This window comes from Xyrauchen texanus, chromosome 12 (genome assembly GCF_025860055.1).
Source record: "Xyrauchen texanus isolate HMW12.3.18 chromosome 12, RBS_HiC_50CHRs, whole genome shotgun sequence".
Lineage (NCBI taxonomy): Eukaryota > Metazoa > Chordata > Actinopteri > Cypriniformes > Catostomidae > Xyrauchen > Xyrauchen texanus.
This window is the reverse complement of record NC_068287.1, coordinates 23,766,901-23,902,469: the sequence shown is the minus strand read 5'-3', so window position 1 is coordinate 23,902,469 and position 135,569 is coordinate 23,766,901. Positions and strand designations below refer to the sequence as shown.

General features: G+C 41.2%; 1 protein-coding gene across 2 annotated transcripts; it reads left to right on the top strand.

Annotated features, from left to right (window-relative positions):
- The first annotated feature begins 33,253 nt into the window (after positions 1-33,253).
- LOC127653175 (voltage-dependent calcium channel gamma-3 subunit-like) lies at positions 33,254-94,813 on the top strand. 2 transcript variants are annotated; one of them, XM_052139751.1, is made up of 5 exons: positions 33,254-33,570; positions 33,648-33,841; positions 69,406-69,489; positions 92,948-93,088; positions 94,320-94,813. In XM_052139751.1, the coding sequence occupies exons 2-5, from the start codon at positions 33,658-33,660 to the stop codon at positions 94,811-94,813; spliced, it is 903 nt and encodes a 300-aa protein (XP_051995711.1). In that variant the 5' UTR covers positions 33,254-33,570; positions 33,648-33,657. The 2 variants fall into 2 exon arrangements, with proteins under 2 accessions (XP_051995711.1, XP_051995710.1); XM_052139750.1 differs by having other exon boundaries at positions 33,254-33,841.
- Positions 94,814-135,569: the final 40,756 nt, after the last annotated feature.

The window sequence follows — 135,569 nt, the reverse complement described above, 5'->3', positions numbered from 1 at the left end:
ATATGTTTGGCCATAATGACAATTGTTATGTTTGGAGGAAAAAGGCTTGCAAGCAGAAGAATACCCAACCGTGTAGCATGAGGGTGGCAGCATCATGTTGTGGGGATACTTTGCTGCTGGGGGTGCTGGTGCACTTCACAAAATAGATGGAATTATGAGGAAGGAAATTTATGTGGATCTATTGAATCAACATCTCAAGACATCAGCCAGGAAGTTAAAGCTTGGTCGCAAATGACTCTTCCAAAATACAATGACCCCATGCATACCTCTAAAGATGTGGAAAAATGGCATAAGGACAACAAAGTCAAGGTATTGGAGTGACCATCACAAAGCCCTGAACTCAATCTGATAGAAAATTTGTGGGCAGAACTGAAAAAGCATGCGAGTAAGGAGACCTAAAACCTGACATGGTTACACCAGTTCTGTCTGGAGGAATGGGTCAAAATTCCAGCAACTTATTGTGAGCAGCTTGTGGAAGGCTACCCAAAAAGGTTGACCCAAGTTAAACAATTTAAAGGCAATGCTAACAAATACTAACAATGTGTTTGTAAACTTCTGACCCACTGGGAATGTGATGAAAGAAATAAAAGCTGAAAATAATAATTCTCTCTACTATTATTCTAACATTTCACATTCTTAAAATAAAGTAGTGATCCTAACTGACCTAAAACAGGGAATATTTTGTACGAGTAAATGTTTTAAAAGTTTACATATTGTGACAGGGCAGAGGGCGTGGCCGGTCGTGATTTTACACACCCGGTCCCTTATCGGGCCAATCAAACCTCCGAGAGGGATAAAGGCCGACTGCGGATGGTTGTGCGACAGAGAGAGAGAGAATGTTTATTGGCAGCTGTTCATCCCATGTGTGTGTTTGTGTCTTTTGGGTTTATTTCTTCATTAAACTATTATTTATATTGTCAAGCCAGTCCTTGCCTCCTCCTTTCCCTTAATCCCTTTATACTGGTACTGAAGACCCGGGAAGGAGGAGGGATACGCTGCAGTGGAGTTCTCGCTGCTACCATCCACCCCAACAGAGCAGTCGCGGCCGTCTTCCGGGGGACGGAGGAGACCCCTACCAGCTGCTGAAACGTGGCGGGGTCTGAGACCGCCGACCACGAGTGGGGAGGGGCTCACTGCCGACCGCCTAGAGCAGGAGAACCGCTGCCAGGGGCAAGGGAGACCCCTTCGGTTCCCAGAGAACGATGCGGGGCATTCCGTCCGCCAGGGGCTGGATGACTGCCTCCGATCCGCCTGGGAAGGCATGGCTGTCATCCACTAGAGGGTGGAGGAGTGGCCGAGGACCAAGCTACGGTGTATCGGAGAACTGGCGAGTAAGTGATTTCTCTCTCCCACTGCCGCTCCGTGTTGGCCTTTTCCCTCTCTTTTAAATTTGACAGTGTTTTTTGTTGGGGGTACTGCACTATTACCCCCCTATTTTTCATTATTGTTTGCCTTCCCCTGTCCCTTCTCAGATTTAGGAAGGCGGTGATGACCTGCCGTCAGACAGGGCATAAGGCACGCCCTTCCCCAGAGAAAGAGAAGGGGGTGTACGTCATGCCGGGGGCTCCCCGGCCTGAGAGAACGAGGGAGGAATTTGACAGGGTGGAGTGCGGGGCCAGGTTGTGATTTTACAAATTGTCCCTTATCAGTCTAATCAAGCCTCCGAGAGGGATAAAATAAAGGCTGACTGCGGACGGTGGTGCGACAGAGAGAGAATGTTTACGGGCAGCTGACCATCATCTGTGTGTTTGTGTCTTTTGTTTAAGTTTTTCCATTTAATTATTATTTATATTGTCAAGCTGGTTCTCACCTCCTCCTTTCCCTTATATCACTTTACACATGAATTTGGCTAAGGTGTATGTAAATTTCTGACTTCAACTATAGATAGATAGATAGAGAAGCAGTGGCAAATACATTTATTTAGATAATATATATATTTAAATATAAATATCTAAAAATCCCTTATATTCCCTTTACATTTACTTTAGGAGCTATACTGCATAAGATATTACAATTTGTTCTCAGAGAATGTTGAATATATTTATGAATATTGTATTTTGTCTTGCTGCACTGGCAGAAGTAGAAACAAATGAAATGCAAGAAATCAGATAATAACGCGTTAAAAAAATGAACGGCATTAATCGCAATGCCCCCGGACCGTAATATGGAAGATTTCTGAGAAATGCAAGCTTGTAGTACCACCTGTTTACTCCAGAGGGCAGTAAGTGAAATTTCAGCTGTATGGGCAATGCACAGTTTATATAGTGAAGAAAAATACCCTTTAGCGGCAGAACAACACAAACATGCGTTACCTTCTTGCCATCAAAACACTTGGAGCGCAAATCCGAACTAAGGGATCTCAATATGTGTTCTAAGTATTAAACTATATTTAACTTGACACAGTGACTTAAAAATATTATGTTTATGATGCGACTCATTCAAGACGCTACACAAGCATGTCTGACTGAGATGTAAATTGACGGGTCCTTAAACAAGTCCTCATAATAAATCTCAAACTGATTGACAAATTCCCTTGTGAAATGTATTGCTGTAAAATGTATTGCTATGTTCAATAATATGGTAGTAAACAATACATTGTATTCTAAAACTGCTTTTTGTATTGTCTCATCAATGATGACCTCTTCTGCCACAAGAATGTAATGAATTTTAATTATCTGAATAGTTTTTTATTTTATATAATATATATATATATATATAAATAATTTTAAATATTTAAAGATAACTATGTATCATTATTTCATCATTATATATTGAATTATTGTTATATGAGGGGCTTTCTCAGCAAATATTTGTATATGCAATTAATTGGGACAACGTGTAATTAATTTGATTAAAATGTTTAATCGATTGACAGCCCTAATTATATTGTATGTTGCTTCTCAGGTAAATGGATCTTGTTTTAAGGATTTTTTTTTTTTGTTAAACTTAATAAAAATCCTCAAGTATTTTTTCCTGTAATTTAGTGAGGTCATTCAGAGGTATTAAAAAAAAAAAAACATTTTATTCTTAATAAGCACATGTATGTTTAATACAACCTCTTAACTCGTGGCACAAGCTGAATTGTCGGTTAAGAGCTGATGATTAATCATTGCATTGATCGCCAGATAAGTTGTTTATCAAAATAAGTTAGATGCAGTCCTAATTAACATGCATATTATTTACATCTTGGAGCTATACTATTGTAACAGTAAGTATTTTAAAGGAGGCCTATTATGCCCCTTTTTACAAGATGTAATATAAGCCGCAAGAGTCCCCAGAGTGTGTCTGTGAAGTTTCAGCACAAAATACCCCATGGATCATTTATTATACCATGTAATAAATGCCTCTTTTTGGGTGGAATCAAAAACATGCTGATTTTGTGTGTGTTTCTTTAAATGCAAATGAGCTGCTGCTCCCTGCCCCCTTTCCAGAAGAGGGCTGTGCCTTTACAGCTCATGCTTCGGTTACAGCAACAACCAATCAGAACCTATTGACTGACTGCGTAAATACCGGAGTTCAGGCAGAGCGGGGGTGTTCGATGTCCTTTTCTGCATATCGCGGTGCCGTTTTGTGGTCTGTTCTGCATAAAGCGGCGGCTCATTTTAGCTGATCATAGCCTGTTGAGGTGCACATCACTGGAAACACAACGAAAAGGTCAAAGACATCCATCTTTCATCGTCAAAGACTTCCTATGTTTAAATACACCAACAATTAAAAATTGCGCAGATGGGCGAAAGAACGCATCCATGACAGAGGCAGCAGCTGAATGAATGTAACTTGACACCATGTCTTTTAAAAGCGACGAGATGCATGGCAGCGGTCAAAGAGTCTGTGTAGTTCACGTTTCAGCAGAGAGGCAACTATAAATTCTCTTTTTTTTGTCTGGGGAGAAATTTTTAGTTCTGAAAGGAAAATTAGATTCTCAATTTTTGTTGGAATCAACATTATACCAGCCACAACATATATTAGCTCTTTGCTTGAGCTAAACTTGAGACTGGAATATTCCTTTAATCCTTAAATGCATATCTCGAATCTTTGGTGTCCCTGGACCTCATTCCACCCTCTGTACCTCATTAGCTTTTGGGAGTTTTGCCTACACCTCTTTAGTATTCTACAACCTTTCTTGTATGTATAGTGTACCAAAAAATCAAAACAAAAAATAAATGCCAAAATTGCATAAAAATATATATTTTTTTGTCATAATTGCTTGATTACAAAAAGTGTATAAGGTCATTAGTGAGCCGAGATATGTAGTCTGTCGAATTTTTTATTTTTTTGTGCTTCCATAAATCATATTTGTATTAATATTTCAAATCTAAATAAGTGTACTATCACAGGATATCTGTTTATTTGTTTATTACAAGACAAATGAGAGCTATATATAAATGACTACTATATTTAGCTGATTTTATGCACAGCAATGGTAAGTTATCAGTATCCCATATGCATGTACACATACATATTATACATGCTATTTGTTACTCAAGGTGGTGTTATTGTTTCAGTGATTGACTTTTGACTTTGCTATTTGAGGAAGAAACAAAATAAAAGTAAACTATAGCAAGTGCAACACATGAACAGTATTATATGACTATTGCCATTTGAGTGTACTACTGAAATTCTGGAAGTTGTGCATCTATTTAGACAATACAATCCTGAGAAAATACACATGTGTAGCTACTGTGTATCTTATGTGTTAGTGGACCTTAAAATGTGTTTGACAGACAGTTGCATCTCATGAAATTTCAATGTGCAAGTAATGAATCCTGATCTGTGATTTGTTGCATCAACTCTTTGATATATGAAAAATAAAACATCAAAATATATCAGAATATATTCTATTCTATTATAGTCTAATTGTCTTGAAAATATTTTGAAAATGTTACTCTATCTGTAGATCCATGTGTGATAGACATATGTGCCAGGTCACTAAAGACCTGAGGTATGTAATAATGTTTGGTGAATCACCATGCATTTAAGGGTTAAAACAGTATAGCAGTCAACACACACAATGTGTATTTATCTGTTAACGTCAAGTTTTTATATTTGGATGACTCATATATGCAGAAACATTTATATAGTACATGTGACACACACACCCGCAGTTCCTGTGTGCTAAGCAGGAGTTGCTGTCTGCCATAGAAATGTACCATCTTATCAGATAGAGAAATTCATGTTTGGGAAATGAGATGTTTCGACCGAAGTCACCAGGCAATCTATGGGCGCAAATTATTTCCCTGACCTGCCATCACTCAGGGCTAACTTCCACATGATGTGATCCTTCAAGATCTCCCTCACCTGGGTCCAGCTCTCCAGACCTGGGAGAAAAATTATATGGTAACAAGATTCTCTACAGAGTGGGACCAATGAGAACATGTCCCCATATATTATCCTCTTCCTGTCACTATCATGATGATACTGTATCAGGGTCTGTGACGTCACATCCCTTTTGGTCTCCAGAGAGCGAGATACTACATTTCCAAAGAAGTCAGAGAATGCTGTTTTGGTCTGTACTATTCAAGTCATGAATAGTACAGATGCACTGTGGCTTTTATTTTAGATCCATTCAAAGTATGTGAAAGAACACCGTTTTGGTCTCAGTACTGCTAGGTTCAGGGTTAAGAGTATATTAAGTGATTACTACTCAAAATCTTCAGAAAATTTGACACACTTTGCCTTTCACATCACATCCATTCAAATGTTTTATTCGTATAAACGAGCAGTCACAGTCACACTACACTTCGTACTCTATTCACTTCCTTTTAAACACATCTGAACACAGGAGACCAGAACCAAATGCCCATGTTAAGAAATGTTGCATTCCGCTGCGTACCAGTGTCCAACCTTGTCAAATGCTGTTCTGTGAAATTGGATGACGAGAAGACGTGTTACCAACAGAAGATCAACACTGACCACTCAATACAAAGAATACATTTTTCAAAGACGTTGTAAAGGCATAAATGGAAAGGAGGAAGTGAGAACCGGCTTGAGAATATAAATAATATTTTAATGAAAAACTTATCCAAAAAGACAAACACACAAAGGTGTCGGACAGCTGCCCGTAAATCTCTCTCTCTCTCTTTCTCTCTCTGTCCCACTGCAGTCTCCAGTCGCCTTTATCCCTCTCTGAGGCTTGATTAGCCTGATTAGGGGCCGAGTGTGTAGCATCACGACCTGGCCCCGCCCTCCACCCTGTCACAACAGTATAATAATATTTGTAATATATTATTTGTTGTTTGTAATGCATTATTTATTAAAACTAGTAGCCCTAATGCATAACATCATATCCATCCATTGCGTTGTCTGAAATAATTGTGCATATTCAAAGATGAGTGTGTCCGCACCTTAATGCTTAAGCCCTGGGTATACATTCCGGATAGGACCGCAATGCCTTTTATAGTATACTGTTTTGACCGCAAGCAAATACGAAATGCGTTAGATGCATGACTCTTTTGTGATACTTTTTTAGTACAGGCAATCGCTGGTACATGCGCAGACGATGTGCACAGACGAGGAATGTGTGCATGTTGAAGCTGCACGAGGATTGTTCACGCAGATTGTGCTGATGACGAAATTTGCGTCATGAATAATGTCTGTGGAGCAATCAGCAACACAGACAACCTAAAGGCCCTGATATACTTCCGGAGAAGTTCTTATTCGTTCTTCGTTCAGGGGTAAAAATAAGTTCTAAACAGCCAAACAATGGTATACTGTTTGTGAACATTCAGACACCCGCCACACTGCTGGGGAAGGAATATAGAAGTACATTTAAATATGAGGATGCTCAGTAAAACCTTGACTAATGTGACATTAATATGTGTTCTCAATTTATGCATCATTCTTTGAGTTGAATTCACATGAGCTAAGTAAAAGAAGTTGTTTTAACCACTCAGTGATGATTTATAGCAATATATATGCAGTAGAAAATTCTTAATTTGTCTTGTTTAGATTATGAATTCATAGAGCTATGCGCTAATATGCTAAACACTGCCATAATATGGCGCCGATTACACTGTATTGTAATTTATGATGAAACTGATACTACGGCAAAGATGAGTGTCTAGGGAGTAATAATGGGCAAAATACAGACAAAAAAAAATATGATAACAGGCATATCTTATTTTAGATAGATGTATGAATGAATTGCTTTCACTGTAGATGGCACATGAGTGAATGGGCACTTAAGAGTATTTGAGTAGATTTGATTACTTTTGTAGACTAATTAAACAAAAACAATTGCATGACATGTTCTTGCACGCTGGTATGTTGAATAGTGACAAAAAAATGTAAACAAAGTGGAGCTTTAGGTCACACCTGCTGATGACGTGGACCAATGTTAGCAAAAAGCTGTTTAGCAGCCGGTTAGAAGTTTTGCTAAAAGCTGTTCCGAACCATCGAAACGAATACATTCTTTTTGGTCAGATTTAGTTCTAAATTACATCATTGTTCTTTGATTTTGTATGAAGTATATCTGGGCCTTAAGTATACTTTTCCTTTAGGGCGCTTACACACTAGGGAAAGCTCTGACGAAGCATTTTATGTATGGGACAGCGAATGGACCGCTTGGAAGGCATGTTCCACAGAGGGAAGAGGAGGTCAGGGATAGAGATGGCTATTTAAAATATACCTTTTTGACAATTAGTAAATATTTAAACTTCTTCAAGCTATCTCTCTCTCCACAATTGCTATCTTTTTAGCCTGATAGAGAAAGATGATAGAGGATAGGGAATGAATACACCTCCTGTTTGAGTTTGTCCACCATGTTTTCTTCAATTTCACAGCGTGACAGCGTCCCATCTGTCCAAAATTCCTATTGGTCAATGAATGCCTACACCAGAATGTGTTGCTGCAAAAGTTGAAATGTTCTCAACTTTTGGTCACATGATGTAGCTTCACTATCAGAAACCTTTATGTTTTCCCTATCTGTCCCTCTAACACACCATCCCCTTTGAAATTAATGCATTTGCAGTGTCTCTGACTACAGTAGTGTATGAAGTACCTGAGAGCCACACTTAAGTAAAAGTACAGAATTCTTTCCAGAAAATGACTTTGGTAGAAGTTAAAGTCACCCATTAGAATATTACTTGAATAAATGCCTTAAAGCAGGGGTGACCAACCCTGCTCCTGGAGAGCTACCTTCCTGCAGAATTTAGCTCCAACACACCTGCCTGTCATTTTCAAGTAATCCTAAAGACCTTGATAAGCTGGTTCAGGTGTGTTTGATAAGGGTTGGATCTAAACTCTGCAGGAAGGTAGCTCTCCAGGAGCAGGGTTGGTCACCCCTGCCTTAAAGTATCTGACATTTTTTGTACTTAAGTATCAAAAGTAATTTTCAATTATGAAATTACTTGTAAATGCTGTTAATAAAAAAAGTTTATTATTTTTAAACATGTACACCACCTTAAAAATGGAGCCTACATTACACTTTAATTCCTCTTGAAAAGAACAAAGAGCTCAGTCTCTAGCAGCTTTGTCAGGGTCAACGTGTCATTCATTTTGCCAAATTGCAAAACTTTCAGAGTCACCATATGGCTTCTGCAGTAGGGTCTTCTGCATTATGGCTGAGATTTAATGTTGTACTGTACACAGTTTGAGAAAAATACAGCAACAAGTTTGTGTTCAGTTTTAACTTGTTTTCTTCCATTTCTTTTTTTTTTTTTTTTTTTTGTAAAATGGCAAAATATTTATGGAATGCTTTTTTAAAATGGACTGTTTAATTTGAATTTGGGAAGGCTCCATGCAAAATTGTTCATCTAAAGATTTAGAGTCACACAATGCTGCTAAAACATACTTTAAAGAACTAAACTACAGTCCATTGAGTGCATTGTGTGATAAAAAGCACACAAATGACATGCAAACAGTTATTTGTCTTCCAAAAAGCTTGTATCTCTGCAGAAAGGAGAGGAAATACACTGATGTGAAGCATCTTTGGCTGCTTCTGCACCATGTGCTTGCATAACTACAAGACTGAATGTTTGCTCTAACATGTCAACATGACAAAGCTATGACTGAAATTTACAACAGGAATAAAACAAAAATATTAAATATTGTTTCAGCAAACATGTCTTCACAACTTAAAGAATTTAAAGAACAATATCCAGTTTTTCCTTCCCTCCCATTCCTTCATTCATCTGTCCATCTCTCCTACCCTCCTCCTCACATCCTTCCCTACAGTAACAACCCAATCATTACTTGAAACTGAAATATTTGCTGTTCATCTTTAAAAGAAGTTGGTTTTCAAAATTGCGAGAATTCAGTCTCGCTCTTCTTGGGCTGAAGACAAGGCCTGCAATGCTAAATAGCCTTTCACAGGCCTCTGAGGAAGGTAGAGGTGTGTTCAGCTTCACAGAGAGCTTACACACAGCTGGGAAGGATTTCATCAAGTCCAGGCAGTCTGCTGTACAGGCCAAGTATCCGTCCAGTTGTTTGGAGTGCTCTTGTGCTTGCGACGACTGCAGGGCAGAGAAGATGTCATCTTCATCAGATTAACTAGTGGCATCAACTCACTGCAGGGTGGGTTCTTCCAAGTGCTGCTTGATGTAGTCTATTCCTGAAATATAGTGAGAATGAAAATATTAATTATACGAGTAATACAACTTTCTAACATGTCATGACCTAAACCATTTCAAGGTTTTGTACTAGTTTGCTTTAATTTGAGGTTTAAAAAATTTAGTTGCATGCACTATCCATGCATTTATAATTAATTTGTGAATTTGCTATCATTACAAAGTCTCAAAATGTACACCCAAACACTTATTTTTCACTATCCCCATGGAGTCTAACCAATACTGATTGTGGTATCATCCTTTGTCCAAGTTGTTTGGAATTTTGGAAGAAGAATCGTGGCTGCGATCAACTCAAGGTCTCCTAATATGTGGCCAAAACTATTCTTTATTCCCACCTGTAGAGCATCAACCAGAGGCTTGCAGTACTTCAATGGCAACATGACTCGGTCAAGTTTGATGGTCAGCAGGTTGGAAGTAGCCACCCCATCTGGGCATTTGCATCTGCTTGCATGATGTTGGTTGCCTGGGCGACTGGTCTCATGGCAGCAGCATACTTTGTGAGTAATGCAAGTTCAGCTGGATTAAACCTGTGATGAAAACAAAAACAGCAACAATGTTTTATAACACTATATAACCATTTCATGGGATTCAACAAAGAACTGCTGGATGAGTAATTAACTAAAATGGACCAATGATAAGTGGAAGTTGGGATGCACTGTGAAACAGTTAGTGCCCCAGAAAGGGTGGGGAAATACACTGACAATTCTAAAGACATTCAATACATTATGTTCAATTATGATGTCATAATAAAACATACATAATTCTTACTTACAATGGAACCTTTAAGTCTGTGTAGATGAATCTGATGGCCCCCTCATCCTTGTCTTTGATTATCCTCAGCAGTCTTTCCACTGCCAGGAACAAGGAGTTCCAACTTGTAGCATTTGGGTTCCAAAGTGCATTACACTTGCCAAATGTTGAACGGTACACTTTCTCGTATGCCTCATTGGATGTTGCTTTCATCGCATCAACCATAGCTATTAGGTTGAGTAGGTGAAAAGCACAGTGCTGGTGCTTTGGGAGCTGGAACTCCAAACCATCATCTTCATTCAGAAATGCTGACACATCAACAAACTACACTTCTCTCCCCTTCTTTATCTTCTTCATCCTCTCCTGCTTGAGATGCATTACTATCAGTTTCGACTACATTGTTGTTCTCATCTTCACCAAAAACTTGGAACGCTTTTATGAAGTTAGAGCTGTTATCTGCTGTTGTTCTCAGAATCTTCCCCCGAATTTCAAACTCGGAATGGATGTCATTCAGGGCATTTGCAAACACTTTGAATGTGTGCGAACCTTGAGTTGTCTACAGGCTAGGGCTACTGAGCATCCTTTGAGACTGTCTGGGTTAATCCAGCAGTAACACCAATGAAGCTCCGCCTTCTGACTGACCAGCAGTTGGTGCTGGTGGCGGTGATGTGGTCAACTCCCCACATGGCCTCAGTTCTTAATTCCTTTGGAGGCATCATAAATCATGGAGTACAGGGTCAGCCGTAACATCATTTTTGCAGTATGCTGCAGTTCCTTCACAAAATGTTTTGTTGAACAAAATCATTGTTGAACAAAACATTTTGTGAGGAACTGCAGCCTACTGCAAAAATGCAAATGCAAACAACTGTAGTTCTAGCTTTGGCCACTGGAGGAGAGTTTGGAAATTTGGAACGCATAGACAAATGCTATCAGAAACAATAACGACTTCCTGCCACCTATTTTTCTGTGAGATCAGTCTGTTTGTATTGTGTGCGCATGAGAATATGAGGGGGTTTCATATGAAAACAATAACGCAGCCTTAAAATGCCATCTTTGTGCATTCTCTGAGGTTTGATGCTGAGTGAGCATTTTTAGTGTAGTTGCCATTGTGACAGCTAATGAAATTATTTTCCTTTGACAACAGCTCATTATTTGCCTCAAAGGCATTGTCTGGTACTGCTGTGTTTTGATCTTTTTCATTCTCTTGCCCCCCAAATCCAATTAAAATCACACCCCATGACAAAGAATCTGCCATATGAAAGAGTGAAGTTGGCCTTAAAAATAAAAGAGAACTTCTGGGCAAGGACAGTCAGCAAAGTAAAGCTTGCTATGGAATAATAAGATCATTAATGACTACATCCCAGAAGTAATTTATCAGTACACAATTTGAGAGAGATCCCCGTTCATCCTCCCCACTTACTCATGCAAACAACAGGACATCCAAATCAGATGCCAATACACCCTCCCAATATATCCACTCCAGGTTAGCAACGTTTTAACCTTGCCACATCTATTCCTGTTGCTAATGTAATTACTTCCATAAAGCCCAGCCTATCTTGTTGTAGGCCTACATAACATTGCACAATGCTCCATTGTAGTGTCAGAGACCATAATGTGCATGCTTTCCCATCAAAGGGCTGTGTGAAATGGTCCCCTTTCTATTCTCTAATAGCACCCTAGCAGGCTCCTGCAGTGAGATTTACAGACCAACATCACACCCTTCTTCCTCTTTTTGTATGGGAGGCAATTAAAGCAGTGTCGGGTGCATGGTGTATTTTAGCGTGGATTATATCCCAGTGGTGGCTCCCCTCCCATTTCCCCCACCCTCTAAATGTCCCTCAATTCTCCCACCAACACCCTGCACACCACGCAAATAAACAGAGAAAAGCCGCTATTGATTTGAATTTGTTTTGTTCTTCCTCAATTAGTGTTCTCTCCTTGTGCTGTTTGTACTTGCTTTTAAAGAAGATCCCTAATTAACTGCAAAACAATTTGCTCGCTCACATATGGCAAACACCAAACCGCAGAAAAGAGGTGGAGATATTCTCCTCCACAGAGAACACTCTCATTTTGAAGAAGAGAAAAATATGACAAAAGGCCCAGAGTCTGATATTTATTGCATTCAGTGGATCTTAGAAAACATTTAGGAGAAATGCATGACGGAAGGATTTATTAAACTTGCTACACACACACACACACACATACACACACACACAGGGGAGGAGTTATTTTCTTTAATTGTGATAAGTGGTCTGGCTGTCCAGTCTTATAGAGGTAAAACAATTTAAAAAGCAATCTCCTGTTTTAATGAAAACAAGCATGCAGGCCTGCATGGATCTAATGAAGCCAGGAGAGTTATTACAGTGGCTCCAGGGTTCTTCATGCAGCCTGTGTACAGTCACAGACACATAATGTAGGAGGGGAGGGCAGTGTGATAGTAGGCTACACATTCAGTGGGGAAATAGAGAGAAAAGACTAAACGGGAACACTGTGTCGCAACACATTGGAGATAGAGAAAGTCTGATTTCAACGGCTCTCTGAGCATTAATTTATTAACTTTTCTGCTGTCAAACTGGTCATTCTTGGTTTGCAGTATTTTATTTAGCTCTGTAACTTAATAAATGAATATGCCTGTTTTGTAATTTAAGGAAGTATTTCTATAAAAGTGTAGGTGTAACAGCCTGTGGCTGAATCAAAGCAGTGCTGATTTATAGCCAAATCACATGATTGCGAGTGTGATATTGCTTATATACAACAGTTCAATGAACAAGTAATTTTAAAAAATTAGGAAAAACTGAGTACGCTCATAAAAACACATTTGTGCATGGAACTACTTATGCGACGGATCAGAATCTGCAGTTGCTAGTTCAAAACAAACGATGCGTGAGTGAGAGAGAGACGGAAGGTGTGCAATCACCTGTTGCCACACCCAAGCAGATGTGCTGTCAGCTTTTTGAGGGTCAGCTTTCTCAGTGGAAAAATTCTGTCCTAGCAGGGATATTTCTCCCTATTTCATGGTGGCTGGTGCGCAAGAGTCGATCACTATGAAAACCTAATGTCCTCCGCCATTTTAAACAGCACCCATTGTGTAATTAATCAGTCTGTTGTGTTTCTCAGCTGTGATGAGCTGTAATGCTGAAGTTGTTTGTTTAAGGCAGTTTAAAGCTTTTTCCTAGCTTTAGTAGTTTTCACCTAACTGGCTCATATTACACACAAAAATGATCTTTTGCCACCATCTGCTGGCTAACATATATAATGTCAAAAACAAAAGACAAACAGTAGCTCTTAACAAATCGGAACTAACTGTTGTGTGTGTGTGTGTGTGTGTGTGTGTGTGTATATATATATATATATATATATATATATATATATATATATATATATATATATATATATATATGTGTGTGTGTGTGTATGCCTTGGTCAAACTCAGGAACTTCTCAATTATAACTGATTTACACAATGGCAAGACAGTTAACAGGATGTAAGCTAATCAGACTGACTTCACTGTGAATTTGGCGATAGTAGGTTAAAATTCTTCAGCTGAAATCGGTCAGTGCTTACAGAAATTGGAAACACTGCTCCAGTGGCCAAATCAGGAAATGTTCTTGAATGTATGCGCACATGTGAGCTCTGGTTTCCAGGTGAAATGTCCACAGAGTGGTGCTAAAAGCCAGTTGTAAATCAAGTTGTTTGTAGTTGTAAATAATGTAATACAGTAAAGAGGAATTAATATTTTATCCACTCTACCGCCTACGCAGCAGTGTAAAAATGTCTTAGAGGGAAAATGCTTCCTCTATATCACTCTCCTCATTGATTATGTGAACACGATTACATCCTGGTTTCCACCCAGGACTAGAACCAGTGTCTCTGAGTATGCTGACACAATGCTCTATGAGTCCCCAGAATGGGGTCGATATCAGTGTACTCGAACATTTGTTTGAAACGTGTCAACTTCGCATGTGATTTTGTTGAATTAACAGGATGAAAGCTAAGAGCTACACTGTAAAAACAATTTGCCAGGATTTTTACCAGATTTAACAGTAATTTCTTACAATAAAATACTGTTTTCAAAATGTAATTGTAGAATTAATTCAGGCTAGGTCAGTTTCTATCGCAACACAACAAATTACTGTGAAAAATATGTTTTTGAAGAACTTTCAAAAATTATGTTTTGTTTGACGTCACCATTATGGTTGTCATGTTCACTGTTGTCTTTTGTTTCGTGCTTTTATGTTGAAGCTTAGTTTAGTTCCTGTTTCCTGATTTGGTTTTTGTAGTCCTTTGTAGTTTCTTCTATTACCTTGTCTTGTTTCACTGTTGCCCTTTGTTTGTCATTTTTGTCACTTTTGTAATTCCTTAGTTTTTCACTTTTGTCACCCTTGTACTTCCATAGTTTTCTTGTTAGCGTTCGTGTTCTCCGTTCATTGTTTTCACCTGCCCTCGTTAATTTGCCATTGGTTTCTGTTCATCACCTTGTTACCTTGTTTGAGTTCTGTTTGTTCATTGGCCCCTTTTTCCCTTGTTCATGTATTTAACCCTGTCTGTTTGTTCAGTCTCTGTCGGTCGTTGTTTGTGAGTGGATGTATGGATCATTTCATGTTTGCTGTTCTTGCCCCCCCCGATGTTGATTCGTGCTCGTCCGAGGTTCCCTTTCCCCTTCGTGGGTGTTTGTCAACTTGTGTTCACCCCTGTGTCACTGTGTGTTTGAATGCACTTTTCCCATCGTGGACTTTTGATTTGTTCCAGTGTTTGTGTTCTTTTCATCCGTGTGTTAGTTTGGCTTTGAGTTTATTTTCCCATCGTGGACTTTTGATTTGTTCCCGTGTTTTCTCATCTGTGTAATTCATTAATAAAAAGTCGCGTTTGGATCCCACCTTCTGTCTGCCTTCTCCTGATTCCCCAGATCGTGACAATGGTGTTTAGTGTTCCCTTTGGATGGGACCTTATCTTATTTGTTTCCAATTAAATTTCTTCCAGTTGTATTCAAGAACACAATTTATTGTACTGTGATGTATGGAGAAAATAGTACATTTAGCAGTTGACTTTGTCAGACCATGATGTATAGTCTTCACTTTATGATGCATTTGCACGTAAATAAACAGTATAATTTTAAATGAACAATGAGGAAGGTAAGTTTGCAATCAAGCTAGGCTATAATGTGGTTTTATTGCTCATAAACATTTTATCATGAGTTGTCAATCAGGCATGCAAGATATCAACACTCAGCATACAAAACTCAACAATGGTGACAACTAACAAACACTGTAGATAAAAAAAAAAAAATACAGATTATCATTGTGATTCTATAACACAGCACTGCTACATTACAGTCATATTTTGGTCCTGTTCACTGTGAAGTCAGAATACAGTTGTCTTTACAGTGTCAAGTTAACCATTGTTCACTGAGAGAATGAGAATTAGCTTGCATGAGTCAATTTTATGTCATGACACAAACCAAGTAATACAACAAATTATCAAAGAATTCATAGAATCCATTGCTATTACTTAATGGTGCGTTCTAGACAACTTGGAGTCTGAATTTTTCCACCTCCTACTTTAAAAGAATGACCGGAGCACTGCTCGTAGTCAGACATCAGACTTGTGAAGTCAGGGTAGATTGTTCAACCCAAACCTCAGCAAGAATGGCATCATTTGATGTAATTTCCAAGATGGTGACCAACAAGGTTTTGTGAAATGTAAAAACAAACTTTGAAGTATTTTCACTGCATGCAATAAACAAAAATGCAAGCATATTTTGTTCAGGACTTTAATGTTTTTTCCAAAATTGGCATTAGGACACAAAATGTTCTTGAGTCATGGCACCATCTTGTGATATATATATATATATATATATATATATATATATATATATATATATATATATATATACATATGACCGTGACTTGTGATTGACTGGAATGCATGGAGGTCGAAATATACGAAAATTCTACCCAGTCGGAAGATGATATTATTAAAAAAACGTCTTGGTTACATTTGTAATGATGTAGTGACAATAGGGGTTGCTCTTGGGAGCCCCAGAACACCTCAAATCTTTTAGAAATGTCCAAAGAAAGTTGGCAAGTGGAATTTGCATGCCACTCCCCTGGACATACGGGTATAAAAGGAGAAGGAATGCCTACTCTCATTCAGGTTTTGTGCTGAGAAGCCTAGACAAGTTCCCGGCCATTTCAGCGGCTATTACAGCATTGTGGTGAGAGGGACACAACGTCTCATTCCCTCCATCAGGGAACGGAGGTTACGATAGTAACCGAGACGTTGTGTCGATGTAGTGACATCAGGGGTTCCTATAGAAAAATGCCACAACTGCTGAACCATGTTACATGAACTGCCAATGCAGGTGCAAGCAAGCTGCTGCGTGCTTAATAGCAGGCGCATCAGACTGTACGTAACCTCCCCCAACTCCCCAAAAGATGTCATGTAGTTCCCCACATCCCTGGGGAACCTCTCCATAGAGTATTAGATTCGGCTGGGGCCGTCTAATGCTATTATATGCATTGGGGAAGGTGTTCTTTTCCTTTCTTATTCTTTCAGGGGGAAAAGACCCTGCGGAGACCACATCCTGCCCAAAAGGGAACGTCAACATATGGCAATACGACACATGGGCTCACCAGCCGCACATGGAAGAGGCATGGTGGTAGGTCCTGCCTCGAAGGGGTAGAGCTCTATAAACACAGCAACTGGGGGCAGAGAGAACTCTGCCCAAGAGAGACGTGGGTCTGAAAATACATCTCAGGTGGTTACCGGAGTAATTGGCACCTGTAGAGCACCTATCCCAGTACAGGGCATATTAGTACCCATAGTGGGTCTGGCTTCGAACTCCTCCGCCGGATTCACGAGCCACAGGGCTAGGGGAGAAGGACATCCAGGGTCCACAACTTTGTGTACTCGACTTGGGGTAAAAGTGCACTTTTTTGCCTCAGGGGAGGGGAAATGTGTTATTTACAAGCAATACACCCAGCCAGCTGTTCCTCAAATCCTCAATCATGTTGCCGAATAGGCCAATCTGGGAGATGGGTGCATTGAGAAAGCAATCTTTGTTGGCGTCCCTCATCTCGACCAGATTCAGCCACAGGTCCTGGATCACCAAGATGGACATCAGCTGCCCGAGTGTTCATGCCGTGACTTTCGTCGCCCGAAAGGTGAGGTCGTCACCGAGCACAGCTCCTGCAGCATATCGGGATGAGAACTATCCACGTGCAGTGCCTTGGCCTGGTGTACTTGCAGGAGGGCCATGGTATGCAGGGCAGAGGTGGCCAGTCCAGCAGCACTGTAGGATTTGGTCACCAGAGACGACATAGTCCTACAGGCCCTGGAGGGGGTCCTGGACAGGTGAACTGTGACCACCTTATCCACCTGAGGGACCTCTGTGTACCTGTGTGCTGCCCCGCTGTCGAGGGTAGTGAGAGCGGACGAACCTGGAAGTTGGTTTCGGGCAGGAAAGGTGCCCTCCACGACTTATCAGTTCATTGTGCACTTCCGGAAAGAAAGGGACCGGGGGGGGGGGCGTGGCCGTGAGTGCCGCCCCGGAACCCAGGAACGAATCATTTAGCCGCAAGTGCTCAAAGGAGGATGCAGGGTTCCACTCCAACCCGATACTCGCAGCGGCCCGGGCAAGCATAGTGGTCAGCTCTGTGTCAGCCTCAGACTGGGCAGGCAGACCTGAAGGTGGCAGCCCAGTCAAGGCCTGGGCATCTGACATCCCCAGTGCACTCTGCGATGCAGCGATTGAGAACTCATCCTCCTCGCGAGATCCAAAAGAGACATTAAGCTAGCCAGGAGGCAAGCTGGTCTCATCTTAGACTTCAACTGGGGCAAACAAGCATGCAGGGGGAACGGGAGGTCCAGGGCGATTTACCCGGCGTGACCGCGCTCATTGAACCCCCCAAATCGCCTTCAGCACCACCTGGGCCAGCCTTGTACCCATAGGTAGAAGGCGCAGTGTAGGGGACAGCTGGAGTGGCTTTCCCCTGGAAGAGGGAAAGCCATGACCGCAATGTTGCCATGGTCATATTCTCGCAATATGACCATGGCACGTGAGGCAGTACGACCACGTGAGGCAGCATCGTGGCCGTACGAGGCGGAGAGATGATGACTGCATCCAGGAATCACACAAAGATGGAAAGGCATCTTTATTAAGATGCATCTTTAAAAATACGGTCACATCTTAAAGAGGAAGTATACTCTTTTAGCAGAAATATATACTATTAATAGCGCTGTTGAAGCGCCCAGGGGCGTAATATGCACTAGGTGTGCAGAAGGAGAGAAAGCCGCAGAAATGCACCATATATCCAACAGCATATGCTTCTTCGAGGTAAATGGAACAGCAGTAGTATTCAGCTCGCTGATACACAACCGCTCGTCCAGGGGAGTGACATGCAAATTCTACTTGCCAATTTTCATGGGCCTATTCTCAAAGATCTGAGGTGTTTTGGGGCTCCCAAGAGCGACCCCTAGTGTCACTACATCGACACAAGTGAGTGAGTGAGTGACAGAAGGCAGTTGCTATTAAAAGGGACATTACAGCTTACAGGATGGAATGTAAAATTACGCACACAGTAAAATTCTATAAAATGATTATCAATAAAGCAATATTCCCAAGAAAACACATTTTGTTTTAAATATTGATAAACAAACATAATGACAGTTTTCATGTTAGCATAGTTACATAGTGCAAAGTCATGGCACAAGACAACGGACATGGCAAAAATGACAACATCTTCTCCTTAAAAAGTGTGTATTTAATATTTTATCCAATATATTAAGACATATGATGGAGACAAAAAAATATACTGAATTACCCACACATTCCAGATGAATAAACTGTTGTCCTCTCCTGTCGACATGCTCTTATGTTAGTGATATTTTACAGCAAGACACTGTTCATGGACATTCTTTTCCATTTCACTGGCTTTTGCCCCTCCACTGCCCTCACCTCCAGTAAACGTATTAATATCCCATTATTGTGGATAATCGTGACTGATATCAGCCGGCTGAACAGCACTTTGACAATCTGAATCGAACACTGCTATTTCCTGCCTTTGCTTAAAACTCTAGGGAATTGTGTGTAATAAAGACTGAGAGAAATGATTATTTATGCTATTGTGATCAGTAATAAAACACCTGGGTTGCTAATTACGGGGAGACCTGGAACTTATAATTACTCATGTTTTATAGTGGTCTAGTTCATAACTCCCAAAATGATACTGCATGAGAATAGTAATTACTTGACTTTGTGCACCCATGTTTGTCAATCAATGATAAACTTCAGAGAACATGTTATAGCTCGGAGCTTCTGAATTATAAAAGCACTCGTCAAGCATAGAAAACTGCAGAGGAAACTTTTTTATTCTATTAATATTTCCCAGAGTACAGAATGAATAGATAATTTATTCAGAAGGAATACAGCAGAAGCCCCCTCTCTGAGGAGTCATAAACTTTTCAGCACATTTAATTGGCATTCTTCATGTTTATGTAGTTCTTCCTCCGACAGCAGCTCGTGCTGAGGAGGCAGTGAGGTAGAGCATGCTGCCTGATCAAGATCCTCTGATTATGTAAGTGTCCTTTCATTCCTGTTTGAAATCTCCTCCCTCTGTCTGAGCCTGTCACTCAACATCACCATTCCAGTCTGTGGCCATCTCACTCTAGACTGCCCTTTCCGCCCATGTCCCTTCCCTTTCCCTCCTCTTTTCTCCCCTCCCTTGATTTGCACATCCTTGCTTAACCTCCTTGTTTCTGTGTCTCACTGGTGTGAGGGATTCTCTCTATTCATCCTGATCTGCTGGTATTTAGTGTCTTTTTGTTGTGTTCCCAAGGGACATTTGAAAACCTTTACCTGTGTCCTTTCAGCTCTTGTTCTTTTATCTTTTTGATTCCTTTGATCATAACCCTGCAGAGTGAAAACCACATCATTATCATGATATTGTTAGAACCATTAGTCATTTAAAGGTGGCTGGGTATTCAACAGTAACACTGTAACTGCTCTGTTCGTAATTAAGCATGGTGACAAGTTATAAATGCACAGAAATTCCTTTACCTTGCCGAGTGTTCATAATCTGATAGTTTGGTGCCCTTTAAGAAAATGCATAGTAAGTAACTAACTTTTTCTTAAATTCAGGAGTTTGTTGCAACTGGACACAGATCCTCAGGGGTCTTTCCTCCATCAGTTTTAGAGGCCTTAATCCTCATGGACAGTTGTGTAAAACAATTAAACAGTAATTGTTTTCACTAAATATTGGTTGGAACTATATACAATGGCAGCTCATACTCTGAAATTTAATAACAAAATTTGGGGGAGGAAAATATTTAAAATATAATTTTTCGGACATAATTTAGTACCAAAGAGTATTTCACCTGTAATATTATATCCTCAATTCCCAATGTGTTATTGTAAATGATAGAAAATGGCAACAGTCCAAAAAATAAATAAATAAACTTCCATAAATATGAGTCTTTTCCCCCTGGAATGTTTCAGAAATGCAACAGTAGGCCATAGTGGTCAGCAATTCTTTGTTTTTCACCCTACAGATCCTATTCATTCAATTATAAATATACTATTTTCAATGTAAACTAATGAAACTTTAGAGAGTGTCAGATGAGTGTGCTGAGATACATACTGAAGTTGCAGCCATTTTTAAAAAAAATCTGCATAAACAATATTTGTAAGGAAAATAAATCATCAATATCAATCCTTGGGTCTCTGAAGGTTAAGGAGTGATGTCTGAAGCCCGGTTCAGGGCTGGATATTCTGTTCCCGCACACTTAAAGGAATATTCCGGCCCGGGTTCAGTACAAGTTAAGCTCAATTGATTACCACAAAAAATTATTTTGACTTGTCCCTCCTTTTCTTTAAAAAAAAAAGCAAAAATCTGGTTACAGTGAGACACCTACAATAGAAGTAAATAGGGCCAATATGTAAACAACATGCATGTTAACATTTTAGTGTGATAAAAATCACTCACTAACCTTTTCTGTGTTAAGTTATATCCAATTTTGACACAGTCCATTCAGTTCAGGTTACAGGTTCATCAGTTCATCAGGTTACAGGTTCATTCAGTACAGGTTCATCAGTTTGTTCTGCCAGGATCTAACCAGGATTGATCCAGGGAGGAGTCCAGCCTTCTGTCCGCTCTCGCTCAGCAGGGGGCATTACTGGGACACCAGCAGAACCAGATCACTGCTTCCAACCAGGCCATTGAGATGATGGCGTCGCAGCTCGCTGAGCTCACCTCTGTCACCCAGCAAATCCGTCAGCCTCCCGATGCTGGTCCCACCCTTGGAAGCGTCCACACTGACCCTGGTGGATCCCCACAGTTTTGGACGTTCGGAGCCTGGTCTCAACCCTCCAGCTCCTTTCTCAGGTGAGGTAGGGTCTTGTGTTCCTTTTTTCTAACAGAGTTCCTTCTATTTCTCACTGCAGCCCTCCACTTTTCCATCGGAGATGACAAAGGTGGCCTGCATCATCACACTCCTCACCGGGAGGGCCAGTGAGTGGGGAACTTCCATGTGGGAAAACGGACATCCCTGTTGCGCATCCTTCCAGGCGTTTTCAGTGGAGCTCCGCCGGGTGTTCAACCGCTTGTCTCAGGGTCGTGAGGCAACAAGGGTTTTTTCTGGATTGTCTCGGGGAAACTGGCCGGTTGCGGAATATGCTATCGAATTCCGCAACTTCGCCACATCTTGTGAGTGGAATGATCGCGCACAGTGACTGGTTTCTGCATGGGATGTCCAATAACAACCAGGATGAGATATATGCTACCTGCCTTTTTAACGACCTGGTGGATCTGGCCATTAGAGTGGACCAGAGCCTTGCTCTTCATTGCAGCCATCACCATTTTCCATTTCTCTGCAATGAAGAGCAAGGTACTGGCCCACTCTAATGACCAGATCCACATAGTTGTCAAAGGCAGAACCCATGCAGATTGGAAGCAACGGCTCACCCAAGGACTCTGCCTTTACTGTGCCATCCTGTTCATGTCTCCACCACCTGCCCATTAAAAGCTCCTCCTCATCAGTAGGCAGGGGGTTACTGGCGAGCACAACACCTCTGAGAAAAGCCCCCGGACTGTGGACTCATCTCCCAGTCCGACTGCAGTACGGATCAACCAGTCACGCTGTTTCCGCATTGGTGGACTCTGGAGCCGAAGGGAATTTCCTGCACTTTGACACATCTTCCAAGTGGTAGTTTCCGGTGGTCCAGTTGCATGAGCCCATCACTGCCCATACCATCAGCGGCACGCCCCTGACCATCATCACCCATTCAGCCCATGACCTTTGTCTCCGGCAACCACTCGGAACAGTTGTCCTTCTATCTGGTCCAGTCACCCTCAGCGTCAGTTGTGTTGGGGTATCCTTTGTTGGTAACGCACAATCCACACATAGAATGGTCAACCAATACTGTTCTTGCTTGGAGTCCGTACTGTCTGTCCCAACTCTGCTGTCTCCCATTTTCAGTCTTGTGCTTCATTTCAGGATAAAGCGGTGGATTTATCCAGAGTACCTGTCGCATACCATGACTTGAGGGTGGTGTTCAGCCGGTCCCACGCCGTAACCCTTCCTCCGTATCTCGCATACGATTGCGCTATTGATTTGCTTTCCAGCACCTCTCCCCCATGAGGTCTGCTCCGAAGAGGGAGGCCATGAGCAGGTACATCAATGATTCTCTAGCAGCTGGTCTCATCCTTCCTTCCTCTTCTCTGGCAGGGGTGGGGTTCTTCTTTGTGGAGAAGAATGATAGCTCACTTAGACTCTGCATAGAATATCGGGCTGAATGACATCATGATAAAGGATAAATGGCATTTCCGTTGATATCTTCAGATTTAGAACTCTTGTAGGGAGCGTCCATAAAGTTGGACCTAACGCAATGCTTATCACCTTGTCCGGATCAGGGAGGGGAATATGTGGAAGCCGGCATTTAACGCCCACTGGGGCACTTCAAATATTTGGTTATGCCTTTTGGATTGGTCAGCGCCCCTGCTGTCTTCCAGGGGTTTATTAATGATGTGCTTCGAGACATGGTTGATCGTTTTGTATTTGTTTATTTAGATGATATTCTGATCTTCTCCCAGAATATCCAGGACCATGTTCAGCCTGTCAGGAAGATGCTTCATTGGCTATTCATTAAGGCGGAGAAGTGAGCTTTTCATGAGCAATCGGTTCCATTCCTGTGGTTCATCGTATCATCTGTGGGAGTGCGCATGGACCCTGTCAAAGTCAGAGTCATTGGCCAACCCTTTACTAGGAAACGTTTACTACCGCTCCCATTCTAAAAACTCTCGACCCTTCACGTCATTTCGTCGTGGATCCATCAGAGGATGTGTCCGAGTGGTTATGACACAGTGCGCTTCCTCTTTCAGTCCCTTTGAGATCCTGGTCCCACACAGCCATGGATTTTATTACCGGTCTTCCCCATCCCTTGGCAATACAGTTATGACTGTAGTGGACAGGTTCTCGATGGCGGCTCATTTCATTCCCCTCCCCAAATTACCCACAGCGTGGGAGACGGCAGTGGTATTCATTAACCATACCTTCAACCTCCGGACTAGTGCCCGTATTAAGCCCCCAGCTTACGTGTGTGATCAGAAGGTCTGGTTGTCTTGCATAAACATTCCGCTCTGACTCACCTCACATAAGCTAGGTCCCAAGTGTATTGTGCCTTTTCCCTCGTTAAGGTCATTAGTCCAGTGGCGGTCCATCTCAAGTTGCCTCCCTATCTTAAACGCATCCATCTCATATGCCATGTGTCCAAAAGTGTCACGGTGAGTTTGTTGATTTTTTTTGGTTGTCTCTCCTCACTCGTGTGTCAGGTGCCGCCGGTTTGTGTGATCAGCATTTCCAATGCTAATTGTTTCCATTGGAACGCCGATCATGCCACTATTCAGTATGCTGATGGGACCTGTTTCTCGCTAATTGTCTCGTTATTTAATCATTCTTTGTTTCATGTTCTTTGCTAGATTTTTGTTGTGTGTTCTAGTAACTCACCTAGCTATCTCTGCTTCCAGTCTCATGTTTCTGTGTTGTTGCCAGTCTCTACCTGTGTGTCCAGAATGCGGTTACCATCCAGCCTGCAGATTCGCTTGCTATTTGTCCTCTGACTCTGCACCTGAGGATTCCTCACGGATCTGCTCTTCACACTACCACAATGCACAGATGCCTACGAACACACTCTTTGCCTGAGGATTCCTCACGGATCTGCTCTCCACACTGCCATGATGCACACAAACTTACGAACACATTCATCAGTTTCCTTACTGATTGACAACCCTGCTGAGCTTCTTTGTTTTCATATGAATACATTCGTGAACTGTTCCTCCACGTTTGGATCTCTTGCTATCCTCCTGACACAATTTTACAACTTTGTTACCATAATGTCAACAAACCCTATGTGGCAGGGCGGAGGGCGGGGCCGGGTCATGATCCTACACACACGGTCCCGTATTAGGCTAATCAAGAATCCATGAGGAATAAAGGTCGACTGCAAGAGAGAGAGATAGTTTACAGACATGTCCGTCATGTGTGTGTTTGTCCTTTGTTTCAGTTTATTATTAAACTATTATTTATATTGTCAAGCCGGTTCTCGCCTCCTCCTTTCCAGCGAGTGTAAAAGGATCAATGGAAAACGACGATTTAAAAAAAACTTTACAGCTCAAATAATTAATTAGATTTAACTACATTTAAATAGGTATGTCAATCCACTGTCTTGTCTCTTAAAACAATGTTTTTATAATGTACTCACACTTTTGTACTTGTAATGAACAGTGATGCAATCCTCCTGTGGGTTGGCCTGTGATGCTCCACTACACCAAAGGCTGTGCAGAAACATCATCCATTGCAGTTGACAAGGATGATTTTGAGCAATACTGGAGTATGTGTGTTTAGTCTAAGGGTCAGTGCACTCCACAAATGATGACAGAATCCATGGTTGATATCTATGCAATGGGCTTAGTGCCATGGCCTGGCCCACCCTACTGGGGCTAAAGCGATGCCGTGATGCAGCAAGCTCTCCTAATGCTGCATCTATTTCCCCCAAAGTTGATGGAAAGGCAAACTTGGCTCTCTTTTTGAATGCTTGACCTTAATGAAGGTATATTCTTTCTTAACCAAAGATCTGATCAATGTGTTATGTTGTGTTTACACAGCATTAAGCTGTGCTACGAAATTTGTCCCCAGTCCACATGTTCTTGCAGCTCTACATGTTGGCTTGCAGACTGAAGTGACTCTGAAGGTCTTTGATTTTGTGGGTGAGCAGAGGCTGCATTTCTGAGTGTTCTCTCATCCACAGGGCTTTACCTCACTGCTACATGTGGCTTTATTTATCATGTTCACTCTGCAGTGACTAAAACTACTTTACAAGCCACAGCGTGGAATTAATGAAGAATTCTGACAGAGGCACCTTCCCCCAGGGTTCTAAAATAATTACCAAGATAAATACAAAGCAGTTTTTTGTCTTTAGATATTAATTATCATGTTACAGCAAATATTAAGGCTAACTTTATGTTCATTATGGAGTACATTTTGGAGCTCTAATTGGAATGGGAAGTGCTGTTCTTGGTGGAGATCTTCAAAGTGGCTCTGCAGACTTTGGGCATTAGTTCAAGCTTTGCTCTGCTTTAAACTACACTGTTCTGTAACACTGGCTAAGGATTGGCCTGTCTGGCAGGAGAAAGACTAATGCACTGGATTTCTTTTATAACCAAAATCAGCCTTAGATGCGGATGGAGTTGTATAGTCTTAATGCACCCCTAAAATAAAATAATAAAAAAGCCATCATAGGAAATTCCTGTCCAAATACTCTGATTAGGTATTTTCTGATGCTCTTTCTCTTTCCTCTGTCCTCTCCTCCCTTTTGTTTGCCCTCAACCAGTCTTTATTTTTTTCTTTTTACTCAACTTTTCCATCTCCTTCTTTTTCTTTCCATACTAATGGAAAGAAAGAGTTGAGAGTTACCTGTGCTGGGTCCTGCTTCTTTGCCTCTGCCTGAAGTAATTTCTATGCTAATGAGTCTCTCAATAAGATAAGACAGTCAGCAAGGGCTGCCTCTCCAACACAGACTTTATGATGAGAGGGGCTGCATGCTTTGCCCTCTGTGTCTATCCATTCATGTGGATATTTATCTTTTATTCATTCACTTTCATTCAGATTCTGTCAGCTTAACTGTTTGTAAGGTTTTCTTTTCCTGTCTAATGGCATTAGACACAGTGGAACAATGCCCAAGATCATAGGAAAGGTCTCATAGAGAAGTCATTGTACCCTATCCTGTATGTTTTTGTCTGCAACCACAGCATGGGCTTGGCCCTGGTTCTTTTTTATTTACCCATAATACAACCTGCCTTTGAATACATCAGAAGTTATTTCTATGTGCCCACTAAATGTGACAAATTACTAAAAAGTTTGGAAGCAGGTGTTGTTGCCACCTGTTCTGATAGCATGAAAAATCTTGTTGTCCTTGCCGTCCAGATTGGGGTGTTTTGTCCACTGTGACTGGCTTGCTTTGGGACTCACCGTCGTGTTAGCTGAGTGTGATTACTGTTAGACACAACTTAGTATGCATCCTATAGTCAAACTATTTGACATTCAATAGCATTTGGGTCTGCCATAGCAAATTAAAATGCATTTAGTTTTCAATCTCATAAGAAAGGGTTGAAAGGAGAATTTTAATGAATGGTAATGAGATGCTGATATAATAGGAATGTGACAGATATCTGCAAAGAGAGCAGAATTCCTTCAATAGTGAGCTGCATGTGATTGTAACCTCAAGAACAAGAGAAGAATGCAGAGTGCAAGAATGTCATAACTCCCAATAACCACTTTCACACATGAAACCCATTAAACTGCATTAAAATTGTTGGATTGCCTGTACTCGTAAATGTACCACATCTGCTACTCATACATGCAGGGCCGGCCCAAGCCTTTATGGGGCCCTAAGCAGAATTTGATTTGGGGGCCCCTCGGTGCCGCCAATATGATTGAATATTGTCAATGCTTGATTATTCGCACACTATAAATCTAACACGCCCCTTATCAATTTTAAGTGTTGCTTACAACATACCAGTGTCTGCCTGGCATGATTTTACCCTTCTACGGTTTTAAATGTGACAGTAGCACACCTATATTTACCCAATCTTGCTGTCCATCTGTTACCAATTTTGTGTACTTCCTACAGAACAATTAGCAGCAGAAGCTGTAGACAGTATCATTTCTTTTTGAATAAGTGAGTAGCTCCTCTTACATTATTTCCCCATTAATGAACTTTCTGTAGGTGTAGTGGAAGCTTCGGCCATCAGGTTTTTCAGGGAATGTGAAGTTTTCCTTTATAGGCAGTGACCCTCTGCTTACCAGATCAGTCCTTTCTGAGTCAGACAGGATAGATGACCACATCAGTGGATGTACATGCTGGGAAGTGCTCCTCGCATACAGAGGATGGACCTGATGAAAGATGAAAATAATAATAAAAGCTAGCCATGTTAGATGTAATGCAACTGTCTGTCAAAAACAAAGGCATGGTTTATCCATATAAATATATTGATCTGGGATTGTTGAAAAATCATCATCAGCTGTAGCACTGGCACTTGGGGCAGGTGGCGTTCGTTGTGCCCCACGTCCAAAATATTTCAACAGTGCTCCTAGGGATGTTTCATAAGAGTACATATTTGACAGAATATTTGACAAAATATGTTATTTTCTCAACACAAATTATTATACACAGCAGCAAGCCATCTGTACACCTAAACAACAACCCTTAATCTATAACTAGCTAACTGAGGCATAATGATATTGGAATATAATAGCAAAGACCCCCAAATGGTAGACTAATGTAAATAATGTTAAGTTGTTATCAGTACAAAGTTTATGGAACAGAAGCTTATTTTTATTACAAAAAATGTATACACAGTAAAGTTATTTTTACACAGAAGACAAAAACTTTAATCTAAACTTGCTAAGTAATATGTTGTACTATAATATATTAAGATGTCAAGGCTATTTACTGATGTTTAATCAAACTTTCCTAAAAAAGCAGATATGCTACAAAGGCTATGTTAACTAACTAGCCAGCTAATGTTAGCTCTTAACAGCCTAGCTACTTAACATACCTTTATCATACTGTTTTTTTCTCTTCCTCTGTTTTCTTCTTTTTCCTTTTCTTTGCACCAGAGGATATGTCCTTTTTTGTGATGTTGCTGTTTTGCTGTCTGAATGTGCTTGCATCCTGCAGCCTGTTAACATAATATTGCATTTAATATTACGTTTTGTATAATTACCATTGTCCACTGACAGTATAATCACAAAAAAAAAAAATAAATGTGCTCTTGGGGGCCAATCGCCCATTGTAAGCTCTTGTTTGAAGTGTGAGACTGCTGTATAGCCAATAACAATCGAGTGAGGGCTATGAATGAGCATAATATTTGTTTGACCCACTGAATGAATCTGAAAGAATCATCTCATTCGTGAACAAGTGAGGATCAGGATATGTTCACCGACTGAAGGAGAGGAGGAAGCATATTGTTAGTTTAGTTTAGTAATCTCTGTATAGTTTATCAAGGAGAGAAAGAGGCTTAAGATATTACAATGACATCAGGACGTAATTGAATCACTTCTGATGAACAAATTCTAAAGACTTGAGTTACAAGTTAAAGTGAAACATAATCTGTAGTTAATTCACTCCACTAAATAAATGTGACATTTATTGTAGTTACAGGTTTTTCTTGTGTTGTATATCACTTTCACAAGTTGCGAAAATATTGATTTGTGTGGTTTTTTTTTTCTATAACTGGAGAACAAAAATGTCCTTATTTGACATTTACAATAATGTATGGTTTATCTATATTCTTTAAGTGGTTCAGGTTATTTTTTTAAACTTTATACATATTTATTATAGTAAATTATAATAGTCTGAATGAATATTAGCTGGCTAGCTTGAATTATGTAAACAGTTTAAAAAATAAAACACTATCTGGGAGTGCAATGCATTAAATGCGCACAATTTATAGTGTCATTGGGGGATGAGCCCCTCTGAGATTGAAATCCTAGGAGTCCTCACTGTATGCAAATGGCTGCAGACAAAAAATGGGCAATATATGCCTAGATATGCCTGATTTTATGCATTATACTGCTGCAACAGGACTGGCTGATTAGATAATTTCATGAATAAGGTGTACAAGTGTACCTAATAAAGTAGTCGATGAATGTATGAAAAACATGCACAAATAAGGGAATTCGTCAAATGATAAATTATAATGTTCACCCATATCAGGGTTTTTTTTCCTGTCAGATTTGTTATCTTTAGTGCTGAGGGAACTGAATCTTTGTGATTCTCTGTCATCAATAATCTCTTATAGCTGAGCAAACTTGCTGCTTTCCACCTCCATCAGCAAATGACACAGCTATGTGAACTGAACTTCACGGCACTGGTCCCTCTAACATAAAAACCCACATCCCCATTTAAAGACAATCTGTAGCTCATTCACTGGCATTCATACAGTGCCAGATCAATCAAGCCCAGTGCCTCTGTGGGGAACCACTGTGAATGAGAGGTTAAAGAGGAATGTGAACAGATGAGTTATCGTAATCACTTCACAGGATATGGCACATGGTGAATAAATTGATTCATTTCAAAAACTGGATGTCTTGTTATTGCAATGTTACTCTGGGTTGATGCGTGACAGGGGTGGGTGGAAAACCTCAGAGACTCGGCTGTTTATTGGACTGCTTTAAAAATTATTACCACATTGTAGCTATATATGTATAAGTATATATGTATATATAAGAGTGTGTGTGTGTGTGTGTGTGTGTGTGTGTGTGTGTGTGAGCGTGTATTTATCACTTTGTGGGGACCAAATGTCCCCATAAGGATAGTAAAACCCGAAATTTTTGACCTTGTGGGGACATTTTGTCGGTCCCCATGAGGAAAACAGCTTATAAATCATACTAAATTATGTTTTTAAAATGTAAAATGCAGAAAGTTTTCTGTGAGGGTTAGGTTTAGGGGTAGAGTTAGGTTTAGGGATAGAATATAAAGTTTGTACAGTATAAAACCATTATGTCTATGGAAAGTCCCCATAAAACATGGAAACACAACATGTGTGTGTGTGTGTGTGTGTGCATGTAGCGTGAGTGTGTGAGTGTGTGTGTATATATATATATATATATATATATATATTATAAATATAGTATCTGGACAAACTGACAGCTGAAATGCCAAGGATGTATATATATACACACACACACATATACATATATACTGTATATACACATCCTTGGCATTACTCTGGATGTGTATATACAGTATATATGTATATGTGTGTGTGTGTGTATATATATACATCCTTGGCATTCCAGCTGTCAGTTTGTCCAGATCCTCAGGTGACATTTCACCCCACACTTCCTGTAGCACTTGCTATAGATGTGGCTGTCTTGTTGGGCACTTCTCACACACCTTACAGTCTAGCTGATCCCACAAAAGCTCAATAGCGTTAAGATCCATAACACTGTTTTCCAAATATCTGTTGTCCAATGTCTGTTTCTTTTCTTTTTGTTTTTCTGTTTCTAAAGTGGCTTTTTCATTACAATTCTTCCCATAAGGCCTGCACCCCTGAGTCTTTTCTTTACTGTTGTAAATGTAAATTTCTCATGTTATTATTAAAAAATTTTTTGATTATATTCTCCCCTTTTTCTCCCCCAATTTGGAATGCCCAGTTACCAATGTGTTCTAAGTCCTCATGGTGGTGTAGTGACTCAATCCGGGTGGCAGAGGATGAATCTCAGTTGCCTCTGCGTCTGAGACCATCAACCCAAGCATCTTATCACGTGACCTGTTGAGCGCGTTACCGCGGAGACATAGCGCGTGTGGAGGCTTCACGCAGAACTCACCACGCGCTACGCTGAGAGCGAGAACCACATTATAGCGACCACTAGGAGGTTACCTACCCTCCCTAGCAACTGCGCCAATTTGGTTGCTTAGAAGACCTGGCTGGAGTCACTCAGCACGCCCTGAATTTAAATTCGCGACACCAGGGGTGTTAGTCAGCGTCTTTACCACTAGCCAGACTCCCGATTTGTCATGTTATTAATGTCCTGACTATACATTGTGATCAGTTGAATGCCACTTTGTTGAGTAAAAGTACTTTTTATATATATATATATATATATATATAAAAGAACAAAATCTCTACATCATTCCTGTTATGTAATGTCATTTTATATGGATTTTAGAATTGTATCATTGATTTCATATGATGGGAGCAATTTGTAAGTCTGACAAGACCCAAATCCTGCTTTATGGCAACGATTTATGCGGCACTCCTTCAATTTGTACCGTATCTTATTATCCTTCTAGCTGAGCATTTGAATTATAAAGCAATATTCATAGGATAACTTCATCCTCAAAGCTTACGCCGGGCTCTCTCGGAGGAGAGCAGGAATCGCGCGGTTAAGGGATAAAGGTGCTTCCCGCGCAATGCTCGATCAGAAACAAGTGGGGGGAAAAAAAATACTAGAGTAAAAACAGAAATGTAATTTCCGAGCATGTGTGGGATATGTTTAGGGGCAACGAAGACTGATATGCCACACTAAACGAAGGGAGGTGCTGTGAGAAGGCATTTTCGAGGTACACAGCGGTTATGGTGGAAGGCAGACTTAGATATGATCTTTAAACAGTGCAGGAGGTGGTGTGCCACATTAGGTGTGACACGTGCGTTTTTCATCCGCTCACCCTGCTAAGAAAACAATAGAAACCCTAGTGGTCTAGTGGATACCATTAGAGACCAGTACCAATAATGGAAACCATTAAATCCTAATGGAAAAGGACCCAAAACACGCTAGACTCGTAATGGTATTCGTACTGGAAACCATTAGAATTTCTATAGTAGCAGGGTCATAACTTGGAAATAAGTGCAAAAATATGCTCTGAACAAGCGCACTAAAGCACGACCTCGCTTATTTTTGTCACGTTACTAAAGACTATGTCAAATAGTATTAATAATGGCCAGTTAGATTTGCACGCAATTATCCAAGATAAGCTTGATTGGACGCTTGAGATGCGGAAGAGATTTAGACATTGCAAAGCGTGCAACCTTTTTTGTTGTAATGTCATCTACATATCTCCCGTGGATCTACTGATCTGTCAAACTCCACAGATATGGCTTTATGAGGGTCCCCATGAAAGAAATCATTGAAAATGTCGGTGGCTCTTTAAATACATGCCTGTTCTCCAAGGTCCTATTTTTCATGCATCGCTTGCCCATATCTTTGCATATGAAGGCCTTAAGTAGAACATTGGTTGAGCCAGGGGCGCTGTGCAGCCGGCGCCAGGGAGAAACTCAAGAGATTAGAAGAGAGGCTTCGTCCATTCAGCACCACGGACAGCAGCCAGCGCGCGCCGCTCCCCCTCCGCTCCCTCTGTGGGCGGTGTTTTAAACGAGCGGATTCGGGGAGGAACGTGGGAGCTGTCATTGCTATAAACCACATTTGCGGGGACCAGCATCACCGTTGACAGCAGCGCTGCACGGCAGTTACAAGTGCTGGGATTATGCTAATTTAAATGATCTCTTTTGATAGGTGCCTTTATAAAATTGCTGCTTCCCGTGATCAAATAATAAAAAATAAAAACATATTTTTTTAATTTATTTATTGATGTATCTTTGATTCACCGGGTCACAACGGAAATTTTGGACTGAACAAGCTGATCGTGAATTGGAATATTTACTCCTCTCTCGTGTTTTATAAGATAATACTGGACGCATTCGCAGAGGGAAGGTATTTTCCGATGGATTAACAAAGGACATTATTTTTGATACCTATTCTCCATTTATACATTGTAATTTATTACCTGTTTCTTCAAACAAAAATGTTTTTCTAAAAAAAAAAACGTATTTTTGTGAAGTGGCAGTTCCGTTCTGGTTTTTCAATATCGATATATCGGATTCTGTGTAATCTACCAAGCTAATACCTCAATTGTAAAATGCTGTGATGCTAAAGAGAGACTGTTCTTCGATACCAGTTTTTTTTCCACGACACACAGAATGAGAAACAAATAGCTCTCGTACTCTCTCTTCCGCGGATGCCTGTCTCTCAGCTTTAGCGGTGGAAACATTGTGAGAAGGCTTCAGACTGGAACTGACGGACGCTTTCGAGAACTTGAGAAGCTGCGACCGCAACAGTCTCGAGACTCCATAAACAAACACATAATAATGGCTTTTGAAGTCGATTGGAGCGTGGAGTCCGCACACAAGGCAGGCTAGTAGGTTTTTGAGAGACATTAAGTATCTTGTTTTTACCCCCCATCCTGAAATGAGGCAAAATGTTGATGTGTGACAGAGGAGTCCAGATGCTCATTACGACAGTGGGCGCTTTCGCCGCTTTCAGCCTGATGACTATCGCCGTGGGAACGGACTACTGGCTGTACTCACGAGGAGTGTGCCGGGTCAAAAGTAATAACGAGAACGAGACGAGCAGGAAGAATGAGGAAGTCATGACACATTCAGGGCTGTGGAGAACCTGCTGCCTAGAGGGTAAGAAGAACAACTCGTGTGCATTTAAAAGTGCATGATGGCATGCAGGCTGCAAGTTTAACTTACAGTATGTGATCATGTGGTAAAACAAAACATATATTGACTATATTTTATTTTTGTATGTATTGAATGTGTTCTGTAGCTATTCATTAACTAATAGCTTTGCCCATCTAACTGATGCTTGAACCGTTGAACATTTAATGTGACACAACCTCTACACTGCAATACATAAATCAATCTTAACTGTTTAAATAGTTCATTAAATGTTGACTTGACTGATGAAGCTTTTTGAAGCTCTCCTCCAATCTTTTTAATAAGCAGCAAGATGATTGCAGCTGTCATATAACCAATAGATCAGGGCCAAATTGTCCAATTACTCACTTGTCAAACCAAAATAAACTGGGCAGTCATATTGATAACCTTTTATTACAGTTCAATAAAAAAATAAAAAATAAAAAAAAAGCTTTTCTGCAAAGTATAAATCTGTCAGTATTGCCATTACAGAATGCTTAATTTGACACAATGTGCATCCAGTGCCTGTACCAGAATAATAATTACAAGACGAAAAACAAGAATAAACCTGCCAGATTAATAAAGGACAGAATTAAACTATACATTGAAAAACAAATGTTAAAGGAACATTCCGGGTTCAATACAAGTTAAGCCCAATCGTCAACCTTTGTTGCATAATGTTGATTACCACTCAAAATTAATTTCAGTGCATCCCTCCTTCTCATAAAAAAAATACAAAATAAAACCCTGGGTCATAGTGAGGCACTTACAATGGAAATGAATGGGACCGATCTGTAAACATCAAAATACTCACAGTTTCACAAGAATAGCCACCAGATGTAAACAATATGCATGTTAACATGATTTTAGTGTGATAAAATCACTTAAAAACCTTTTTTGTGTGATGTTATAGCCAATTTTACCACTTTTTTTTAAACCTAAGACTATTTTAGCAACTTTACAGCTCAAACAATGACACAGGTTTTATCTGAAGAATGAATGTAGGTGCTTTTATAAAATTATCAGATTCACATTTCTTCCTTTTAAACCCTCCAAAAATTGGGCCCATTCACATTTATAGTAAGTGCCTAACTGTAATGTAGATTTTTTATTTTTTATAGAAAAGGAGGGATTCAAGAATGAATTTTAGTGGTTATCAACCTAATGCCAGAAATGCTGTCGATTGATCTTAACTTGGATTGAACCCGAAATATTCCTTTAAAATAAAAATGTGGTAGCAGCTAAATTAACTGATTTTGTTCTAGTCAAAAATATTATTTAACATCACTGAATAAACCTGAATACATCAGGTTACACCAAAAAAAAAAAATAATAATTTTAAGGGTTATGTTAGGTAGAATTAGCTTCTTAAGGAAACAATTGCAGATTACCACTTTTTACATTGCCTTCAAATTTAAGAGAACATTGCCTTCAGACAATATTTTCAATCTGTCAGTAAAGGTGCTCAGAACAATTGTCACCTGTCTGTTGTCCAATGGGGTTTTAAAGGAAATACAAGGGAAATCAAAGCCAATTCATAATAGCAGCCTAAAGACTTACATACAGCATACTCTATGTTTTTTTTTTTAGCAAAATACCCTATAGAGTTTGACAGTTGTTACAGAACCATTTGAAACATACACTTGTAATTCAAATGTATAGTACATCCTACTCAAAAACATGATGATGGCTCGTTACTCTTGCTTATCTTCTTCCTCACTTCTCCTCTTTTTTCTTATCTTTTTTACCCTCTTTCCTTGTCTTTGTCCTCTAGACAGTTTCATTCTAATTCCATGCCGTTTAGATTTGGGCAGCTCTGACATCGCTTGACTGGGAGTGGAATAATGTACTTCATAATGTCTTTTCAAACTTTGATTAATCTCCTGCCCCAGGGAACTCAGTGAGGTGACATGACTGCAGTGTGATGGGAAGATCCTCATTTTTAATTGAAAGGGATGGGTGCAATCCAATAGATGTGGCCATGGCAGATTACACAAATCCAGTGATTGACTTTTCAGTATTAATTTAATTGAAGTGTATGTCACTGTCACCCAGTGCAACAGATACCCACAACCACATTTGATCCACTTTAGGTAAAAAAAAAGATTCACATGAATTATTTGCTTTGTATAAATGAGGGATTGATCTATCAACATATGTATAAACCTATCATTCTGAGTTGTGGTCTATGCCTGTCCATACATACATCTTTAAGGAAGGTCATAATTAGGCTTTCTGTTAGACAAGACTCTAGTATGCATGACCAGCCACCCTGAATATAACCTTCAAAAGTGTGCTGTTCTACTGCCACTCATTACCTTCAACATTTTCCCCCATGCATGACAGCTTTGCTTTGCCTCTAAATGTAATTTAATTATTTAGTCTTGATGCATGTTTATGCATATTGTTCTTGAGAGATTTGGTCCCTGTGCATTTTTTTTAAAGACCCCATTATTTTGTTATTTCTTTTTCTGTTTTGTGTCTTATCCTCCATGTTTGTTAGCTTTGAGTTTATTGATATGTTTGTGTCCTCCTAAAAGTGGACAGTTATTTCTTAGCTGTTTTACTCATTTAAAATTGACAGTCTTTCTCATCTGGAAAAACTCATCTGGATGACGCATCTTGCACTTGCAAAATTATTGACCAAAAAACTATTTTTTGTCGTTTTGTACGTATCACAGCAGTTTCATAGGGAAATTAACACTAAAGGCACTACAATAACAATTTTGTTAATTCACTTTCACACAAATTGGTAAAATTGTTTGTCAGTTAATAAAAAATTACTTTTCACAAAATTACTGTTCTTCACACAATAATATCTTATGACTTCTAAACAGTTTACTATAGCACATGACTTGTAAGTTAATACATTTAATTTTATTGTTTGTATTACAAAACCAACTGCATTTACAAGCTTAATCGAGTATATGAGTCTTGAGGAGCATGCAAGATGACATGAGACAAAAAGCACCACAAAATGATGTGGTTGTTTCAGCAAATGCATTTTTTTAAACCACCATCGATTAGGTTGTTGTTTAAGGTTTAGGGTAGAAAGGCAGTTTTATTGTTTACTCTGTTTACACCACTCAACCCTTTTCCACTGAAATTGCGATGGTTCTCGTACCGAGACTGTGCTCAGCTGGCCTGTGGCTGGTACAATCTAGAGCCTATCGCAAACCGGCTGTGCTTTTCCACTGACTTGAATCCCGAACGGTGGCGTTACGGTTACGTGGCTATGTGGTAGATTTACGTGACTATCTCACTTGCCCATAAACAAACATGGTGCATCACAGTATTTGTATACAAATTTATCTTTTGTTTTTGAGGACATATTTAAACACACAGAGAAATTCAATCCAACATTGAACATAACTACTGTTGTTTTTTTGAAAACTTCACCTGGTGACAAAACATTATCCTGCCCACCTGAGATAATCGGTGTGTAGAGACCAGCAAGCTTTTGGGGCTTATTTAAACTATCTTATCTGTGGAGGAAAAGTAAGGAACAGTTAGAGAATTAACACCGGCCCAGGAGCCCACCCCCAAACCATGTTGGTGGAAAATTGCTATCCGAAGACATTTCACTTCGGAAATCAGAAATGTCGCCTCAGTCACATAATATTCATTAGACGAATACTACCTCCTTTCTACTAGCAATAACAAGTAGAAAATCATGGTTAACAGCTGTGACGTAAACGTTATTGGCTATTTAAAAAAAGGGACGAGCCCTTCGATACGTCCCACCCCAACTTTCTGTTTCAAAAGGAAATGCGTCTGTACAGAAAAAAAATGATTCTTTGCTTGTAAACCAATTTCATGGGGACTTTGAGTAGTGTATTAAATGTGCTGTTTGCATCATGTGTCAAAAGGCATTTTGGATGCTAACGGTTTTGACTGTAAAAGACTGTAAAGGTGAGGACTGAAAGTGCATATTGCTGGATATCTATGAGTGAGGCCTTAGTACAAGAAGGGAGTGTGTTTGTGAAAAATTTCAGGTCACAGTACCTTACAAATTCAGCATCCTTTCATGTCCAGCAGTCAGGTCTGTTAAATGCCCAGGGAAAAGTTCAAGTACATCTCTGTGTGCCAATATGTAAATGACTCTGCAGGAGGTCTCAACAGCACTACTGATCGAGACTTCCTGGAAAAGCTGTAAATACTGTAAGTGTGAGTGTAAGTGTGAGTTGGATTTGATGGGCAATAAGATCATGATCCCTGCCATGTAATTGCAATTTAAATGGCAAAGACTGATGGTACCTTCATATGTTTTTAGCAAACATGGTATCGGACCATTATAATTCATTTGAATAACACGATCAGTGTGAGGATGTGATTAATTGCTTTCCGTCCCATTTCAACTCCGACTCACATCTTTTTTTATCACTATTATATTTTATTCAGCTTTTTCCTTGATACGTAGTTGCCAAAAGGCATGACTTTCAGCCAAAAATGAAAATAATATAAATAATGTAAGCACCTTTATGTTTTTCCAAAACAGTGGAACCCAACAAGGAGACATTTGGAAGAATGTTAGTCTCAGTCACCATTCACTTTCACTGTGTCTTTATTTTTATAAATGAAATTGAAAAGCAACTGAGGCTTATATTCTGCCTAACGTCTCCTTTTGTGCTTCACCACAGAGAGAAAGTTAAACAGGTTTAAAACAAGAGGATAAGTAAATGATGGCAGAATTTTCATTTTTAGCTGAACCATCCCTTTAAAGGAATATTCCGGGTTCAATACAAGTTTAGCTCAATCAACAGCATTTGTGGCACAATGTTGATTACCACAAACGTTAATTTCGACTCGTCCCTCGTTTTCTTAAAAAAAAAAAAAAAAAGATATTATCTGGGTCACAGTGAGACACTTACAATATTAGTGAATGGGGCCAATCTGAAAATGTTAAATATAATCACCGTTTAAAAATACTCAATGTGTCAATATTTTCAAAAGTAAACAGTATGCATATTAACAAGTTTTTTGTGTGATAAAATCACTTACTGACATTTGCAGTGTCAAGTTCTGTCCAATTTTACAACTTTGTTGCCATGAAGACGTAACGCTGTAAACACGAAACCCCAACAACTTAATAGCTCAAATAATACATACTTTTAACAGAATAATTAATGTTAGTGCTTTTATAAAATTATAAGCTTCACATTTCTATTTTTAAACTCTCTAAACATTGACTTTATTCACTTCCATTGTAAGTGCCTTAATGTAACCTCGAGTTTTGCTTTTTTGAAAGAAAAGGAGAAACGAGTCATAATAAATTTTTAAGGTAATCAAAATTATGCCATAAATGCTTTTGATTGAGCCTAACTTGTATTGAACACAGATATTCCTTTAAATATATATGGCATGTCATCATAGAGAGATGCATTATTGTTTATGTATGTAATAATAAGGAAGCACTCTGGTGGAATTTAACCCTGGTATGCTGAATGGAGGTATAAGATTAATGCAGTATCGCCCCAAGTGCAGGTGGATCTCAGGGGAACTGTTTGGCCATGCTCAGAATAAATTATGACCTGGGAACTGAGGTGTTGGGGGGAGCAAAGCAGGAGTGATGAAGAGGGACTCTTCCTTCCAAGTGTGCACCCAAGCAAAGCCTGTCTCATACACTCTCATCACGCACACACATCTCCTTGGAAACCAGTCGCTCCCGTCTGTGAGATAGGCCTTCTCCATACCTTCCCCCATCCTCAACTCTGCTTTCCTTCCTCCTCATCCTCCTTTTCATTCCCCAATTCACAAAGGCTTTTGAGAAATACAAATACGAAAAGCATTAGATTCTGCCTGCTCATCATGTGGCATCTCAAACATGTTTCAAACATCCATGCACCAGTGGACACGCAAAGGCTTATACCTGCATAAAGACAATGAGACTGGCTCGTTGAGATATGAACATATGACCTCATAAGCACTCTTATACTGCCACTCGGGCCTAGTCATGAGTTTTTGCCTTTTAAAAGTTGAAAGGGCTGTTAGACATGGAACAAAGGGTTGGGGTAATACACAAGGCGATGGTGGACTTCATTTGTTATGGCAGTGGTAATGGAAGAAACTTGTCAGCACTTTGCAGAACATTGTTGAAAAACATTGTTTTTATCTATACACTAGCAGAATTGCTTTTTTTTTTGTGCAATTTAAATGAACTGAAGAGATTAATAATGAATGTTTATTTGTGTTAAAGCCCATTCAGTATATCAGTCAGATATGCTTTCACCATTTTCATTTATTGCTGCTGACATGAGCTCCTACACATCTTGTGTAAAGACTTATGAGGGGGATGTGACGAAAATTCCATCAAGATGATGTTACATGAATGAAAACGATGACAAGAAAGTAGTGTCTTCTTTCTTGGGAAATATATATGTTTAAATTGTTTTAGCGGGTCTGGATTCTGGGTATAAGTTGGTAGAAGGAAACTCTGGGATCTTGTTATTCCATGTTTCTCACTTTATTTGTATTGTAAGACAGAAGGAGTTGTTGAAAATACAGTATGCCCTCTGTGGACTTTGACTACTGGCACTAAATACAGAAGAAATTAGAAAGTAGTAGTAGAAATTCAAATACTGGCTAATACAATATTAATTCAGTATATTATGTCAAAATTAAGACATTGTTTTATGATTTAAATTCTGTCAAGATACAGTGGAGAAGGTCAATAACTTTGAGGTGGGACAGGCCAAAATCTGTATTTTATGTGGGGATACAGACATATAAGAGTGCTAGCCCTAATCGCACCGCTATGCCATAAGTCAGTGCAAAGTCAATGGGCATGGTCATGAAGTTTTGGTATTTTCGTGCAAGCATGCACTACGTCTAAGCGCAAGTGGGTTTGAAATTGCACGTGCAAAGCGCTAACTGGCTGTGTCATGTGCATATTAAAATTCTTCTCCCGCACCATCTGCATCCTATTATATATTTAATTTCCTGTCACCTATATAAACAAAAAGTCATCACATTCATAAGAAATAGGTTGTGTAAATGGACTATATATAAGTGAATTAGAAAAATAGAATGGACTTACTTTATTTTGTGCATTAACTGTTGAATATCAGGCATATTTCTATGACAGTAACATGCTCCTTTTATAAGCATGGAAAATGTGGTTCTTGTCAGGACCATGGATCACACTCTGTTAAATTATAGAGAATGCAAGTATTATTAATCTTTTTCATCTACTGACACACAAATCATGACTAGAATTAACAGTGATTGTATCAGAATGCACTTCACTTCTGTGGTTCAGTTTTGATTTTGAAAACTTTTATAAATTAAATGAAACACGAAAAAAAGAAACCAAAAATATTTCTAAATTCAAATTACACTTCAAACAAAACAAAAATATAATCAAAATGAAGTTGTCCAAAAAAACCCACACCAATCAAAAAACAATAACAACACCAAATCTCTTTTACTCCAAATTTTTCCACCACCCCTTTTGCAGTGACTTAAAAATCACTCTACGACAACAGGTGGAAAAATAACAATATAAATTAGTCATGAATAAATTTGTATATACATTATAAACATAATAATAATAAATAAATAAAAAACCTTGACCTAAAGATAGTTTAATACAAATATTTGTTACATTTAAACGGCAACAACAGTGATCGTCATGGACATAATTTGATGTTCCACTGTATTTTCAGAGTTTTAATATTAACTTTATTACCACCTGTTACTGGAATCTCTAAACTTGTGCTGAGATACATTAAGATGTGCTTTTGAAACATCTTAGCGCAATTACCTCTTTCTCAAGATAATAGCAATTTAATTTTGCGCCACTTCATTATCATGTAATACACCCACAGTTTGTGCGCATACTCCCTCTGATAGCGCAAACACTCCCACTCGTGCCCAGTTTAGATTTGTGCTGGCACAAAAATTGCACATTGCAATTTATAGAGCCCATGATGTCTTTAAAACCAGGTACTTTTCATTCTAAGTGAATTAAAAAAATGTATGTTAGAGTTTGTCTAAAATATATATTAGTTCTCACCAAAAAAAAAAATATGGGCCTCTAATGCGTTTAAAATAAGTTGTGAAGAACCACTTTCATGAAAAGTGCCCTATGTTTAAGAACATTCTATTTGTTGCTCTTTTAATGTCTAAGCCTGCGAAACCATGCAACATTTAGTAAAGCGAAGTATTAATATCCAGTGTTGTACAAAATCAATCAAATTTTGCTTCTAGTTTATCTCTCTATGGCAGCGTGTTTTTGAGGTGGTGAGTACATGGCGTTCTGTGAAGCCAGCAGGAAAATGTGGACCACAGTGAGTCACTGCTGTTACAGGCTTTTGCCTGTGATGTTGCCTCTGCCCCTGGCTGCGCTAACCTTTGTGAGGCAAATTACTCTTGATAGATCCTCTAACAGCATTGGTTAAGCTTGCAAAAATAGCTTCCTACGACTCCTCCCCATTTCAGTGGCTTAGTGACCAGAGATAACATGGCTGGCCCCCACTCCTGTGGGTCTGAGGTAGTACGGTGAACCCAGCACTCTCATCTGCATTCAAACAGGCCTGCTCTTAATGTACAAGACTGCAGTTTGGGTTATTCAAATGACCCTTTGATTGCTGCCCAGCACAATCAATCAAGATTTACTCTCAAGAGGTAACGCATCAATTATCAAAAATTGGTGACAATAATTGGGTTCAGATCAAGCAGGGGGAAATTTGAAGAGAGGGGCATTGTTTTATCATGCTTTTGAGTATGTGAATATAATGAATACAAGTACTTTACTGCTGTCGTGACAATCAGCGCACATTTTGTTTTCTGCTGGTTGTGCGTGACAGTTATGTAATACATTGTTTTCCTGCAATTGTGATTCCTGTGAAAATACATTTATACCGCCTATGTGCATTTACACATGTAAACATGCACAATTTTGTGATACATAGACTGCTTCTCATTTTACTTTTGGTCCTCCCAATTTTTGCCCCCTGAAGCTCTAAAGTGAAACTTCTCCTATATGTACTGTACTTTTCTGTGAAAGACATCCATCAAGTGGCATATTATAGTTGTATGGATGTTAGCCTTGTCCTCCCCTGACCTTAGTGCAGTGAAGCAATCTATTTTGGATGTTTGCCCACTGTATATGTAAACACACACATATACACACAGACCTGCCAGAGATACTAACTGGCTCACATTAGGCTGAGATAGAAATGCCATGGCTGGGATTAATGACATATTGGTTACTGTAAAAGGGTAGTGCTGAATAAAGTAAGAAACTGTATTATATTGACAAGAAGGACAGAGTGCCAAGAGAAAGCAAGCCTGAAAAATCTGTTTGGGCAAACACTTTTCAATGAGTGTTGATTTAAGTGATAACAGGTCTTCTCAGAACGTGTTGCTGGCAATCCATCTTTGAGTGTGTGTGAGCGTGTATGCGCGGCCCACTTGCTCTGACACTAGTATTGTCACCTTGTTGCCCCTCAGAATGGAGACATTCTGAAAGGCAAGGCATCTATTAGGGGTTGGAATCAGCAGGGATCTTGTGATACAATATAATCAGTTATGTCGCTCCCTGCACGCATACTACGCAGCCTGCGTTGGGCACGAACTCCCTAGGGGGCACCATCTTAACCTAGGGGGTCACCAGAAACTCCACAGGTTGCCCATACTCGCACGTTTTATGCTATTCAAGGACCCGAAAGCAGTTGCGGAACACAGATGATAGCTTCATGCTCGCATCACGACAACCCCCACGCTCGCATCGCTCACCCTCCCCCGCCCCACGATTGCAGAGCAATGCGTAGGGCACTTATTTCTCGACTTAACATGAAACGTAAGTTTCTTGTAGAATTTACAGGCCTACAGTAAAAGAAAACATATTTTCCCAAGTGTTGAATGCCCATTTACAGTCTGAATTGAATGTTGGTGAGATAAAAGACACCATATACCGCAAAATAATGGAAAGGAAACATCTTTCTATTGAGTTTGTCACCGCGTGCGGTACACAACAACAACCAACATGCACAGTGAAGTCCTATTCACAAACACTTGACTCTTATGAACCGATTCCTTTTAGTGAATCAAAACAGCCAGAGAAACCAGAGTATTCCGACAAACAAATTATTCTTATGAACCGGCTCTTTTTAGTGAATCCAGTGTAGTCAAAAATGACTCTTATGAACCAGTTATTTTAATCAATCATTCATAAAGACTCTCGAACTCAAAACTGACTGACTACTTTTCCTTATGCCAAGCTGTAATTAAAGATACTTATACAGCAAGTTGTTTTTTGTTATACATTTTTATTTATACAAATAAAAAAAACATTCAAACTAAATTTTTCAGCAAATTATCAGAGTAATGGCAAGTAGCATGAAAGTGAGATTGAAAAAGTTTGTCCAAATCATGTAAACATCTTAATCTGATTATTCTTTACACTCTGATTATTGTAATAATCTAAGTATTGGTGTACATGTAAACATAGCAACTGATTCGTCTATGATTAAAACACTAATAATGTATCAGTCAAATTCATTTAAAAAGATTGGGCAAAATTTCAGAAGTATGACAAAAAGTAATACAGATTCATGTGTATCTTGCACGTCCAGAGTGTGTTGTATCTTTTGAGGTGCTTGTAAATGACAGTGGTTGCGTTAGGGGAATGGGGGTAATTCTGTTTTGCCACAAATATTAACGTAAAAAATATAACTAAAAATATTGATTCTTGATGTGAAAATATCAATACTGTATTGTGAGATAAAATATCACAATACTCTAAAATATTGATTTACCCCCCACCTTCACCATCTATATTCACACTATATCGCTTGAACAAAATTCAAACAGCTTTGGAAAACACATGCAAACACACAAACATCCATGGCTAGCCTATACACTTAACCACTAATATACAAGCAAGTATGCGTGCTCATACTTTTCTATTGTTATAACTAAACACTGAGTCTTGTCTGCCACTAACAACAATAGGTCCAGCTGTTACTAGGTCCTCTGCAGTGTCAAACACAGACTTTCACACTCGTTTGGCAAACATTGATTGTGTTATTCTCTGGAGCTTTTCTCTTAATGTACTTAGAACTCAATAGTATTGCTATAGCTCTTCAAAGTAGTACTCACACAGGCCTGTCCATGCAAGTCACCACAAGAGTTATTGTGGCTTTGGCAATGAGTAAGTGTCTTCAATATCTGCAGCATGTCCACCTGCGGGGATTCATAAGCTCACTGCTGAACAATAGATATGGCTGTGTCCCTGTTTTTATGAGCTATCTGTCTTGTGTTTCTGTGATCTCCTGGTGTATTGTCATTAGGACGTCTGTTCCTCCATGTGTTATTAAGTGCCACTATCTCTCTTAGGCCCTAGTTGTTTACTCGCTTGCATTCACTCATGTGGAAAAGTCTATAGCATATAGCATATTACACGTAGATATCCAGCTCTATATTCCTGAGCTCTTGTATGTTATATACTTTTTTAAACAAAGTGCACACTGCAAGACTGAAACGTGTTGCCTTTTGAGGTTTTAACCTGTTGATACTCAATTCCCCACATGCGGTGGTGACGTGGTTACATTTAATATATAATTTACAGTCTATAAATGTAATGAATGTTAACAAATTATACATCTCACTCACTTCACTTTATTGTCACACTACCATTTACACAAGTGCAACAGTAGGTGAAAGTCGTGTGTGCAGTTCCGAGCAACATAGCAGTCATGACAGTGACGAGACATATACCAATTACAATAAACAACATATTTACACAACACAATTTACATATCAAATGTACACATTATTACACAACACAATAATAATATACAATGTACACTAAACAACACACACAATATAGAATACACATACAATAAAAATAAAAAATATATATATACAGTAGTTGTATTGTGGAGAATATATTTGACAGTCCAGTGTGAGATATAAGATTAATAAAGTGCAGTGCTGATTATTGATCGTGAGACATCAAGTGTTAAAATGTCTGATTGCTTGGTGGAAGAAGCTGTCATGTAGTCCAATGGTGTGGGTCCTGATGCTGTGATACCGCCTGCCTGATGGTAGCAGTGAGAGCAGCACATGACTAAGGTGGGTGGAGTGTCTGGTGATCCTCCCAGCTTTTTTCACACACCGCCTGTTATATATGTCCTGGAGGGAGGGAAGCTCACCTCCGATGATGTGTCTGGCAGTTCGCCCCACCCTTTGCAGGGCATAGCGGTTGTGGGCGCTGATATTGCGGTACCAGGCGGTGATGCAGCCAGTCAGGATGCTCTCTACAGTACTGGTGTAGAACCGCGTGAGGATTTGGTGGTTCATTCCAAACTTCCTCAGCCATCTCAGGAAGAAGAGGCACTGGTGAGCCTTCTTCACAACGGCCTCAGTGTGGATGGACCATGTGAGTTCCTCAGTAATGTGGACACCGAGGAACTTGAAGCTGCTGACTCTCTCCACCAGTGCTCCTCCATTAATGGTGAAGGGGCTGTGTTCTCTGTCTTTCTTCCTGAAGTCCACTACAAGCTCCTTGGTTTTACTGATGTTGAGGGAGAGGTTGTGCTCCTGATACCAGCGTGTCAGAGTGTGCACCTCCTCTCTGTAGGCTGTTTCATCATTGTCAGTGATCAGACCTACCACAGTCGTATCATCAGAAAACTTAACGATGGCATTGGAGCTATGTGTTGCCACACAATCATGTGTGTACAGGGAATACAGGAGTGGGCTGAGAACACCGCACTGCAAGGCTCCATTGTTGAGGGTCAGTGATGAGATGTTACTGCCCAGTCTAACCACCTGACGTCTTCCAGACAGGAAGTCCAGGATCCAGCTGCACAGTTTGCTGTTTAAGTCCAGAGCCCGGAGTTTCACATCAAGCTTGGAGGGCACTATGGTGTTGAATGCTGAGCTGTATGTGTGCTTTTTTTCCAGGTAGGAGAGAGCAGTGTGTATTGTAGATGCAATGGCATCATCAGTGGAGAGGTTGTTGCGGTAGGCAAACTGCAATGGGTCCAGAGAGGTGGGCAGCACAGAGCAGGTGTGATCACAGATTAGCCTCTCAAAGCATTTGCTGATGATGGGGGTCAGAGCAACAGGACGCCAGTCATTTAAGCAAGTGATTTTTGATTGCTTTTGTACGGGGACAATGGTGGATGTTTTGAAGCATGTGGGGACTGCAGACAAGGAGAGGGACAGGTTGAAAATGTCCGTAAAATCACCAGCCAGTTGGCTCGCGCACGCTCTGATGACGCGGCCCGGAATGCCGTCTGGACCCGTGACTTTGCGGATGTTCACCCGTCGGAAGGATCAGGTTACATCCGCAACAGAGACGGAGAATGAACCATCATCTGTAGCTTCGGCCGCGAGTACTCTCTCAGCGAGGGCGGTGTTATTGTCCTTGAAATGAGCATAAAATGTATTAAGCTCATCCGGGAGAGAGGCAGCGGTGTTCACGGCTGAGTTTTTATTCCCTTTGTAGTCTGTGATGATGTTAATTCCCTGCCACATACTTCTAGAGTCGGTGGTGTTGAACTCTCCTTCAATTTTGTGCCTGTACTGGCGTTTGGCTTCTCTGATGTGTTACGGAGGGCATAACTAGCTTGTTTATGCTCCTCCGCATTCCCAGAATTAAAAGCGGAGGTCCGCTAACATCGCCATTAAACCATGGTTTCTGGTTGGGGTAGATCCGTATTGTTTTGGTTGGAACAACGTCCTCTACGCACTTCCTGATGAAACACATTACGCTATCAGCGTAAAACTCAATGTCGCCATCAGAGGTGGACCGGAACATCTCCCAGTCCGCGTGGTCTTGTAGCATAGAGTCTGATTGGTACGACCAGCACTGGATCGTTCTGAGGGTGGGTGCTTACTGTTTCAGTTTCTGCCTGTAAGCGGGCAGAAGCAGAACAGAAGAGTGGTCTGATTTGCCAAATAGTGGGCGGCGGAGGGATTTGTAGCCATTCCGGAAGGAGAATGGCAATGATCCAAAACCCGGTCCCCTCTTGTGTTGAAGCTGATGTGTTGGTGGTATTTTGGTATTTTATAATTGGCTTTGTTAAAGTCTCCGGTAACAATGAATGTGGCCTCAGGGTGCGTGGTTTCCTGCTCACTTATGCTCCCATACAGTTCCTTGAGTGCCCGGTCTGTGTCGGCTTGTGGGGGGATGTACACAGCTGTGATAATGACCACTGTGTATTCCCTCGGTAGCCAGAATGGTCGACACAGAAGCATGAGATATTCCAGATCAGGAGAGCAGAAAGACTTTCCTCTGATCACACCATGATTTGTTGATCATAAATCATACACCACCACCTCTGCTTTTACCTGAGAGGTCTTTCTGAACTACTGAAACTACTTTCCGCTTGGTGCATGGAGAAACCCGCAGGTTCGATGGCCAAGTCTGGAATCTCTGCAGACATCCAGGTTTCTGTAAGGCAGATAATGCAGCAATCCCTCATCTCTCGTTGGAAAGAGATCTGCGCTCTCAGCTCGCAGAGCTTGTTGTCCAGAGACTAAACATTTGCCAGTAGTATACTGGGTTGCGGCGGTCGATTTGCACGACGTCTTACTCTGATGAGTATGGCGGCTCTTTTTCCCATTTTCCTTCTGCGTTCCTGCGGCCGGGCAGCCCAGACAAAGGGCTCCGCTGGTGCAGGTCGGCAACAGTGGTTCGGCACTGAGGAATTTGAAGTCCAGTTTTCGGTGTGCAATTGCAGAACCTATGTCCAAAATCATTTGTCTGTTGTATACAATAAGGCAGACAACATCCAAGACAAAATAACAAAAAACTGTAAACAAAATAAACAATAAACTGCAGTGTTGTGTCGGAGCTCGCAACACAGTCCCATCTTTTCAAAGGTCTAATGGTTCAACGTTGATATCCGATCTCTGTTTCACGATAGCAATGCTCCAGAAACAGCAATTTAGTTATTTGTGCCAAGAGTACAATGAAAACATGCAATATCAAAACGGGACTTCATACCTTTGTTATGAAAACGCGATCGCCAAATTAATCCAGTTCGCCACACTTGGGTCAATTGTCCATGGCAAACGTTCATTGAAAAACATCCAATAGCACTTTTTGTCCATAAAAGGGATTGTGACAGGGCGGAGGGTGGGGCTGGGTTGTGATTCTAAAGGCCGACTGCGGACGGTGGTGCGAGAGAGAGAGAGAGAGAGAGAGAGAGAGAGAGAGCGTTTACGAGCAGCTGACCATCGTGTGTTTATGTTTGTGTCTTTTTGGTTCAGTTTACAATTAAACTATTATTTATATTGTCAAGCCGGTTCTCACCACCTCCTTTCCATTGAACTGCTTTACACTGGTTCCAAAGACCCGGGAAGGAGGAGGGATACGCCGTAGTGGAGCTCTCGCCGCTACCATCCACCCCAACGGAGCAGCCATGGCTGTCTTCCAGGGGACAGAGGAGCTCGGCCGCCCTGGAAGCGGAGGAATTGGTTGCCGCCTGCGAGGGGAGAAGGGGCTCCTAGCCGACCGCCTGTATTAAATGAATAATAAAGTAAGTAATTTAGGTTTGGAACAACATGAGTGTTAGTAAATGATGTACAAATGATGAAAAAAAATTATGTTGTAGTGAATTACCCATTATGTCTATGACAAAAAAGACCCAGATTGCAGTCTTGTTTAGGATGCTACCACAAATTTCAAACTGGTTTGAAATCTGGTTGATCAGTCATCAGCAACCAGCATCCAATGAAATTGCACAAGAGAGTGGTAAACAAGGTCCAAAAAATATAATCAAACTTCTGCTCACATCACCCTAACCCACCTCTTTTCCAAATCTGTGCATATAATTACTAAAACGACCGCAAGCCCCTCCGCCATGATTTTGTTGACATTTTGTCAAAAATAAAGCTGTGTGAGCATGATTTGCAGGATCGTAGCTACAGTTGGGGAGGAAAAATATTGTATTAGTCTGCACATTGGTGTGTAAAACACGAACCAACAAAACAGAAAACAAGCCTTGAGTCTGATAAATGTGCGCAAAACGGCAAGCTTCAGTCTTGTGGTGTGCACTTGATATTACTGCCCTGGAATGCCACTACACATTTTGTCAAAATTTAGTTATGACCAAAATCGGGTCACTTAGATTATGAACTGTCCTTTGACAGACAGGTTTGGCTCAACTGTGCTCAGATTCAGAGAAAACCGAGTGAGATCATTTTATAAGAGATCATTTTCTCAGTTTCAGAGTTGGTATAGTTACTGTGTTTTGGCTTTGTAGGGCAAATTAATGTTAGTAAGAAAGAAACGGGACAGGAGATGAGAGAGTGATGGAACTGAATATTGATGTATGGAAATGTGTGTGTGTTTGTGCGCACCGTGTCTACTTCATCTCTGCATGAATACGGGCAGCACTGCTAGAGTGCTAATGAGCCAAATAAGTCCATTAAACTCCATGTTGGCCTGCGCCTGAGAAGACCTCTCTGTGGAGAATGGGCTGGCAGAAACCTTTGGCTGGCTTGCACAGGCAGCTTCTTGTACTCCTTTGTTTTTATGGAAAGCTAAATCAAGCATGTTGGCTTTAAAGAACAGTCATGAGATGAAGGCCATTCGATGTATGTGTCAGGAAAAATGCTTTTCAATTATCTTCTTACCAAAGCACATTGTCAGCATTAGCTGCTGTTTGACTCTCACATTTAAACCAGCTGGCTTTGAGTCCCTCCCATACGTACAATAAACGTTGAGCAGAATGCTCGTCATCCCTAGGATCAGGCTCCAATGGTGTCAGGCAAATGTTTGTCAACTGAACATCACTTTCATGGTTTTGCTGTTGAATGTGGTGCAGTAAACACAAATGTTCATGAGCTCAGTCTTTGGCGACCAGAAGACACAAATTTCTTTTTGAATTACGAATAGGGAATGCAGCCCACTTTAAATTACGCTGAATACTATCATTCCTCTGTCAAAGCACTTTAGCCTTGGTTGGGTGAGTTAGAGGTCTGCTGGGGTTCCAGGCCAGGTTTATGTTAGTTTTCATGTATAACTTAGGGTTTGCATCAGCGTTTGCATTTAAATATATTTTAAAATGTTTTACTATATATTGTAAAGCAGTGGTCTTCAACCATTTTCAGGCCAAGGACCCCTTGGTGGGTAGAGAGATGGATCCGGTACCCCGTTACATACTGTATAAAATTGAGTTTTGCATTTTATGCCTATAAAAACATGGATGGTAGGCTCCATATTATTGTATGTATATTTAATGATGTTTGCATTGCATAATAATTAAATGCTGCCCCGCTGAAAAGATAAGCTGATTTTAGCTGGTCGCCCAGCCTTGTCATAGCTGGTCAGGCTATTTTATTATGTTACTAAAATTGAATTTTCATCTCATGTGAGTGATTGATTTTATACATATATTTTTTAATTACTGTTGATTTAATTGAGTAATTTGTAATGAGGAAAACAATGACTGAGTACACCTTTATTTATGTTGATTTAAGAGTCATCGTCTTGTGTGTGTGGAACGTTAAGGACTGTGTATGCCAGCTTGATAATTTCAGCGTTAGCAGTTTATTTACACCAGGCCAGTACGCTAGTTTTCTAAAAGCATGTTGTTCTCTGCTCAACCGCACAGCGTGACCAACACAAAACAGACATGTTTACTCACACGACCCTCCACTGCATCGCTGCTAAACCTGATGTGTGTCGCGCTTGGAACGGCTTGTGATGAGCAGTGGTTGTGTGAAGGGTTTGTCCGGGCTGCATGCTTCTGCTGACTAGCACTGTTTAGTCACACTTTAAATTTGGCATGCCACTGTGAAGGACTTCAACATGTTGATAATTGATACTCCTGTTTCTCGCTGTCGCTCACATGCGAGTGAGTGCCACCAATGGTGGATCAAACAATAATTTTCAGACCCCCTGCGGTACCACCGCAGACCCCCTGGGGGTCACGGTCCCCCTGTTGAAGACCCATGTTGTAAAAGAATAGTTCATCCATGAATGAAAATTCTGTCACGGTTTTCTTACCCTTGTGTCATTTCAAACCCATATGGCTTTCTTTGTTCTGTGGAACACAAAAGAGTTTTGATATTTTGAAGTATGTTCCAGCTGCTCTTTTCCATATGATGTAAACAAACGCTGATCAGCTCCATATGACTCCAAAAAGGGCAGCAAAAATAGAAGTAATCTATATGAAGTAATCTATATGACTTGTGTATATAATTTACTTCTGAATTCAGGTTTGATGTCAATTACACCAAAAGCCATTGGTTCTCAAGTGTCTCCAGTGCTTGAAGTGGGCCAGTATTCACCTGTATGCAAAATTGCAATGAAGGAAAATGACGTCACAGTACCGGCAGCTATTCTTGCATACCGGCAGCTCTTATAATGTGAGATAAGATTAGAGATAAGAGTTTCTTGTTCAGTCTTACAATTTGATAATACCTTTTGGGTCAGGTGATAGTCTAATTTACAGGCCAAGATTGGACTTCAGCTTAATGCTCATGTAGACCTCTAAAATGAGTGTTTTTGGATAGGTTCAGAATAATAATCTACCCAAAAATGAAAAGTTTCTCATAATTTACTCAAACTCGTATGATTTTCTGTTGAACATGAACAAAGTTATTTTGATGGAGATATTATGTGAAGATATCTGTACAATGCAAGTCAATGGGGTCCAGCACTTCCAAGCTCTTAAAAAGGACATGAAGGCTCGGTTCAATCTATGTCTTCTGAGGTGATACGATCAGTTTTAGGTGACAACAGACCAAAATGTAAAGCCTCCTAGATGCAATCACAATCATGATTCACAATCATGTTCCTAGGCTCTACCATCTCTCAGGACTTCAAGTGGGACACACTTATAGGCTCCATTGTGAAGAAGGCTCAGCAGAGGTTGTACTTCCTTCACCAGCTGAGGAAGTTCAACCTGCCACAGGAGCTGCTGACACAGTTCTTCTTGGCTGTCATTGAGTATGTCCTGTGTGCATCTATAACAATCTGATTTGGTTTAGCTACCACTTCAAACTTACTTCTCTGTCTGCTCGTATGAATGTAACACATCATAAGAAAGTGTTTCACCACTGTTCAAATGCACTTTGGATTACATCATTTATATGTATAAATGTTTTCCATCTGAAAGGACTAAATATTAAATTAAACAAATGACAATAAATTGCAAAGTAATCTTTTCAGTAATCAAAAATTTGGTCTACTGTATCCTGTATTCTAATGACCAATTATTTAAATTGTAACTGTAGTGGAATACAGTTACTTGTATTTTAAATACGTAATTCTGATAATTTGCAGGATTTCACTTCCTCGTGCTTGATGCATTTGCATAGGGGGTGTGTAGCGCTCTGCACAAGCATCAAGCGTAAAAGTGTAATAACACATCAAATCATGATCATGCCTAGGAAAATGCAGATGTCAAGATTTATAGTGAAAAAGGAGTTACATTTTGGTCTGTTCTCACCCAAAATCGATCGCATCGCATCACTTCAGAAGACGTATTAAACCACTAGATTTCCTTTATGCTGCCTTTATGTCCTCTTTGGAGCTTGGAAGTGTTGGACGTCATTGACTTACATTGTATAGATATATTCACATCATATCTACATTAAAATATGTTTGTGTTCTACAGAAGAAAGAAAGTTATACCAGTTTGAGATGGTATAATGGAGAGTAAATGATGAGAGAATTATCCTTTTTGGGTGAACTATTCCTTTAACAGTTCAGATGTTAACATGAGCCATATGCAATACATCTTGGCATGAATGGAGGAAAAAAGTGGTGCCAAAAAAGAAAAGGGAGGGAAGAGATATTGACTCCTGGGTTATGGGGGGATGGGGTGATATGCTTAATGTAAACCAGAACCCTGCAGGGTTGCTTAGACTATTCAGCACCTAAGAGGCGTTTGAGAGTCCCTGCAGTTCTAGAGGAAGTGACTGCCGCTATCAGCTGCTACAGAACCCCTCTGCCCATCCTCTGAAGTGTGCTTTCATTTGACGAGCCTCCATTTAATGGAAAAAGACCAAAGCAGAATAGCGGAGTTAAACAAACAAGAACGGTTATTGGGTCCTGCTGAGAGAACAGCAATAAGCAGCTAACAGCAGCAGCATGTACAGAAGTGCGGGAGAGAGGATGACTGAGATAAATGCAACGCCACGAGTGGGAGAAGATTGCCTCCTGTAAAATTTGAAGTCTTTCAACCTGTCTCTGTAGCCTTGGACAGGCTACATTGCACATGTATTACCCCATTCTCCAGCAACATGATTTAACATGGACATTCCATGTCTTGGCTTATCACAGAGCTTGAATAAAGCATTCCTTGCCTTGCTATGTTTAGTTGAATTAGTAAGATGGTAAATTATCCTCTCATGCCACTAGGAATATTATTGTGATGAGGACTGGCAAAGATAATGGTGTCCTGTGGAGGATCATTAAAACCTTAACTAATTGTTACGGCCAACCCCTTTGCTCATTCTTTTATAATCACCTAAAGAGAATGGCCTAACACATATGATAAATCACAAAGATTTCACAATTTTAATCAAAGAAATTAGTATGTTTAACTTAGAACTACCCCTGTTCTCCTCAAAAGATCTTGCTGCCGAAGACAGGGGAAAAGGGAAAAGATGCTAATAAATAAATACATATAAATCCCTATCTGCTTACATAAATTAAAGTAATGTAGCAGGTGAGCCATTATGTTCCAATCCTAGGAACAAAGCAAGTGTTTTTGCCATTAGGGAGGACGCCAGAGAAAGATGAGAGCCAAACAAGAAGCGAAGAGGGCATCTGCCATTAACTTCATGGTTTTATACCGAATCCCTCTGTGATGTCTGAAATCTTAGAAATAGGGGCGGATAATCTTTTCACCACACCACCTAGAAACTAAAAGAAATAACAGACAAAAAAAACGAAACAACACAAATGCGAGTAGGAACATGTAACACTAATAAATGTGGATGACTCACCATGTCAAAACCATTATTCCAATCATCCTTTTCGCATGCTGGGCCTTCATTTCAGACTCTAGCTGCAAAATGAAATGCACACAGGTCATTAAAAGCAGCAAAAAGGAGCTATTGCACTCTGACTAGCATGAGCTATCGCAAGTTCCATTTCATTGTGGCTACAGAGATGTGTTATAAACCAAGTGAGCTGCCTTGCTGTCTTTTGAGTACATAGTTTGCTGCCTTTTAGGGAGCATCCTAACCTAACTAAAACAACACTGATTTGGAGCACTTTACACAGAAAAAAGTGGTAACCAGCAATTGTTTACTTTAGATGCTGTTGGGCCTCATGTGCTTAGAAAGGAGACAAATGCAGGCCTTCACACAATCATAAAGCCTGATCAAGCAAAGGGAGTCAAACAGACTACAGATCCCATCAAGCCTTGCTCACTTTACACCTAGGTGTGAAATTCTGAAGGATCGAACTCTCAACTCCTATTGGATGAAGTGCACGACAGAATACATCCCTTAACCATGATGTCATCGAGAGTATAAAACCCCGGAGCTTCCTCCTAAGCCTTGCTTCCAGCGACAGTATTTGCCACGTCTAGTTGCATCCCTGCTGCTCCCTGGTGTAGTCTTTCTGAGCTTCGAGAAACCGAGTCAGAGTCAAACGACGGACGAACACACATTCTACCCACATCCTCACGTGACTCAAGTAAGAGGTTGATGTCTAGGCAGAGTTAGATTATTATAATGTGTTATTCTTGTGTAACAAGGTTATTGCTTGTACAGGTTACGGACCGCCGAGTCTGTTCATTGCTGCTAATAATACTCAAGGTACTACTGTAACTTACTGTTTCCAGAATTGGGGAACATTGGGCTGTTTGTGCATTTCCATTTCTCCCACAATCGCTAAATCAGCTTCGGTGCCATCACCATTCTATCTCTCATACTAACCACACACACACACACGACCCCTCACAAACATACCCCCACACACATTTGGCAAGCAGATAACTTGGCGATAGAGCGCAGTTTTGTCCCTAAGTTATCGTACCAGCAGAAATGTTAAACGGGCAGAAGCCATTAACCAGTCTCCCCCCCACATTCGAGGCTATATTCTCTGGCCGGAAACATCACATGACGCACTCTCCATGATAGCCATGCTCGCCATTTTGTGCACTACTTCTCTCCTTACACACACACACACACACACACACAAACCTCTCTCTACCCTCCTCTCATGTATTATAGGCTTATCTGTGACCATATCTAATCATGTTAATGTTTAGTTTGTAGCTGGAAGTCAGAAGTTTATCGACTGCATTGTATTGATTATTAATTGATATTACTGCATCAATAATGGTAGCTCAGCGGTAGCTCAGCTGTTAAGGCTCTGGGTTACTGACCGAAAGGTCGGGGGTTCAAGCCCCAGCACCGTCAAGATACCACAGTTGGGCCCTTGAGCAAGGCCCTTGACCCTATCTGCTCCAGGGGCGCTGTTTCATGGCTGACCCTGTGCTTTGACCCCAGCTTAGATGGGATTTTTGAAAACAAGTGCATTTCATTGGCTCTGCACAATGACAATAAAGTTGAATCTCTCTCTTAAAGGTGGGGTATGTGATTTTCTTTTTTGACCATTTTTTCAAAATAACTTGAAATCCTATTCCTAACCCACTTACTGGCTGTAAATTAGAAGCACTGAAATGAAAATTAAGCAATTTAATCATCTGTGGAACGGGCAGGACTCGAAAAACTCCAGCCGATCATTTTCAAGACCATCTAGAATCATTGGACAGAAAATGTGTCAATCAAACGGTCGTACCATGCCCCCTCCTCCCCACCACCCTGGCGCTGCGTGTCCGTTCGTCATCAGCTGCTTTCAGATGGAGCGGCATTTACTACACAGAGCTGTAGTTCATCACTGACAAGCTGGGCAATTTACCCTTCATTATCACGGCCCAGCTTGTTAGTGAACTACGGCTCTGTAGTATCGCCGCTCCATCTGAAAGCAGCTGATGGCGATTTACTAATCAATGAATGCACTTTATGTTATGTGCTTTACTGACGAGATGCGCATAACAATCTCATCTGATAACGTTATATCGGTCAGCCCTATATTTAGCCATAAACTTCGGTGACAACCAGGACGTCCAATATATTTTTATATATTTTATATTTATACAATATATATTTACATTTCAAAAACATCAATTTTCTAACAATACTAATGATTTATGTGACTGTTGAATGTTAATAATATCTGGTGCAACTTACCGCTGAATGTTGTGCCATGTTGACGGTCTTAGCAGGTAAATGGTGACGTCATGCAGAAACTCCAACCTATGCTAGCCTGGCTCGCTCTCGCGCATCTGAGTTTTCGCTCGTGCATGATTGCGCGTCCATGTTTTTCGAATGGGTGGAGTCAGGGCCAGCGTTGGAGGAGAGAAGGTAGGACCTTATGAGTTGTGTATTTTCAAAATCTGCCAGCCGTTTTGCAAATCACATACCCCACCTTTAAAGAGAAGTGTTTAGTATTGTTCTGCATGCACCTGTGCCAACGGCTGATAGGGGATGTCAGTGCTCAGATTCAAGCCTTCATTGTTCCAGTTTTGAATGTCGATGTTCTCCGTCGACATTCCTAAAGAACAATCCTATATTGAGACTGCTATACTGTCTGTTTATTAGTCCCTGAATCCAGGGTGGTGCTGTGGCAATATTAATTCGTATTAATATTTTATTGATTTTGATAATTGATAGTCATCTTTGATGATTGTTGATTTTGAAGGATTAATAAGATAATGTTGTTTCTAATCAATGTTCTAATGATTTTAATCATTAATAATTGTCTTTGATCATTATTAATTATTGCTAATAACCAACCCGCTCCTGAAAGAAGCCCCAACAATACCATCTCTGCTAACTCATGAAAATGACTTTCGTTGTTGTAACCCATTTTGTGAGGTTCATTTAGTCAGATTAAATAGCACTTTTGATTTGAGTAAGGGTAGTTCATTTAGATGTTACAACACGAAGCTCATGTTTAGGTTACCTGACAATTTTTTTTTTTTACAGTAAACATTAATGATAACCTAAAAATGTGCTTCATATGGTAACATCTAAATGAATATATTATAATTATTTAACATCACTGAATCATCCTTAATACCTTTCTAATTTAAAGGGTTAGATAATGTAGAAATAACCCTTAAAGGATAACAATTGCAGGTTTCCACTTTTTCAGTGTGTATATAGGCATCAATTCTTTACTGCTCATTTGATTCGCACAAGATATGTGATGATTTATTCTTATAGAGCAATGTTAGCATGTTGACAATCTCTTAAAATACTCTAAAAAGCTTAAGAATATACATGACACATGAAAAATTGTCCCATTTTAATTAGATTGAACAATTTTTACCTGTTAAGTATTGATCAAATCCTAAGTATATTTATAAAATGTTCTCAACCCATCTGCAATCTAGGATACATTTTTTACTGAACTTCTTTACTGAATCTTAGGGGCCGTTCACACCAAACACATCCTTGTGCTAAAAAAAGGTAGATGCAGTGGCACCAATAGAGCAGAACGGAGGTGTCTCAAGATGCTTTTTTAAGAGTTCTTGTAAATTGGACACAGCATCTAAAAAGCCACCGAAAAAGCAGTGAGACACAGTGCAACAGTCAAAGATGTCCATGTAGCGCATGTTAACACATATACACTCACCTAAAGGATTATTAGGAACACCTGTTCAATTTCTCATTAATGCAATTATCTAAACAACCAATCACATGGCAGTTGCTTCAATGCATTTAGGGGTGTGGTCCTGGTCAAGACAATCTCCTGAACTCCAAACTGAATGTCAGAATGGGAAAGAAAGGTGATTTAAGCAATTTTGAGCGTGGCATGCTTGTTGGTGCCAGACGGGCCGGTCTGAGTATTTCACAATCTGCTCAGTTACTGGGATTTCTAGGGTTTATTCTAGGGTTTACAAAGAATGGTGTGAAAAGGGAAAAACATCCAGTATGCAGCAGTCCTGTGGGTGAAAATGCCTTGTTGATGCTAGAGGTCAGAGGAGAATGGGCCGACTGATTCAAGCTGATAGAAGAGCAACTTTGCCTGAAATAACCACTCGTTACAACCGAGGTATGCAGCAAAGCATTTGTGAAGCCACAACACGCACAACCTTGAGGCGGATGGGCTACAACAGCAGAAGACCCCACCGGGTACCACTCATCTCCACTGCAAATAGGAAAAAGAGGCTACAATTTGCAAGAGCTCACCAAAATTGGACAGTTGAAGACTGGAAAAATGTTGCCTGGTCTGATGAGTCTCGATTTCTGTTGAGACATTCAGATGGTAGAGTCAGAATTTGGCGTAAACAGAATGAGAACATGGATCCATCATGCCTTGTTACCACTGTGCAGGCTGGTGGTGGTGGTGTAATGGTGTGGGGGATGTTTTTTGGCACACTTTAGGCCCCTTAGTGCCAATTGGGCATCGTTTAAATGCCACGGCCTACCTGAGCATTGTTTCTGACCATGTCCATCCCTTTATGGCCACCATGTACCCATCCTCTGATGGCTACTTCCAGCAGGATAATGCACCATGTCACAAAGCTCGAATCATTTCAAATTGGTTTCTTGAACATGACAATGAGTTCACTGTACTAAAATGGCCCCCACAGTCACCAGATCTCAACCCAATAGAGCATCTTTGGGATGTGGTGGAACGGGAGCTTCGTGCCCTGGATGTGCATCCCACAAATCTCCATCAACTGCAAGATGCTATCCTATCAATATGGGCCAACATTTCTAAAGAATGCTTTCAGCACCATGTTGAATCAATGCCATGTAGAATTAAGGCAGTTCTGAAGGCGACAGTATTAGTATGGTGTTCCTAATAATCCTTTAGGTGAGTGTATATATTTTATATATATATATATATATATATATATATATATATATATATATATATATATATATATATATATATATATATAAACTAAACTAAAATATAATAATTATAAAAATATAATCACAGTGTGGATGGACCCAATATAATAATGCTGTCTACATTTTGGAACACCCTTCATGCCATGAGCCATGTTCTGTTATGATTTACCCAAACCCGTATGACTTTATTTCTTATGTTGGAATTAATATTATTTTATCTCTTTCCCAAACAAGGAAAGTAAATGGTGACATCTCCCTTTGTGTTCCATGGAAGAAAGAAAGTCATACGGGCTTGGAACAACATGAAGTTGAGCAAATGATAACAGAATTTTTACATCAAACTATCCCTTTAAATTGCTGTCCAGAAAGGCAGCTAGCTGGGTTTTGGAACAGATCTATAATGTCTCATAAGTAGGGATGCACAGATATGAAATGCTTTGGCCAATACCGATACCGATTTTAACTATAAACTATAGGCCGACGATACTTATATTTTGCAACTTACCTTATTTTTCATTAGATCTCTGTTTTACTTAGAAATACTTAGCAAATTTAAAAAGAGGTACAAAAGCTTTTTCACTGTTCTAACAATATATTATTTCCATTCAACATTGAATCTGTTGAACACATGACTTTTTATTGACATTTCTTTTAAAGAGGCCAAGGTGAAGCAAATTGGTAAGAGCCGCTTTCACAGCAGTCACGTCCATTAATGGTGTTTTTCCACATTAACGTGAGAATGAGAAAGAGAAAAATTAAATATGACATGTTCTTAGGAGTGCCAAACCTTCTAGATATTGTGGCTATTATTACAAAGTGTGTTAATAATTAATTATAAATAAACCATTGTTTTTTCATATCAGCGTTTTCATGCTTATTACAGATATGCAGATGGTTTTGATTTGGTCAATACATTTTTAATTGGTTTAAAATTGGCCAATGAATATCAGCAGCCATTACATCGGTGCATCCCTGCTTATAGGCAAATTGCATTATTTTACAATATCCTTGTAGAAATGTAGATAGATAGCTAAAAAGGAAAGTCTGAGATTGCCCCTTTGACGTCAATGAATTTGGCCATCATATTCCAGAAACAGGGTGAAATCTTGCTTGACAGGAAATTTTATGGAAATGCTGACTTCTGCTCTGTCGCTCCGTTCAGCATAAATGAAGTCTTTACACTTTGACTGTAAGTTCCCTTTAAGCTGAGGGTGAATGCATAGGCAAATTAAGCTGAGCATGTATTTCTCTCAAGTGTGACTAACCATGTGTCAATCAGAGGCAGGCAGGCTGTGTGCTATCAGAGGAGCTGCAGTGACAGAGCTCTTCACAGCGCCTGAAGCCACCCACTGCTGGCCACACAGGGCCAGGGGAGAAGAGCAGAGGCTCACAGGAGTACAAAAGCCAATGAAAGACTCGCTTTTTTTCTCCTCCTCCTTTTATGAAAGTGTTGCTTTTTCTGTTGCCTGTGCCCTGAATAGCGGAGAGAGCTGCACTGGCTACACAATCTGAGAGGAGGGCAGGGGAGGGGCGGCTGGAAAATGTCTCCATCATTTCTTAATCTTTTTGGTATCCTCCAACAAAGCTGTCACCTTTGAGGAGATCTCTGTTGAATTATTCAAGCGCGAGGTATGTCAGTGTGGCAACAGACCCCTAGCCTGCAGGACTCACTCCATTCACCCATGGGCTCAAATCAACACAACCAGATGAGTTGTTTTCTAATCCACACAAAGGCAGCCTTTAATTGAAAACATGTCCCTGGTGATTCTACCTCAATATTGACTGTAAACTATTTACTTCTCTCTCTTTCTCTCTCAATGTCTGTATTGATATGCGAGCCTGAGCACTCCAATAGCTTCAAGTGTAAAACACAGTCACAGATGTGACTAATTGTTCGAGGAGGGTCCTGAGACAAAAGGGTCAATGAGACCAGAAAGTGGTGATAGAGACAAATCTCTTCACCTACATACAACAACATTGAGAAAAAGCTCTTGCCTTTTTTATTGAAAACACATTTTGTGTTATTTTCAGGGAAAAAGTGTTCCACTTTCCTTATCAGATTATTTTGAATCATTGGTCACCATAGAAACTGAATTAGGACTTTTAATTCCAATTCAAAGTATTCCTTGCAGGTGTTTTTCTAGGCGATCCTGTCAGCTAATAGCATCAGTGTTGGTTTTATTTATTCAGAGGCTGTTTGTAATGATAGTAAACACAGAGATAAAAGCTAATGAAATACTTTCCCGCTAATGCATTCACCCTTCCTCGGTGAAGGTCTCTGACAGGTCTGCAGCTGAAGTTGTGACAAATACACTCATTCTGTAGGTATATGTTATGTAATTGGAGACAAAGAGCTAGGCTCTAAATCTGATTGATTGTAGGTAAAAGCTGCTGCTAGATCTTATGATGCTTTTAGCTAGTTTAATCCATCCTGGCTCATGTGAGGGTGGAAAGACCTGGTTTTATGTCACACTACAGTAGAAAGATAAATGTAGACAGGAAACAGGCAGTGGATGTATGATTTATGGAAATATGAGACGAGATGACAACTTTTAGGTGACATTTCTAGAGCCGTGGAGTGTTAGACACTAGGTGTTTAGAGAATGTATATTGCAAGCCTATTTAAAAAATTGCTCATCAAATCAGAATTTAGAATCTAAACTATCTGTTTTATAGTGTTGGTGAGTAAATCTCATATTTCATCTCAAAGACAATAATAATAATACAATTTTGCATACATTCAATTAAGCCTATTTTTAGGACAGTTATGATGTTGTGTTTAGTGACATTATTACTATTACATAATACTGTTTCATTACTGTATTGTAGTAATGAAAGCCCTTCTGTCTAGACACTGTGGTTTTGTTTTAAAATCCAAATATATTTAATGTACAACCTACTTGCATTAGTACATTACAAATGTGCTCTAAATTTTTTATAATGGTTGTGTCTCATAGCATCCTCAAATTAGAATTAGCTTTGTTTAAACGATATGGCCTTCTTGGACAAACGGAAACAGAATGTATCATTGTTGCTATGACAGCACACATCGCTCTCAACCTGCACAAGTGCTCTGCCTGAGAAGGGAACCTCTGAGGTAAACTTTATGAGAGTTATAATGATGTAGAGGGAAACGAATATGGATTTTGTGGCTGTCCTTTTTTTAATTTATAATAATTTATTTTCTTATTTTATTTCCTTTTATCGCATTCGAAGGTTGCATTCAGAGTATTCTACTTGCTTTTCTGAAACGAGACATATGCGGCCAACAAATGCCACCTCTGAAGCACACAGCATTTAAAACAAGACAGTTCAAATATCGTAATTGTTTTCCCACATTACAGTAATGAGATCGAGAATTAGTTTTTTTTTGCATTGCAGTTGACTGTTGAAAATTTGTGGGAAATATGCAATTAGTCTTCACCAACCTTAAAAGCGTTTCTGACCAATCCTATATTAGCCACTGTTGTAGTCTGCCATTTCCCTGACAAGCCTTTGCTTCTTTCTAATGAGAGTCTATGGGAGTAATATGTTTTTGAGAAGTTTTAAGCAGGATTTTAAAGAAATAAAAAATGTTGTTGCACAGTCACTTGTTGTAATGGCATGAGGTACTTAGAGAGGATAAACACAGGGATCAAATGTGCAAGTGCAATTTTCATGCCAGCGCAAGTGGGCATGGGTGGGAGTGTTTGTACTATCAGTGGATGTATGTGCGCCGCAAACTGTGGGTATATTGTATGTTAATGAAGAGGCGAAAAGCACAATTTGCTATTTCCCTGGGAAATACGTCATTGCACTCAAACATTTAAAAAGCATGCCTTATCTCAGATCAACGTCCAAATTCAGTTCCTGCATTTACAGTTTGGAGATTCTACCAGCAGGTGGTAATAATGTTCCTGTCCAAACTCTGAAAAGATATTGGAACCACAAATTATATCCATGACGATCACTGTTGTAGCTGTTTAATGAAAACAATTATTTATGAGATTTGTGTTCAACTATCTTTAGGTCATGGTATATTTTTATTATATTTATTTTTACAATTCTATTTATGATGTAATTGATATTGGTATTTTTCCACCTGTTGTTGTGGTGTAATTTTTAAGTCACTGCAAAAGGTGGTGGAGGAAGAAGTTGGAGAAAAGTTTTAGATGTATTATTTTTTTCTTTTTTCTTTTTTTTTGTCCACTTTGTTGTTTTGATTACATTTTTTTTTTTCATTTGAAGTGTAATTTGAATTTTGTGTTTTAATAAAATTATGCATTTTTTCAAAATCATATTGTTTGGTTGTGTGTTCCGATACAATACATTTTAATAGGTTACTAGCCATGATTTATGTGTCAGTAGATGAAAATGATTAATAATACCTACAGTGCATTCTCTATAATTTATAGTGTAAATCCAAAATCTTTCAAGAACCAAATTTTTCAGTGTGGGAGTCAGGAACATGTCACTGTCATAGAAATATGCCTGAACATAAGTCCATATTTATTTTCTTTTAATTAATTGCATATGGTACATTAACACAACCAACTTCTTATGAATAAGCTATCTTTGTTTATATCACTAGAGCTTGACAGGGAATGGACTAAATAATAGGATGCAGATGGTACCAGAAAAAGAAACTCAGAATAAAATTGCACTTGGCCCAGCCCATTATCGCTTTGTGCATGCAATTTCGCCAAACCCACTTGCACCTAGACTTGGTACATGCTTGCAAGAAACTTCATATAAAATACCAAAACTTCATGGCCATGCCCATTGACTTGTGTGTATAACTTACAGCATAGTGCTGCTCTTAGCGCTATAGCGCTCTTAAAATAGAGCCTGCAGAATCTGGTATTTGCTGAAGCAGGTATGTGAATCAAATTTGATTCATATACTCCACAGTTTTGAATCAAATTACTGTGTAATTTAACAATTTATTTTACAAAAACATGTCAGATAAATATGCTTTACAATGTAACTCTTCATTCCATCCTACAAAAGAATATTATCAGTTCCGTTTTTGAGAATATTTTGCCAAAAAATGCACCACTCACAGCAATCTCCCATTCATTCCTATGGGAAGTTCTGCAAAGCTTGTCAGAGCCAGCAACAGTAAACAAGGGGGGTGGAGCTTAGCAAAGGGTCAAAAAATAAAAGAAAAATTTCCTAAAATATTTAAGCAAAATATAATGTATTATTTAAATAATTACAAATTGTATAATTACATAAATTATATTTTTATAAATATATTATCAAATATATATAATATATTATATAATTAATATTTTTTACTAATTTATTGACTTCTTTTTTCTTTTGATTTCAGGGCAGAATACAGCATGTCCCAGATTCACCCTAGTTTTTCTTGTTACATAATGTGAAGCAGCTGTTAAATTGGCCATATAGTTCTAAATATTTCCAAGTATCTTTAATTTGCAAAGTATACAAATCACTGGATTACAATTCACAGTAAAATAACCACATATCATAATATATACCGTTACCATGATGTAAAATTACTCATACTGTTTGTACATTAAGTCCCATAAAAACCCAAAGCTACATTTCAAAATTCTTTATCAGTGTACTTTGTAACCTTCAAGTGAAGTCATCATTCAGTGGAGTGTTTTATACTGAAATGTTTAATCTCTTCAAAATTCAAATCAATTTATATCTGAGGACTCACATCATGTTAAAGCCCTTCCCACTCAAGGCATAAATACGTAACAGCAGTCACAGTCACCATGACAATAACCATCCCGCTCTTAGAGCCTTCATCGCCTACTCATTCTCTGATCTCCCTCCATGTCTCTGTTATGAGCAGGCAGTGTTTGTGTATGTTTGTGTGAGTGAGTGAATAGAGCTGAATGGCTGTAAATGACCAGTCTGTATGTTCACCTTTAGACACAGTGAAGCAGTGATGGTGGGAGAGCCAAAGGAGATATCTGAAGGAGCCTGAGTGCCTTGAATCATGCAGAGGCCTCACCGTGTAACACACAAAACCGCTCAGTCTCTTTCTCACACAAAGTGGCTAAAACCACTGCACAGATATGCACAGGGCCAGCATGTCCTTTAGGCGATATAAGTGACTGCCTAGGGCGCCAACGTGCTTGGGGGGGGCCCCGCAAACAATTGCGTAGATCATGAACCTTCATAGTACTACTCAGAAACATTAGCAACTTTTATTAGGAAATTCCTGAAGGCTCTAACTATTTCATTACTCATGCAACCAGTGGGATTAACACAATTGATAGGTTGGTCATGAACAATTCATTCATTTTGAATTAATCTTTTATATTATTTGGAAAGACAGAGTACTCACAGAGGGTGATATGTTCATTTTGTTGTGGCCGCGCACATGCAAAATGTATAGTTTTTGTTTTGTTCATTTGACAATTGACAGCTGAATAGGCTCTCTACAGGTAGCAGAAATGATTAGTTCACTTCACGACTGGGTCTTTGGGTATGTGTCTTTCGTTCTTTTGACACGTGACAGATGCATAGGCTTTGTATTGGAAACATGAATTAGTTCTACTCCCAACTTTCCTTACATACAGGCTTTTAGTTTTATTTTAGCCCTTGTTTCTAATCGATGTACAACTTTTATCTTCTCTTCAGAAAACATCATAGACCGTAAAAGCTATGAGGAAACTACATATTATTTACTTGAATATTGAACTGATTTTGAATAAACTGTCATTTAATTTTTCCTTCATGATGCATCCTATTGTTGTATGATTTATGTCCTTCTTATGTCCTTGGTGTGAACTGTAGACCCAAATCAAGTATGCCTTACATAATTTCCCTTTGAATTTACTGATAGTCATCTAACACTATTTACTTTCATTTTACACTTGGCAGGAACTATTTTGTAAACACTTCCTGCATTAAATACATTGAAATAATTCATCATGACCACTGTATGATTTAAAAAATGTAATTTATTGTCACACTGACATGTACTGAATTGATCATGATCCAAACAACTGCAACACACTGTACTATAAGCTGTAAAGAGACAAATTAACAAAAGTAATGGTCACTCGTGAACAAATAATTAGATTTCTATGCTGAGCTTAATAGCGGTCACATGACAAATGAACAAAAGACTAATTTGAAGACCCATTTGGGAGGTGAGGTAATAACTTCTGTTTCCTGTAGACTCATTGCATAAATGGCTCTCACATGATAAATGAACGAAATTACTTGAATAAAGATTTGTTTATTTTACTGAACGAGATTCAAAGATCCAAGTCAATAAAATGATCCAATCTTCCCACAACTAATCAACGCACATGAACCTAATCATTTAACATACAAATCAAAATGACGGTGATAACCAGAAACAGCATATTAAGAATAAGATGAACTCTGAATAATCACCAAATGACAAATAACTTGGTTACAATAGCTAAAATAACATCTGTGTATATAAAATTGAAAAACAGTAAAGCTATTAGCAGTACACAGTAATTATCACACTGGGAACTTGATTACCTCTTCTTATCACAGTATTATTAGACACAGATTGCACACATTTGCTGAAAAATGCTCACTCCTGACAGAAATGCAGAAAAAAAGGTTTTGAAAAATATGACTTTTTGGCGTCTTTAAGGCTTATTTTGTTTAACAGAAGGTAGAAACTGTGCTTGTTAAAGCATATGGCTTGTCACGTTTTGTCAAGAATAATCTGGGGAAGGAGTGCAGACACTGCCAACATAAAGACAAAAAAAATGCAAATAAATTATATTCTGCAAAATAACCAAACTATCCTATTTATAAGCTCTTGAGTTATGCATTCACACTATAAATATATTCATAATTTTTTATGATTCTATATATGAGAGAGAGAGTTTCATTTATAGGCCCTATATAAAATATTTATTTATACATTATTTATTTTTCCTCCATTTCTGTAGCTACCTGATTTATTCACTGTTGCACATTTTCTGGCCAACTTGTTTTCATTGATTTTGTTGCACTAAATAAACATTTGCGAAAAAGGCATTTTCACACACATTTGTGGAACTAGTAACTGAACTATAATCAGTTTGTATAATTCTTCCACTAGGGACACGAAAGCAGGAACATTATTTAAATAAGCTTTGACATAAGCATGTGACGCTATTGTGGCAGCGATGTCTGAATGATGCAACAACAACTGATCTGACTCACTTCAAAACGTAAACAATGAATGACTCCTTGAAAGATTTTGTGTTGATTTTGTTCTTTTTTTGTTTGGAAATCATAGACAAGATACACTCGGATTTGTAAGAGATGGAAAACAATATGGCTTTATCTTTTTATTTTATTTAGTTATTTTTTTATTTTCATTCCTTTGCACGATCATATGTGTGCTTCCAATAAACAATGCCACTTGAAACTATTGTGTAGAGTTTTCCAAAACTGATTTCAACTATATAGCCTTGAGGTAAAATAAATACATCTTTATTAGTGCATAATACAAACAGTGAAGCCTTTAAAAGATGCAAATAACTGCAAACGAGGTAAGCAGTGCAAAAATCCACTGAAAAGAATTTAAAGCACTAAACAGCAGAACAAGCAAACTATATACATGACAATAATGGATCTTAAATTATTTTATTGTGCTTTATTCTCTTTCATCTTCTTTACTTCAATCTACATAGATCAATGTCATCAAAGCCTAACTTCATGAGGCAATCCAATAAATTTTACACCTCGTTTCTGTTCGACATTTCAAACTCAGGCTGCATTTTTATCTTCGGCATGATTACTCACCAGATCCAGCACAGCAGCGTCTGTCCATCTATCCATTTTCAAAAAGAAAAGCCTAAAACAGCAAACATCTCAACAAAAGTTTTAATGAAGGATACAAACTAGACTTTAAAAAATGTTTTTAATTTAATGGTTATTGACACTGTATAAATATAAATATAGACTGTAAATATAGACTATTGACATATAAACACTGTGGATTTTTGGCATTAAAAAATAATGCATTAATTTTGCATTGTTTTTACATTTGTTTATGCTAGTGCTGCAGGAATTACATGCTTTGCCTTTAAATATTTAATTTGGTCCCAAAATTGGATATTTTATTTATCTTGTAATTCATCCATTTTAACTGTAGATTACTGAGTCATGTGTGTCCAGCAGTTTCAAATCTCCTCTTTGGGGCTTTTTTGTTTGATACATTAGTTACAGAGATGTTTTTTAATTAGAATTGCTCAAAATAAACACATTTCAAACACTGTGAGCTGTGTAGCCCTCCTTTAATGCTGCAGATAATGTATCAGAATGGTTTCTCCCTACGTAGGGCGCATGTATTTGGCACTATAAACCTCTTTATTAGCCGGTCACATGTTACGCCCAAGGGCAATAGTGTTATTTTTGTTCATTTGTCATCTTGAAGTGCACACAGAGTGAACAGGGATTGTCAGTGAATGCACAAGATGGCATTCATACTTACACACACTCACACACACTTAAACACGCATGTACATAGCAAGAGGCTTACCAGGGCTGTGCTCATTGACCTGATTACTGCATAAGAAAACACAGCTAAATAAACACACCAAGACACTCATATTTTCATACTTACACGCAAAAATGGACTCATGTAATACATGTATTTATACACACTCTGCTGTCCAACACATGCACACAAAAATATAGACTAATGGTGTTTGCTCTCTCTCTATCTCTCTTCTTCATGACTGCAGGAACATTTCGAGGTGTTTGTAAGAAGATTGACCACTTTCCGGAGGATGCAGATTATGAACAAGATGCAGCAGAATATTTACTACGTAAGTCAGATGAAGCAACACACATGTGCATACACACAGAGTAAGTGAACGGAGCAACAGCAAATTCCCGTCCATGCTCAAAGCCTTCTGTAATCACTTCACTCTAACTCCATTCCAGGTTTTCTGTTTCTCTTTTCACGCTTGCTCCTTAGTCACTGGTGAAAGAAACTCCGCCCCAGGTTCACTCCATAAATTTGCACCCAGTTCCTCCGCCACACTAAAGATTTGTTAATATATTTATATACCGTTGGGAAGGCTATGCATTAGTTTGATATCCATCCATCTTCAACCGCTTATCCGAAGTCGGGTCGCGGGGGCAGCTGCTCCAGCAGGGGGCCCCAAACTTCCCTATCCCGAGCCACATTAACCAGCTCTGACTGGGGGACCCCGAGGCGTTCCCAGGCCAGTTTGGAGATGTAATCTCTCCACCTAATCCTGGGTCTTCCCGAGGCCTCCTCCCAGCTGGACGTGCCTGAAACACCTCCCTAGGGAGGCGGCCAGGGGGCATCCTTACCAGATGCCCAAACCACCTCAACTGACTCCTTTTAGTATGATATGATTCTTAAAAATTTTGAATAGGCTACTCATCTGCAAGATGTATTACCCACCCTTAGATTTTATTTCCATCTGTTACAGGAACAGTTCATTATGTTTTCGAAACATATTACATTCCACAATAAACCTTTGGCTGCTCCTACTTTCTGTAACCCGCACACACACACACACAAGATGAGACAGTCACAATGTATGTCAAAACTGCGTTTATTTGCAGGCAAACAAAAGTACAGCACGGAAAATCCAGAGGGAGAATGGTCAGGGTAGCGTAGGGTCAAAAGCTGGGGAATCAAAGATATAAACAAGGGGGCAAATCCAATGAGAGTGGTAGAGGGAAGCGAGGGTCAAAGCCGGGGTAATCAGAATCGAGTTGCGGGTAAACTAACCGGGGAGCAGGGGAACAAGAGAGCTGGCAAGCTAAGGGGGTACTTAATCACAGGGGGGTCAGAACTAGACGAGACTAGCGGGGGCAAAGACAAGGGAAACTAAACACAATAACCCACAGGAGTGAGACGAATATGCTGTGGTATTTATCGAGGCGAGTGCAGGTGTAAACAATGATGTGGTGATTGAGGCGAGTGCAGGTGTATATAATGTTCTGGCGATTGGGAGCGGGCATGTGAGCCCGAGGGGAGATAGTGTACAGTAGGAGAGCTCAGTAGGAGCAAAACGAGCGTGGAAGCTCGAGGGAGCAAAAGCAGCGCTCGAGATCGAGGGGCGAACGAGCGTGGAAGCTGGAGGGGCAGAGCGAGGAGCGGGGTTTGTGACAGTACTCCCCTCTATAACAGACTGGCTCCTGACGGCCGCTTCGGTTGCGAGGAGCGACCTCTGGGAAGTGGTGCTGGACGATCCCAACAAACAAAAAACAACCCTGAACAGACAACCCACAAAACACACAAACAAAATTAAGGGCAGTCCAAGGGGCACAGAGGGAAATGAGACAGTCCATGGGGTCAATGGGCAGTTTCAAGGCAAGGTCAGGGGGAACATAGCGGACAGGCGGGTGGTCGGGAGATCTAGGGGGCATCCAAAGGGCAGAGACTGGGTCAGGGGGTCTGGAAGGCGACTGGAGGACAGGGACTGGGTCCGGGGGGTCTGGAAGGTGACCACCGGACAGGAATAGGGTCCGGAGGCCAGGGAAGAGGCCACAGGACAGGAAGGGGGTCAGGAAGTCCGGGCTGAGCCGTGACAGGCGGTGCCGTCAGAGGTGGCACTGTAGGCGGCTCTGGAGGTGGGGTTCTGGAAGGCTCTGGAGGTGGAGCCGAAGGAGGCTTTAGGGGCGAAGGCCTGGAAGGCTCAGGAGGTGGAGCCAATGACAGTGGCGCCGTGGGAGGCTCTAGCGAGGTAGGCCTGGAAGGCTCTGGAGGTGGAGCCAAGGGAGGTGGCGCCGTGGGAGGTCCCCGAGGCGACGACCTGGCAGGCTCTGTAGTCTCGGGGGGTAGAGCCGTAGGAGGCCCGAGAGGTGGAGCCGTAGGAGGCTCGAGAGGCGGAGCCATAGAAAGCTCTGGAGTCTTTGGGAGCAGAGCCGTGAGAGGCTCGGGAGGTGGAGCCATGGGAGGCTCTGGAGGGGGAGCCGTAGGAGGCCCGAGAGGCGGAGCCGTAGGAGGCTCTAGTGGCAGAGTCCTGGAAGGCTCGAGAGGCTTGGGGGGTGGAGCCCTGAGAGGCTCGAGGGGAGGAGGAGCCCTGAAAGACTCGAGACGGGGAGCCCTGAGAGGCTTGAGAGGAGGAGGAGCCCTGAAAGACTTGAGAGGGGAAGCCCTGAAAGACTCGAGAGGAGAAGTCCTGGGAGGCTTGAGAGGCGGAGCTCTGGGAGGCTCGAGGGGTAGAGCTCTGGGAGGCTCGAGAGACTTGAAAGGCAGAACCCTGGGGGCTTGGGAGGTAGAGCTCTGGGAGGCTTGGGAGGAGGAGCCTTGAAAGACTCGGGAGGAGAAGCCCTGAGAGGCTTGAGAGGCGGAGCTCTGGGAGGCTCGAGGGGTAGAGCTGAGGCTGGCAGAGCCGTGGAAGACTCTGAGGGCGGAGCAGAGGTCGGCTGAGTCGTGGAAGACTCTGAGGGCGGAGTAGAGCCCGGCAGAGTCGTGGAAGACTCGGGGGCAGAGCAGAGCCCGGCAGAGCCGTGGAAGACTCTGAGGGAACCTCTGCAGTCTTGAGCACAAGACGAGACTGGGGAGAAGGGGCCCTCTTCCTTCTCTGATGTCTTCGGCCAACAGGGGATGTGGCCATGGGGACGGTCGAGGCTACAGGCGCTGGCTCTGGGGCGGTCGAGGCTACAGGCGCTGGCTCGCTGACCGTGGCAGACATGGGCGCTGGCTCGTTGGCCGTGGCGGGCATGGGCGCTGGCTCGCTGGCCATGGCGGGCATGGGCGCTGGCTCGCTGGTCGTGGGCGGGCATGGGCGCTGGCTCGTTGGCCGTGGCGGGCATGGGCGCTGGCTCGCTGGCCGTGGCGGGCTTCGAGGCTGGGGCCGTGACAGGCCTCGGGAATGGGGCCGTGTTGGGCTTCGGGACTGGGGCCGTGACAGGCTTCGGGAATGGGGCCATGTCAGGCTCGGGACTAGGGCCGTGTCAGGCTTCGGGACTAGGGCGTGTCAGGCTTCGGGACTAGGGCCGTGTCAGGCTTCGGGACTAGGGCCGTGTAAGGCTTCGGGACTGGGGCAGTGACAGGCTTCGGGACTGGGGCCGTGACATGCCTCGGGACTGGGGCCGTGTCAGGCTTCGGGACTAGGGCCGTGTAAGGCTTTGGGACTAGGGCCGTGTCAGGCTTCGGGACTGGGGCGTGTAAGGCTCGGGGCTAGGGCCGTGTCAGGCTTCGGGGCTAGGGCCGTGTAAGGCTTCGGGACTAGGGCGTGTAAGGCTTCGGGACTAGGGCCGTGTAAGGCTTCGAGACGGGGGCGTGGTAGGCTTTGAGACGGGGGCCGTGGTAGGCTTCAAGACGGGGGCCGTGGTAGGCTTCGAGACGGGGGCCATGGTATGGAACGCTGGTTCAGTTTCTGCCTCCCCACAGTAAACGAGGAACCAGCGTACAGTAGGGTGAGGTCAATAAACTGAGCCAGGTTGAGAGAGCAGCGACCACCAGGCATGAATGATGAGGCTGGCTCATTCAGTCCAAATTGAAAAATGTCTTTCAGAGCCACCTCATGAAAATTCACCTGGTTGGCCAGGGCACAAAAATCCATAATATAAGCCTCCAAGGGTTGGCTCCTGGCGTAAAACCAAGAGTCGGGCCGCTGGCTCCATAATGTCAAGGACGGGGTTATGCGTTACACCACCGCTGCCTTGCACGAAAAACTCTTGGCAAGCGCCGAAGAGCCGTCAAACCTCTCAGGGGTTGAAGGCTCACGGCGCCAGAAATGCACTGGAGGCATAAACGGGCTCAGGGGCAGACACAGGTGAAACAGGGTGACATAAATCAGACAAAGAACATACCTGCTGCCCCTGGGCGCGAGCTTGGTCCTGCCTCCAAACTGTAGCTCCTCGCGCCGAATGTGACGTGCATCTCCGCTCTAGTGAGCTGCGCGAATCCTCAGCGTGGCTCATTGTGACTGTCTATGGTGAGGTTGGTTATTCTGTAACCCGCACACACACACACACACAAGATGAGACAGTCACAATGTATGTCAAAACTGCGTTTATTTGCAGGCAAACAAAAGTACAGCACGGAAAATCCAGAGGGAGAATGGTCAGGGTAGCGTAGGGTCAAAAGCCGGGAATCAAAGATATAAACAAGGGGCAAATCCAATGAGAGTGGTAGAGGGAAGCGAGGGTCAAAGCCGGGGTAATCAGAATCGAGTTGCGGGTAAACTAACCGGGGAGTAGGGGAACAAGAGAGCTGGCAAGCTAAGGGGGTACTTAATCACAGGGGGGGTCAGAACTAGACGAGACTAGCGGGGGCAAAGACAAGGGAAACTAAACACAATAACCCACAGGAGTGAGACGAATATGCTGTGGTATTTATCGAGGCGAGTGCAGGTGTAAACAATGATGTGGTGATTGAGACGAGTGCAGGTGTATATAATGTTCTGGCGATTGGGAGCGGGCATGTGAGCCCGAGGGGGGAGATAGTGTACGAGTAGGAGAGCTCGTAGGAGCAAAACGAGCGTGGAAGCTCGAGGGAGCAAAACGAGCGTGCGAGATCGAGGGGGCGGAACGAGCGTGGAAGCTGGAGGGGGCAGAGCGAGGGAGCGGGGTTTGTGACAGTACTCCCCCCTCTATAACAGACGGCTCCTGACGGCCGCGCTCGGTTGCGAGGAGCGCGACCTCTGGGAAGTGGTGCTGGACGATCCCAACAAACAAAAAACAACCCTGAACAGACAACCCACAAAACACACAAACAAAATTAAGGGCAGTCCAAGGGGCACAGAGGGAAATGAGACAGTCCATGGGGTCAATGGGCAGTTTCAAGGCAAGGTCAGGGGGAACATAGCGGACAGGCGGGTGGTCGGGAGATCTAGGGGGCATCCAAAGGGCAGAGACTGGGTCAGGGGGTCTGGAAGGCGACTGGAGGACAGGGACTGGGTCCGGGGGTCTGGAAGGTGACCACCGGACAGGAATAGGGTCCGGAGGCCAGGGAAGAGGCCACAGGACAGGAAGGGGGTCAGGAAGTCCGGGCTGAGCCGTGACAGGCGGTGCCGTCAGAGGTGGCACTGTAGGCGGCTCTGGAGGTGGGGTTCTGGAAGGCTCTGGAGGTGGAGCCGAAGGAGGCTTTAGGGGCTAAGGCCTGGAAGGCTCTGGAGGTGGAGCCGAAGGAGGCTTTAGGAGCGAAGGCCTGGAAGGCTCTGGAGGTGGAGCCAAGGGAGGCTTTAGGGGGTAGGTCTGGAAGGCTCTGGAGGTGGAGGCCTGGAAGGCTCTGGAGGTGGAGCCGAAGGAGGCTTTAGGGGCGAAGGCCTGGAAGGCTCAGGAGGTGGAGCCAATGACAGTGGCGCCGTGGGAGGCTCTAGCGAGGTAGGCCTGGAAGGCTCTGGAGGTGGAGCCAAGGGAGGTGGCGCCATGGGAGGTCCCCGAGGCGACGACCTGGCAGGCTCTGTAGTCTCGGGGGGTAGAGCCGTAGGAGGCCCGAGAGGTGGAGCCGTAGGAGGCTCGAGAGGCGGAGCCATAGAAAGCTCTGGAGTCTTTGGGAGCAGAGCCGTGAGAGGCTCGGGAGGTGGAGCCATGGGAGGCTCTGGAGGGGGAGCCGTAGGAGGCCCGAGAGGCGGAGCCGTAGGAGGCTCTAGTGGCAGAGTCCTGGAAGGCTCGAGAGGCTTGGGGGGTGGAGCCCTGAGAGGCTCGAGGGGAGGAGGAGCCCTGAAAGACTCGAGACGGGGAGCCCTGAGAGGCTTGAGAGGAGGAGGAGCCCTGAAAGACTTGAGAGGGGAAGCCCTGAAAGACTCGAGAGGAGAAGTCCTGGGAGGCTTGAGAGGCGGAGCTCTGGGAGGCTCGAGGGGTAGAGCTCTGGGAGGCTCGAGAGACTTGAAAGGCAGAACCCTGGGGGGCTTGGGAGGTAGAGCTCTGGGAGGCTTGGGAGGAGGAGCCTTGAAAGACTCGGGAGGAGAAGCCCTGAGAGGCTTGAGAGGCGGAGCTCTGGGAGGCTCGAGGGGTAGAGCTGAGGCTGGCAGAGCCGTGGAAGACTCTGAGGGCGGAGCAGAGGTCGGCTGAGTCGTGGAAGACTCTGAGGGCGGAGTAGAGCCCGGCAGAGTCGTGGAAGACTCGGGGGGCAGAGCAGAGCCCGGCAGAGCCGTGGAAGACTCTGAGGGAACCTCTGCAGTCTTGAGCACAAGACGAGACTGGGGAGAAGGGGCCCTCTTCCTTCTCTGATGTCTTCGGCCAACAGGGGATGTGGCCATGGGGACGGTCGAGGCTACAGGCGCTGGCTCTGGGGCGGTCGAGGCTACAGGCGCTGGCTCGCTGACCGTGGCAGACATGGGCGCTGGCTCGTTGGCCGTGGCGGGCATGGGCGCTGGCTCGTTGGCCATGGCGGGCATGGGCGCTGGCTCGTTGGCCGTGGCGGGCATGGGCGCTGGCTCGTTGGCCGTGGCGGGCATGGGCGCTGGCTCGTTGGCCGTGGCGGGCTTCGAGGCTGGGGCCGTGACAGGCCTCGGGAATGGGGCCGTGTTGGGCTTCGGGACTGGGGCCGTGACAGGCTTCGGGAATGGGGCCATGTCAGGCTTCGGGACTAGGGCCGTGTCAGGCTTCGGGACTAGGGCCGTGTCAGGCTTCGGGACTAGGGCCGTGTCAGGCTTCGGGACTAGGGCCGTGTAAGGCTTCGGGACTGGGGCAGTGACAGGCTTCGGGACTGGGGCCGTGACATGCCTCGGGACTGGGGCCGTGTCAGGCTTCGGGACTAGGGCCGTGTAAGGCTTTGGGACTAGGGCCGTGTCAGGCTTCGGGACTGGGGCCGTGTAAGGCTTCGGGGCTAGGGCCGTGTCAGGCTTCGGGGCTAGGGCCGTGTAAGGCTTCGGGACTAGGGCCGTGTAAGGCTTCGGGACTAGGGCCGTGTAAGGCTTCGAGACGGGGGCCGTGGTAGGCTTTGAGACGGGGGCCGTGGTAGGCTTCAAGACGGGGGCCGTGGTAGGCTTCGAGACGGGGGCCATGGTATGGAACGCTGGTTCAGTTTCTGCCTCCCCCACCGTAAACGAGGAACCAGCGTACAGTAGGGTGAGGTCAATAAACTGAGCCAGGTTGAGAGAGCAGCGACCACCAGGCATGAATGATGAGGCTGGCTCATTCAGTCCAAATTGAAAAATGTCTTTCAGAGCCACCTCATGAAAATTCACCTGGTTGGCCAGGGCACAAAAATCCATAATATAAGCCTCCAAGGGTTGGCTCCCCTGGCGCAAAACCAAGAGTCGGGCCGCTGGCTCCATAATGTCAAGGACGGGGTTATGCGTTACACCACCGCTGCCTTGCACGAAAAACTCTTGGCAAGCGCCCGAAGAGCCGTCAAACCTCTCAGGGGGTTGAAGGCTCACGGCGCTCAGAAATGCACTGGAGGCATAAACGGGCTCAGGGGCAGACACAGGTGAAACAGGGTGACATAAATCAGACAAAGAACATACCTGCTGCCCCTGGGCCGCGAGCGCTTGGTCCTGCCTCCAAACTGTAGCTCCTCGCGCCGAATGTGACGTGCATCTCCGCTCTAGTGAGCTGCGCGAATCCTCCGCGTGGCTCATTGTGACTGTCTATGGTGAGGTTGGTTATTCTGTAACCCGCACACACACACACACACACAAGATGAGACAGTCACAATGTATGTCAAAACTGCGTTTATTTGCAGGCAAACAAAAGTACAGTACGGAAAATCCAGAGGGAGAATGGTCAGGGTAGCGTAGGGTCAAAAGCCGGGGAATCAAAGATATAAACAAGGGGGCAAATCCAATGAGAGTGGTAGAGGGAAGCGAGGGTCAAAGCCGGGGTAATCAGAATCGAGTTGCGGGTAAACTAACCGGGGAGTAGGGGAACAAGAGAGCTGGCAAGCTAAGGGGGTACTTAATCACAGGGGGGGTCAGAACTAGACGAGACTAGCGGGGGGCAAAGACAAGGGAAACTAAACACAATAACCCACAGGAGTGAGACGAATGTGCTGTGGTATTTATCGAGGCGAGTGCAGGTATAAACAATGATGTGGTGATTGAGACGAGTGCAGGTGTATATAATGTTCTGGCGATTGGGAGCGGGCATGTGAGCCCGAGGGGGGAGATAGTGTACGAGCAGGAGAGCTCGTAGGAGCAAAACGAGCGTGCAAGCTCGAGGGAGCAAAACGAGCGTTCGAGTTCGAGGGAGCAAAACGAGCGTGCGAGCTCAAGGGGGCGGAACGAGCGTGGAAGCTCGAGGGGGCGGAGCGAGGGAGCGGGGTTTGTGACACTTTCACATTCGCTGTCTCTTTCATTACCGTTTGTCTAAAACATTTCAACTACTGGTAAGCTCCAACGCTGTATCCCATGAAAGTCCCATCTCTCTTATCTTGGTGTCTAGTTTGGTGAAAATGTCACTGCTTGAACCAGTCTCCTACAGCACCGAACAGAAGAGCATATCCTCATGTAGTTTCCTGTCAAATGTGTATCTGATGAATGCCAGCAACTGCAAAGTATTAGACACATCGGTAAATTTTTTGAACTATAACGCACATTTCTTTCCTTTTATCCTGTCAATCAGTTGACTCTTAATGTCTTTTGCCATAACTTGTATATGGCAAACAACTGTGTTGTTCGACAACAGGACAGTCATAAGCTCACTAGCCATTTTCTCATTATGGATGGCCGATACATAGCCACGGCAGCAGGCTTTATCAGGGTCTACCCAATTGTATACTGCCTTTTGGACTGCGCTATCAAGGATCCCTCCTCATAGATGCCTCCAGAGCATTAGCATTAATTATGATTTGTTGTGCTGTAGCGTGTTTTTGACACTGTAACTCCTCCTGCTTTGTCTCAAGGTGCCTTTTCATTTACCCATGCTTCATACTTTCATGGGCAAGCACTTCCAATCGGATAACACATTGAGGATGGTGTACATCGTTGATGGTAGAGCAAGTGAATCCATACTCTATGAATTGTTCTTGATTTTTCTGACGTTATTATGTTGGTCAGACGTGGTCTTACTCTTATGTTTGGTGGAGGCAGATGGTTCAAGCGAATCTGGCTGATTGTCCACAATTTCCTCAAAATTTTTAGACTTCCTAATTACAATTTAGACCCTCATTTTAGACATTCCTTTTGCAAATAGAATAGATTAAAATAGAAGTACAGGAAGTCCTACAACAGATGGCATGGCCCACATTTTGTGGCTATACTTTTGTATATTTTAGTGTCAATGGACTGGCCCCATTTCCTTCCATTGTAAGTGCCTTACTGTAACCACATTTAAGCTTATATATATATATATATAAAATTGAGGGACGAGCCTAAATAATTTTTTGTGGAATTCAACATCATGCCACAAATGCTATTAATTGAGCTTAACTTGAATTTAACCTGAAAAATTCCTTTAACACTGTTTAATACATAGTTAATTTCTTGCATGATATGCTTGTGATAGAGTGATCTTGTAAAAGAAAACACAGATGCTCAGACTTTAAATAACAGCTCCTAGCTCCTAGCAAAATCACACAACTACACTCCTCGCTCTGCTTTAACTGCCCACCACTCACATGCTCAATACACACACAACTCCTCATCCACAACCATTTTTACAAATCTTAATCATCACACATTCACACAGAGTGATGATATGCACAGAGAGGGGTCATAGTGGTCAGATGGATTTTTCTAATTTAGCCCTGCTGGGTTTCTTCAGTTTTTGCAATGACCTCCACACTTTTTTACCATCTTATAGATTAGGTGCAGCGTGTCTTGAAATTGCTTGGTGACTGAAGCTGAACAAAGTAGATGCATGCATTCAAGCATGTCATGGTTTATGCTTAGTGATAAATCATGCTTACCCACAAGCCTTTACACTGTCATGGCCATTTGGTTCTACTATTTAAGTGACATCTTCTTTAACCAGCTCCACTGTGTAAATACATACATATCCTTGAAATATGTGTGTTCTTTCCTAGTGATGTTTGTAGATATTTGTTTGTGTGTTGTTGTTTATGTATGTGTGAATTATCTCATTTATAATGAGACACCCAGCAGATGCCTGTGATTATAGAACTCCCCTGCAGACATGCATTTGCAGTGCATACAGTCACACATTAAAGGAATGGTTCACCCCAAAATGTTTAATTCTTTTATTATTTACTCACCTTCATTTCACTGCAAATCTGTATGTTTTTATTTTTTATTTGGGAAAAAAAAAATCACAAAAGTACATATTTTTAAAGAAACCTTATGCAGCTCTTTCCATATGACAAATTACTTTCCAAACAATTAAGTAAATTAAATTAATGTGTTTCATCAGATTGCATAGAACTGTAATGTATTTCTGAGACGCTGAACATTTTGCACTCTACAGCGGTAGTTTCACATTTCATATGCTGTCAAACATATATAACACCATTTCAAATATTGGCCATTAGCGGGGCTACCCAAGGGAAATGCGGGTCCGCCGACAGGGGGACCGTTCCACGGGAAATACATCACGGGGAGTTTGCCTGAGAAGGGAACTATGCCTGTGGAGCCCAAACCCAGTACAGAGCACCTGTGACTCGTAGTTGGTCTGGCCGCGAATTGCTCTTCTGAATTCGCCGGCTAGAAGGCTTGGAAGGAAGAACATCTAGGGAGCGACACTTAGTGGCTAACCTGGGATAGAAGGCGCACTGGATCAACTTGGTGAAGGGCGCTGTGTGCAAGCGGAACTCCCGGTCGGTTGTGCCGCGTTACCGAGTTCTACTGGCTCGGACCTGACAAAACACGGGACGAGACCGACTCAACCCTGAGATTGTAAAATCTGGCAAAGGTATTGGGTGTTGCCCAGCCCGCTGCTCTGCAGATGTCTGCTAAGGAGGTGCCATGGGCCAGTGCCCACAAGGATGCCACACTTCTCGTAGAGTGCAAGGGGGCGGGCACGGCCTGAGCGTGATAAGCTGTGGATATAGCAACAATGACCCAATAAGCTAACCTTTTGAGATGGCGTTCCCTTTCCGCCATCCTCCGAAGCAGACAAAGAGCTGCTCAGAACATCTAGAGCTCTGCGTGCGGTCCAAGTAGTTACGCAAAGCACGTACCGGACACAGTAATGAGAAAGCTGGGTCTGCCTCCTCCCGGGGCAGCTTGCTTGCAGGTTCACAACCTGGTCCCTGAAGGGGGTCGTAGGAACCTTGGGCACGTAGCTCAGTCGCGGCCTCAGGATAACGTGAGAATGTGCCGGACTGAACTCCAGGCAGCTGACAGAGAATGCATGCAGGTCCCCAACCCTCTTGATGGAGGCTATCTTCAGGGAGGGCCATCTTCAGGGAGAGGGCCTTGAGCTCAACTGAATCAAGATGCTCGAAGGGGGGTCTCTGAAGGCCTGAGAGGACCACCGAGAGATCCCAGGAGGGGAACAGGCTAGGCCGGGGAGGGTTCAGTCTCCGGGCACCTTTCAGGAACCTGATAATCAAGTCGTGCTTGCCTAGGGACTTGTCATCTACTGCGTCATGGTGGGCTGTGATAGCAGCTACATACACCTTCAATGTGGAGGGGGACAGCCTCCCCTCCAGCCTCTCCTGCAGGAATGATAGCACTGACTGAACTGCACACCTCTGCGGGTCTTCGGTTCGAGAAGAACACCAATTCATGAACAATTGGCACTTTAGGGTGTAAAGTTGCCTGGTGGAGGGAGCTCTGGCTTGGTTGATCGTGTCTACGACTGCAGGTGGTAGATCCAATATATTTTCCACATCCCGTCCAGGGGCCAGACGTGGAGGTTCCAGAGGTCTGGGTGCTGGTGCCAGAGGGTGCCCCGTCCCTGAGAAAGAAGGTCCTTCCTCAGGGGAATTTTGCAGGGAGGTGCTGTCGCGAGGAGCGTAAGATCCGAGAACCAGTCCCGGGTGGGCCAGTAAGGGGCCACCAGGATGACCTGTTCCTCGTCCTCCCTGATCTTGCACAGCACTGGTGCAAGAAGGCTCACTGGGGGAAATGCGTACTTGCGCAGCCCCCGGGGCCAGCTGAGGAGCTCCTGTCAGGGAGTACCAGAGTGGGCAGTAGGCATTGGTCGCAAATCAGCTGGACAACCTGGGGGTGGAGCCTCTACTCTCCACTGGGTGAAACCTGCCACGACAGCGCGTCCGCTGTCATGTTGCGGTTGCCAGGGATGTGAGTGGCTTGCAGCGACCTGAGTCATGGCTGACTCCAAAGGAGGAGATGGCGGGCGAGTTGTGACATACGATGTGAGCGCACGCCGCATTGGCAATTTATGTACGCTACCATTGCAGTGCTGTCTGAACGGATCAAGACATGCTTGCCCCGGATTAGTGGGAGAAACCTCCGTAGGGCAAGAGATACAGCCAACAACTCTAGGCAGTTGATGTGCCAACTCTGCTGGGGTCCTGTCCAGAGGACTGCGGCAGCGTGCCCGTTGCATACGGCGCCCCAACCCTGTCAAGAGGCATCTGTGGTCACCATGACACGTCTGGACACCTGTTGTGAGGGGACTCTGGTCCGCAGAAAACAGAGGTCTGTCCAAGGGTTGAAAGTCTGACGGCAAGAAGGGGTGATTGTCACACGGTATGTGCCGTGGTGCCATGCCCATCTCGGGACTCGAGCCTGTAGCCAGTGCTGAAGCGGTCTCATATGCATCAACCTGAGCGGTGCGGCCGTGGCTGAGGATGCCATATGCCCCAGAAGCCAGGCTCAAAGAGAGCAAAGCACCTGAGCATTGACTGAGCGCGCTCGTTGGTGAGACGCACTGTCATTGAGACTGAGTCTAACTCCATGCTGAGAAAAGAGATGCTCTGAACCAGGACGAGCTTGCTCTTTTCCCAGTTGACCTGAAGCCCTAGACCGCTGAGGTGCCTGAGCACCTGGTACCTGTGAGCGCACAATAACTCTCTCACCAGGATGAGCCAGTCGTCAAGGTAGTGAAGTATGTGAATGCCCACTTCCCTTCGTGGGGCAAATGGACAGGGAAAGGGACAGGCCGAAGGGGAGGACCTTGTACTGATACGCCCGGCCGTCGAACGTGAACCATAAGAAGGGTCAGTGTCGAGGCAGAATGGAGACGTGGAAGTACTGGTCTACCGCCCGCAAACCAATCTAGCTGTCGAACACCGGTAACAATCTGTTTCTATGAGAGCATTTTGAACGGGAGTCTGTGTATGGCCCGGTTGAGAACTCGCAGGTACAAGATTGGTCTCAACCCGGTGCTTTTTTTGGGTATGATGATGTAGGGGCTGTAGAAACCCTTCTCCATTTCAGCTGGAGGGACGGGCTCTATCGCATCCTTGAGGAGCAGGGTCGTGATCTCTGCTCGGCGCGACGGATTGGGAAGTGAAAGCCAAGCATCCAAACTCCGCGCGAGGGGCACTAACGGGACGATCGCTTTTGATGTACCGGGCAGGGCTTCACGGCGGGGGTGAGCAGGTAATAGCGCGTCGGGAGGCAGAAGAGTGTCCTGAGGCTTCTTGCTGAGAAAAGACTCAAAGCACTTACCTTTCTCTGCGCACCCGGCAGGGGGCAGGATAGAGACTGAGGAAGAGGTCCTAGAGAGGCGTCTTCGGAACCCGTCAGCGCTGGCCTGCCAGGCTGAGGCTGGAGTCGAGGGAACTGCAAAAACTGCTGGGCGAAGTCTTCGACGGTTTCGCCGAAAAGGCCAAGCTGGGAGACGGGGTCATTGAGAAAGCGTGCATTTTCAACGTAGCACATCTCGACCATGTTCAGCCAGAGGTGACGTGGCTATGAGCGTGCCCTGACCCGTGGAACCGATCGCCAGCCGGGTGGTCCTCAATCCCGCGGGAAGAAGGAACGAAGTGGGGGGCGGCTGAAGTGGCTTTCTCCCGTGAGGAAAGAAAGCCGTGACCGCAATGTTGCCATGGCTATGTTCTCGCACTGAGAACATGAACCATTCATAAAACGCTGTCTGCGTGTGATCGCAGTCCAGGCACGCGAGGCAGCTTTTATGACCGTCAGGAATTACACAGAGGCGGAAAAACATCTTTAAAAAGACTCGTCCTGAAAAGGACGTTAACGCCTGCTGTGTATTGCTCTTTTATGAGAAGGAACTCAAACTCTTTTAGAGGAAATAAACTCTTTTTAGGAGGAAAAACACTCTTTCAGGCACTGAAAGCATTGTCAATGCGCCCAGGGGCGTGGACTGCACAGCGTGCAGAGAAAGAGAATGCCAGCTGGAAATGCGCCATAGATCCAACAGTAGTGTTTCTTGACAACAGAGGTGAACTCAGCTTTGCTGTTGCTCCGAAGAAACATTCTGACTGGCACTCGCTGCCCCGCTTCCCTTTATACCAGTATGTCCGGGGTGGGGCATGCAAATTCTGTCTGCCAACTTGACATTGGTCTTTTCTCAGGTTCAGAGGTACGTTTGGCATCCCAGGAAGACCCCTTGTGTCACTTCATTCGACACAACGTCGAGTGAGTGACAGAAGGGGAACTTGTCATTGGCACATTTCCTATGAAATTTCAACTTTTTTCTATGTAAAATTAAACAGCATATGGGTTTGGAACAACATGATGGTGAGTAAATAAGAATTTTCATTTTTGGCTGAACATCTTAAATAAAAAGTCCAGCATCCGCCCTCCACACTGGATCTATAGGGAGATGTGAGATCTACCAGGGTCTAAAAACTAAATGTTTTTCATTTCAGTTTGTTCTGAGGAGAAACTATATTTTTTTATTCTGTTTCTAGCATTCCACTGCCACCCTACCAAATATCTCAGTTGTTTCAGAAGGAAATTAAAGAAAAAGGTAATAACATTCTTTTTTTATTATTGCTACTCTGTGCTAAGGGTGGGTGATGTACCAGCTGCAGTGTTTCCAGATCTCTCAACAACAAAAAAGGGACCTGGTCTGGAAAAACACCCTTAAAATAATGGGCTTGCCTCAACCAAAATAAGCAATAATAAGCAATCCTTTTTTCATGCATGTGGAGGAATTATCAGCATAGAAATCACAACAAGCTAAGTATTCAGTACCCTATATAAAATTGTATTATATTAATTTTAAATATATCCCCAATTTCCCCCCTTTTTTTAATATTTCAGAAATACATCTGCGCCATATTAAATCAATTAATAGTCAAAATCTCTCTCTCTCCTGCATGCATGCACACACTGCTTGAGCATGTTTGAACTAAACGTCATCTTATGTGGGCCGAATTATTTTAAACATGTAATAATTATTTTATTTTTTATTTTATCTAATTGTTTTAACAACAGATCTGCTTCTTGTCAGAGCCCGGCAGCATCAAATCTGTATTAATGCATTATATCTAACAATAATTCAGTGAAGACTTGAAACAACTGAGATATTTACTTTTTAGAATTTTTATATTCAATAAAGGATTATTTCAGGTTCAATACAAGTTAAGCTCAATCGACAGCATTTGTGAAATAATATTGAAAACCACAAAAATAAATGTTTTACTTTTCTTACAGTGAGGCATTACAATGGAAATAAATTAATGGGGCCAATCTGTAAACATTACAATACTCACAGTTTCAAAAGTATAGCCACAAGACATAAACAATGTGCATGTTAACATTATTTTAGAGAGATAAAATAGATTTCTAACCTTTTCTGTGTAAAGTTATATCGAATTTTACAACTTCATGCCATGACGATGTAATGTCAACAAACTCTAAAGCCCTAAAATGAATAAAAATGATGAAATACACAAGTTTTATTATTTATGTATATTAAATTTTAAACTTCACATTTCTGCCTTTAAACCCTCCAAACATAGGCCACATTCACTTTTATTTTTACTGCCTAACTGTAACCTCCATTTTAGCTTTTTATTTCTTTATCTTTTTAAAGAAAAGGAGGGACGAGTTGAAATTAAAAAATACATTTTGTGGTAATCAACATTATGTCACAACTGTGGTCGTTTGAACTTAATTTGCATTGATTCTGGAATATTCCTTTAATCAAAAGATATGTGTGATGCAGAATCAAAGCACATGCTTATCATGTTTAACTAAAAAGAGAGAAGACACATTTTTTGTGCAACAGGAAGTGTGAAAATGTACTGAAATAAACCATTTAGAATTTGGTTTAATGAAAATAATTTTCGGAACAATATTAGCCATTTTTTAACCGGTTACCAACTTTAATATTTAATATGGATTGCAGTGAAATACATTCATATGCACTGCAAATAAACATTTTGTGTGCAGATGTAGGAAGAGTGAAGCTGTGATTATGAAGGAAAATCCAGTCAAATTACCTGCGTACCTTCCCAGACAAGACACTGCGCTCTTTCTACCTCTCCTTTTCTCTCTATGACAAAAAAAGTTATATGAGGGTGAATAGATGAGGACATAATTTTAATCTTACCCTTAAAAAAAGTTTTTTCTTAAAGTAACAATACATTATTACTTCAAAGTCATATATCCATACCAAACAAATTAATCATAAATGAAAAAATAGCAATAGAAACTGACAATAAATAACATGAAATTAGCATTAAATAAAGAATATATTAATATTATATTATTATTGCTGGAAATGATCAAACATGAGAAAATACAATAGTCCAGTTTGACACATTCACTCTATCTGTGTCTCTGTCTCCAATCACACTTTGGTTGCCTTTGAGATTTCAGTCTCTCTTTATGAGCATTGTTCTATATTTTATATTATTCATTTGAAGCAGAGGGCCACATTCCTCTGCACTAACATGCTCAGAATGCTAGATCAGATTGGCATTTCTCATTCTGCCCTGTGCATCGTTGTGTACAAAATGCCCACCACACACAGACTTCAGGGGATTGAAGCTAGGCCATGCAAGGCTGATAACCCCAACTCATTAACCAGAGAGATCCAACCAGCCAGTTTACAAATGCAAAGCTTCAGCCGAGCAGGGGAAAGAGTACATTTTTCAGAACCCAGCCACCCCACAAATGTCTTACCCAGGGCCGCAATTCTATCACTGATTTCCATCCCTTTCGGTTCCATTAATGGTTCGTGAACGTTTATTTTTTCAGTCGATGTGGATAGAACACTGTACTACAATACTCTGAGAGTGTTCTCTGCTGTGCTAATCAGTAGCAAGCACTGGCCCACAACTGAACCTACTGTAACACAGCTCAACCAGTGAACGGATGACCCAGTTCTTTTGTATCTACAAAGCACAACATGCAGCACTACCAGTTTAGTCTGATTCCCGAACGAATTACTCTTTTGACACAGTTCTTCACCATTCCCAAAGAAATTACTCTAATAAGACAGTTCTTTTGAATCTACAGTGTGCAACATAAAGCGCTACCAGTGTAGTCCAATTCCAAAATTAATTACTCTTATTACCTAGTTTGTTTTGTTTTTTCCAAATCTACAGCACAAAGCACACAGCATGACCAGTATAATGAAGTTCCCAAACTAACTAACTCTTTTGAGTCGGTTCTTTTTAGTGAATTTGACTTCTGTCATTATGAGTTTTGTTGCAGTCTCTATTTTCAGCAAATGTATAGAAAGATCACAATAGGATACATACGGGGGCTGACAACTAAATTAATCACAGCTTTTAAGGGGTCTGAGATGAAAAACATAAATAAGACTACATAAGGTCTTCCAATGCCTATGGTCATTCTACAGAGATGTTACCTGTCAGCCATACAGTACACCTGGAACCATCAAGGACAAGGATCTCATCCCTTTGTTTGCATGCTAATGCATTATAAAATCCTCAATAAATATATTTTCCAGCTGTAATTATGCACGGCTAGGCCACTGATCAATTTTTCCAAGGATGGCAAGTAGAAAAAGTGGATGATGTAGGAGTATTTTGTCTTCCCCTGAGCTCCAGTATATTAATAAGGTGTGCCATGGGAGACTGCTGATCCATTGAGGGGAGTGAGAAATGAAAGGAGAGGATGAAGGAGAGAGAAAGAGAGTGACATTTGTTATGGTATAGTAGAGGAACAATTCGGTGCAATTGCATCTTTGTATTTTTAAAGAACTAACCCCATCTCACTACCAATGAATGTGTTTACATCTTACACCAATTATGCAGACAATATGTAAGGTCATGTAAACACCTTAAATGTAGTTTTTTATTTGTGGAAAAATCATGAATGGCTTAGAAAGAAAAACCTGATTGACACTCCTATTTTTGCCTGCTGCACAAATTGTATTGCATGTAAATACCTGTATTGCATTCTGTCAGCATAGTTAGTGTGCACACGTCTGACTATGCAACAGTTTTGACATCAAAACCAAAGAAAACATTTCAAAATTTGATGTTGGTTTACTGATTTATATGTAAACAGATTTTAATAATGAGTTGATCTTTGATTGTTGCATGTGTTTTGCAAACACATGTAATTATTATATGCATAGAATTGTTTCAAAAGGATAGTTCACCCTAAAAGGAACATTCTGTCATTATTTTTACAGTTGAAGTCAGAAGTATACACATACTTAGGTTCATTTAACATGTCATTAAAACTAATTGAACCACTCAGATTTAATTTTAGCAAATTATAGTTTTGGCAAGTCCATTAGGACATCTACTTTGTTTGAGACACAAGTAATTTTTCTAACAATTGTTTACAGTAAGATTGTTTCACTTTTAATTGACTATATCACAATTCCAGTGGGTCTGAAGTTTACATACATTAAGTTAACTGTGCCTTTAAACAGCTTGTAAAATGTGTGGTACCTTCAGGCATTTGGAAATTGCTCCCCAAAAAATGGTCAAGCCTTTAGACAATTAGCTTCTGATACAGGGGCGTGTCTAGGGGGAGGCTGGGGAAGGCAGTGCCTCCCCTAGGATAAGCTCTGCCTCCCCTGAGAATTTGAGAAATAATCTGTCCATCTGATCAGAGGCGGCGGCAGCCGATTTTGCCGGGGCTTCAGCCCCGAATGTTTTGAGTGTAGCCCCGAATGTATTTTGAATAGTTGACTGACAAATATGAAACCGGACAAAAGCCTATGTAAACCCCCGAAATCATAAGTTGCCTTATTTCATTGTGCTTTGGCTTTGCACATACTGCATACAGCCTGTAAAAATAGACATAGGCATAATCTAGCCTATAGAATAAGTTCCTTTGCTGTCGGTAGCCTATGGGCGACTCCGTTTCTTCCTCTCTGTTGAATATGCAGCAGATAGAGGAGGAGCTTGCACAGTCGTTGACATCAATTAACGTTACTTAGTGGCGAGTTAACAGCAGTTAGCAGGAAAGACAGCAAAAATTAAGCAAATGAGGCTTTGGGGATTTTTCCGAAAGAAGTCAGTGGGTAAGAATTCACATTTGTTTTTGTCCTTAAAGTCTTAAGATCATCATCTAGCTGGCTTTCACCCACAGTAGGCTAAACCTCAAGAGTTGTAGCCTCTAACCTCCTTATTTAGATTGACGGAGCATGGTAGCTCCGAGTTAACGCAGTCACCTCTCACGCTGGAGACCGTGGTTCGAGCCCCGTTCGGAGTGTACTTTTCTTGTTTATCAGGTGTTGTTTTCACTAAGGATAACCAATAAGCATTAACATCAAATGTATGTGTGACTTGTTTTGTGATATTACTTTGTAGGAAATATACACTTTGATTTGATTAAATGGTTTTGTAGAGGGTAGCAAAGATGAGCTACAGACTGAGGAGCAGCAGCAGCAGCTGTGCCAGAATCAGGCATGGAAACTGGTAACAATTAATAAGTCACTTTACGTTAGAGAAAGTTAAAAGTGAAACATTGTTTATCTCAATGATCCTAATGAAAGGATTTTGACAGATGAATTATTCTCATAGAGATGATGAGAATTATATACAGTTCGATGCCATAGTAAATTTAAGAATCATGATAGATCTAAGGGCAATCCCACTGATCTGCTCTTCCCAATACATTTTCTTCAATGGTATTGGTCTACAATTTGACATATGTAGCACTTGATGAATTAGTTGTTTGAAGCTGATTTGCAATAAGTTATGTGCTGTATCGGTTCTTTTGCATCACAGATGATTCAGGGAGGAGAGAGGATGAGTTAGTCGAGGATAGTACTAGAGTGGAAGATTTTGGAACTGTAGAAACAGGCCCAGCCAGAGCAAAACTCAAAAAAATACCCTCTCACCAGCTTTGGACTACAGGGAAGTGGTTGCTAGTGTGAAAATAAAATTGTCTGGGCTAAGCCCCGGATGTCCTTCAATGCTGGAAACTCCTCTGCATCTGATGATAAATTACAATTTAAAAGTGGATTGTTTTGTGCATATTTTTCCATCGCTAGCAGATGAGTGAGGTCTGACACAACAAAAATCCAGTTTAAGCCCTATAGTCTAATAAGGGCCCTGTGCCTATCTCTGGGTTCCTGGCTTAGAAAAAGATATTCACTAAAACAGATTGTGTGTAGTATAGCTTAATTTTGCGCCAATTTTTTCAATTGTTTATGTTGCCCCCCCAAACATGCCAAATGCCCCCCCCAAACATGATATCCTGGTAACCCCTCTGTTCTGATAGGAGGTGTACTGAATTGGAGGTGTACATGTGAATGTATTTTAAGGACTTCAAACTAAGTGCTTCTTTGCTTAACATCATGGGAAAATCTAAATAAATCAGCAAAGACCTCAGAACAAATGGTTCATCCTGGGGAGCAATTGCCAAATGCCTGAAGGTACCACATTCATCTGTACAAGCAATAGTATGCAAGTATAAACACCATGGGACCACACAGCCATCATATCGCTCAGTAAAGAGATGCATTCTGTCTCCTAGAGGTGAATGTAGTTTGGTGCAAATAGTGCAAATCAAACAACAGCAAAGGACCTTGTGAAGATGCTGGAGGAAACAGTTAGACAAGCATCTATATCCACAGTAAAGCGAGTCCTATATCGACATAACCTGAAAGGCTGCTCAGTAAGGAAGAAGCCACTGCTCCAAAACTGCCATAAAAAAGCCAGACAACAGTTTGCAAGTACACATGGGGACAAAGATCTTACTTTTTGGAGAAATGTCCTCTTGTCTAATGAAACAAAAATTGAACTGTTTGGCCATAATGACCATTGGCAGCATCATGTTGTGGGGGTGCTTTACTGCAGGAGGGACTGGTGCACATCACAAAATAGATGGCACACTCAAAGCGTTTTAGCTTCACAATCAAAGTATTGTCTTTTCCGCTTGCAACTTTAGGTGTGTCTCTGACTCTCTCTCTCTCACTGTCGTTCTCTGCGGCCTTTTCAAGCCCATCGCCAATCACTGTAACGAGACACAGGTGTAACGTATCATTAATCACCAGGTGAAGGCCCTTACCACTTCCTCTGTCCCCCGCAACAGACACATGACCACGTCCTGCTCCACAGCTACCCAAAATGTTTGACCCAAGTTAAAATAAAGTAGTGATCCCAACTGACCTAAGACAGGTAATGTTTTCTATGATTAAATGTCAGGAATTGTGAAAAACTGAGTTTAAATGTATTTGGCTAAGGTTTATGTAAACTCGTGACTTCAACTGTACATGTTGTTCCTAACCTGTATAACATTAATTCTTCTGTGGAACATACAAAAGAAATGTAAGGCAGAATGTTAACCTCAGTAACCATTCACTTTTTATATATATATATATATATATATATATATATATATATATATATATATATATATATAAACATCAGTGTCCTTCTTGTTCCAAAATGTAATTTCTTAGAGGAGAACCGCGCAAAAGAGTAAATGCTACAGCGCTGCAGTATGCATAGTAATAGCATACTGATAAGGGCAGTCAACTGGGCTATTGACATTGATGCTGACACTCTCATACGCCCCTCCTTTAGCTTTTATACTATTGCAGAAGAGGCTGATCAGACTTGATCTGAGGCAAAGTGAAAGGTTGAATGGAGTAAGGGGATCAGCCAGCCTGAGAAGCCCGATGTGAACCACATTTTCTTCTTTAGAATTATTTGCAAACAATTGTAAGGGAGTCTAAGGCATTTTGGACAGATGCTGTCTTTTGTAGTGCTCAAATCTGTTAAGACTTAACTAACAAAGTGCCTCAAGGAGACATTTTGTTCGCAGAGCAACATCAGATGGCTCACTCAGGATGGAGCCTTTTGTATTGTTATTTAATTTCCTTGATGTCTATGATAGAACAGAAGATAAGACAGGAGTCAGATTTATACCACAAATTAAAAAAATTAATTCCACCCTATGCATACCATAAAAAAGTCATTAGGTGGTATCCTGTAACATGGGGTAAAGGGGAAAGGAGGCGAGAACCGGCTTGACAATAAATAATAATTTAATGATAAAATAAACCATAAAAACAAAAGACACACACACACACACACACACACACATACAAGACAGCTTCTTGTAGCTCTCTCTCTCTCGAACTGTCACCTCCGGCTGCCTTTATCCCACTCATCGGCTTGATTACGCACGTACGTCACTGCCCAGCCCCGCCCTCCTCCTTGCCACATATCCCTTAAAAGCATAGTTTGCCCACAATGAAAATGTGGAAATAGAAAACACAAAAACAAACAAATAGAAAACATGTATTCACCATCATGCTACTGGCAACATATATGGGTTTTTCATGGAACACAAAAGGATTATACAACAGAATGCCCAGGCTACTCTTTTCCATAAAATAGGCCTAAAAGAGGATGGCTGAAAAACTGTAATAATAAACGTTTCAAGTGAAATGAGGGTGACAGAATTTTCCATTTAGGGTAAACAATCCCTTTAAAGGGGTCTTGACATGCCTTTTTTATTATTTTAAAACGTTCCTCAAAGTTCACTTAAAATATTAGTACATTTATTTGCACAAAAAACAATCAAATATTTGTAAAACTGGATCATTCTGACCCTTTATCAGAAACACTCGGTTTTGGTGCTGTTGCACCTTTAAGACTTGATCCACTGTTATAATTGGCTCTGACTGACCTGCTCTCTACTTCCCATCTCAATGGTCACCACTGCTGGATGGGCTACTTAATGTGTTGTTGCGGAGGTGGTCATATGCAAATGTCTACCAAAGTGACATCACAGTGTGAAAGAAGTAGAGAACGAGTCGTTTTGGCCACTTGATTTCAACAAATGCTCTTTTTGCAGTGAGGATGAAGTTGAGTTCTAAAACTTACAGTATGTTTTTTTACCTCTTATAAGTCGAAAGATCTAGAAAAACAATTGATTCCTCATGTCATGACCCCTTTAAGTTCAGCAATGAATTATATAAAAACAGATTATCTCACTGTGATTACTTTAAGCAAAATAGTAGAAAAAAGTATAAGAAGCCATGCTATATTGTGAATATTAAAGTGGTTAGGCATTCTTATTTATTTTATAAAATGGTTACATAATACAAAAATTCCTCTACTATTTACAGTGACGCTAATGTGTAGGTATTTGCTTGTGTCTCCTTTAGGAGCAGTGAGAGCATCCAGTATCTTCCCCATCATGAGTGTTGGACTTCTGTTCATGGGAGGTCTGTGTGTGGCAGCCAGTGAGTTTTACAGGAGCAGACACAATGTCATCCTAAGTGCGGGAATCTTCTTTGTTTCTGCTGGTAATACAAATTTAACTCACTGCATCAATTCCTACAAGGCCATAATGTTTTTAATTTTATTTGGGCTTTCTTTATTGAATTAATCACGAGATGGCGGATAATCAGTCAAATTAATCACAGTTAATCGCATATATCAGTATTCACTTCTGGAGCATCTCACTGTGTTTACATCGCGTTTCACTGGTTTTCAGAGTCTTTTGCATAACACCGCTTTTTTAGGATGCTGTTACGTTAAATCCAGTTTAAAACTTTGAAAAACACTTTGAATACTCTTGGTATGTGTGGTTTTTGAATGTATAACTGGAGTTGTGCTGACTGCCCCATGCTGACTGTGAATCGCAAAAAACATGAAAGTTTGAATTGCTCCATTGGTAGAAAAATTCCTAAATATGCAATTTACGTAAGATCTGGTGGCACGAATAATTGCATTACATTTTATTGTTCTTTTTTATAGGAATAATCACATTGAATTAACGCAATTTAATTTTTATCTTTACCATATTTGGAGTCTTTCTGAACCCAGTCAAGTGTCCAATCCAGGGCTTTCCTAGAGGATATAGGGTGTCTATGGCCAGACAGTGGTTTACAATACAGCATATTGTGAATAGGTTACTTCACACACAGGTTAGGATATCATCCTCCCCACAGACTGCAGATCCATTTGGATATCCCAGATTAACTCTGATTATTGACAAAGGAAATAGATGGGCCAGCTAGAGCAGTGTAAACAAACAGCAGGCCAGTATATTGACCCACTAGTGTAGTTCTGGGCCAGAAAAGGGTGACAGAGGGGGATCCTCAAACAGAACTCCACGTTGGTCAAATATTTAGAGAAGACCCCATTAGGCGCTAATGAGCACACAAATCTAAGAGCTCCATGTGTTACAACTGAATTTTGATGAATCAATCCCTATGATTGTGGTGAGCGCACTGCCAATGAGGATCATTGCTTTGTGCACACAGTACACAACAGTGTGCTTTGAATTGTCTAGGATCTGAATATTCAATGCCAAACTGGTAATTATTTACCTTTCGATATAATGGAGATGAGAAAAAGCTAATTAAAATGTTTCAATTGTTCTTTTTTTCTTTGTTCCACATGGCTGATTAAGCGATGCATTCTTGTGTAATGATACGAAATGATGAGCCACAGCTGCGTGATGAGCTGTAACTCATCTCACTCACTTATTTCTGATCTTTCTCTCTCGCCCCTCTGCTTTTTCCTATGCAGGTCTGAGTAACATAATTGGAATTATTGTGTACATATCTGCCAATTCGGGTGACCCTGGCCAGAGCGACTCGAAGAAGAGCTACTCATACGGCTGGTCATTCTATTTCGGAGCTCTGTCCTTCATAATGGCTGAGATGGTGGGTGTACTAGCTGTGCACATGTTCATCGAGAAGCACCGAAAGCTTCGTGCAAAGTCCCGTACTGAGCTCATCAAGAAGTCAGCCTTCAGCCGCATTCCCAGCTACCGTTACAGATTTCGCAGACGCTCCAGTTGCCGCTCCAGCGAGCCAGCCTCTCGTGAAGCTTCACCCATGGGCAAGAGCGGCTACACAGGCCCTGCTGCGGCAGATATCTCCATGTACACCCTTTCTAGGGATCCTTCCAAGGCTGCAATGGGTGCCTTGCTCAACTCTGAGAGGGAGTTTTTGCAGGCTCACAACTCCAACACGAAGGACTTCAAAGATGCAGCGAACAGGAGGACCACTCCAGTCTGAGAGAGGTGCAGATTTAGGGGTCTTCATGGGGTAACTATGTATAAGCACAGAGGAAGTGCCATGACCAAGACGTTAAAACCACAGACTTGAGCTGGACCCCAGCAGGAAGAATTCACTCGAGGCCTGCAGGGCAATAACCCTCTTTCTATAACAGTATATATAAATATAGATGGTAATTGTTAGATCATTGGTGCTTCCTTTTAATCCTTATTTTTCAGTCACTGTTTCTGTATTTTCACCTTCTAATCAAACACATCCCTCCCCCTAAGGGCTACTGGAGTAGAATGCTAGTCCTTTCCTCTTTTTCCTTTGTTATTAAAGTACTGCATTTGGAATTCCTGAAATGCGCAAGGTAGCCCAATAAAACTGTGAAGCCCTATGAGGGGGAGGATTGTAAAGCTTCTGACAGATGATCCGAAAGGTTTTCCCACTATTCGCCTTATGCACAACTCAGTAGCCCATAGCTGGTGAGTGCCTCTTCACACTCACAAGATTGTAGACATTGTTGGTTTCTCTCCTGGGTTGGGCACTGAGCCCACACTTAGTGCCACTGTTTCCAGCTTAACAAGCCATGCTTGACCATGGGGTGATCAGCCCCGCTGCCTCTGCCCACCACTGCTCTTTATGACCATGCCCAGCAAGCTATTTCACTTGGGCTCTGCATGCCATCCACACAGTTTTCTATCTTTCTTTCTTTTTAAAGGACTAGGTCACCTGAAAACAAAATAATTGTATGACCTTCATGTTGTTCCAAACCTATATTACTTTTTTTCTTATGTGGAAATCGAAAGTAGATAGGTAAAATGTTAACCTCAGTCATCATTCACTTTCCTTGTATGGAAAAAATGATTCAATAAAAGTGAATGGAGACTAACGTTAACATTATGCCATCTCCTTTTATGTTCAATGCAGAAGTCATACAGGTTTGCAATGAAATGAGGGTGAGTAAATGATGATAGAATTTTAATTTTTGGGTGGACTATCCCTTTAAATTTAGTCACATTATTCCCATTGCAAAAAACATCCCAAATCCCCTGCATAAACTTTTATAAAAGGGTTGAAATTCTTGTTATTAAATATGATCTTTTAGCCCACCAAAGTTTTTGGTATTACATCTTATCATTGATATTTTAAAAATTTAGAAATTTCTTGTAATTTTCAATGAAATATCAGTGACATAAGATTTATTTGAAGCCCTAATTTAAAACTATTATTCAGATGCTTATTAATATGGATATTCTTGTCATTATTACAATAGATTTTTCAGTTATTAACAACAGAATAGCTGGTGGCTGCCAAATGTAGATTTCTTAATTGTGTATAGTTCAACTATTTTTAAAAGTAAGGAGAAAATATTGATTGTTCATACAATCATTAAAAGCTGGGCATCAAGAGTTTATAAAAAGTCAGATTGAATGGAATGATAACAAAAGGAACTGCTCTGAGTACTTATGTTCTTTGTTAAATAGTCAGAAAAGTGGTTGGACCATTTGCATACTGTGAATAGACAAGACTTAAATGTAAGGATGGAATTTTAAGGTTCCCAGTTCCAACATAATGGCAACACAACAACAAATGAACATGCAAACCCTGAAGAGGAATCTTTGGTAGAAAATACGTAATGTTCATTCTAAATTAATGCTTCATCAGCACTTACACAGAAAGTAAATACACAATATCAATATATACAGTGATTTAGTTGCTTAGTCGGTATCATCAATATCATATTGATTAATATAAACTCCAAGGACTTTTGATTTTCAAATTACATAAGCATACAAGGGTTTTAAAGAAGTTAAGTCAACAGATTACAATAGAAATGCCCTTAAAATAATGAAATTGCAAAACATTTGTATACCTGGCTATATTCATGTATGCGCAACACAAGTCATTCAAAAAAATTTACAAATATAATATACACTATGTTCTCCTTTCCATCTGTCTCAGTTGCTAATCCCTAAGTCAGTTATAGGTAGAAATGGAAGTAGATCTTAAAACCATGAAAATTCATGGACATCTATAAATAATGTAGTTTTTAAGAAATTCACTTCATTTCAAAACCCCCAAGAACTGACATGCATGCACATTAGCCTCCAAATTCATGCAAGCCAGTCTCTCATCTTGTTTTATTTCATTCAGCATACTGAAGCTGTGCTATCGATCAGTCGCCTCACTGGGAATATTACTGTAAATGTTGCCTTTTGTTTGGATCCACTTTGTTGTGAAATTGTGCTGTTCTGGGTCTAAAACTAAATGTTTCATACTGGAGTGTGTAATTCGGCACAGTTCTACCCTTCAAGTGTCTCTCAGAGCACCCAGTGCCTGTCTCTTCTGCCTGCTCCGAGCACCCGTTTTCGGGTCTCCTTCTTTTGCTCGCTTGCTCCTTCATTTCCATCACAGCCTTGCATCATCTACTCTTTACCAGGACTGTTATTGCTGAGCCAATCACATCCGTAGAGTCTTAGGCCCTCTCACTCACCACTGAGGCCTGCAACATTGTGTACGTGACCTCTCAACAAAAACAGCAGTTTCAGCTTGATACATGCTGTAGAAAAAAGCACACCTTTTAAATACAGTAGTTTACATCAATAAAGATATTAGTCAGAGAGATATTTAAAAAATTTAGAAAAATAAAGTCAGTTTTAAGAATGCCAAACAATGCACGTCTTGTCTGTACTTCTTCCTAAAATGTGTGCGAACTGACCCTCAAATTTAGAATGATGAATTGCAACTGTTTTTGTTCAAAATCAAGATATTTAAATATCCACCATTTGTCCAATGGAAGCAAATTAAAGTCAACATGAAATAAACATGGACCCTATTTACTTTCTAATACACATATCTGGTTTTATTGTGAATTATACATTTGTGTGCATTATTCAAAAGAAAATAAGTTTGTCTTCATAATCTTTTTTCAAATTGAAAAAACTTGTTCCACCTCTGAAATTATTTTCCTTTTCGGCTGATATCACCAAGCCTCCTTATATTTCAGCTCCTTCTCTCCAACCACCTATCATATAGAGACAACTTAATGAGGTCATTTCCACCTGGTATTAAGATGCATTTCACACATGTGGTCAGCCCTAAATAGAGGTCTAAACGAGGTTTAAATGTTCTGTGATCGGATCACAAAAACCACTTACGAATGTGGTAAAAAACGCATGTGACCTGATCGCATTAGAGGTGTAAACGCTAATATGTCCCGTATGCATTCCGGACCTTGTGAAGCTCCACCCCTCACCTGTCAATCAACTGCTGCACTAAAACAAGAGTTTGAACTTTGCCGTTTACAAGCAGCTTTAAAAGGAAATAACCATGTGATCGTAACATTTTAAAAAGCGGATACATAAACAATCACAAGATCTTCACAGATTTTCTATAGTATGTCTGATATCAACACAGATGAGAAGCACGAACACATGAAGCTCCTTAAATACAGATACAAATAACGGATAATTCTGCTTCAAATGTTGCGTTTTCAATTTGATTACATTTCGACCGCATCTGAGAGAAACAGTGCGCCATTTCTTTTGTGCTTTGTTTGTCTTTTCTGACTTTGTTGCGCTTTATTAACATGCAGTAATAAAATAACATGACTGATATATGTGGTCATGAAACAGAGACCCTCACCTCCAAATCCAAACACAAGTGGTCATTGGAGACGCATTTAAGTGACCAGGTGTAAACAGCGATGTGTCTCACCTGACCACATGTGATCGGATCACCCGAGACACATCTTAATACCAGGTGGAAACAGGGTCTATTTTTTGTGTGTGTGTGTTTCACTTGGAAATACATCACATTGCAGAAGTAAAATAGGTTGCAAACAGTATTTCATGTTGACTTTAAAGAATGAAGGTTTTCACACTCTATCTATAAAATAATGCTTTCCTTTAAGAAACAGACTATGCCAGTTTGTTCTTTTAAGCACACGCCTTCATTTAGAGCAATTACAGGTATATGTTCCAACATTCACACTAAAAGCTCTATCTTCAGAGAGCAGGAGATACATCCTCCACTCAATCAAACCTGGAAAAACATTTAAAAGGCATTCTCAGGAAAAAAAAAAAAAAAAAGAGCTATTCATCATCAGAGACTGGTAAAAAATCTTTAAGAGATCCCTGGTAAACATTTATGTGACTCTATTTCGATACACACAAGCACAGGTAAGACATTAATCTAGCTCACGGTGTGTAAGGGCTTCTGACAAGAGGAATGAGTGAAAGCAATCTGGGCAGTTCATCAAGCCCCCCCTAGAAGGGCAGGGAATTTAGTATGCCAGAGAGATTGCAGCTTACCAGCAGCTTGAGCTATAAAATCAATAGGAGCCCTGTCTGTAGCGTATGAGCTCCAGGCTGCATCTCTTCATCTTCAATAGGGCAGCAGTGCTTGATTTTGACCAATTTGAGTGAGAGCTTGAGCTGTCAGACGTCTGAGGCTTGATGCTGGAACAGACAGTGGAGCATACAGGATCTTCACACAGGTGAGGCTGGATGGCTATACATCTGGGATGATAATTATACATGAAGCTAAATGAAAGCACAGCAGATGCAGTTTTGGGGCCTAACTAAAAGTAGCAACACAAACAAATGTAATTACATCACTACATAGCTTAGATCTTTTGAAAATGTGCCTTTTTCCAACATGTTGTGGTAGTGGTGCGACAAAGCCTAACAGATCCTTGGTTTTTATCACATTATACTGTGCATACCTCATTACAGAGGAGCAAACTGATAGGCAATCAAATTTTTCCTAAATGCGGAAGTGATTCATTATGGACGGCTGTTTTTGTTTTCCAGGCTCCAATGTTTTCACTCGCATCGGCGTATTTCTTAGCAGATAATGAGTGATGTTTATCGTATTACATTTATAAAACTTGTCAAAAAAAGCATGTGCCCACATTGACTAATACTTTACAGAGTCGTGATGACAGTGCCTCACTTGACAAAGGTGGATGACGTGAAACTATAAACCAAAGTTAATTACATTGATATCATTAACTACTTTGAGATTTTATGACAGCCAAAAACTGCACAAGTCGCAATTTACACTTTACACAATAACACTTAAAATGGTTGTTTCTCTCCATCTGAAATGCTTGTATTTATATTTTCTTAAGTAGACCGGAACTAGAAAGCAGTCCAGAGCGCAATAGAGCACAAAATGTCCGGCCACTTTCTCAACTGTCTGGGTTCCTTATGTATTATTCCCATTGATTATAAACTTTTCATTAAATCCTCGATGAAAGAGTTGTAAGCAATGAATCACAACATTAGCCAGCAACCTTTGTTCTGAGGTAAAACATTATTTTAAAATAGGATAAAAAGACAAAGGTACAAGACTGCGCTTACCGTCATTCACGAGGGCATGAAATGAGTCGAATTAAAAACAATGGAAAAATATAAAACTATTTATTTTAGGTTGATGATTGTAAGTATAGAAACAGTATATTGTGAGTTAATTGCAAAATATTTCGATATGTACAAATAAATAAACACTTTAAGGGTGAATGGAGACAGACTCTAGGCCTATTTCATTATTCACAGTGTGTCATGGATGTTGGCTGCCGCTCCAGGCTTGTTTGCAGCGGTTCTCTGATTAGTGAAGCATTCTGTGCTGGATCATGTGTAATGTAGTTAACCATGAAATCAGCTTTCAAACATGATAAAACTTAATTTTAAACAATAAAGTTGAAATAACGCAGACGAATGGCTTCAACGGAAGCATATAGCCTACCACCAATAAATGACACAAGCGTTCATGGTAGGTCTGTTTTTTTATTTATTTTTTATTGAGTTATCATTGAAAAACAATTAATCTATCAAAAACATTTATGGGATTTTTACATTTGGAACCAAACAGTTACATTATATTAGAATCATCATGGCGCCGCCCAGTGGTTAGTCAGTAAAACTGTGGATAATCACTACGTGCTCTTCAAAGGGCAAAAAAGCTGCAATGTCATGAACAGTGCACATGAACAGTGTCTCAAGATGTATTTTGAACAGCAAATGCTTTTTGACACAACACAGCTTCTAAAAATATGACGCTCCTGCACAAGACATTGAAAAATATGTCAAAGACATCCTTCTAGCTCAAGTTTACATAGAAATAAAAATCAAATAAAAGATTGAACGGACGCAAGAACGTATTTTGTGTGAACGGCCCCTAAACTGTCATTGACGTAGCGATGTAAATAGCCATTCATCTTTTTGAATCGGTTCGATCAGACAGTCCATGTAGCCTAAATGTAGCTGTTCAAAAACGATTGCTTTTAGGTTCCTCGGATGTATTTTTATATCTTTTGAAGCAATTTTGTGAAATGCTGCTGTTTGTCAGTAAGTTCTGTTCAGTTAAACAATTTGTAGTGTTACAAGTTTTATTTGTTTTTAGTGTAGACAAAATCTTTCTAGCAAGTCAGTCAACTGACGACCATCTCTGGAACACTCCCGGGAAGCTATTTCCAGTCATGTCAGTGCAGCTCCTATCTATTTGAATGGGGAAAGACTGAAATCTCCAAAACGGTTGGTCAAGATTACGATCAGAACATATTTCAGATCAGCAGTAAAATCTAATGACACTGGTTTCAAACATTGTGCTTCTGTTACCTCAGATTACGCAAAACAAAAAAAAAATCTCGGCTTGTATAGCTAATGCGCATGCTCGGTCTTGAGTTGATTAATGGGTGATGTCTGTATCTAAATGTGATCGGCTCTTTGACCTGTAAGAATAGAATTTCCTTTTTTCCATCCATCGACCATGGCCATCTATTCTAAATGGTCTCTGGTGTAAATTCCTGGGGACAAGTCTTTTTGATGAACCAAAGAAGTTAGCTAGTTTTGTTAGTATCATGTAGTGTAAGCTACCGACTCTGTTACTAACGTAACCTCGGTTCCCTGAGAGGAGGGAACGAGTATTGCGTAAGTAGCTTACGCTATGGGAAAAGTCCGTTTCTCGAGAAAAATTGAAGTCTTTATGTAGAACGCATTGCAGCTGCACAGCAGACAGTAATGAGCGAGGCAGCTCAGTCATTGGCTGTGCTGCGGCAACTGTTCGAACCAATGACGGGGCGACTCTGAACGCGCGACCAATGGGCGCGCGCCTCGCGTTCGTGCGCTCAGAGCCCGCCGAAATTAGCATAGCCAGGCTATATAATGGGCACCCCGTCATACGAGTTCCTTTAGGTTCAATCGACTGAAGCGAACTGACCAAGCACAAGCACGGCAGCTTGCGCAATACTCGTTCCCTCCTCTCAGGGAACCGAGGTTACGTTAGTAACCAAGTCGTTCCCTATCGAGAGGTCTCTCCTATTGCGTAAGTAGCTTACGCTATGGGAACACTATGTAAAACTCTGTGCGTGCTGACTTCGCTCTATAAAGCCAGAGGCAGATGCCTGAGCCTTAAAGCAAAGTGATTATTCCACGAGCCGGCCAACGGCGAGCTACATAATGGGATAGTATAGAGCGCCCTTCTATACTATCCCTGACTTTTGCTGACTTTCTATGTGCTGATATGCATAAAAAATCCTTTAAGTCAGTCAGAGACGGACCTTGTAAGGGAGGAGATAATGCTCAGCATATACATACTCCAGTCCATTCTACAGTCAGGCTGATAGAATGTTGGAATGCATTTTTCTATGTACTGGCATGCATAAAAAATCCTCTAAGTCGGTCAGAGACGGACCTTATAAGGGAGGAGATAATGCTCAGCATATACATACTCCAGTCCATTCTACAGTCAGGCTGATAGAATGTTGGAATGCATTTTTCTATGTACTTATATGCATAAAAAATCCTCTAAGTCGGTCAGGGACGGACCTTATAAGGGAGGAGATAATGCTCAGCATATACATACTCCAGTCCATTCTACAGTCAGGCTGATAGAATGTTGGAATGCAATGAGGGGACCTGTAGGTTATAAAACCTGATAAATGTCGAGGCGAGGCCCAGCCCGCGCCGCACAAATATCTTAAATGGGTATCCCACTCGACCAAGCCCACGAGGAGGCCATGCTCCTCGTAGAGTGAGCTCTGACGCCTAAGGGGCATTGAAGGCCCTTGGCTTCATAAGCTAGCGCCATAGCATCCACTATCCAGCGCGATATTCTTTGCTTTGAGACTGCGAGACCTTTAGTGCGGCCGCCAAAGCATACGAATAATTGTTCCGTCTGTCTGAACAGGGCAGAACGTTCCAAATATACTCTGAGCGCCCTGACGGGGCAGAGTAAATTAGCGTCGCTTTCGTCTGCTGGGGACGATAGCGCTGCCAGAGATATCACCTGTGCTCTGAAGGGTGTGGAGAGCACTTTAGGAATATACCCGTGCTTTGGCCTAAGGACAACTCTGCAGTCGTTAGGTCCAAATTCCAGGCAAGCAGCTTGATGACAGCGCGTGCAGGTCACCCACTCTCTTGACTGAAGCGAGCGCCAGCAAGAGTGCAGTTTTGCTGTTTAAGGTGCACGGTTCGGAGAGGTTCTAACGGGGCACTCTTGAGTGCGTCCAGGACCGTGGCCAGGTCCCAGATCGGCACCGAGGGGGGGCGAGGAGGGTTCATCCTCCTAAGCCTCTTAGGAAACGAATGATTAGATCGTTTTCCCTAATGAATGTCCTTTATCAGGATTGTGCGACGCGCTATGGCAGCCACATAGACTTTGAGCGTGGAGGGTGTGCGACCCGCCTCCAGCAGCTCTTGCAAAAGGCGAGTACACTTGGTATCTCACACGATTTGGGGTTCAAGCTCTTGGTATCACACCAGTCACTGAACACTTTCCACTTTTGGGCATATAAGCGCCTCGTAGAGGGTGCTCGCGCCTCAGTGATGGTTCTCAAAACTCCACTGGGGAGATTCTCGGGAACCCGTTGAGGGGCCATGCATGGAGGGCCCTCCATAGAGTGCAGGGAGCTCAACCTAAGTCCACCCTGGCGATTTATATACTGAAACTACCGTCATGTTGTCCGTTCGGACCAGGACGTGTTCGCTTTTCAGGTACAGAAGCAGGGCTCTGAGAGCCAAGGCGACCGCCTTCATTTCCAGACAGTTTATATGTAGGCGCTTTTCTGGGTTTGACCAAAAGCCGGAGACAGGCCTGCCCTCGTAAAGGGCCCCCCATCCTATTTTGGAGGCATCTGTCGTGATCATTTTTCTCCGCGTGTTCACGCCCAGACTCACGCCGGTTTGATACCAGTTGATGGCTTTCCAGGGCGTCAGGGCTTTTATACAGCCGTGATTCACTCTGATCAAAAAGTGGCCCGAGCGCCACGCGTGAGTGGGGACACGGCTCTTGAGCCAGCGCTGGAGAGGACACATGTGCAACAATCCTAGCTGGAGTACAGCTGATGCCGAGGCCATGAGACCGAGCATTCTTTGAAATCGTTTGACAGGAGCGCATCTTTCTGAATGATGTTGCAAGGCGTCGAATAGAGAGCGCGCTCTGATGAGAGGCGCTGTCATCTGCACTGAGTCTAGCACTATTCCCAGAAGAGATATTCTGGCTGGGGGATAGCACGCTCTTTGCAAAATTGATTCTCAGACCCAGGCATTCTAGATGGCTGATAATCCAAGATCTGTGCGTCGTTAACTGACCCTCTGATTGTGCTATGATTAGCCAATCGTCGAGGTAATTCAGTATTCGCACTCCCCACTGTCTCAGGGGGGAAAGTGCCGCATCCATACATTTCGTGAATGTACGGGGGCCAATGATAGGCGAATGGTAGTACTGTGTACTGGTATGACTGTCCCTCGAAAGCGAATCTCAGAAAAGGCCTGTGATGAGGCGCTATCGGAATGTGAAAGTAAGCATCTTTCAAATCCACTGATAGAAACCAACCCCCGGGGTGAACTTGCGCGAGGATATGTTTGGTTGTTAACATTCTGAACGAGCGAATCATAAAAGCTTTGTTCAGATGTCTGAGATCTAGGATGGGGCGGAGGCCACCGTCCTTTTTCGGGACGAGAAAATAGCGGCTGTAAAAACCCGCCTCGCTCATAGAGGGAGGAACAGTTTCTATAGCGCCCTTCTCTATCAGTTCGAGCACCTCGGTGCGTAGAACATGTGACACATCTTTCCTCACTTTCGTCTCGACCACCGCTGAAAAGCGGGGTGGTCTGCGAGCGAATTGAAGTGAGTAACCGTGTTTTATTATGTTCAAAACCCATTTTGGCATGTCGGGGATTTTTTCCCAGGCTTTTGCTCGCACAGATATGGGCTGAATGTTGGCTGGGGGCGTGTCGCAGTGACTTATGGGCCCCACCGGCAAATTGCCTTGTGCTAACACTGAGTTTACAGCTCCCAGAGGCGCAGGTGCGCGCTGAGCAGCTGTGTTGAGTGCCGAGTGCAGGGGTGCGTGTGAGCTTACAGGCACGCACGCTATCTCCGTAATGCTCGCATCGTGAGCTGGAGAAATGTTTGAAACTGTATGTTTTTGGCCATGCATACAGTGTTTGTAACTGTGGGAATGCGCACTTTAGTGTGGACACGTGACCCCTTAGTAACACAGGCAGAAAATGTGCTAACACTGAGCTTACAGCTCTCAGAGGCGCGGGCGCGCGCTGAGCAGCTGTGTTGAGTGCCGAGTGCAGGGGTGCGTGTGAGATTACAGGCACGCGCGCTATCTCCGTAATGCTCGTAGCCGGAGAAATGTTTGAAACTGTATAGACAGTGTTTACAGGTGGGGGTGCATACATTGTAATAGGCACGCGCGCCACTTCCATAAAGCTTCCCGCTCTTAGCGGGGAGTTTCTTGTCTCGCGCGTCGCATCTGTGATGCTCGCGGCGTGAGCCAGAGATCTGTTTGGAACTGTATGGGCAGCGCTTATGGGTGGGGGTGCATCTACTGTGGTAGGCACGCGCGCCACTTTCATAAAGCCTCCCGCTAGCGGCGGGGTTTTTGGCCATGCATACAGTGTTTGTGTGTAGGGGTGTGTGCAGGACAGCAGGCACGCGGGCTACATTTATAGTATTTCCCGCTTTTACTGGGGAAGTGTTTATAACTGTGGGAACAGTGCTTGTGTGTAGTGGTGCATACATGACAATAGGCACACGATCTACATTTATGGGGCGTCCAGCTCGAGCTGGGAAAGTATTCGGCACTGTTTGGACAGTATTGATATGTGGGAGTGCGCACTTTAGTGTGGACATGTGACCCCTTAGTGACACAGGCAGAAAATGACTCTTGTGATTTCTGTGTGTTGCCGTTAAAACGGCATTTGATTGCAGGTGAGCAAGTTCTGTGACTGGCCCATTGACTGCTGTAGAGACATTTTCAGCCGCCTGTAAGGGGACTGGGTAATGTTTTACACGTTTTGCTCGCTGCAGTGAAGCGTTCAGTGAACTCTCTTACCGTGCTGGTGCCCGTGCTCGTGTCCGCTAATGTCGACGGCGCGGGGTTGAAGGCCGAGCCCGGCCAGTGGTCGGATGCAGTGCCAATTGGAAAGGCTGTCAACATTGAGGCCCAGGAAGTCACATTCGGGGCATCCGCCTCGAGTGAAAGCAGCTTCTGCGTGGTCAGGTCCCAGGCAACGAGTGCAGATAATGTGATGGTCCCTGTCAGGAAGAAGGCCTCTGCACGAGGCGCAGGTCGAAGGCATTTGGAACAACGCCTCGAATTTGCTCTTTTACTAAATACAAAAAGTGTCGCAAAGGCGAACACTTGCAAAGTAGCTTAGTAAAAAGGATATAGTGATCTTGCGCCGGATGGCGTAGCAGAAGGCTTCGAAGGCGGCTGAAGGCGCCGGCGTCCTCTTAGCAGTCCTGCTGTAGGCTTGTCAACGGCGGGCGAAAGACTCCAACAATCCGGAGGATTGTCTTCGCTGAAGGAGATTAAATCTAAAGGAACTCGTATGACGGGGTGCCCGTTATATAGCCTGGCTATGCTAATTTCGGCGGGCTCTGAGCGCGCGAACGCGAGGCGCGCGCCCATTGGTCGCGCGTTCAGAGTCGCCCCGTCATTGGTTCGAGCAGTTGCCGCAGCACAGCCAATGACCGAGCTGCCTCGCTCATTACTGTCTGCTGTGCAGCTGAAATGCGTTTTACATAAAGACTTCAATATTTCTCGAGAAACTGAGTTTTCCCATAGCGTAAGCTACTTACGCAATAGGAGAGACCTCTCGATAGGGAACTACTTTATCAGAAGGGCAGCTTGAGTGAAGTTTATCTGCATTAAATCTTTAGTTGCTTGTTGCTTGGCAAGCTACAGTTTTAAAGTAGCTTTCCCAATACTGCTCAAATAGACATTCAGGTGTGCGACTGGCTTAATATGAATACTCAGATTTTTGTCAGTGGCATTATCGCTGGCGAGTTTTCCAGAGACTGGGTTTTCGATTTAGCTAAGAACACAGAGCCTTGGAGGGAAAGGGTTGGGTGAGGATTTAGCCCTGCCACACAGCCTTGAGTTTGGAACATCTCTGGAGACAGTGTGAAGGCAACCATGCTGGCGGTATTGATTGTATGCCTTTTGGAGATCAGGGGATCTGAGTCATAGACAGAGAACAAGACAGGTAGATCGTGCAAAGATTACCAACAAAAGCATTGTTATTCCTCATGGGCTCACACTTCCTCACTCCCACCTAGCAGTAGCAAGATAACTATCATAGAAAGGTCAAGTTTATCAGCTGGTGCTGCCCTTTTCCTTCCCTCTTCACCGGCTAACCCCTTATGAGGCCTTTAACCTGACACCATCTATATTCCCATGCCCCTCACCCCCTCCCCTAAAACACCTGAGCAAATTGTAGGCTATAGGTTAGAAAAAACACCTTAATTTCATGTTGTCTGAAATAGCAGTTGTTTTACTCCCTGAGTATCTCCGTTAAGCACTGGCAAGACGGATGGATGAAAATTAAAACAAGAGGATTTAGGAAAACCTAATTTCGGTGCTGAAAAGGATGAAGGTAATTTTGGATGTGTGCTTTCTAAACAGGCTTTGATGATTCACTGGGTGAGTTATCTCCAGGAGCAAGCGTAGGGTGCAGATTGGCTCCCCTCTGCCTGAGTCTGGCAATAGTCAGCCATCCTCAACATAACAATGTTTTAATCTCTGTCTGTCAATTCCACTTCCTCCATCTTAACTCTAACTAACTCAGGGAGAAAGGCTAAAGGCTGGAGATCTTTTAAAATTGGATGCCTATAAGATGTCTATAAGTGCAATAGTGCAGGTAATCCACAAGATAACTATTGCACAGCAACAGCTATGTAATAACAGTTTTAACAAATTATATCATAACTAAATATTATTTATTAATATATATTACAAATGAACAAAGACTTGTGCAAAAATTACTCTGAAAGTGACAAAAATGCCCCAGTTATTTAAAATGAGAAGGTAAATATAATTCCCCATGCTTTTAATTCTTCGTTTTATTGATCTGTTATCCTACATTTTAGATACACTCACTGAGCACTTTTTAGGAACAACTATACGCTTACTTATTCATGCAATTATCTGATTTACCAATCATGTGGCAGCAGTCCAATGCATAAAATCAAGCAGATACAGGTCAGGAGCTTCAGTTAATATTCACATCAACCATCAGAATGGGGAAAAATTTATCTCAGTGATTTCAACCGTGGCATGACTGTTGGTGCCAGACGGGCTGGTATGAATATTTCTGTAACTGCTGATCTCCTGATATTTTCACGCACAACAGTGTCTAGAATTTACGAAACTCCTTGTTGATGAGAGAGGTCAACAGAAAATGGCCAGACTGGTTCGAGTTGACAGAAAGGCTACGGTAACTCAGATAACCACTCTGTACAATTGTAGTGAGCAAAATATCATCTCAGAATGCACAACACATCGAACGTTGAGGCAGATGGGCTACAGCAGCAGAAGACAATTTCTGCACTTTATTAGGACCACAGTGTTCCTAATAAAGTGCTCAGTGACAATGTGACAAATATGTTGTCTTCCACAGCAATTCAAATATGTCCCACTTAAGAAATCATAACATCATAACAATAGTCTTTATAATACCACAATTTAGAGCAACTTTTATCATAAACCAGAGACAACGCAGGCCTCATCCAAACTGGCAAGATTCTATTCAGAGCTGCTGTGTAAAAATTTCTACCGATAAAAAAAAATATTATTTCCCAAACCTGCCCAAATATATTAATGTGTGGGGATTCAGCTACATCCTGTGCTCAAATCCTCCCAGACTATTTCATACAAGCCCAGTGTCACGATTCCCTTGTTGTCTGCCCTGGTTTAACTTGTCTTTGTCCGAACTACATTTCCCACAATCCACCTGCCGTCATCACTGCCATTTTGTGTCATTGTTCACACCTGTTTATCATTTGTATTATCCTGTCCTTGTGTATTTAAGCCCTGTTTCTTGTTCACTCCTTGTCGATCGTTGTATGATGTAGCCTGGTATGTGTCCTCCTGCCCTATTGTTTTAGTTTATGTTTTGTTTCCTCATTGTGGGCTTTCCTTTGTGTTTTGCCTGTATTCTAGTCAATACAGATAACTACATTTAGATCCTCTCTCCTTGCTGCCTCATTCGTAACACCCAGACAGTAGCAGGGGGATCAGATTTAGCGTGACCTTCTCAATCAAATCCTCAACTTCTTCCTATAAGACAGGACAGTGCACACAGACACAGAGCAATGAACTCCCTCATTGTGACAGCAGTCAATCTGTGAATAAAAGCTGCCTGCCGTGATGTTGTCTTAAGAGGAAATGGAAAATGGCTTAGGAATTCTTTTTTGAGAGTAGGAAAGCCATTATTTCAGATTGATCTCATCATGGCCAATGGATAAAGCTTTTCACTCTTTGTTGACTTTACAGGGAGTCTTCATTTCACTGGACTTCGGTGGGTGTGCTGAATGCCTTCTCCCTCCACTCCTTTTTGTTGAGTAACACTGCAGTTTCACGTTTTATTTTCTCATTTCAAGACTTTTATTTATTTATTCATTCGTTTTCTTCACCGACAGCAATGCGGGAAACAGCTGAACATGAATTCATTTTAAATAGACTTCCTCTAGTATGAAGGAAACATTCAGAGCAGCTATTCATAACTACCAGCATAATTTTATTCACACTCGGCTTGAATTGCTACGCAGGGAGATAAAGGGCTGAGGAAATGGCAGAGTCAATTGGTGTAAACAGATAATGACTGAGCCACTGGCTCAAGAGCCGCTTACCGTATAGACGTAGGAGCAATGTAGTGCATGCACTGACAGCACACTTACAGGGATAATAAAAAAAATAACAGACAAGATGGAGCTCTCAGATTAATCACCCACATGTTGGCAACAATTGCATCGTCAAAATTATCGCGCAGAGGCGAGAACTCACTCATGTTTGAAGACTAATGCCAAAGTGTGTGCTTTCACTTTTCACAAACAACAGCCAAGGAACAAAGACATGCCTATAAGACACATAATCACATAGCATGTAAGGGAAACAAAGCTAATTGCTGAGAGCTAGGCGAAGTATTGAGAAAAGTATATACATATTTTAAAATGGTGAAGTAGGACAAAACACCAAATTACAGAACATCTCACTGGGTGGTCAATTTGGAATGCATGATGTGCCTTGTGAAGGACTAATTTGCCCAATTAGTCTAGGCTTAATTTAATTATTTTTCACTAGTGCACACTATTACATTTAGATCGAATTATTTACACCAGTTTGTGGGCATTCTAATTGTACAATCAGATTTAAATTTCTTAATTGTATCATTAGAAATGTAAAACGTTTGATGGGATTGAAGAGGATTGTACTTAGGCATCAGCCTACTTTCCTGTGAATGCTTTGACATCCATGAGAAGTGCTTTCTGTGGTTCCTAGCACAAGCATTCGATGGTTAGCTGCAGTTAATTTAAAGTGTAAGTGTTTAATCAGTGTGAAATTGTTCCTCCTCATAATGGTCTTTGCTAAAGATAAAAGTGATTGGGCGTAAAGACCTCCTTAAGCATGTGTTCATGGTTAAAGACAGAATAAAAAGATGGGATTGGGGTCTTAGAAGTAGGTACAGACTAAACAAATTTTGTTAGTGCAGTACATGTGCTGTATTTTGGGAGACAGTAATATAGCATGCCAATTTGAAAAGGCAAATACGCTTTTAATAGAGTTTTATCAGAGTAGGTTTTGTTTTTTATAAAAAATTTAGTTTGAATGTACTTGAAGATTTGCTTAATTTTATTTATGTTAAAAGAACTTATCCTATCCCTGCTTAAATTTGATAGAGATCGTTTACAGGCATGTTCGTCATGTGTGTTTGTATCTTTTGTTTAAGTTTCTCATTAAACTATTATTTATATTGTCAAGCCGGTTCTCGCCTCCTCCTTGCCCATCTAAATCCCTTTATACTGGTGCCGAAATCCGGGAGGGAGCAGGGATGCCCGTCGCGGAGTCCTCGACACTGCCCTCCACCCGGGGGAGCGCCGCTGCCATCTGCCGGGGGATGGAGTAGTCCGACCACCTGGACGCAGTGAACGGCCGCCATCCGCGAGGCGAGTGGGGACTGGACGCCCCGACCGCCTGGAGAGATGGAGATGCTGCCAGGGACGGATGAGAGCCCTGCCGTCCCCCAGAAACACGGAGGGGTCAAAATAAGTCTGCCGTCTGTGAGGGGAGGAGGGAAGTGACTCCCCGACCGCCTGGAGCGGTAGGGCAGCTGCCAGGGGCGCAGGAGTGTCCCCACGAGTCGCCAGGAGGGGCGTTCTGTCCGTCGGGGGTCGTGGGTCTGACTACGGTCTGCCCGGGGAGGAGCGGCTGTCCTCCTCCTGAGAGGGTGGAGGTGTGATCGAGGACCATGCGATGGTGTATCAGAGAACCGGCGAGTAAGTTTTTTTTTTTTCCATCTCTCCCCTCTCTCTCTCACTGCCACTCCACATTGGACTTTTCCCTCTCTTTTAAATTTTACAGTGTTTTTATGGGGGGTACTACAATGTTACAGGAAGGCCCCCCCTCCCCATTTTAATTATTTCTGTTTTCCTCCCCTTGGTAGACGGGGATGACCTGCCGGCAGATGGGGCGGAAGGTACGCCCCTCCCCAGCCTGAGAGAACGAGGGAGGAATGTGACAGGGCGGAGGGTGGGGCCGGGTGGTGATTCTACACACCCGGTCCTTATCAGGCTAATCAAGAGAGGGAGATAAAGAGGGATAAAGGCTGACTGAGAGGGATAAAGGCTGACTGCGGAAGATGGTGCGGGAGAGAGAGAGATTGTTTACGGGCATGTCCGTCATGTGTGTGTTTGTATTTTTTGTTTAAGTTTTTATAAACTATGAAAACTATTTTTATATTGCCAAGCCGGTTCTTGCCTCCTCCTTGCCCATCTAAATCCCTTTACAGACTGTTTTTAATCATGTAGATATAGCTGCAGGCCGGAGACCTCCAAATTGTGGCGTAATCTCCAAAAGAGTGTGGGGTTACTCCAAAAGGGGCAGGGTTACTCCAAAGGTGGGTTGCGCCAACTCCAAAAGGGTTAAGGTTTGGGAAAGGGTAAGGTTAGGGGCTCCCTATTCACCTAATGCGCCTTAGAAACTAGTTTGTGGCCATCTTGAAAATGTTGTCTCGGAACTTCTGTTCTAGCGGTTCTATATAGATATCTATGCTGTTGATGTCAAAGTGTAATTAGCTAGTAAAGTGGAATTACAGGTTATAGCGTTGCCAAAAGCTATCATGAGTATTTGAAAGTGTTCAGGGGATGTCATAACAACTAGAAGCAGAGCGATGAGAAATTTTAAAACAACAGTACTTCATTCATAAATACACAAGAGCCTACCTTCACACTGTGGATGTATTGATATGCCTTTGTGCTCATGAAACTACAAAACATAACACAAAGTCAAATAAAATATCTCGTACGACACCTCTGACCATCTTCTCATGTCATTCACGCATCATGTTATTGTTAAGGTGTATTTTATATTCCATTTACAACTATTAAAATTTTTAAACGCATTTAAGCCTCTAAAAAATTTAGGGTGACAATTTAATTTTAAAAATTACAATTGTAATTATCTTTAATGTTGATCTTGCATGTGTAATAATATGAGCTGTCACTGTTGGAAAAATTTTAATACAAATTATAAACAAGTTGAAACCTAGAAATTAAGCAGAATTACACGTACAAACAATTAAACGCTTGTATTATGAAAAAATGCAATGTGCATAGCTGTCTGATTGTAATCTGCCAGGTCCAATTTATCTCCGCAGGCTGTGAAAAAAACGAACATTTAGAGTGACAGACAAAAAAACCTCACTGGCATTTTCACGTGCTGTAAACTCACACCATCAACTCTTGGTGAAAAATATTTTGTGCTCCCACATGTAATCCATTTTGATGGACTCTTCTCAGCAGCTTCAATACAAACAGGAAGTTAGATGACAAAATTTGGAAGAGCGGAGCACGGAAAAGGAGCGGGACTGAATAAGATGAATATCTTTAATGGCGATTTGGAACTCACGCCCCTTTTTCGAGCTATGCCTGCAGCTGTATCCTTCTCCTTTTATCATATGTCAGATGGTGGGAATATTAGGAAAAGCTGTTTGAAAATTAACATTATTTTTTCAATTCCATTTGGTGGCGCTAGTGGCACAGAAATTGCACGCTTCAGCTTTGAAATTTGTAAACAATAGAAAATCTTTCTCCTAAAGTGTCTCTTACGTGAATACATTTTGTATACCTCTGTATACGTCATGCATTACAAAAGTTACTAGATTAAAATATTATAGTAATGCACACTGTTATGCATTGAAGACCCCATGAAATTGCTTGACAAGCACAGTTTTATTTCCCGTTTGATGTGTTTCCAATAAAACAGGACGTTTTGGGGATTGTCCCTTAAAAAAAAAAAAGGCTTCAGTTACATCACAGTTATGAGCATTTGATTGGACAAACATTTGTGTAGTTCAAGATGAGTCATCAATATTTTTGTTCCGTTTTCTCAGAAGAGAAAGACAGTAAATTGCTAATTATATGATTTCATGAGGTTGCAAATAATTAGTTTTTCAGAGCCTCAAAACTCATTCAACAAATAATAACGTCATCCACATTTGCTTTTAAATCTCATTTAATATGTCAGTTGAGTGTTAGTTCAGTGTAACCTCTGAACTGCTATTCTAAATAATTAATTCTATAGTCATAATCTAAAATTCTAATTAGAAGTGCAGATCACTCAGGATCATAAACTGCATGACCCCAAAACTTTATAGTATTTCCAAGTCAGTGAGAACTAGAAAACTTGACAGAGCATCTGGATCAGGAAAAACAAGGTGGGGTTTGCATCTGCCACACAACAGTCTCAAGCAAGCTGTTAACATGCCATGACAGATGACAGAGACACCTGGGCCTGTTACTACGCTGCAAGACCCAAATACCTCGGAGGTTAAAAATTGTGTGTGTGTGTGTGTGTGTGGGGGTATAGATGTGAGGACATGGGTACATATGTGCGCATTGTGGGTGCCCCACTAATGACTTCCACAAGGAGGGATTACTCTCTTCCATTATATCCTCTTCGCACACACTTTCACACTCACTCATCCTGCAATCAGTGATCCCATTTAACAAGCTTTATTTTGCTGGATAAACAAGTTGAGGTCTTTTTCACTGGGAGAAAAAAAAAAACTCACTACCCAAACATCTGGCTGGCTGTCATCCAAATGCCAGGGGACAGCCCATTCACTTTGATATTCCAATTAGCATCTTTTCAGGTCCTTTTAAAGTTGTTGAACCAAGAGAAATGCTGTCAAACCGCTCACTACGAAACTTAATATTAATCAAACATCAGAGAAAATTAGAGCTATTGCAAACAACATATTTGTTACACTTGAGATTCAAACACAAAATAAGATGCCGACCTGTAATGATCCCTAAAGACTGAGAACAATGCTTAGAAAAGATTGTTTGATGCAAAGAAAAGCCAATTATAATTTTTTACAATTTATGATTATTTTTCTGCCAAATTAAACAGGGCATAGAACAAGAAGAGTACTTTTTTACATAAGTACTGAAGATTAACAGAGCAGACTAAGGCATGGTATGTTTGCCACACAGAATAAATCAAGTATTGAACAGCCTGTGTCATAGTGATTTTGTGGTGATTCTTGTTCAAATTCATCGGTCTTCTGAGACCGTTAGCAAAGGCTCAAAACAGTGTACTCTGTAGTACTCAAGATTAGACTTGATCTCAAGACCATATTTTTATGGTCTTGGTCTTGTCATGGTCTATTTGGGCTCTTGACTCAGACTCGAGTGTGGAGTCTGACTTTTCCCCAGACCAGTCAAATCCCTTCATAAAATAAAACAGGAGCACTTTGATTTATCTGCAAAGCATTTCTCTGACTGACAATATCAGCGGTCATGATGTGTGTCCTGAGATGCTCGATTCACAAATTAAACATTCTTTTGAGTCAGCTCTTTTCAATGAATTGGATAAATGTGTTAGTCCGATTTGTTCGGACTGCTATCTCATTTGAATCATTTACATGGGTTTCTCACTCAGTAAAAATATATCAGGATATTTAAAGGGAAAGTTCACCCAAAAATTTTAATTATCATCTCGGTTACGTTCGAAATTAGAAAAGGGGAACGAGACATTGCGTCACTAAGCTGACGCATATGGGGAGTGTCCTTCTACACATCCTAGTTGAAACCTTTCTACAATAACGGCAATTCTAATACTGGCTATGGTGTTTGAGCACCGCCCTTTCAGGTGCGAAGCTGTCCGCTGTAAAAGCGGCATGCAAACACCATTCCTCGGAATGTTCTGACTGAGGGACAAAGAGCGCATCGCTTGTACCTCAAAGAACTCTCGAAGTCTTGAGTCTTGAAGTGTGGCCAGTTTAAGCAATATCTCGTTCCCCTCGTCTCAGGGAACCGAGCTTACGAACATAACCAAGACATTCCCTTACTACTCACTACACTTGACATTGCTGCACTAAGCTGATGCATATGAGGAACAGAGTCCCATCAAGCCACACTACACAACATAAACTTCCAGAGAGGAAACATGATGCTGCAGTCCCGTGGGACAGCAACCGACAAGAGTATTCTGCAAGTGATTGACCCTCATGGTCAGCCAGGAGGGGAAACACTTAGAATATCAACATATACTGTATATGAACTATGGTTATATAGTATGGATTAACCCCTTCACAAACACAGTCAGAAAGGACGTTAATTTATAATGAAGTGCCTGTAACTTTAGGAGCACAATGGTCCGAATGCAGTGGGGTTGTGCAAAGTGACATGGAGAACGTACTTAAATAGAGGGGCATAAGTATATATTTGGCCAATAAAATAACAAACGCTCTAGACAGAGAGGACTTGAGAGATGTTATGTCTAGGTTGTAAAACCTTGCAACATGCACATTGTTCATTTTCAATGGGGCGAGGCCCACATTGATACATTTCGTGAACGTGAAGGGAACTAGAGACAGAGTGAATTGAAGGACTTTAAATTGATATGCAGTTCCCTTGTGAATCTAAAAATCCAGCTGTAATGCAGTGCAACTGTACATGAAGTATGCATTTTTCAGATCTATTGATGCAAATCAGTCCTGAGGACGGATGTGCTATAAGATCTGTTTCTGAGTTAACAATTTGAATGGCCACGTCGCGAGCGTGTAATTCAAGCATCTCAGATCTAGAACGGGCCGAAGCCTGCATCCTTCTCCAGAACAAGAAAATAACGAGCGTAAATCCCGCTGTGTGTGTGTTGCAGTCTGTGCCTGCAACACCGGCACATCCTGTGGTTGGACCATAGATTGTGCTCGATCGTTGTAAACACCAGCTCTGACACGCAGTGGGACAGCAGGCTTATTAATTCATATGAAACAAGCTCTATCGTGTTCTTTGTGAGAAGACTGTATTTTGGCTCATAACACCAGCACGTCTTCGGACGGAACCGTGGAAGACAGAACACCGTTGAAACAGGATGGCCGACATGCAGATTGGATCGTATGACCATGTTTTATCATTTTTAGCACCCAGTCGGATTGCCACTAAGAGCTTGCCACACGTTCGCGTAATGGGACAGAGGGCAATTTGGTATGTTCATACCAAACATGATATAATGCGCCACTCAACATTAGGAAGCGGTTGAGCTTAATGTGTGGGCTTTGAAGTGGGAAAGCTCTTTATTGATAACTTGTCAGTTTTTTGTGCATGTGCAATGAGCGCTGCACCCTTTTTTGCTAACTTTATTGCATGTGATTAATGTGAGACACAGAAAATAACATATTGAACAACAATATTCCTTTCCCAACAAACAGCGGTATGGAAGAGAGGAACGTATTGTGTGTTAGGAGCGCTTTTGTTGCGGAGTGGTTTTTCCCGTTGGCACGGGGCTTGCGCTAAGGCGGCTGCCTTCATTTGGGTCACGGCTTGTGTGGCTTTACAAGCAGCGCGGCGACGGCATTTGGTGGCTCTGAGGCAGCTGGTGTGGGGTTTTTAGCCGAGCGCTGGCCCAAGACAGAGCGGGAGTGAGCCGGTTGTGATGAAGTACTGCTCCGTTCGGCATAAATGTCTCATAGCCTGAGTGTTGCTGAGTCGTGACATAGCACTCAGCAAATCTATCCACAGAGCCTCCGAAAAGGCTGGCTGGAGACACCGGTGCATCAAATAGAGCCGCTTTTCCCATGTCACACATTTCCATGATGGTTCAGCCAGATGTGACAATCCAAAAACACCAGGTTGCTCATTGACAGGCCAATGACCTGTGCAGTGATTTCACATGTTCCGGCACGAGGTCCACCTCAAATTCATCATGCTTGACCTATATATACACACATACACATACACAATAACCAGGGCTGGAGTTGAGGGGGGGATGCCATCCCCTTTATTGCAAGAAATAACAAAAAGCATCCCCCTTGTAAAACCACCATCCCCTTTAGATCAATTGATCTTAGAACTAATAATGCAAGTAAAATATTACATTTTAATACATTTAATAAATAACAGACTTTAAATAAGGGCAATTAGCCGGTCAGAATTAGATTTCAACATGTGTGATGTTGGCAGATTTCTATAGATTATATCCCTCAATCAGATCTGGACACTTGTACAGTTTGAATATATGCTGCCAGGGTGAAGCTTAAGTTCTGCAATCTTGCAACCTTGGGCGGTCAAGCTCTTTCTCTCCAAAGCAGATACAATACAATGAAGTGATGCTCATTTTCAGATCTATTCAACTAAAAATACATAAAAAATGCAATTCACACAAACCATTTAATTGAATACACCTCTTCAATGATGAACATTTTTAAATTGCCGAGTTTAAAGTCATATTGATATTTTTTCTGGGTCTTAAAGTAAAAAATGTGACATGGTGTCCAGAGAGAGTAAAAGAATGAAAGAAAAAAAAAGTCAAAGTTTCATTAAAATCAGAAATTCCTGAAAAAAGAAATGTTGGCATGACTAGTGCAGAATAATATTTTATAGTTATTTCTTAAAAAATAAACAGTGTTTTAAAATGTGATTCACATTCAATGCTTTTTGTACACCAAATCACAATCAGGAGAAGCGATCCATCTACAGGAGTCTACAGTTGTGTGTAAGTGTTTATTTCATTGTTTTACTTTGTTATAGAGTGGTATTCAGTGCTAGACTTGTGCTGTTAGTTTACGGTCTTGAATTTGCATCGCTTAAACATGTGTTGGTGTGTGTGTGTGTGTGTGTGTGTGTGTGTGTGTGTGCTATATTGTTTTGACTTGTCCCAGGGTATTCACTGCTAGATTTAGATTTGGTTATCCTGTGTCTGTAAAACCATTGTTGTTTTTTAGTGTCTATAAACAATGCTTCACTTGTTTTAGAGTATTATTTATTGCTAAAGTGTAGCATACTTTAATTGCGGTGTACGGAAGTCGTGTTTGTTCCTGCACTTGTCACCCCCATGTGTTCCGGCTGATTTGGAGTTGATTCGGTGAGGAACAGGTAGACCTGTTTGCCTCCCGGGAATCCTCCCATTGCAGCGGTATTCCCTGACCAAGGCCCCCTTGGCACCGACGCACTGTCACACAGCTGGCCCCGGGGTCTGGGCAAATGCGTTTCCCCCAGTGAGCCTACTGACACAGACATTGTGCAAGGTCACTGAGGATGAGGAACAGGTCCCACCCAGGCTTGGTTCTCAGAACTCACGCTCCTTGCGACAGCCACTCCATGGCAAATTCCACTGAGGAAGGACCTTCTTTCTCAGGGACGAGGCACGATCTGGCACCCACGACCAGACCTCTGGAACCTCCATGTCTGGCCTTTGGAAATGACGTGGAAGATCTGAGTGGCCTACCACCCATGGTGGTAGACACTATCACTCAGGCCATGGCCCCCTCTACCAAGCAACTGTACGCCTTGAAGTGGCGCCTGTTCGTGAATTGGTGTTCTTTCTGAGGCGAAGACCCACAGAGTTGTGCAGTCGGGTCGGTGCTTTCCTTCCTGCTGGAGAGGTTGGAAGGGCGGCTGTCCCCCTCCATCTTGAAGGTGTATGCAGCTGCTATAGCAGAATACCACAATGCAGTGGACGGTAAGTATTTAGGGAAACACAACCTGATCATCAGGTTCCTTAGAGATGCCAGGAGTTTGAATCCTCCTAGACCACACCTCATTCTTTAAAGGGACCTCTCTGTGGTCCTGCTGGACCTACAGAGAGCCCCTTTTGAACCCTTAGAGTCGGTTGAGCTGAAAGCCCTGTCTTTGAAGATGGCCCTCCTGACTGCACTCGCCTCCATCAAGAGAGTTGGGGACCTGCAAGCATTCTTTGTCAGCATTACGTGCCTAGAGTTCGGCCTGGCGTTCTCTCACGTGATCCTGAGACCAAGCAAATTCGGCTGAGGAATTTGACGCCAGGCCCAGTACTTGTGTCAGTATGCCCGGTTCAGGTCAGCCCCTGTGCTGGGATAGGTGCTCCATATGCATATGGGCAGAGTCCCCTCTGCCACCGGTCGGCGTGTTTGTAGAGCTCCGGGCAGGACCTACCATGGGGACTTCTTCCACACGCAATACTGCTGATAAAGAATCGGTAAGCCCATATGATGTATTTCTGGGCAGGGTGTGGTCTCTGCAGTGTTTCTGGGCAGGGTGTGGTCTCTGCGGTGTCTTTTTCACACCATTGACCCCCCCCTTTATGCTTTCAGGGGATGAGGGTCCATACAACGTGCACGCGCACTTGTTACTTGGCACTAAGGTCGCAGCGGTATACTGGTTTCATGGTAGGGCTGGGACAACGCGTTGACGTCAACGTCATCGATGACGCAAAAAATACGTTGACGCAAAATATGCGCGTCGATTCGTCAGACCCAAAACAAAGATGGCAGCGCCCGAGAGTAGTAGCAACACGAGTGGCTCCTCAGACTATCAGAAGTGCAAGGCACTCTTTCCTCTAAAGTATGGGAATTCTTTTACATTAAAGGAAACAATTCCGTGATATGTCGTCTTTGCTAAATGGAGATGGCCTTCCATTCTAGCACCACGGCAATGCACCAGCACCTGAAGAGGCATGCATGCACGCACGCACGCACAGTATTCTTAAGGTGAAAGGAAAGTGTCAGAGTGTAAGTTGTTATTTGCATGTGAATGAAGATGCTTTTTTTCAGTATGTTCAACATAAATGTTGAATTCTGAATGTTTATTTTCATTATTTATTTTTTTGTTGGAAAAGCACTTTCTGTATTAGCTTAAAGCCCCCAAGTTTACAATAGTTACTGTATTCTTTCAATAGCTCTAAGAAAGGGTGGCTGGGTGACCTTTTTATTTTTTTATTGAATGCTAGACATCAGAATGCATTATTTTGCTCTTGTACACTTTTACTTGAATTGTATTTTTGAGTTTAAGAAAAAGGTGAGTGGCAGAGTGAATTACTACTATATGTTGTTATTTTTATGTGAATGAATAATTAAAAGATGCACTTTTTTCAGTATAGCTAGGACTATGTGTTTTCAACATAAATGTTCAATTCTGTTGGTTCAGGAAGGACGCCATGACAGGCTGCTGGCTCCCACTGTCGCTGTTAATTTTTATTTATTTTTTGTTGGAAAAGCACTTCTGTATTAGCTTAAAGCCCTCAAGTTTACATTGGTTACTGTATTCTTTCAGTTGCTCTAAACAAGTATTTTGGGTGACCTTTTTATTTTTTTATTGAATGCTAGACATCAAGTTGTTGTTATTTTAATCTGAAAGAAGAATTACAAGATGCACTTTTTTCAGTAAGCTAGGCCTATTTGTTTTCAAGGCTTCAAGGTTTTATTGAATGCTACCTCTGACTAAGAATGCATTACTTTGCACTTGTATAGTCTTTTATTTTGGAATTTTAAGAGCAATAAACATATATTGCAATGTTAAGGAATTCATGTTTTTTTCATTGAGATATGTAAATCAACATGTATAAATTGCTATTAGTCAATTAATGGGGAGATAATCGAATCGCAATCGAATCGGACTGGAAAAATGAATTGTTAGATTAATCGATGCATCGAAAAAATAATCGCTAGATTAATCGTTTAAAAAATAATCGTTTATCCCAGCCCTATTTCACGGTATACCACGGTATGAAAATTGACGGTTATAATACAATGTACATTTGCTTATATAAGGTATTGAGAAAAAAAAATGCTCATCTCACCTGCGCATCTCCTTTCACCCTCGACTGCCTTTCAGACTCGTCAACTTGCGCTCCACACACACACACAGCGTAAAAAATGTCAGAGAGACGTGAGGGGGTCTGACTTAAGTTAGTGTGTGTGTGTGTGTGTGCATGCGTGCATGCGTGTGTGTTTTAAAGCAGTGTTTCTCAACTGGTGGGTCGCAGTTCTATTTGGACTAGGTTGCAGACAGCAGAGAAAGAAAAATGCCATGGTTCTCCCATTGAAGATATTTCGTCGACCGCCCAAGTGATTGCCTATTTAGGACTGCCGAAGCAGATTTATTGATATTCTCGCACTTTCGCACGAATGTATCGAGCACGCGTGTGCTACAACCGGGCTTCCCTCGATATTGCGGTGTGCAGACCTCAAAACTGATGTGACCAATTTAAATTCTAGTGAGACTTTTCTAGTTTAAAGTATTATGGAGGAAGTCAAGTTGAACCTTTCTAACAGTAGGCAGCCCTGACATGCCAAACAGCACTGAGGAAAAGAGCAACACTGTGCTGTATGCTAATATTTTTATTAAAGTTTCATTATACATCATCACCTTTACTAAATTGTTTCACTATTTTACATGAGTAAAAGTAACTTAGATTTTGACAAAATATTATAGTTTTATATGAAATAATCTAAAGGTAATATCTATTATACCTCATTTTATATCAAGTTTCGAGATGTGTTTCAGCTAGTATTTATTTTTTCATAAATAGTATACATTTTTATTATTATTACTATTATTTAATACTAACTACACTGACCTAACCATGGTAATGAGGAGCCTTTCCTCCTGTGTTCAAATTTTTTATTTTTTTATTATGTTTGAAATTAGGAAACAAACGGGATAATAATGGGCTCATATAAGTAAATATGCTGTTAAATTTTTAAAAGGGGGAAAGAAAACTTCCTGTCGCTTTTGTTGTTGACATCATCAACAAAAATAATGTCACTTGATGCATGTCCTTGTGCTGGAAAACCATGAACAAAACTATGCAACATAAAAGGAAATGCGACCCAGGATATATTAAATACAGGTTACGTTTTTACTATGATGGGTCGCCACTTGATTTCCAATGTAAAATCTGGGTCTTGAAACAAAACCAGTTGAGAACCACTGAGTTCAAGGTACAGACAGGAGCAGTCTGGCTGCGCTGTATACAGTATATGTTAATTATTAATAATCATAGGACATTACTTTAAAGCTCACACAGCTTATGTTATTTTTAATTTAGTAGTTCATTTAACATGCTATGCTAACATGTAAACTAACATGATTTAGTTATATAACATGTTGTAGTTACATGCAATTTATCATGTTTATAATTCGGTTTATTATTATAATTCTGTTAGCTTTCTTATTTATAATATTTATTTTCAAAAGGGAGACTTTTTTTACACATACTTCCATTTAAAAAAAATGGTTTCAAGTTTCAATTATAATAGTGTTTGTATAATATTTTCTGAGACAGTTATAGTACCGGGAAAATCTCATACCATTGCAACCTTACTTGGCACGCTGCTGCCTGCCTGCACCTGCACCACCGAACCACGTAACACAGTTCAGCTGGTTGTGGCGTTTTGTCACTACATCGACTACAAAACATTTAGAAGAATATCTCAGCTTTGTAGGTCCATTCAATGCAAGTGAATGGTGGCCAGAAATTTGAAGCTAAAAAAAAAATCACATAAATCCAGCATAAAAGTAATCCATATGACTTCAGTGGTTAAATCCGTGTCTTCAGAAGTGACATGATTGGTGTATCTGAGAAACAACAATCAATATTCAAGTGCTTTGTTTTTTTTTTTACTGTAAATCTCCACTTTTACATTTTAGAGTCACATGTGATGCCTGTTTAGTTTCACTTTCACATCTGAAAGTGGAGATGTAGGGTAAAAAGAGACTTAAATATGTACCTGTTTCTCACCCACACCCATCATCATTTCTGAAGATATGTATTTGACCACTGGAGTCTTATGGATTAATTTTATGCTGGATTTTTTTGTGCTTTTGGAGCTTCAAAGTTCTGACTACCATTCACTTGCATTTTATAGTCCTACAGAGCCGAAATATTCTTCTAAAAATCTTCATTTGTATTCTGCAAAAGAAAGAAAGCCATGTTTCTGGAATGGCATGAGGGTAAATTATTTTTTTCAAGTTTCAACTATCCCTTTAAATAAAAATAACCAGACAATGAATATAGAAATGAAGTAACTATATACAGTATATACTGTATGTATATATACACTGGTGGCCAAAAGTTTGGAATAATGTACAGATTTCAATGTTTCGGAAGGAAATTGTTACTTTAATTCATGAAAGTAGCATTCAACTGATCACAAAGTATAGTCAAGACATTACTGATGTAAAAAGCAGCACCATCACTATATGGAAATAGTCATTTTTATCAAATCCGGCCATCACTCCAACACCTTATCCTTGATTAACCATGCTAAATTGCTAATTTGGTACTAGAAAATCAATTGCCATTATATCAAACACTGCTGAAAGCTATTTGGTTCATTAAATTAATCTTAACTTTGCCTTTGTGTTTGTTTTTGAGTTGCCACAGAATGCAGTAGACTGGCATGTCTTAACTTTCAGATGTAAAAGTGAAACTAAACAGGTGCTACGTTTAGATGTGAAAGTGGAGATTTGTTGTATAAAAGGACAAATATTGATTGGTTTCTCTCCTACATCTATCGCTTCTGAAGATATATATTTATATATTATATATATATATTTTTTATGGTGCCTTTATATGCTTTTTAGACTTTCAAAGTTTTGTCCACCATTCACTTGCATTGTTTGGACCTACAGAGCTGAAATACTCTTCTAAAAGTCTTCAAATGTGTTCTGTAGTAGAAGGAAAGTCATACACAACTGGCATGGAAGTGCTTATCAGGGAGTAACTGATAAGAGAATTTAAATACCTTTAAGAACACTTAGAGCAAACAGAGCATTGGATGAAGTGTACAGTTACCTACAACTATTTAAAACAAAAGGCTCCTGAGAGGTAACTCTGAGAAACTTAAACTAGTGCCATGTCATGTGAATAGTTTTTGCATCCGTCCATGCTGTTTTTCAGTTGATTTCCTATGTAAACTTGTGCTATGTATGCCTTTGACCACTATGCCGCATATAGCTTTGTTTCCAGAGTCACGCGCAGGAGCTCCGTGAAGTTCTTTTTTCAAGTTAAAAAGAACTTCAAATGTTAAAAATCTCAAAACACCCGTATTCTGCTTTTTAACAAAAAGCTGTTTCTTGCTTTATTAGTTCAAGACTGTGTTCGGTCTGAACAGCCACTAAGTCTTTTAGAAATGCTTAAGCCATTAGTTACATGAATGCCAGTGGTGGACTGGGACTAAAAAGTGGCCCTGGACTTTCTGGCCCAGAGCGGCCCACCAAACCCGGCCCGCAACACACCACACAATTACACACTGGCTCATTGATTTCATTTTACGGCTCAATTTTTGAGTTGACAAAAAAGACATTTCTATTGACTGCTAGTCATGACAATGGGCCCCACCAGTGCAAAAAATGTCATAATTGTTTAAACATATAAAATCACTGTAAATGTGATGAGTGGATTTTTTTAGAGAAAGCACTAAATATAAGTACTTTATAGATCAGACAAATAACATATCCGAAAACTTTTTGGACAACATTCAGATGTTAGGTTAAAAAGTACCTGAACGTACAAGGGAAAGTGTGTATTTTAGGTGCTGTGACAAGTCAGAATTTCTTCAAAGTTTTTAAAGATCTTAATCGCCTTTCAACTTTTTTCTAGAAGTGCAAATAAACTATTGCCTTAGTTAATATAATGTTGTGGAAACAACAAGTATAATAATACTAATAATAATACATTATATATGTATCTACAGCTGTACGAGATCATAAAATGTGGTTTAAAATAGTTAGATGAAGAAAGTGCACACAGCAGGACATTGAGGACAATTCTTAAAATTTTGTGTCAATTACCCACATAAATATGTGAACATTTTTAGCTAAAAAAATTAAATAAATAAAACCAATGAAAACAATTTGACCACAATATATAAACAAGCACAAATATATGCAAAAAAATAAATAAATAAATAAACACCTCTTAAAGTGTAGATCTTTGCAGAGTTTTTACAGATTAATTGCTTATATTTTCACTCTATGGAAGTTTGTTCCATCTTTATCTGCAGTGTTTTAATTCCTTCCCATGGCCAGTCCGCACCGGATTAATGCTACACATACTGAGGAAAATATAAAACTACAAAGTCATTAGATTTGAACGATTTGTTGTTGTTATACCAAAAAAAAAAAAAGATTATGTTTTACTTACCACGAGATGAAATCCTGCAGATGGAGGCGAGCAGAAATGCCACTTTGACTTACAATGAATGGAATATAGTAGTGCAATTGAAATTGTAGACAAATAGAAACTAAAGGTTTAGATTCACTTATACCAAATTAATTATGTATTATTTAATACATTATTGTTAAGTTTTTAGGTTCATTTTAGTTATAGTACATTCATATTTTATTTTATATTGCTGAAGTGTTTACCGGTAATTGTCTTCCAATTAATGTAATATAATAATACTCAGAAGCTAGTAGTTTGTATTATTATGCTAAGCCACATAAGCACCTTGCACCTTTAATTTGAGTTTTTTAATGGCATATTGTTAACACTGACTTGTAATAATTGTAATTACATTTTGTTCACTTAACCTAGGATGTGGCATTTATTTAATTTTTTTTCTCTACTGGTAATATAGTTTAACCAACATAAACCTAATCAAATAGAATATGAGGTAGCCTATATTTGATATAAGAGCCTAGAGTAAATTTAGTTGTTTACACTGTACATTTAACACATTCATTAAGATTTCATAGGTCTATATCAGTCTTGTTTCAGACTCGACCCTCTTTAGTCTCGTTGTTGACTCTGACTTGACCTACTCCGGTCTTAACCTAGACTTGGACTCAAACAAAGATGTATAGACTACAACACTGCCTCAAAGTCTCAAGAGCAAGATGACAAGCTCTAGACTCCAGATACGCAACAAATTAAACGTGCCAAAAATAACAATTTAAAAATAACTTTCTCCCCCACTTGTTTACAAGAGATGCCGACCTACCTTTAGAGGGGAAAATGTATGTAGACAAAAGGTCACAGAGAATCAGGTCATGGCAAAGTATGCACCGTCACTTCTGACGTCTGTTGAAAATTCTGTCACTTCCTGTTATCCTGGCGTATCAACTCAATCTGAGCTGAGCACAGCGGGACCAGTCCCCTCCATCACTCCCCTTCACATATTCCTGCCTCTTTCTCACAGGCCCCGATGCCCCTAAGGAATGTGACACTGACACACATGATTCACCGTATAGGTTAATGTCAGCTGCCAACACCCATAGCACACCGCAATGAATCAGAGCTATATTTCATCCCATTCAGCTATAAAGAGCTCGAAGGCATCTCCACTCACGCTGGGTTACGTATGAATATATATGAGACCCCTCATGGCTCCTCTTGTCAAGTTTTTCACAGACATATTTATCAAGGAGTGATAAAGTATGGGAATACACATCATGTCTGAGAGTTATCCTGCACACCCTTTCAGACAACAGTTTTCAGGAATCTTTCAGATATTTATTGATTCAACTATTTCTGCCTGTCTCTTGCGAAATATTGCATCGTCATATATGTGTCTACAAACTATTGTTTTTATTCTCTTAGAGTTTAGGAGAGTTTTTCATAATGAATGATTTTAATTTTATTCACTTTATTAATTTAATTGACAATTTATTTTATATTTAACAAAAACTATACCAGAATGGGAAACAGGCTGCAAGTAACAGGGTGGTGAATTTTGCCTAAATTAAGCTATAATTTAGTAGAAGCTAGCTAATTTGAGACCATATACTATATAGACTGGAGGGAAAAAGATTCCTTGCTTCAGCAAATATTGCTCATTAAAATAAACAGATTTTACTGAAAACATTATGCTGTCAACTTTCCTTAATTTTATGCTATATTTGATACAGGATATTGAGATTATGCTGTACCAATAAGAATAAAGACACTTTGCTAATTATTTTGAGTGAAGTGACAATAATCTGAAGTTTAGTAAACCCAGCCTATTTTGTTTTAAGATTCCACGGGAAACCACGTGATGCAGAATGTGATTGAATTTTTATTTGTGATTAAAGTGTAAGAACTGAAATTAAAAGGTTTAAATAAAGTTAGATTGTACACGAGACATTGCGAGCGTAGGGAAATGGAGAAGGGGAAGAGAAAGAGAGTGGGAGGAAGAGGTAAGAATGCACGAGGTAATCGGGTGGAACGAGGCGGGGTGAATGTTACAGAAATGTTGAAATAAACCCTGAGTTTTGAGCACAGAATCTTGGTCTGACTCTTCTATTCAGTGGCCATAACAAACAAGGAAAATAGCCAAGAACCCACGCATAATACTCGGTAAGCACAGATTCATCCAGACCTACAAACTCGAGTATTACACTGGTGGCAGCGGTGGTTGGCTATTTGTCTATTTGTTTTCTGCATGGATATTTTCTGCTTGACTCCGAATAATGCAAAATCACCACATCAAACTGCAGGCCCGTTTATATTGTGGTACAATATTTTTACATGCTATTTTTTTGCAAGTCCAGATAACGTGCCATATATATATATATATATTCTCTCTCCTCTCGCCGTCGCTCGCACACAAAATGGCTGATGATGAGAATGATCACGTGGAGTTGCCGCAACCACATAACGTGATAGCCGGTACAAGTTCGCAGGTGCCGTTCAGAATTGATTTTCCAGCGCCTTTTTCGGGTGATAACACTGAACCATTCAGCTCATGGATCCAAAAATTTGAGGTTGCACTTAATGTCTCTGCCACACTACCTGATTAATACACCATCAACTAAAGGCAACCGTTATGTCTTGGTGATGATGGACCTGTACACTAAATTTGTGAATCTGTATCCTTTGAAGGATCAGACGGCTATCTCTGTGGCAGGTTGCATCTTTGACCATTATATACCGTAACGGGGTTCCAGATGCCTTGCACTCTGACCAAGGCAGGCAGATTCGAATTGTCTGCCTTGGTCTGCCTTGCACTCTGACCAAGGCAGACAATTCGAATCTGACCTCATTAAACATCTTTGTAACCTACAAACTCGAGTATTACAAAAGTTTATTTGGGGCTGGCTGCTATTTTGGATGAGGAGAGCTCGTGTTGGATAACACAAAGTTTTTGCCAAAAAGTACAAAAGTAATTTACTTTAAACATAGTGTGAAATCAGTAGAAGTTTTTTTTTCCTCCTCATTCCAGCGGCTTTCTCTCCGTCTGCACGATCAGTGCAGAGTACGCCCCTGGGTACTTCACAGCACTAAAAGAGTATTTATTCTGAGCAAAGAGTATATTTTCCTCTATTAGAGCAAACACATTCATGTGAATGTCTTTTTAAAGTGACCAGACCACTCCGTTACCTCGGTGACCAGACACCGAGCACTTGCAGCCAGGACCTCGTGAACATGGCCCCCCGCAGGTACATCAGATGCGATTGTCCCTTTAGTGCCCATCGCCTGGAGCTTGAATGCGTGGCTAGCGCTTTCCAACCCGTCACATTGGTTGGCCAGGACCAACCAACTCGGCTATGCAATTCAGTTGGCCATGCAATTCAGTTGGCTTGAAGGATGCGTTCTTTCACGTCTCGGTTTTGTCAGGTACGCACAGGTAAGCTATTGCTTAACTTGTCAGTTTATAATTATTATTTTAATTTTTTTTTCCTGACAGGATAGGGTCATTTAAATTATAGTCTTGGCAGGTCTACAACTATAACTATAAGAAGAGGTTTTAAAGTAAAATAATGTGGATGACATTATTCATATTTATATAGCACCATTTTAACGTATCCGCTGACATTCACATAAATGTATGCATTTGGTACAGTGGTTGATGGTTAAAGTGAATGGTGACCAGAACTATGAAAGTACAAAAAGCACATAAAGATAGCATTAAAGATATGAATACGACTCCAGTGGTTTAATCCATGTCTTCAGAAGCTAAATTATAGGTGTGGGTAAGAAACAGATAAATATTTATGTTATTTTTAATATGAATTTTCCTCCCTGCCCACTAGGTAGTGAAATGCTCAAAGAATGTGAATCCCCATAAACAAGAGAAGATAAATATGAAGGTGAAAGTGGAGATTGATAGTAAAAAAAAGTATTTAAATATTGATCTGTTTCTCAACCACACTTATCATATCACTTCTAAAGATATGTATTTAACCACTGGAGTCATATGGATTACTTTATGCCACCTTAATGTTCTTTTTGACCACCATTCACTTGCATTGAATGTGCCAACAGAGCTGAGATATTCTTCTAAAAATCTTTGTTTGTGTTCAGCTGATGAAAGAAAGCCATACACATCTGGGATGGCATGAGGGTGAGTAAATGAGAGAATTTGTATTTTGGGGTGAACTATCCTTTAAGCATCGCTTTTCTTTTTACTCTGTAATTATTGATTTTTAGGATATTTCATTGTGCAAATAAATACAATGGAAACTGTTAATATACATTTTGACAAAGATTATTTCTATACATTTAGGAAGAGGAGCTTGACCAATCAGGAAGAGCGAAAGTTTTTCTGAAGTTCATTGAAAGTAAATGAACAGAACCTAGAATTTGAAGCTGCTAATAGCACTTACAATTGAGCTAAATTAGCTTAGAATGCATAGTTGGGTAAACAGAGACTCTAAGGGTTAAAAACCCTTAAATGAAGTAGCTGGCATGGCACAGTATTTTAAGTAAACATTTTTGAATGGAAGCTTATTAATTTGGCCATAGCCAGCTACGTTTTTTTAGGTAACTTTGCTTAAAATTCCTAGTAGAATTTGCTTAAAAAGTGGGATGCAAAAATTATGCATTATATTTTTCAACAAATCCAGCAATTTTGTTTCAGTGCATGTATGTATATATGGGATAATCTATGGTCAGCCAAACATAATGGTAAAATAAACCCTTACAGACCAGTCAGGACACAGAGTGGATGGGTTTTGTCATCCTGAAGGGATTTATTTTACAATAACGACCGGTTAACTGTATATTATCCCATTAATTACACGGCTACTTTCTAAATAAATAAATGAATTGACTTCAGCTTAACTCCACCTTTGGTTTTTGTCGATGGTGTTTTCGTACTGTAGGTGTTTATATTGTGAAATTTACCATCTGACTGCCCATTATCCCTCTCATTACAAGACTACTTGCCAAATAAATAAATACATGGATATGCACCATTGATCTGTGTTGAAATTATTTTATCAACTTACTTGTGGAGATTGCAGAGTGATACGAGAAGTAGGAAAGATGACTCGCAATAACCCGGATGACCGGTGAAATACTGTATCACTTATTTGCTGGATGTGCAGTAATTATTCAGAAATATTAGACCTGTGGATGGCGCAATTGATCAATCATAATTGAGTATTCCAGAAAGTAATAAATATATTTGTTTGATATATTTTCTTATTTAACTTGGGTTACAGTGCTGACTGGTTGAGCCATTTGTGTAAAAATTAAGAAAATGGTCTGAGAAAAGATATTATTCAATTTTCCTTCTGCCCCACTAGTCCTCATCCTAATAATATTACTATCAAAAAAAGTTATCTAAAAAAAATGTCTGTCAAAATTATGACATAGTATAATTTCAATTATTCAATACTGTCAATTAGGTCAAGACCTCTGAGGTGGGACATGCCAAAATCACCATATTGGGGGAATTTGTGAGTTTTGTGCCACTAATATATATATTTTTAAATAAATGGATGAAAATTTTACCCTTTTCCGAGCCAAATATTTACCTAAAATATTCTTTATGTTTGTATTTGTAAAATGTTACGCTGTGCTTTGTTATTACTTTACAACAAGATTCCATTAGTTAACAACATTAGTTAACATGAACTGACAATGAACAATACTTTAACAGCATTTATTCAACTTGGTTAATGTTAATTTTTACATAGCAACACATTTTTTAAATCAAAAGTTGTATATTTTACCATTAGTTAATGCACAATGAGCTAACAATGAACAATTGTTATATAACTAACATTAACAAAGATTAATAAATTCTGTAAAAAATACACTCATGAGCACTTTATTACGAACACTAAGTACCTGACATGGTCTTAGTACATCCACATCAAGGTTCGACGTGTTGTACATTCTGAGATGCTATTCTGTTTACGACAAATGAGGGGTTTTCTGAGTTACCGTATCATTTCTGTCAGTTCGAACCACTCTGGCCATTCTCCGTTGTCCTTTCTCATCAACAAGGCATTTCCGTCCACAGAACTGAAGCTCACTGGATGTTTTTGGCACCATTCTGAGTAAACACTAGAGGCTGTTGTGTGTGAAAATCCCAGGAGATCAGCAGTTACAGAAATACTCAAACCAACCCGTCTGGCACCAACAAACATGCTACGGTCGAAACCACATCACATTTTCCCCATTCTGGTTGTTGATGTTAACATTAACAGAAGCTCCTGACCTGTATCTGAATGATTTTATGCATTGAACTGCTGTCACATGATTGGCTGATTAAATAATTGCATAAATATGTAGGTGTACAGGTGTTCCTAATAAAGTGCTCAGTGAGTGCTATTGCTCATTGTTAGCTCATGATACCTAATGCATTAACTAATGATAATGAATGGAACCTTAAGTAAAGTGTTACTTTTGCTTCTATTCCAAATTTTGTTTTTGGGAATCATCTTTTTGAAAATACGAGTCAAAATCTTCACTTCAGATTAAAAACCTACAGGCAATAACAGAGGAGAGAAAATGTTGCTCCATCAAGAAGTGAGAAGGAGCTTCTGGGATTATATGGCAGGCTGAGGGGGATTTCACCCAGGTGTTCACCAAGGGGAAAATCTGCCTCCCAGCTGCCAGCTGTCACTAACAAGTGAGGAACCAAGAGACAGCCAGTGACCCAAAAAACTCCCTCCTTGAGCACTGCCCCTCCTCTCCTCTCCTCTCCTTTCCATATCCATCATACAATATACTAGATGGAGTACAATATGTACTCTTAGAAAAAAAACTCTGAATCAACATCAAATCATATGTTTTCTGTGTATCTGTCTGAACATGTACTACTGTTTGTAAGACTCATAGTAATTGTCCTGTAGCGTGTTGTAGATGTCCACATTTTGTATGTTCATTTCAATGCATCTATGTTCGTGTTTGCATCTGCATTGGTGTTCACGTCGGCATGGGAGTAAAGCAGAGCTTTGTGAAGCAGTTGAGTGGGAGGCAGCCTCTGTACACAATGGCTGATGATTTTGCTCTGTGCCCTCCTCCGCTGAATTGCCAGAGCATCCTTCCTCCCCAAAGTAAGAACCTCTCCAAACATGCAATGATAGCGCTAATTTTAATTACCTCTCATGACTGCCGAGGTTGTGGCTGCCTGACGCACAGCAGGGAGGATCTTTTGGATTTATCTCTGGAAACACCTGCACTACCTCTGTGCTCTCTCTCTCTTTCTATCTCTCTACTAGACAGATGCATTCGGCCATCTTCTTCAAGCAATAGTTAATTTCGTTGATGTCTGTATAGTAAATAAAACAGTAATATGACAAAAGTTGAACTAAAACTAACACTGAAAAGTTATTTTTGTATATGTACATTTGAAGTAAGAAGTTTACATACATCTTAGCCAAATACATTTAAACTCAGTTTTTCACAATTCCTGACAATGTCTTAGGTCAGTTAGGATCACTACTTTATTTTTTAAGAATGTGAAATTTTATAATAATAGTAGAGTGAATGATTTATTTCAGCTTTATTTCTTTCATCATATTCCCATTGGGTTAGAAGTTTACATACACTCTGTTGATATTTGGTAGCATTGCCTTTAAATTGTTTAACTTGGGTCAAATGTTTTGAGTAGCCTTCCGCAAGCTTCTCACAATAAGTTGCTGGAATTTTGACCCATTCCTCCAGACAGAACTGGTGTGACTGGGACAGGTTTGTAGGCCTCTTGGCTCGCAAACGTTTTTTCAGTTCTGCCCACAAATTTTCTAGGATTGAGGTCAGGGCTTTGTGATGGCCACTCGAATACCTTGAATTTGTTGACCTTAAGCCATTTTCACAAACCTTTGGAGGTATGCTTGGGGTCATTGTGCATTTGGAAAACCCATTTGCAACAAAGCTTTAACTTCATGACTGATGTCTTGAAATGTTGCTTCAATATATTCAACATGATGCTGCCACCCCAGTTGGGATGGGGATTTTCAGCTTGCAAACCTCACTCTTTTTACTCCAAACATATCGATGGTTATTGTGCCCAAAAGGTTTCATTTTTGTTTCATCAGACCAGAGGAACTTCTCCAAAATGTAAGATCTTTGTCCCCATGTGTACTTGCAAACTGTTGTCTGACTTTTTTATGGCAGTATTGGACCAGTGGCTTCTTCCTTGCTGAGCAGCCTTTAAGGTCAAGTTGATATAGGCCACTTTTTTTTACTGTGGATATAGATGCTTGTCTACCTGTTTCCTGTAGCATCTACACAAGGTTCTTTGCTGTTGTTCTGGGATTGATTTGCACTTTTAAAACAAAAATATGTTAATTCATAGGAGACAGAATGCATCTCCTTCCTGAGCGATATGATGGCTGTGTGGTCCCATGGTGTTTTTATTTGCATATTATTGTTTTAACAGATGAACGGTGTACCTTCAGGCATTTGGAAATTGCTCCCAAGGATGAACCAGACTTGTGGAGATCCATAATTGTTTTTTCTGAGGTCTTGGCAGATTTCATTTGATTTTCCCATGATGTCAAGCAAAGATGCACTGATTTTGAAGGTAGGCCTTAAAATACATCCACAGATACTCCTCAGTTTAGTATACCTCATATCAAAAGCAAAATGGCTAATTGTCTAAAGGCTTGACACAATATTCTGGAATTTTCAGAGCTTCTTAAAGGCACAGTTAACTTAATGTATGTAAACTTCTGACCCACTGGAATTGTAATAAGTCATTTTTCCAACAATTGTTTACAGACATATTTTTTTACTTTTAATTGACTTTGTGTCATACACAAAGTAACCTAAACGACTTGTCAAAACTATAGTTTGCTAATGTGAAATCTGTGAAGTGGTTAAAAAATGTATTTTAATGACTATTATAAGTGTATGTACATTTCTGACTTCAACTGTAACTTTAATTACAAATATTTATTTATTTATTGTACTGTTATGTATAAACCCCTGCTCAATCACATTAGCTGGCACAATGAGGTCCTTCATGGACTTGTGTCCCACATGGACGCCTACTCAAGATAAATGCCTTTGAGGGATGTATTTTCAAAAGAATGCTCTCAATCAGTTTTTTTATCTCAAATCAAAACTGACTTAATTAAGGCCAGTTCATTTGTTACCACATAAAGCACATTTTAGGTTAGGTTTTTCAGTGCAAAATTCCTCATGAGAAATAAAAAGAGACACCAATGAGACAATTGATGTGGATGTGGATGCATAGTTAAAATAATTTGGACTTGGGAGAATCTGCTGAGAAATGTTGAGTTCACATTTAATCATATACATTTAATACAATAACATTTAATTTGGTGTGCTAGCAAATATGAGAATAGTTGGTGACATTGTTGAGATCTCTAGAGAAAACACTTGTGAGATTGCTGGGGTCTTTTTCTCACAAGGAAAGTCTGTGAAGCAAGATATTAAAGCATTTGCTCTTCTTTTAATTTTAAGAAATATTAAAGAGATCTAATTTTTCTTTCATAAAAGGAACTCCATGTGAAGATGTGTGGGAATAAATTAAATGTTACAAATATAATTATATTAATAATTGCAATGTCATTGTTTGAATTGGCATGATTTTGTACATTTCCTCCTCCATAGCTTGCAATGACAAACCCTTAGAGTGTTAAAATCAAGCTCATGCATGTTTTAAAGCTGTACAGCACATCTGCTTATTGTGTTCCTTGGAGGCCACTGTTTGGACATGCTGAACTGTATTTACAGTGATATGCTGGAGAAAACTGTCTGTAGTAAAAGAGAGAGTTAGAAGGACAGCTAGGGTCTTCTGGGGAGGAGATAGCAGATTGCAGACAGGTAGGTTACCATAAATTACACCTTCCATTTGGGAAC

What these genes read in the sequence shown, in the direction of transcription:
- LOC127653175 (XM_052139750.1), top strand. Translation starts at nt 33,631, where the DNA reads ATGTTGATGTGTGACAGAGGAGTCCAGATGCTCATTACGACAGTGGGC. An exon ending in GAGAACCTGCTGCCTAGAGG is followed by an intron (nt 33,842 to 69,405) that starts GTAAGAAGAACA and finishes TCATGACTGCAG; the next exon opens with GAACATTTCGAGGTGTTTGT. An exon ending in TGCAGCAGAATATTTACTAC is followed by an intron (nt 69,490 to 92,947) that starts GTAAGTCAGATG and finishes TGTCTCCTTTAG; the next exon opens with GAGCAGTGAGAGCATCCAGT.